General features: G+C 31.8%; 6 protein-coding genes, 1 long non-coding RNA gene and 1 pseudogene across 8 annotated transcripts; 4 read left to right on the forward strand and 4 right to left on the reverse strand.

The window, feature by feature from the left end:
• Positions 1 to 21,019: 21,019 nt before the first annotated feature.
• Positions 21,020 to 25,729, forward strand: LOC107605337 (asparagine synthetase [glutamine-hydrolyzing] 2). The gene is made up of 13 exons (XM_016307226.3): positions 21,020 to 21,230; positions 22,651 to 22,789; positions 22,877 to 22,972; positions 23,061 to 23,202; positions 23,292 to 23,482; positions 23,561 to 23,722; positions 23,808 to 23,888; positions 23,999 to 24,220; positions 24,382 to 24,516; positions 24,604 to 24,684; positions 24,773 to 24,859; positions 24,960 to 25,067; positions 25,229 to 25,729. The coding sequence occupies exons 1-13, from the start codon at positions 21,151 to 21,153 to the stop codon at positions 25,460 to 25,462; spliced, it is 1,758 nt and encodes a 585-aa protein (XP_016162712.1). The 5' UTR covers positions 21,020 to 21,150; the 3' UTR covers positions 25,463 to 25,729.
• A 172-nt stretch (positions 25,730 to 25,901) lies between these two features.
• On the reverse strand, positions 25,902 to 32,320 carry PMR5 (Pmr5/Cas1p GDSL/SGNH-like acyl-esterase family protein (DUF828)). Its single transcript, XM_088500904.1, has 5 exons — positions 31,802 to 32,320; positions 31,144 to 31,321; positions 29,225 to 29,403; positions 28,262 to 28,420; positions 25,902 to 26,638 (listed from the first exon to the last, which is right to left on the reverse strand). The coding sequence occupies exons 1-5, from the start codon at positions 32,131 to 32,133 to the stop codon at positions 26,296 to 26,298; spliced, it is 1,191 nt and encodes a 396-aa protein (XP_088357030.1). The 5' UTR covers positions 32,134 to 32,320; the 3' UTR covers positions 25,902 to 26,295.
• Positions 32,321 to 38,746: 6,426 nt separating this feature from the next.
• On the reverse strand, positions 38,747 to 40,937 carry LOC107644712 (uncharacterized; annotated as a pseudogene).
• Positions 40,938 to 49,480: 8,543 nt separating this feature from the next.
• On the forward strand, positions 49,481 to 65,146 carry LOC110269011 (uncharacterized). Its single transcript, XR_015902189.1, has 8 exons — positions 49,481 to 49,596; positions 51,100 to 51,266; positions 58,453 to 58,549; positions 58,831 to 58,969; positions 59,711 to 59,827; positions 59,931 to 60,026; positions 60,307 to 60,470; positions 64,557 to 65,146. It is a non-coding gene; the product is annotated as an uncharacterized LOC110269011 (long non-coding RNA).
• Positions 63,634 to 72,029, reverse strand: LOC107644722 (uncharacterized). The gene is made up of 11 exons (XM_016348653.3): positions 71,818 to 72,029; positions 68,655 to 71,171; positions 68,393 to 68,507; positions 68,184 to 68,269; positions 67,596 to 67,840; positions 67,349 to 67,435; positions 67,141 to 67,240; positions 64,791 to 64,995; positions 64,584 to 64,713; positions 64,154 to 64,217; positions 63,634 to 64,046 (listed from the first exon to the last, which is right to left on the reverse strand). Exons 1-11 carry the CDS (start codon positions 71,896 to 71,898, stop codon positions 63,915 to 63,917), a joined length of 3,762 nt encoding a protein of 1,253 aa, XP_016204139.2. The 5' UTR covers positions 71,899 to 72,029; the 3' UTR covers positions 63,634 to 63,914.
• Positions 72,030 to 102,052: 30,023 nt separating this feature from the next.
• LOC148575585 (uncharacterized) lies at positions 102,053 to 105,526 on the forward strand. Of its 2 annotated transcripts, none has more exons than XM_088500905.1 (5): positions 102,053 to 102,184; positions 103,070 to 103,138; positions 103,684 to 103,746; positions 103,915 to 103,977; positions 105,180 to 105,526. In XM_088500905.1, the coding sequence occupies exons 1-5, from the start codon at positions 102,106 to 102,108 to the stop codon at positions 105,206 to 105,208; spliced, it is 303 nt and encodes a 100-aa protein (XP_088357031.1). In that variant the 5' UTR covers positions 102,053 to 102,105; the 3' UTR covers positions 105,209 to 105,526. The 2 variants fall into 2 exon arrangements, with proteins under 2 accessions (XP_088357031.1, XP_088357032.1); XM_088500906.1 differs by having other exon boundaries at positions 103,915 to 103,993; positions 105,180 to 105,372.
• Positions 105,527 to 132,267: 26,741 nt separating this feature from the next.
• LOC148575586 (protein FAR1-RELATED SEQUENCE 5-like) lies at positions 132,268 to 134,529 on the reverse strand. The gene has a single exon (XM_088502429.1). The coding sequence runs from the start codon at positions 134,527 to 134,529 to the stop codon at positions 132,268 to 132,270; it is 2,262 nt and encodes a 753-aa protein (XP_088358555.1).
• A 7,217-nt stretch (positions 134,530 to 141,746) lies between these two features.
• On the forward strand, positions 141,747 to 142,438 carry PSY1 (plant peptide containing sulfated tyrosine 1). The gene is made up of 3 exons (XM_016318204.3): positions 141,747 to 141,860; positions 142,008 to 142,067; positions 142,155 to 142,438. Exons 1-3 carry the CDS (start codon positions 141,773 to 141,775, stop codon positions 142,247 to 142,249), a joined length of 243 nt encoding a protein of 80 aa, XP_016173690.1. The 5' UTR covers positions 141,747 to 141,772; the 3' UTR covers positions 142,250 to 142,438.
• The last annotated feature ends 1,741 nt before the right edge of the window (positions 142,439 to 144,179 follow it).

Consider the following 144,179-nt stretch of genomic DNA (forward strand, 5'->3'; position numbering starts at 1 on the left):
AGCGAAAGATTGCTGGATATGGTCAGCCATCCTCTCTAAAATATCAGCTGTGCCATCATTATCACCTAAGCCATATCAAGCATATTTATATGATTTCATTTACATTCAATAATTTCACTTATCAATTTAGTTTCATAATTGTTTTTCTAGACAATATTAGTTAGTGAATCCCTTAAACCTATTATTGTAGTCCAATTTAAATGCAAACTCAATCAGAAAGAAAATTAAAAGAAGAAGAATACGGGTAGAGTTCTTGAATGAGTATAGACTTTATGATTTTGTTGATGTGTTATTCTATGATATTTGAAAATAATCAAAGCATATATATGCAGTTGACAAAAGGGGGAAACTCCCCCAAAATAGTGAACTTTTTCGGTACAAACATATTAGGGAATAGAATTAATTAAGTTCAGTGATCCATCAATCGACGTGGGTGCCATGAAATACTGTTTGGTTAGTTTCTGTATCAAGCATATTTATATGAGAAATTAAAAGGAGACATAACATGAAAAAGCAGGTAAATTGATATAAATCAAGCAACTAAATCTGAACTACATTACAACACCTTTAACATTATAGAAATCAGACATTTTACTATGTTTTTTTTAGCAAATAAACAAAATCTAAACTACATTACAACACTAGACGAAGAATTTCTTCAACTCCAGTGCTACTACTTCACACCATTAACAAAATAATGACAAACCAAGCAAAATAGTAACTTGTTTGGTTTCAAATTTTAATTTTCCCAAATCAAAGTAGCCAAACAAAACAAAAGTTTAAGAGGTTTTGAGTACAAATACACTTTTCAAACACAAACAAATTTGATTTAAGCATTACACAACAGTAATGGTTAAATCCACAGATCAAATTGAATATCAGAAGAAGAGAGAAGTCCTATTTCTAGGTCATGAACAAATCCACAGATTAGGGAACGACTAAAAAATGAAAGAAATCAGTAAATTAAACAACATTTGTATAGAACTAACTTGGGTCAGAGTAGCTAGGACGATGAGTTGGTAGTTGACGTTAACAGTAACCGGGGAGAGGCAGCAGCTTCGTCTTCCATTGTCCTGTGAAGGAGAAAATGAGGAGATGAGAAGATGGGGCTACGAAGATGAACTTGAAAGCGACAAATCACTTACCTAGCGGTGGCTAGGTCAGCGGCGACGAGGTGGCTGTTCTTAAAATGGTGCTTCAGAGGCTGCAGTGATGACCTTGAAGAAGAATGAGAAGATGGAGTCACGAGAGTTAACAAAGAATGCCCTGATTTACATTAGTGTTAATGTTGGAATTATTGAATTAGAATGGGATAATTTAGGTACAAATTATAATTAAAATTTCTGTCCCCGTCTTTAAAATTTTCTGTCTCCAGTGTCTTTATTTTTTGGAAGTACTGAAATACTGAAATTTTGAAGACGGAGACAGAAATTTAAGTACCAGTCTCTAGCTCAACAAACATGATACTGAGTCTCTGTCTCCCAATCTCTACAAATAAACGCTACCTCAGTATCTCTAGAAAGTGGGGACATAGGAGACTAAAATTTTGGAGACAGTGACTGAAACTTTAATAATATTTTTTATCAAAAATATCTTCATTTAACTTTTCAAAGTCCAAATCTATTTCTCAATCTTCATATTTATTTTAAATTAAATATAATATTAAGATATAATTCAGTTCAATATATTTTACACCAAATACAATACAAAGACTTAATTCAATCTTAGTCTCAGTCTTTGTCTCCCAATCTCAATCTTTTAGTTTCAGTCTCTCTTTCGAACGCAGCCTTATAATACAAATTTTTAGTTAATTTTGATAATGAAATAAGATTGAAATTGAATGATGGAATGTATAGAACATTAATAAGAAACAAGTCTTCCGTAAAAAAATGGGGCCAATGACGTGTGTTGTGATCGGTGAGTTATTAGGGAGTTTAATTAAAATAGAATTGATGTGTCTATAACTTGCAAAGTTTGATAAAGTGTGTGTAACATGGTCAGTTGTCATGGCCGAAAATGAACCATGACCGATGCTCAAGGAAACAGTTCCATAGCAAGCCTATCAGACTCAAATATAATTTAAATAAGAAAATTACAAATATTTTAAAATAAATTTACAGTTTCTAAAATGAATAATTACATATTTTTAATAAAAGGTAAAATAAGTAAATATGGATGGATCCTGCCTGTGACATATGGAGCATATGACGTCTAAGAACTCGACAAAAATGAAGTACCAATTGTAGATCATTACTCTTGAATAGAAGGCTCACACATTCAAGTATTTGTTCCTGAAAAATATTTTTAGAAAATGGAATGAGTTTTGCAACTCAATGACTAGACAATACATCTATAATCCACATGAGACCATATAAACATTATCATAAAAATAATTTTAGTTAGAAAATAATAATTTATACGAATATGTGAATCAATAAGGGAGTTCTCATACAGAAATCAAATCAAATAATCCACACTTGGGCGGCTCCACCTCTAAGGGTAGCCATTTCCTCTCGTGTGTCCTAACAGAATAACAGATCTAACGTGTGGCCTACACGTTAGGCTAGCAACACCCCTGCTAGCTGGAGTCTGAGTTAGATGCATCTAAGTTAACGTCATAACCGCCGTTAACTACGGTTTTCTAATACGAGCCTCCCAAACCAATTCAAAACATATAATTTCAAATACAACAAATCTTTGATCTTTCAAATATATAAGGTATCGAATCAAATCAAATCATATTATACTTTCTCATTAGAATCCTTTCCAATCATACTTTTTCAATCAAAACACATTTCAAATATATTTCACAATCTTTAAACTAAGTAAATACCAACAAATACTTTAATGCTTCAAAAACAGATATTTCTTTTTTTTTGGTGACTCTCAAAAATAGATATTCAAGTAAACTCAAACATTTTAGAATAATGTAAAACTTTGTCAAAAATATATATGGTCTCAAAAACAGATATTCAGATAAGATCAAACAATTTAAAATAATGCAAAACTTCATCAAAAATATATATGGTCTCATGTATAGTTCCGAAAGTATAAACTTCAAAAAAATAAATTATTCAATTTTAATAAATCAATTATTCTAATCAATTTAAAACCGTTCTAGACAAATATAGTGAGTATAATTCAAAGATCATAATAGATATATGTCAAAATAATTATAGATGCACAATCAAACAATTATAAATGTAAAGCCTACTCACAACATGGTCCTAAGGGACCGAAGAGGCCGAACTCAGGTGCCAAATTAAAAGGGTACGAAAGAGCGCGGAACTTGAACTGGGACAGTGCAGCAACTTCAATTCTTACGATAGCAACAATGGCCACGACACCAGCCAAAGGCAGTAGATTCAAATTGAATGAAAGACAAATACAAATGTAGTTCTGAAAATCCAAAACAGAATAGAGGCCAAAAATAAATCAGAATAAGAGCAAGACAGAGAAACGAAATGACGGCAGAGATAAGGTGAAATTGGAACAGATCAAGGGAAGAAACTAGACCAGAACAGTGGCAAGACAGTGTTGTCGGCAAGTTTGGAAGTTGTAGCATGTTTTTCGGCAACAGTAAAAGCTACACTGGTGAAGCAAAACAGCAGTGACATTAGATCCTCTCCTCCAGCAGTGGCATCAGTAGCTCCGACGAAAATAGGGAGGCCAGGGGTCAGCCACGGTAGAGCAAGTTAGGGGATGAAGTAGCTCCAAGTGCACCAGCGGTGAGCTCCAGCGACGGCAACAGCAGAAGCCTCCATCGTCACCTCCTCTCACGACTGCCACTTTCCTTCCCTCCATCTTGTACCTTTCTCACCCTCTCTTCGTTCTCTACGCTTTTCGCTGCAACGACAAGGTCTCCCTCCAACGGCGATTTCTTCGGCGGCGACGACGGCAAGGCGGCACGACAGCGAGCTGAATGCGGCTGGGCGAGACGGGTGCGGTGGCGGCGCGACGGCAAGTTGGACTACAGTGAGGCGCGACGCCGGTGCAGTAGCCCTCTCCCTCCTCTTCTTCCTTCTCTCCTTCACTCTCTCGATCTCCATCTTTCTTTTTTTTCCTTTTTTCAGCTCGTGGGTGTGTGCTGTAAGGAAGAGGGTGTGAGGGGAGTGTGTGTGCGGCAGTGAGAGGTGAGTTAGAAGAGGGTTAGGATTTGGTTTGGAAAAAGAAAGGGAATAAGGATATTGTAGGGATTTTACATCAGTGGCTCCAGTGTCCACAATTAAGGGGTGAGCACAGGTCGTGGGTATTTAATTACCCGTTCGAATCCAAATCGAACTAATTAAATTGGTTCTAGAACCAACGGGTAATCAAGTCCAACTCGAACCAAATCAATTATTCTCTCTAGTAATTGGTTTGGGTAACGGTTTTGGGGGTGCAGAACCCAAACCAACCCGTAGATCTGACCATATATTAATTAAATAAAAAATATATAAATTTAAAATATATTTATGCCTTTTAATATATTTAGATTTTAATGTCTTTAGTGTTTAATATGTTTAGTTTTTAATATATTTGGTATTTAAAATATTTGGATTATTTCTATTAATGTTACATATTTATTGTATTTACAGAATTTTTAAAATAAAAATTTTGTTTTTTTTTTATTTTTTTTATGAATTTTTGTTTCATCGGGTACCCAATTACTCGAACCGAACTAATTTTTGGTTTGGTTTGGGTACACACATAAAAAACGTAAATCCGAACTAAATCGAACCAATTACAATTCAATTAGTTCGGTTCTAATTTCACCTTAAACTTGAACCAATCTTACCCAATCTGACCTGTGCTCACTCCTATCCACAATCGATGATTTTGAGAAAAAAAAATTCAATTGTAAGAAAGTGATATGTTTATTCATTGACAAAACATAAATGTGATTACCTCATGAAGACGCTTTCAAGCTATTAGCATGATGAACGTAAGGGGAAAAGAGAGGGAAGGTGAATGTAAAAGAAGTTTGTGATTCTAAAATATGTAAAATGGCAGAGAAACCTTTCAATTACTATTACATAATATATATACAATGTGTCTAACTAAACTAATTATTAAGAGACTAAAAAGCCTAACAAACTATTATTATTAAGTTAATGACTAACTACTATACCACTCATGTGACAATCTAAATCAAAATAATAATTTAAGAAAGCTCAATATAAATAGCATTTTTTATATACTTATATATTCTAATAATGAGACTCTCAAGTATTTTTGAAATTGGATATAGACATTTTAGTCAAATCAACATACATCGTTACATACATCTTATAAAATTTTAACTCTTGACATTATTACATGCTTTATACAATTTTTGGTTAAGAGATTTTCAGCTATACTTGTATCACTATCTAACAATATCTTCATGTTTCTTTTCTAACACTACAACATTTTGGGTCTATGGCCACGATGATAAAACGTGGCCTAAAGTATCAGAATTAAAAAATTAAAACCGTGACTATAGAAATCGTGACCATAGATAAAAAAACCGTGACTATAGATCTATAACCATAAAAGAATAGACTACGATAAAAAACCATAACTATATATCCAAAACCATGACCATAAATATATGGTCACTCTTTTTACTAGTTATAGTCACAGTTTTTTATCATGACTATAGACCTTTTTTTTGTAGTGTAAGTAGATATGAAATCCTCCAAAGATCTCAAAAACCAACTTACAATCCGAAATATCTCGATAGTTCTCTTATAATGCATGCTAACATAATGTTGAAACAACTACTACTGTTTAAATTTTCATATTTGTTCTTTAGTTTTAGAAATTATTTTAAATTAATATGTGAAAAATTTTTTTGAACTTGATATAATACTTTTCCCTTCATGTAAGTCCAAACACTTGATAAACATGCATAGTTTATTTCTTTAGCATGCATAGTTAAGTGCATTATAGATAAGCGACTTTTTATTATTTTTATTCAGAAATAAAATGTATTATTGTTTATATATAAAACATTACATCCGAACTCAAAATGATCCTAAGATTGCTAAATTATGTATATATTCACTCTTTGTTATCTAATATACTTCGTTCCATACGACATATATAGTTGGTTTAATAGTTATTATGCAATAAAATTTATTCTTAAATTTTAAAATATTTCTGTTATCTCATATAAAATTCGAAACACTCAACCATTTTGACTAATCTATTTGAATCTGCTAGTTCATATCATTATGTATTTTCGTATTTTTGTTAAATAATGCAAATAAGATACTCCTCTTGTGAAAGAACAATAGTTGTCATAAATATTATTTACTTAAATGTGAATATACATAAATAAATATTATTGTAAAGAAATATTATTGTAGGGTTAAAAACAATTCAATTATGAAATAATAATCCTTTTAGTTGGAACAACTTGAAGAATGCATGGTGGAATAATATCAAGCCAATATAACTTATTCATTTGATCGCAAAGATAAAATTATCCCAAATTTTTATACTATTAGAAAGATGTACATTAATAAATATATTATATATTTAACATATACAAAACTATAGTTGTAAAAATTAGAAAAATGATATACATAATTTTGCATATACACCAATCTAGGAGGAGGAGTAGGAGATAGGTAATGAATCTATGTAAATGATCTGCTAATTAAGTTATTGTTGGGTGTAAAGTCTAACATCAATTTGAAATGAAATCAAATATCTCTTATAAGATTGTGTATACCTCTTTTTTTTAATGTGTTTTGATGAATGAGTGTGAAAAACTTTGTTTAAGAATAAAACTATGAAGGTTAGTATGTCAAAGCAAATAATATGTCAACAAACAGGAAGATTGAACTATTACAAATGAGAATCAGAGTTAGTGTCTAAAATAATATGTCAACAAAGACATTAGACACCATTAAAAGATGAAATGTAAAATCTCACGTCAGGTAAAAATAATAACAAAACATATTTTATAAGAGTTTAAATACTTCTTCTTATGGGCACTTTTTGATAGGTGAGTGTTTATCGTCGTTGTCATCGAGAACAAAATCGAGAAAGTCTGGATGCCAAAGAAAATATTATCCACAAGTAGGTGGGATAGTTCTGTTATAGAAAAGTGAAGTCTATATCGATTGAAGAAACATAACTTATAAGGAATTAAAGATATGAAGACCTCTTATTTGTAGATGCATTTTGATGGGTGAGTGTGGAGTAGGGATGGCAAACAGGGAAGTCCATCCTGCCCCGCCCGCTTCTGGCGGATTGGCCCACTCTGTCCCTGTCCCGCCTAAGGAGCGGTCCTAAAACTTTCTCCCGCCTTGTCGTTCTTGTCCCGCCAAATTTCTCTTTCTTTTTTTTACCATTAAATGTTAAATAATGTATATAATTTCACAACCATTTCGATAAATTTATGATGAGTTTGGAAAACTCTAAATTAATATTTGTGATGACTAAACATTATTAATATGATTAATTGCAAAAATATTTATTCATATATGTTGATTAAATTAATTTTTGCAATACAGGTTCTGCTTGGGCCGAAATGAAAGAAAATTGACAAGCCCAAATTAGTTACTTGTAGCTCAGCCTTGAAATAAAATGTCCAAATTGATTTGGCTGAAGCAAGTTGTTACCTTGGGCCAAATTGATCCATTATTGCTACAATCCCAAGTTAATCATGTTTTTCTATAAGTGTAACACCTTACCACACAAAGCTTTACGCTTAAGTCGTAAAACAGAGGTGGTGTGGTATTACGACCTCTAAAATAAAATGAGTACGTATAATAGCAGAAGAATTATAATATGCTAGGAGTCTTGAAAAATAGGGGAAATAAAAATCGCGAAATAAAAGCGCAACGCTCAAGGAACGAGTTAACTTGCATGCTAAGAAAAACCATAACTACTAAACATCAGATAACAGAATTAGGAATAGAGTGCCAATGATACAAAATAACAAGCTCCTAACTCAGCCTGCGAAGTCAAGTCTAGTCGGAGAATATTTACACATATATACATACATATCCAAAACCCAAAAGTACATATACACAATCCTATCTCTCCATAAACCTCTAAGAAGATCAAAAGGAATAAGTTATGCGGAGAGAAAGCCAAGTACATATATACATATATATATACATCATAGCATAATAAAGTAACCCAATAACCACTCCGCTTCAAGAGTCCAGACGCCTAACGAGATGCCTCTTGACCTGCATCTGAAAAACAACAACATAGTATGGAATGAGAACCGGAGGTTCTCAGAATGGTAAAGGTGCCACACACATAATATATAAGGTCCTGGGAATGCCAGAGGCAATCCTAGAACACCGACACTCAGATTATAGAGCTTAAAGTATTAAACAGAAGCCATAAGAGGTGGTTTTCTAAGAATATTTAAACCTAACTTAACTTAACCTTAAATCTAAGTCCCATACTGCCATTCCTCCATACCTCCGACTCCATCATGCATTTTCACAGACAAATAGACAAATAGAGGCAAGCACAAGAAGGTTACAAATATTGCAAGTAACAAATACACATTTAACATGGCAAGTACATGTAGGCACACCCAATTAAAGCACAAGCAAGTAATTCAAGTAATATGCATATGATGCATGCCTGTCCTATGGCTGATGAGGCTCATCTGTCGGTTATCCAGCCAACCCGACAAGTCTGAATTGTCCTTAGACTGTCCCCCGACGTGCATCCCCAAGAGTCTATGCATAGCTTTATCTCAAATAATCAATATTACTCAATGGGGGTAACATTCCCGGGAATTTATATAGTGCTCGGTCACACTTACGTCGTAGGGTCAACAGAGTATCGAGTTTTCAACCTGGTACACGTGGTGGCAAGCCACGGCACTTAATCCAGGGAACCTCGTATCTCAGATCATTAAATTGTTCAAGCCATATAAATAATTCAATTATAATTCATCAACATCCACATCATTCTCAATCGCATCTCATTCATCATCATACATCAATCATATTCAATCCTTATCCTTCATTATCACACCTTCCATTTCGTCCATCAGTAGTTCGAATTCAAAACATAATTCATTCTTTTCTAAATGAATCAAACTTAAAACATGCTCATTTTCTTAATAACTCTAAATCAAACCATATAACCTTTGAATCTAAATCTTTTTAAATAATCATATAAACAAAATCCCTAATTTTTATAAAATTTTGGCAGCATCTCCTCTAAAACTCGGACTTTGCCACCCTTTTCGGGTCCAAACCTCCATTCTTTTCAATTCGACATATCCTTCCTCATCATCATAACAGTCACCACAATAAATCTACCCCATATCAATAATTATACTCATACAATATTCAAATCCAACAACCAAAATTCAACTAAAGATCATAGTTCACTAATCCTAGGCTTCTAACACAAAATACCTCAAATCAATAATTCACCAAATCATTAGTTAATCAACAAGCACCAAACCAACCATGTTCATCATCAATAACATTCAACCATGATTCTCTCCAAATTAACATAACAATATTCACCATCCAAAATTAATAACTAATTATCCAATAAACTTCAACCAAATATATTCATCGACAAATTACTAAACATTAAACATACACCTGCATTCCAACCTATCCTATGGTCATCTAGCCTAAGTTTTCACAGAACATTATATATTAAATGCAAGAAACCTAAACCATACCTTAGCCGATTCCCAAGTATTATTCCAAGACAATTCTCCTAAAAGAACACAGCCCTCAAAACCTCAACTAATCTGCTTCCTCCAAGTTCCAGAATTCACAATTTCAAGCTCCAATTATTTATTCACAACCTAATACACATTTATAACACACATATATCCAATTTAATACTCAAAGCTCAAATTTAATGAAATTAAAATAGAATCATTGTATCCTCACCTTACTCAAACTTCACATAAGCAAGAGTGAACATTTTTCTCAAGTTAATTGGATCCTAAAACATCAGAAATCAAAGAAATTCAACTTCCCTTCCTATATTTCAAAAATTGGGGGAAAAGAGTGGCTGAGAACATTTAAGGGCTTACCTATGAAATTGTTCCGGTAGAAATGTAGAGCTCGACGTGATGGACGCGTGGCTGCAAAAGGTGCGGCGATTGGAGCTCGGACGGAGAAGTTACGGGAGTTGGAACTTTGCCGTAAGGGTTTGGCGTTCCTTTCCTCTCCCTGGAGCTCAGCTGCGTCATTGAGGAAATGAAGGAAAGAAGAGCCCGTGGCTCTTTTTAATGGGCTGGTCCGGTTGGACCGACAGCCCAGTTCGGGTCTGGTTCAACCGGTTCGGTCCTTTCGGTCCAATTTTGGACCGTTTTCTTCGAAATTAGTGTCAAAATTCTCGTTTTGATGAGCTCTACCCTAATTTAATATAATATTCGCGTTTTTAATCCTCCTTATTAAAAATTAATTTATTGACTAATTAATCAGGGTTTACAATAAGCCCCAATACATGATCCAAAAATAATTCATCAGGAAAGCAAATGTTGTCATTTGCTGAGGCCTTCAACGGATCTCTTCCTTAAGCATGTAATGGAACTCAAAGTTTTATTGAAGAGAATTAATACATGCATTGGAAACATAAATGAGAGAGAGAGTATGAGTGACATGATTGATTTACTTTGTGCAGCACACCACTCAAGCAAGGGAAGTAAAAGCAACTTTTTCTAAGCAACTTTTTCTACTTAATTTGTTTAACTTCATTTAATTACTTCTCTTTTATTTGTTTCTTTTCTCTCATTCATTCTTTCTCTCTTTTCTTTCGAACAATACCCAGCAAACCATAGAAGCTACATTGAGCTACCGAAAAGAAGGGAAGGCACGTCTAAAGACCATCTCAATGATGGCAAGAAAACATAAAAAACGTAGTGGCTAAGATCTACAACCATGAAAGGAAAGATATGGTGATGAGATCTCAGCCTCTTCATACCAAAAATGGTTGAAGGAGATTCGGCCAGTAAGGAGAAGATCTTGGAGAAGATGGCTTGTCACTACTTTTGGGTTCACTTATCACAGAAGGTAGCTAGGGTGGCTACGTGAGGGAGGAAGCAAAAGTGGAGCAGAAGAAGTCATCATCATCATGAAGCATCAAGGGCCAGAAATCCATCTTGGAGAGCAAGCCAAGGATGGAGCGCTCGAATTGATGAAGAGTGATGACCAAAGAAGGACTAGAGGTAATTGCATGTTGGGTTTTGGATGGGTTATCTCTTCTCTCTCTCTGGCCGAACCGATTTTGTTCTTGGAGAAGAATAAGTTGGCTTGATTTTTTGGCTTCAAAAATGGAAGCTTCCCTCTTCTATAAAAAGAGAGAACAGTCACGGTTTGAAGCAAGGAGAAAGTTTAAGAGTGCAAGGCACAGAGTTCTTAGAGCTACCTGAGCTAACAGATTTCTCTTCTCCTTCAATGTATTCTGTTTTGTAATTTTCTGTTTAATTTTGTCATGTCTTGGGTCTCATGGAAAAAAGCAAACAGTGAGGTTTGTATGAAAAAGCCATAGAGCGGAAAAAGACAGAGGGTGCAAAATTAAAAGAAAAAGCCATAGATGTCCTTAGAGTTCCTTTGTTCATCTATGTTGTGTTTCATGATTCTGTGAGAATTCTCTTGTAAGTTGGGTTAGCACTTTACAGTCTGTAATCAGGAAGATTATAGTGAAATTCCATCATATTTGTGATGGAGACTGGATGTAGACTGCACTGCACTTAGCAGCTGAACCAGGATATATCTGGGTGTAATTTTCTCTCTTCTCTACTCCATTTCTGTTTCTACTACACAGGAGCAAAAACTAAAAATATCTCGTGTCAAGTGACGAGACAAAAAGAAAAGTCTCGTGGCTGGGGACGAGACAAAAGAAAAAGTCTCGTGGCTAGTCACGAGATAAAAAGACAAGAAGTTTCCAAAATTGGTTTCCAAGGTCAGCAAGTATTATCAAGCAAAAAGGGGGCTAAGATTCAACCCCCTCTTCTCTTAGCCACTGATATCCATCAATTTATAATTTCTAAATATATTTAAAAAATTATTATTTCTAAATTCACAAATATTAAAGTCTTTATAATTATAAATAAATATGTAATAAGCATAATCATAAACCACATTTTTTACAAAAATGCCCCTAGTCAAGAAAAGCACTAGGTCCATCGGAAAAACCCGCCCCACTCCACCAAAATTCACGGTTTAAGTAATGCGGGTTAGGCGAACTTTTTAAGCATGGCAGTCTCAAAATTTCAACTCGGTCCACTTTTTTGACAGATTACGTGAATCAGTCTGATGAATTTAGACCTGTTTACCACCCCTAATATGAAAAGCTTTACCATCATTCCTACCATCAAGAACAACCAGAGAGATATAAAGTATTAAAGCGGACAATATCTACAAGCGGATCGGGACTGGATTGTTATAGATAATTATAGTATTAGAGTCAATGCTCAGAACGATATACCAATGAGCCTATTAGACCCATTAAGGGTGAAATGTGAAGTTCCATATCGATTAATAAAGAGAAAAACGAAACATGTTCTATAAGAATGTGAAGACATTTCTTTTGTGAACGCATTTTGATGAGTAGGTGCCGATGTTTTATCATTATCCTTACCATTAAGAATAAAACTATGAGGCCTATAGTATTAAAGCAAACAATATCTACACACGAGTGGGCTAATTGTTACATTAGGAATAGGCATGACTTGAAAAAGAATTTATTAGATTTTATCGAATTTATAACATATAAGTAACAACGCTTACTTTTTAAAATTCACGGTTACCGTATGCATTTAATGGCGAAAGTGTACGCACTTGCGCACTACACCATATCCGGCAAATAGCAGCGGTTATGCACAGGATTAGCAGCGGTTTTGAACCGCTGCCAAACAGATAGCAGCGGTTGATATTCCACTGAAAAATAGCGTGCGGCTAAACCGTTTGCAGCGGTTAATAGCAACCGCTGGAACAACCGCTGCTAAATGATATTTTGCAGCGGTATAATTTTGTAGCGGTTCTTTCCGCTACAAAATCGTAAGAATATGACTGCTTGGAGATGTCAGCGGTTGTTAACCGCTGCAAAATGCTAGCCATTGAATTATTCTGTTAAGATATAGTAACGGATTTAAAACCGCTTCCAAATATAGAGTTACACTTTTTTTTAAAAAAAAAAATCTGAATTTACACTAAAATATGCCAATTCTTTTATTCTTTATACGTTCTTCCACTCAGTTGCTTTAACTTATTAAAATAACTAACAGCCAATCAAACTACAACACACGAAACTTTACAAAAATATATGCAAAAGTGAATCATTATAATAGTTATTTGAATTCAGTGCATCGATGATTGTAAACTACGAATAAAGTCACCAAAATAAAAAACTACAAATAAATATCTCAAAAGTCATTATGACAGTGAAAAATTAAAGAGTATTCAGATTCCAACATTCATAATTCAAATCATTAGCTGCCCGCACATCATCTTGCATGGGATGAGGTTGGTGCACTTCTCAAAGAATCCAAATTTGCAGCTATTTCAGGTGGCAAACTACCTCCTTGTTGCTGGATTATGTATCTTAACAAATTTTTCATAGTCTGCATTTTTGCCTTCTCCTCTGCTGCCTCTGTCTCCATTCTCTGTCTCTTTGCCTTTTCCTCTGCTGCTGCTGCTGCCTTGAGTTCTGCTGACTCCGCCTTAATTAATGAATTATTTTTTATGTAACACAAAAATGAAAATTTATTTAATGCATTAAGTTGCAGTATTTGAAACATGTTTTTTCAGTAAAAAAATAGCGAGGACTAGAATAGTTTTAAGACGGCAATAATGTTTATACAAAAAAAAATTCAAGTTAAAAATAATATTGCAGCGGTTAGAAAAAAATCGCTGCAAAATGAGTATCAATGAATTCAACAACTGTACATTTTGCGGTGGTTACAAAAAAAATCGTTGCAAAATGAGATTATTTGGTAGCGTCCCCTAAAACCAACATAAGAACCGCTGTAAAACGGATACATTTCGCAGCGGTTACCAAAAAACCGCTGCAAAATGAGATCATTTGGTAACGTATCTTAAAACTGCCACAAGAACCGTTGGCAGATTTTATTTAGCAGCAGTTGAAAAAAATCGCTGCTAAATATCCGCCGCTATCTGCCGATTTTCTTGTAATGTTGTATGATCTTTATATAAATTTAATACTTAAAAACACATATTCTATTTTATCTCCTCACGAGATAGTTATGTGATAAATCCATCGACAATCAAAAAAATTAAATGAGAATATAAATTTTTTTCTTATAATGATATTTATAATAACTAGACCTTAATCATCAAAGATCTAAGTCACACACAAATTTTAAAGTGTTATCTTATTTTATTTTATACACTAATTTTTAAATCTCAAAGTTAGTAATATCCAAAATCTAAATTACATCATTGGATGGAGTTGTAAAAACATCATACTTAAACATTTAAAATCATTAATATTGTATAAATATATATATATATATATATATATATATATATATATATATATAATTTAATTAATTTTAATAAATATTTTATATTTTAAATTTATTTTATACTAATAACTCATTTTAATTACTGATTTTAATATATATATTTAGTATGATCGTTTGACGAATACAAAAGCCACCAATTAATTTGCATACAAATCAATAAAGTCCAATGTCCATCACAAAAAATTCTAAAAAAGAATTGGAGGTATATTCTCTGGTTAGTTGGGAATCTTCATCAAGTGCTGGTGCACCTTTAATTTGTGTTATTGACGTGATCAGACATGAGATTAGAGTATTGGTCGTTGAGGCCCCTTCATTATAGGAACCTCAGTATTTATAAAATTATATATATACTTTTATAAAATTGTCTTTACGTTCATTAAGTTTTTACACACTGAAATATTATTTGAATAAATAAATGATACACACATAAACTAATAACAAATTACAAAAAAAAAAAAAATCCAATTTTTCCTTAACCAACAAACTTATTTTATTAGCTAACATGTAGTTTACTTTTTTTTATCATCTTTTTCAATAACTAAATATGAATCATACAACCATATATATAATATAAATACAAGCTTAAACGTTCATATAAGATCCAACAATCGAAAATTATTATTATTATTATTATTATTATTATTATTATTATTATTATTATTATTAATTGAAGCTTCCAATGTTATGAAGATATTAATAACCAACAAGCTAAGTGGTGAGAAATCTTAGGTGTATAGTAGCACTAAGCAACTTGACATTTTCCAATTTGAAAGGGACTTGTTTCGTTTTTAATTTGGCTTCCTTTGTTTACGGTAATGGATTTAAGTTAACTTGTTCCCTATTCCTTTTCCTTTTACTTTTCCTTTTTGTAATCCAGTTGGCTAATGTTCTTATCCACTTCCACGTAAGCAAACGCGGCAAATACACATCGAATGGCCATAAAGTTGAGATTCATTATTGACATCTTCGAATAAGACAACTTAACATACAATTTTATATACCTACATACATATTTCATCTATTTACCTATAAAGTGTACTTTATTCATAATATATTGATATACAGATAATATTAATAAATACAAAAATAATGATGTTGTATCATAAAAAATAATAAAATGTGCTGCACGACGTATCTTGTGATGTTTTCTTATATTTTACCAAACATATATCACGGAGGTAGATGTGGAATAAGTTAATCATCCAATAAGTTTGTGTGTGTGTTAAGTTGGAGAGATAGATATTTTTACTTGAATATAATGTGTCATTATATGATATTTAATATTAACTATCTAAAATATCTATTACAATTAAGTCTCATGGTTTTAGAAGTATTAAGCTACACATGGCAGATTGCAGTGGCGGTTCTCATATCCGCCGCTACAACTTTATTTTATAAAACCAATCATAAAAATAATGTTGGTTATAAATTGCCACAAATTAGTTATCCGTTTAGCAGCGATTACACCAGCAGTTGTTGAAAATAAAATTATTTAACAGCGGTTTAAAATTTCTATAAAAATTTTAAAAACTGTCATTATCCTGTAGTGAATGAAGAACATTTTTCACTTCTTAAATTAATTTATGAAAAAAAAATAAGTCTATAAAATTTTAATATAATATCATAATCTATTTGCTCTAGTGGAGTTGATTTGGCTAACAAATTTGTTCATGTCTAATAAATTCAATAACAACCATATTAAATATATATTAAAATTAATTACTAATAAAATCAGCATTAACATAAAATATATATTGAAATATAAAATATATTAAAAATAAATTAAACAATACCTTTTTTATATACAAATAAATTGGTATTTAATTATGATAACTGATTTTGATGATCAAAAACCAATAGTCATAGTGTATTTATTTTACTTCACAATAAAGATTTTGTTATTGTCTTGATGTTTTGTGAAATTACCTCTCTTTATCAGGAAGTAGAAGTTTTGTAGTACTATGTTAATTTACCCTTTCATGAATGATGTTAACCAAAATAATATATAAAAAAATTATTATACAAATAAAAAAAACAATAAAATATTTATGTGTCCCTCCACATCGAATAATTATGAGTCTCCTTATAAATATGATAAGCCATATATATATATATATATCGTCACGGTTTAGACAGTGAAATCATTTAATTTTCAGTGCTGATGAAAATTTCAACTGAGGGTATGTTTATGTTTGGATATAATAAATAATGTCAGAGAAAATAAAAATTGTATAATAAGAAAAGTATAGTAGCTTTTGCTATTTAAAATTTCAAACATAAATATATCATGCAAAAAAATTTTAAATATAATAAACAGGAAAGTAACTTGGAAACTCAATTTCTATATATCCCTTATATATTTTCTTCTAAAAAATTGTTTATTAAAATTTAAAAAATTTGGTTGAAGTATGTGTAGCTGCAAAAATTATGCCCTCTAGATAAAATAATTGTTCTGGTTTATGTTTTAATAATATTACTTTCAAACAAAATTAGGTTTTATTCAGTTAATTATAAGTAGAAAAAAATCAACTAAATTAACTAACTCTGTATTGTCAATAAATTGAAATAAAATTATAATAAATTTTTCATAAATCTCAATTAGTTAAATATATAGGTCACATATCATGATTACATCAAAGTATCAAGCTGAAATAACATTATTGAAATAAAAAATATTTTTCAAAACCGGGTAATTGATTTTGGTCCTCTGATGTGATGACTACTATTTCCCATCACTTTTATTCTGAAGAACATGTTATCTTTTATAAGATGTTAAACATTTTTTTTTAATTTAAATCAATATAACATCTTAACCTTTTATGTTCTTTAAAAGCTACTCTATACTTGTAAAGAATTAGAATATTTTTTCTTCTTGCAAAAGTGAGAATAAATTTTATCAAAATGAATTTTACGTGTAATTTTATAATATTCATAAGCTTCACATTCACAAATGTTGTTTTTGCCATTTAAATATCTTTTCAGATAATTTAATAAGTTTAATTTTGATGTATCCAATATGCAAAGAATTTTATATAATAATTATTTAATTAAATTTATATATTTAATAATTTTTTAAGTACTGATGAATATAAAAATTAGTTATTTTTGATAATATGATAATACATAATTAGATATTTGTATAAAATAATTTTAGGATGAGCTACCAAAACTGTACTTGTTTTTTTTTTTTTTGGAACACTGACAAAAAAACTCTTACATTTGATAACAACAAAAAAATTTTCTAAATATTATAAAACACGATAAAAATAACTACAAATATTTTTTTTTATAAATAGTAAGCAATTTTTGTATTTGGCAAACTGTTTATGCATTTGATCTAAATTTGTGTATGAATATTTAAATAACTACTTAAAAAATATAAAAAATAGATAAAAAAATAATTTTTAAATTTTTTTATTTTTTAAAAATATTCTTAGTTATTGATAAAAAATTGTAAAAAAATATACTTAACGTAAAATCACCAATTTTTAAGAATAAAATTATCTCATTTTTTTAATCATATATATTTATAAAAAATTTATTAAAATTCAATCGCTAAAATATTTTTTAAAAATATATATTTAATAGTAAATATTTTTATCGCTTTTCAAAATATTTTAAAGACGTCTTTAATATTATCAAGAGTAAGAGTTATCTTTTATTAACGTGTCAAAAAGATCGAGTATAATTTTAATAGTTTATCCACTATTTTATATCCTATCAATATATATAAATTTTTTTATTGAAATTATCTAGTTCACTTAAATATTTTTTATCTTTTATCTCTGTAAATTAAAGAGGATGAGCTAAACAAAATTCCACTCACTTTGTTACATTTTTCATTCCAATAATATAGGCTAGATATATGGCATAGGCACAAAGTTTTGGTTGTGTAGATAGCATCCAGTGAAAGTTTATCCTGTTTAAAATTTCAAATTTGACCAAAACAAGTCACCGATAAGAAATAATTAAAGCCACGTCGATAATGATTAAGGATATATAAGGATGTCAAGCAAATGCCACGTTGGTTTGTTGAGAATATGCTGCGAATAATTTTGACTCTTAATTTTATTTCTCGTAATCAAATTTCAACTTTTATTTTCTTTTTCTGAATATTGCATTTTCTCCTCATTGATAATTGAGGTAATTTCGAAAGTTTTTTTTCCCGTTTTTTATTTTAAAAGTTTCGCTTGAAAAAAGACAACCCTAACAAGACATTATAAATATTTCTTAAATTATTATAATTATTATAGAATGATTTAAAATTTTATTTTTTTTAAATTCATGATAAAATTATAATATAAACAAATAAAATTGAGTGAGTTTCTCTTTTATGACATCAAAAAATTAAATAAAATGTTAAATAATTTTTTTCGATTCAATTTTTAAATTATGGTATAAGTTAGTTTGAGAGAATCTATTTCTTATTACTTTAAAAAATTAAATAAAAAATAGAATAATTTTTTTATATTTAATTTTAACTTATTTTTTATTTCTATTTCAATTTTAATATATATTCTTTATTCAATTTCAATCTTTATTTTTTTTTTCCTTATCATATACTCTGGTTTTGTTTTTAATCCCAAAGTAAAAAAGAATTAAGGATAAACCTCGTTAATTATTACTTTCTATGTATTTGTTTTAATTTCTTAATACTCTCTCATTTTATAATTTAATTTTCGTTTCTAATAAATGAATATTCTTTAAAAAATTACCAAACAAATGCATTGGCTAAAGACAATCACTGGTGGTGAATACAATGTTCTTATAAAAAGTGAATTCGTTTTTATTATTCAATTAATAAAGTACATTTTATGTAAGAAAAATTTAGAGAGACTACATGAGTTTAAACTTGTAAACTTTGAATGGGACAGTTAATTATTAAAATTTAGCTTTCGAAAATATCTCAATGAGCAAAAAATTACTATATCCTAAGAAATTCGTGTCAAACAGAAAGAATGGTGTAATCTTCTTTTTTTTTTTTTTTTTTTTTGCTTTTTAAAAGCATAAGTTGTTAACAACAAGAAAAAATAATAATAGAAAACTAAACAAAACAAACTTCTTGTAAATAATTATTCTAAAGATAATATTAAATTTATTCATAATAACAAATTATTTTTACAATAATTTTTTTTCAAAATAATTAAATAGTTTAACAAGTATTCTTTAATAACAATTAAATTTATATCTTTTAAAACCATAAGTTGTTAACAATAAGAGAACAATAATAATAGAAAATCAAATAATAAAACAAAATTCTTGTAAATAAGTATTCTAAAGGTATTATTAAATTTATTTATAAATAAAAATTTAATTATTTAATAAATATATTTGAAAATAATTAAATATTTTTATGTTAAACATTTTAACGAGTAAATTATAAAAAGAAAAAGAATATCATAGAAAACAACGAACGACGTCACAGCACGTGGCACAGCACAAGAGGAAAAGGCGGTGGTCCCGGTGTCGAGTGTGGAGGGACCATCCGGTTGCCGGTAAAATCCATTGCGAAGAAAGCAACACAAATATTCAACAAGAGAAATAATAATCAAATAATAGCATGACTCGTATTTTAATTTGGAATATACGCTACATCTTATAGTAATGATGTAATGAGCTAATTTTCAAACAAAAAAGAATGATGTAATACCTCAAATCAATAAATTAATAAGTATGAAATGAGTAATTGAATCATAATTTAGTAATTAATTTTATGTGTTTGTAAACGATTTAACTATTAAGTTATTAATTACAAATATAATTATTTAATTATTTAATGTTATTTAATGTTTATAATAATAATTAAAGTAGAATTAATAATATATGTTCAAGCCTTTCAAATTGTGTATATAAAATTAAATATCTTTTGAATCCAATTAATTAATGTCTAAAATTTATCAAAAAACTTATAATAATAAAAAAATACGTGAACATGATGTTTTTTATATAAGAATTTCTTTTAAATTTTTGTAAACTTTTTTTATAGATTTTTTTTATTATTTATTTATTTTTTTTAAGTAAAGAGTTCAACACACAAAGTGGAGCATTAAAACAAATTAGTACAACATGTGAAATCAGGTAACAACACCGGACAACTCAGCAGACATGATAACCCCTAGTCATCTTTGGCACTGTCATCAACAATCAAGGGTTCACTATCATGTCTACTAAGCCATTCATCAGAGAATTCGAAAGACCTATTCAAAAAAAAGTTTGAATTAAAAAAATTATATAAATAATTATATCACCTGTCAACTAGTTGAAAAAAAAGACCTAATAAAAAAAATAATCTTCTATTGTTCTATAATTTTTTAAATTTTAAAATTAAAAATAAAAAAGTTAGTTTATCGTTAACTTATATATCGTAGTTGGTTCTTATACTTTAAAAAAAAAAAGAAGTTCAAAAATAAAAGTAGATAAATCAATGCATGCACGATGCATAAATAAAAATAACAAAAAAGAAAAAAATAAAGAATAGAAGAAAAACGACGCCGTTTGTGCAAACCCTCCCCACGGGGTTGCATTATAAATACGTGGCTGATGATGCGAAATACAATAAACTCAATAAACTGCGTCCAGTGCTATCAGTTGTTGTTCTCCGTTGTTCCCTCTGTTTCTCACTTTCTTTCCTTCAATAATATCTTCCCATTTTCTTCTCTCTCTCTTTCTTTAATTTTCTCAGAATGTGTGGCATCCTTGCTGTTCTTGGTTGCTCCGATGACTCCCAAGCCAAGAGGGTTCGGGTTCTCGAGCTTTCTCGCAGGCATGCCAATAAATCCTTCTTTCTCCATCTTCTCCATGCATATACACTTTATTATATTATACTTTTTTTTAATTATACAAATTTTGATTAAACTGTTTAATATAATATTTATCTAAATCTTAGTTATTTTCATTTTCACGTGAATAAATTCTTTTAAATACGGTCTAAAATGTTTGATGTCCGAACCCTGAAAGAGTTTTCTAATGTTTTTCGGTTTATATATAAGTTCATGGTGATTGAGTGCACTGAATTGTGGTCGCGACTTTGGATAATAAAGTGTTCTAAAGAAAAAGATTATATGAGTTTATGAAGTAAGAAAATATGCGAAGAATTGAAACTGATGGTTTAATTTATTTTCTTGTCATGGTGTGGGGTTTAATAATTTGGTTTAATTAATTTTCTCCTCGTTTTAACTGTCATGGTGGTGTCTTCTTACTCCATGGAATATATTTTAAAAGTAAAAGGCTAAGCATATACGTCAGAATTGAAATTGTAAAATTATTATTATTATTATTGATACTATTCCAATATATATGCTGGGACTCGATTCCCAGCTTTCTGATTTAACTTATTATAAGGCTTTGATAAGATAAGTTGAAAACTATGAAAGAGTACTATTATTATTTTAATTTTATTGCTTACTTACTGTAAGGATATATAGAAACAAGTGGGGGTGTGTGGGTCCAAGTAAAGTAACCATGCAATTATTGGTCAATTTTGGTGGAAAAAGTCAAAATAGAAGAAATTAAACTTGGTTAAAATATTAGGTTAAAATAGAAAATGGATTTCTCCGGGGAAATAAAAACTAATGTTTAATTTTATTTTTTATTATTTTTTTTATTTTGATCGCACTTATAAAATTAAAGGTAAAAGATCACACTTTATTTTTTTAAATGTTAAAAAAACTAAAAATGATCTATTTCCGTTAAAATAGGTCGAAAAAATGGGTGAATTTGAGAATTTGAATCCACCCATATAAAAAAAAATCTGCTAAACCTGTTTTGCTAAATTCGCGAGCTTTGACCAGATTGGATAAGACGGACTGATACGATTTTTTTGGAAAGGATATTTTCGATAACATGAAAACTTAGGTGTAAAAAATTCTTAAATAATTTGATAGGTTTAATTAAATTATCATCTAATAATTTTTAATTATTAATTTTATTTAAAATTAATTGTACCTGAATTTTTATTTTTTAATAATTTAATAAAAATAAAGATGAGGTGTTTAATTATGTATTTGTCCATGAAGCAAGCAAAAAATGAAATTATGTAAAAGTTGCTCAACGAATCACTTATTTTAATACTAATTCAAATACAAGAGAAAAATATTAGTTCTCCGTTTCAAATTTTCTATGATTAGAAATGAAAATTTATTGCATGTTTGATGTTTAAGAGAGTGAAGTTGTTGTTGTAACAGATTGAAGCACCGTGGACCTGATTGGAGTGGGCTCCACCAATATGCTGACAACTATTTGGCTCATCAAAGGTTAGCCATAGTTGATCCTGCTTCTGGTGATCAACCTCTTTACAATGAAGACAAGTCCATTGTTGTCACGGTAATTACTTTTAATTACCCTTTCTAATTCTATCACTAATATGATTCTAACCCCCCTTTTATGATTATATGATCCAATGAAAACCAGGTGAATGGAGAGATTTACAATCATGAAGAGCTTAGAAAACAGCTTCCTAATCACACTTTCAGAACCGAAAGTGACTGTGATGTTATTGCACACCTGGTTAGTCATCTTTATTTATTATTGTTAATTAATCAATGATTAAACTAGACTTTCTTGTTCTTATCGACTTGTTTGTTTTTTTCTCTAGTATGAGGAGCATGGAGAGGGTTTTGTGGACATGCTTGATGGAATATTTTCTTTTGTTCTGTTGGATACTCGTGACAACAGTTTTCTTGTTGCAAGAGATGCCATTGGAGTCACATCCTTGTACATTGGTTGGGGCCTAGATGGTAAAGTTCATGAGATTGCCCTTTTTTGTTCTGAATTGGTTCGAATTGAATTGAATTGTGACGATTTTCATAATATATATATGTTTTAGGCTCTGTTTGGATTGCGTCTGAACTGAAAGGATTGAATGATGATTGCGAACATTTCGAGACTTTTCCGCCGGGTCACTTGTATTCAAGCAAAGATAGAGAATTTAGGAGATGGTACAACCCTCCATGGTTCTCTGAGGCTATTCCATCAGCACCTTATGATCCTCTAGCTTTGAGAAATGCCTTTGAAATGGTACATATCATCCACAAAAAGATTAATCATGTTTTTAATTTTGGTATCGTGTATTGATGAAATGGATTTCGATTTCAGGCTGTCATAAAAAGGTTGATGACTGATGTGCCTTTTGGTGTCCTGCTATCCGGAGGGTTGGACTCTTCCCTAGTCGCCGCCATCACGGCTCGTCACCTAGCCGGCACGAAAGCTGCCAAGCAGTGGGGAGCAAAACTACACTCATTTTGTGTAGGCCTTAAGGTATGTGTGTGCGCGCGCGCACACGTGTGTATCTCTTTAGTACTCCTTTTTTTGATCTTGAATCATCTTATCTTATTTTGAATAGGGAGCACCAGATCTAAGGGCTGCAAAAGAAGTTGCAGATTATCTAGGCACAGTTCATCATGAGTTTCACTTTACTGTCCAGGTATATATATAATCATAATTCATAAATATTTCCATGCTTAAGAATTTTGGGGTGTCTTCAATTTATGCAAAGAATTATAATTTCAATCATAATATGTGGTGTGGATGCAGGATGGCATAGATGCTATTGAAGATGTTATCTATCACATTGAGACTTATGATGTTACCACAATCAGAGCAAGCACTCCCATGTTCCTTATGTCGCGCAAGATCAAATCTCTGGGCGTCAAATGGGTGATCTCTGGAGAAGGATCTGATGAGATCTTTGGAGGGTATCTCTACTTTCACAAGGCACCAAACAAGGAGGAGTTCCACCAAGAAACGTGCCGCAAGGTCATCATAATATAAAAGATATATTTCCCGTGTTTCAAAATATCTGTTGCTTTAGAAATTTGAACAAGTTCATGAGTTATGAATATATCAAGTTTTCAAGAACATGATGTTAAAGGATTAACTAATATATGTTGTTCTTTTACCCTTTTTTGTTAATCCAGATTAAGGCACTTCACAAATATGATTGCTTGAGGGCCAATAAATCAACATATGCTTGGGGTCTAGAAGCCAGAGTACCATTTTTGGACAAGGAGTTTATCAATGTTGCGATGAATATAGATCCTGAGAACAAAATGGTATGCACAACGAGCGCTGCGACTCATGATCACTTAAAAAAGTTTCATAACTTTTTATGAAGTGGATTTTTTGTGTGACCTTTTCAGATAAAACCGGAGGAAGGACGCATCGAAAAATGGGTTCTGAGGAAGGCCTTTGACGACGAAGAACACCCCTATCTGCCAAAGGTAATATCTGCAATCTGATGAAGTTTCCATAGATCTTTGGAAAAGCTTTTCTTTTTTTAAACTAAAATGAAATTTGAATGTCATGCAGCACATTTTATATAGGCAGAAAGAACAATTCAGTGATGGAGTTGGCTATAGTTGGATTGATGGCCTTAAAGCACATGCTGCAAAACATGTAAATATGAATCCAATCTTATACTATATGCATGAAATTCTTAATAAAAAATTCTAGAGCTAAGTCATGTAATTTAATTGTTCTTGATATTGTCTTATAGGTGACTGATAAGATGATGCTCAATGCTGCTAACATCTTCCCCCACAACACACCAAACACCAAAGAAGCATATTACTATAGGATGATCTTTGAGAGGTTCTTCCCTCAGGTAACTGATATATCGAATCTCCTGAACAAATAAGATTCGAGATTTCTTCTTAATTTGGTTCCCCACCAACCCTGATGCTAGGGGACACCATGAAATGTATTGATTTCAACAAGGGCTAATTGAAAATCTATTGTATTGTGTTGTTTGATTCAATTTTGCAGAACTCGGCTAGGCTCACAGTTCCCGGAGGAGCGAGTGTTGCGTGTAGCACAGCCAAAGCAGTAGAGTGGGATGCTGCATGGTCTAACAACCTTGATCCTTCCGGAAGAGCCGCGCTTGGGGTTCACAATTCTGCCTATGAGAATCAAATCAACTCGGCCAAAGCCGCCGTAGGACCAGAGAAGATCATACCTAAGATGGAGATTTCTCCACTTGGAGTTGCCATTCAGAGCTAGTAGGATCCATATGGCAAGAGGATATTTTGTTTCTTAAATAACAGCAAAGATCCTATGTGGTAGTGAACACAAAATGAGAGTTTTGCATTGCCTGCAATGTAATTTGTCCAAGCAATTGCTATATATACTGTGTATAAGGCTTTAGACCAAGATATCCCAAGTGTTGTGCCATCTATATATCTTATCCTTTTTTTTTTATGCTTTTTGAACACTATTATAATGTATACTAAGTATTATTTTGATGAAAAGATTGTGTTTTTCTTATCAGTTAATCTTGAATGCAAGTCCAACTATTTGAGTAACATGGTACATGGATCACCAACAAAACTTAGTTGAAGCATATTATGTTTTTCATCATAATGGTGCAATGGTGCACTTGAATTTCTTTTTTTTTTGTGCTGAAATTTTCTCTTTACACCAACAGAATAGAAATATAGGATAATGAAGAAAAAAGAATTATCTCATTTCACTAGAATATCTGTACAGATTAAACAGTTATCCATCATGCAACCATCCAAATAAATGGCATTTACCTACTAATTTAAAGGTTATAAAAAAGAAAAAAATGAAGCTAAGGAAAATGTATTGTTAATCATTAAGCTTCTAAAACATATATAACTAATTTAGTTAACCACCAGGGTTGATTCAAGTAGTACATGCTCGATTCTCGTCTTAATCGGGGTCTCGGCTCCAAGCTCCGAGTCTTGTGCGCCGGAAAACATTCTCATCCGACGCGCCAACCCCAGAAAGATGCAGATATTCTCAACTCGAACGACATTGCCTCCTGTCAAGGATACCTGTTCTGATTTTTCGTGGTTTCGGCTGAAAAATGTTTAGTAGAACAAAGCAGTGTAGAACAATTCATTCCAAGTATCCGGCAGGCCGGGGAGGCACCAGTGGCTGCAATCTGAGTAAAGAGGATTAGATCGTTGCTGAGGGCTCAAATCGCCGGTGTAGATGGAAGGGTGGCCATCTTTTCGAAATGCGGATAACAATGTTATGTCCAAAAGGGAAGGTGGATTCTTCATGTCTCTTAAGACCATGTCAATAACCTTCATTTGCTCAGGATATTCAGCACCTGGGTATGCAGTGGCTGATGTTCCACTTATTGGTTCTGTTTCGCCATAGCAACTCTTTCTTGTCACTCCTGTTACTCCATTGTTCCATTCATTTGGGCTGCACATTATTAATTAGTTTCTTTAGCACTGGTTATAAAGATAAATAAGAATGCATGTTTTTTTTTAAACAATATTTGAAAAAAAAAAGAAAGTAAGTGGGAGATGAGAATTTTAGGCTAGTAATGTTGTTGCATCATGCATGTCCTATTTTTTGTTTGACAAATAGGTAATCACATTAAAGACATGTTATGACATTCATCCAAAGACTTTTTTTTATTTACAAATATAAATATTAATGAATGGAAGGTGACAAAATAAATGAAACATTAAAGAAATTTATTTTTTTTTATAGTGAATGTTCCTTCGTATGCCTATGAGAGAGCTTAATAGCTTTATAAGTCAAAACCCTCTAATAACAAAAATTGTGCAACATTTTTGAATCAATAAACAAATAATAAAATAAAATAAAAAAAGCTACATCCACATTATGACATTTAAATATGCTTTGTATGAAATGGGGTGGCTCGAGAGAGACAGCCAGTAACAATTATTTTTTAAATTTTAATATGTACTTCTACTATATATAATAATAATAATATGAAAAAAATTCGGTGCATAACTTTCTTTTTCAAAATACTATTTGTCATATGAAATTCATAAAAATTGTTATTTGTAACAAATAAATCCAAAACCTTTTAATTGAAATAAATGTAGTTATCATTTTCACGAACTTCACATTTATCATTATTATATACATTTAATTAATAAAAAATGAATTAATAGGGATAACATATTTATTTAAATGAAACTCAGATCCACAACCTCTCAAGTTGGGAAATACCATAGACAATCAAAATATTTTATATATATATATATAAACGCGGTTTTTGTATTTATAAGTCATATTCATCGGATGATGCAAGTGTTTTGTTTCACCGACAAGATTTTCAATTGAAAAAGAAAATAATTTTTAACTTTTTTGAGGACATTGTATCAAAACAACACGATCCAGCACTTCATGTCACATGAGTGGCCATGAAGGCGACAAAAGGTACCTTCCCATTTTGAAATTCTTTTTATATATATTATATAGTAATTAACTTTGAACAAAATGTATTATTTTCTATTAATATAGACTATTAAACAAGATATCCATATTGGTTAGTTTGGGACAAATGTTGCTAAAAAGTAACATTTTTTGATATAACATTTTCAAATAACGTAATTCCAAGCATTTAATTATTCAACTTGTTCGGAAAATTATTGCTTACCACTATCATATGACTAGTGAGAGTGTGTGAGTGATAAAGATAGATTGGACCAAGCGACAAAAAAACGCCCACGAATTCCTTCAGCTGTAAGTAAAATATCTAGGTATTGAATCAACTTAAGTTAGCCAACTGATCAACTCACTCGTTCACTTAAACAAGTGTCAGGATTTGTATATACAGCAACTCATTCGCCAGCGACAGACTATTAAATGGAGCTCAAATTTGTGACAAATTAATCATTGGCCTGTCGAATTGGAGAATACCATAGACAACCCCAAAAAAAAAATCTAAATATTGAAAATGCCACCCCAAAGACAAGAAAACTCACACACATACAATAATGTAAGAGAGAGAAGTTGAAGTCAATAATAAAGACATAGAAAGAAGTGAGAGAGTAAGAGGGTACTTACTTGGTGTGAGTAGGAGAAATTCCCAAGAAGAATACTTTGGTTCTGGTTCTGTCAATATTAGTGTCCACCCAATTAGCCCATGTTCTTAGTCCTCTTTCCAAAGCTGCCAAACGATCCATGTTTGGATAGTATTTCCCTCCTAGTTCTATGTAATCCCATCTGCACTTAATATTAATAATAAGGGTTTAGATATCCGGGTACAGATTAAGATTACTATTAATAGAAGTTTTTAAATTTTTTATATTAATAAATACATAATAAATATATTAAAATCAATTTTATACTTTTTTATGAGAGTTTTTTTAATTTATAACTTTAATTTGTGTCCTTAAGATACATATTAGTTAAATTCACAATACCAAATTACTCTTAAATTGATATTAAATAGGATTTAGTTAACATGTGTCCTTGGATAGAGACAAATATTAAGATTACTAATTTACTATTGACAATTTTTTTTAAATATTTTACTTTATATTAACCGTTTCCACTAGGGAACCAATTAGAGCCAATTAGTTTTAAAATAGGAGGTTTGTCATAAAAAAAAAAAAAAAAAAAACCCACTACTCCTAATTTTTCGAATTTTAGAACTAAAAATACAAGAAATTAGCTTGAGTTGGCTCATGATGTAGTTGATTCCCTAGATTTTTTCATAACCAATACATTGGAAACTTAACTTTTGTATGGTTTTTAAAAAAAAATTAGTTTGTAATCTTAACATAAAATATCACCAATTTTAACCATTTTATGTTTACTCTCAATTCTGAAATTCAATGCTTTAACCAATTAACCAAATTAAAAAGAAAACATCAATTCTCTTTCAAAAATCACCAATGCAAACTTAAACTACATAAATATTTTAGGTAAAAAGAAATTAGAAAGATAAGCATTGTTTAGATTTTTTGATGAATAATGTCTAATTCTCTAAAAGAAAATAAAAGAGGAAGAGATTGTTTTCCCTACCCTTGAAGAGAGCCTTCATGAGTCCACCAATGTCCGGTGTTAAAAGAAATCACATCGGCATTCCTCCACGGATCGCCATTGCCATCGACCTCCTCAACTCTGAGAATCCTCTTCCCTTGCACCACATCAACCTCAACCAAAAATGGAGATTTATAAAACGAAATGGTTACACCATAGTCCTGCACATACCATATCAAAACTCATTTAGGACCACCCTCTCTTTTTGCAGCTGTAAAATGCAACTTTTAATGCCAAAACAATTCTATAGACGTGCTTTTATGATGCTGACAAAAGTATGAACATGGTAACCCGTCTAAGAGTAAAAACACAATGGAAAATTTTAAGAGTCCGAGTACTAGGGATAATAAACTGATTTTGGAGTTCACCAAGGATCGAACTCTTGACCTTTCAGATCTGTAACTCTAATACCATGTCATGATACCACTGATGGCAAAAGATAACACTAATGGTTATATCTTTAATACTCCTTAATCCCCAATTGTACACATTGTACAAATATTCCATTGGCTCCTCATACTTTCTCAAATTTTAAATAGTAACGGTTTATTATTCTACAAAAAGTCATAATATAATTTAGAATAAACATCCAAATTGGTCCTTAAGGAATTTCAAATCAGATACTTTCGTCCCCAACAAAATTTTTATTCTCTAGAAATCGTCAAAAATTAATTCCATCTAATAGATTGGTAGTTTTGAAGGGGAGTAAGAGTGATATTTTTTTAATTTAATTGTCTTATAATAAAATTTGTTAAGGACGTCCACCACACATATTAAAAATTTGATTGAAAATAAAGAAGGGAACGATTTTTCTTATGAGAGTAATTTTCAAAAACTTCTAGAGAAATAAAAATTTTTTGGAAGCTAAAATGTTCGATATAAAATTTTTTCGGAGACCAATTTAAGTATTTACCCTATAATTTAGCTTAGTGCTAAAACAACATTGAATTAATTTCTTATTCCCAAAAGGCCAAAAGGCATAATGAAGATGAATCAGTTCCAGTTTGCTTCAACTAGCCCAAATTATCATGCTTAACAGTACTTTTTGGGTCCCATTCACACTTTCATTGACAACTTTTCCCAACAGATTCCTTGTCCTATTGAACCCCATCCCCCTCTCAAATCCAATGGAACTTAACAAAGAACATCAACTGTTTCTGCAGCTGGAAAAGAAAATTCAACTTGCTGACTCTCTTTTTCCCTTGTGAACCAAAATTGAAATCTTCTTTTGCCAAAAAGACTAGGAAATATATTTGTTGAACATCCAAACATTGTACTGTGTATCAACACTCATTCCAGCTAAGATTTTGGTGTAGATCCCACTACCATAACCAAACTCTTATTTTTTATTCTTATATTTTGTTTGTTGTCTTCTACACACTGGTCGATTCGAATAACATTACTCAATGAAATACGTAACTAAACATCATCAAAAACAACAAGGGTCTTGCCTTACTAGTGGAATCGGCTACATGGATCAAACGAATAATCCTACAGTTTTATCACAACGAAAACTCCAATATGACAAAATAGTCCCTTACAATTTGAAAATGACAATATCTCAACACACAAGTTAATTCCTCACCATTCCAAATAAAAATGCGGACATAATAGTTTTTGAAAAATGCCTATACACCACTTTTGTGTACAACTCTCTTGTATATCTTCCACTTTTGGTATTAAAAATGACCGATAAGAAGTGAGAAAAGATAAAATATTTGTCTTTTATACCATAAAAAAGTGTATAAAAGACGTGTACAGAAAAAATGATATCATTTTTCATAGTTTTTCAAGAAAGGACTAACATATCACTCTTTTACAAACAGTGGGGACGAATTTGCCATTTTCAAATCTCGAGGGACAACATTGGAAATAATGTTAAGAAGTTTCATGAGACTGACCAAGAATCTGAAGGTTGAGAGAGGCTCTCCCTTAACCATCTGGGTTTGAGACTGAGACTGAGGAACTGCAGTGTATAGCATACAGATCAATGATTCCCACTGGTTATGCCCAAGTGAATCACCCACAAACAACACTGTTTTCCCTCTCATTTGCATCAGAAATTCACCTCCATTGAACCTACCAACAACAACAACATGCTACAAAACCATTCAGAGAGGGATAGCACATTCTTTTCTTAAATACACAAACATGCATTGAGAAAAAAACTGAGAATTCAGAATTAAAAATGGCAACTTTAAGGCACTAGTCTTCTGGTTTTGCAAGAAAAATACACAAAAAAATATTATAAAAATGGTATCTTTCAAACACTAGACTACTGGTTTTGCAGTGAAAAATATACACAAAAATAAAAATAAATAACAAAATGAGTATCTTTAGAATAATAGTCTTCTGGTTTTACAGTGAAAATATATGAAGATATAACATAAAAATAATAACTTTAAAACATTAATTTTATGGTTTTGCAGTGAAAACATAAAAAGATATAACAGAACAAAATGGGCATCTTCAAAACACTAAGCTCCTAGTTTTGCTGTGAAGATATATAAATTAGTAACATAAAAATGGTATCTTTAGAACACTAATATTGTATGTTACCTTGGAAGATCACAATTGAGGGGTCTCCATCTGTATTTGAGGTAATCAGAATCAGGTCTACCATACAATTGGCAGTTGAACTGAGGATCAATCATGGGGCAGCTTGAAGATTGGTAAAGAGGGTATGAGTCATCATGAACCCAGTTTCCAACAAACAATGCACAGTTGCTTTGGTTTGCATGAATCATTGGTCTCTCACTCTTTAAGTGCTGATGGTGATGCCTTAAACTTAGTAGCAAAGCTGAGAAAGATAGATTAGAGTGAAGGGAAAGTGTTGTGATGAAGAGGACAAGGAAATGAAGAAGAAGAGATGCTGGAGATTGAAGTGCCATTTGAGAATCTTAAAAGGAAGAGGGAGATGGAGAGGAAAGAAGGAAGAAAAAGGGTATAGAGAGAGCCAAAAGGTTCAGACAGAGGAAGAGAGAAAGAAAGATAATGGAGGAAGAGGGAAGAAAGATATTTGGAGTGTTTTGAATAATATATATAGTCATACAGCTACACACAAAGGGTTTTGGTCTCTGGATTTTGGAAAAATTGGTGGGGTTATGTGCATGTGAGTATGTGAGTATGTGACTATGTGAGTGGCTGAACTGAATTAGATCTTTAAAAATATGAGGAATGCTAGGGGCAGCAACTTTTGTGATTTGTAGCTATTAATGATGATTTTAATGGTATGAAATTGGTGTAAGATTTTATCTAATGACTCACTTTTCTTTGCTAGTTACATGCTGGCCAGAATTTAACAAAGTTGTTGACTCCCTAGACTTTTTCTAAAAATATTATTTTTACACAATTTTTTAATTTTTATAAGACACACAAATATAAATTATTTTTTATATAAAATATTTATAATAATTTTTTATTTAATAAATAATAATATATATCTAAATTTATTTTAAAAATACATATTAATAATAAGATTTGATATATTAGTACGTGATAATATTTTTGTGTGTTTAAATATATATAATTTTTTCATTTTTATTAAAACACAGTTAAATACGAAAACCAGCATATTGAACGATATCAAATGAGCATCATATTCAAAATGTATTCGACAAGTTGACATATTAAACTCAAAAAAGTAATTTTACATTTTTACCTAATTCACCAACACATAAAGCCTTTCTTTAAGAATGGGGTCCTACTATTTCTAAGTTGTGGGCTTGTGTTGTGTAACTTGTGGTTTTCAAGTGCGAGTGTGGTGAAGATAAAAGGTACCATAATTAAGGGGGAAAAAAAGGTACCATAATGAAGGAACTTCAAGTAGCAAAAGAATTTGGTGTATACAATAAGGTGTTATTAAATATTAATTTTACACAATAATTGAATATAGTAATAACTTATAAGTATTCAGTAATTATTCATCACAGATCAATCATATTTAAGTCTGTTATTCCATATTATTTTATTACTTTAAGAGTTAGTAATAATACATTTTTACTTTTAATATTCTAAGAATTAGTAACCAATTACCAATTTTTTTTGTTAAAAATTATTTGTAAAAAATAAAAATAATTACAAAAAATTGGAGTATTATTCTAAAATATACGAAGGATGAAGTTTATTGTAGATGCTTTCCCTCCATATAAATATTAGATTGGTGTAACTTCTTAGCCTTAGGAATAAGAATCCTCTTAACTTTCTATTTGGTAAAGGAGAGTTGAGCATACTTGCTCTATATGAGAATGAAAGAATATACATATGGCTAGAACTTTGATTTCCCTATTCTATAAAAGAATTGATTGTTCCTGCTACACAATTTTGATATAAGCATATGTTCTTTGCTTTTCCTTCTCTCACATTCATAGAATTATATCAAATTTACCTATGAGATTGAGAATTTAATCAAGGGCATGCCCTAGTTCATAATCATCATCGTCAATTCATTAACATGTTCATATTATTAAAGAAAAGTACATCGTGATGATGAATATTCGATGAAGACTCATATATAAAGATTTATATGTTCTAATATAATATGACACAAGTGATTATTTTTTGGTGCAGCACAAGTGATTATTTAAAATTTATAGTGCTAATTTATTACATAAAATTGTGCAAAAAACATGAATTAAAAATAAAAAATAAACGGTGCCTGATTAATTTAGATATGACTTTTGATATTTTTGGCTGAATTATAATTTTATTTTATAGAGAATTCTAAAAAAAACTAATATTTTCAGTGTAAAAAATAAAAAAATAATTAATATTAATTTAAATATAAGACAAAAATAAAAAATAATCAATTAGATTTTTTTTTATTTTAAACTAATTAAATTATAACTAAAGGTTCTGGTCTAAAAAAGGAGGTTGAATTTATGACTTTTAAAATTATCTCAAACCAAAACAGTTGACTTGGTTTCTGTTTGGTCTATGTAAATGATTATACAAAAGATAATTTCATTTTGTCTCATGAATCGTAGAAAATAGAATTAGAGTAGAGAGGAAGAAGATAACACAGTCATGTATCCTGGTTCAGATGCCTAATGCAATGCAATCTACATCTAATTTCCACTACAACGTTAGTGAAATTTTCACTATCACTCCAAGTATTACATATACCAATTTCCTAGGATTCAACATAATCTTATGTGGACACACAAGTTTCAACATAAACTTGACTTGGCTATATAACTACCTAGACTCAATACACTAAATACTTATCCAACTTAGCAAGGGATACCTCTCAAGTATATGACACAAAACAGAAAATACAACCAAAAAAAATTCGATATCACTCTTGACTTTTCTCTCAAGTGTTTCTCTTTGCCTTTTCACTCAATGACTTTTTCTCGATGCCTCTCTTTCTTGCCTTTTATATCAGAAAGAATACAAAGAAAGATATACATTGAAACAGAAATACAAACAGTAAAACATGAAAGAGATGATGATTCACAGCCTTTACGCTATAAGTTGAACCGGATTCAGTTCTCTTTTATGAAGGTCTCCATCTTGGAGGAATGTTTCTTTGATCTAGAAATACTGTTCAAAACATTGAACTCTCACAGGGAAGCTCTCTATGAAACTCAGATTTTGGTTCTCTCTCCTTATCTTTAAATGAGAATCATTTTTCTTTTTGTATGTTACTTGAGTCACAGCTAGGATTTCTTCAAAGTCAATTTCTTGATCATTGGGCTAACTGAAATTCTCCTTTCTCTTTCTTTTATCAACCCCAAAAATTAAGAATTTGAATCAGGACTTAGAATCGTAACAGACACAGCAGTAGCACCATTCAACTTTTTCAACAAGCTTAGCAAAATTCAAACCATTAGATTTTAGCTTTGGCTCCAATAAATACTTTCAATCATTAATTCACAATAGAGATGTTCAGCCACCACTTTCTTCATTTTTTTCCAAAATGGCGGTGCAGAGAGTCGGAGAAGATGTGAAGTAATTAACTTGCATGCAAATAGAAACAAATTACCTTTAACCTCTGAACTTGCTTAGCATGCTTTTGATTAATTTGATTTGACATTAGCTTCCTTGATCTGCTTTCTCTTTCCTTCTTCTTTGGTGTTTGAACTCGAAAGTGAAGCGCTCTCTCTCTGATGTTTACCCAAAGTGAACACATGCTGGGACTTAGCTTATGGTTCCTTTTCTTTTGCTTGGAAACTAGTGGGATTAGTTAATGAATCATTTTTCATTCAGCTACTTCAATTCATTTGGTTTCTAAGGCTTGTGCTGCAACATAAGCAATTTAGGACTGCACACTTGAATCACATCATCAAAATCCACTTAGGTTATTAACCCAAATCAATCATGTTTGTCATCATCAATATGTTATTTATTTTTCTAACTCAACAATAACCTTTCAAAAAGTAAATTGATAATTTAGGTTTGGTTTAAAAAAGTCTTTACCTTTTAAAATAACTTATGAGTTCTGCTGGGCAGACAACAGAAGGTACGAACAACGTGAATACTGGGCTACACTTCAGGCCCACTAAAACAAAAAAATATAGTATACCCTATTTATCCACCACAACCCTAGCCTCTCATCTTTCGTCTTTCTCTCTTTTTATCGTAGCCGCTTCACTCCCCGTTCCCTGTGGCGCCGTCACCAACACATCTCACTGCCGTTGTCACCGTCTGAAGAAGCAACGTGTCGCACCATCGTTGCACCTTCTTCTCCCATGCATCGCGCCGCCTATGTGCTCCCTGCAACCGACGCCACCACTGCACTTTCTTCTTCCCTGCGTCCCGCCCCCCTACACCTCAGCCCTTGCTTCCACACTGCTGTGTCGTGTTTTTGCCACTTCCATCCATGCCACTTTACTTCGTTAACCCAAATGTTATGACCCAAATAAATATTCACGTCATAGTGAAAAGAACCATCCGCATATATAGTAAAATGAACATCCTACGGAGTATGTGCATGCAAAATCAAGCAAATCAAGTAAAATACCAATGGTATACCCAAATAAATATCCACTTTAGAATTAGAAGAACCATCGGCATACATAGTAAAATAACACATCCAACTTATTTGATAAGAGTCGTGAATGGTGCGCGATTTATAACCCACAAACTAACCGACAAGTGCACCGGATCATACTAAGTAATACTTCAGGTGAGTGAGGGTCGATCCCACAAGGATTGATGGATCAAGCAACAATGGTTAAGTGATTTACTTAGTCAGACAAGAAGAAAATGGTGTTGAGAGTTCAATAGCATTAAACAGTAAATTTAGAGAATTAAAGGCAAACAATAAATTGATGTGAAGAATATGGAAGAAAACAGTTAAGGTTTCAGAGTTATTTATCTTTCGGATTTCTATTTCTTGCCAACTATTTTAATCATGCAAGATTCAATTCATGGCAAACTATATGTGACTAAACCAAAATTCCTTAGTAATTTAGTCTCCTCTAACCTAGTTAACCGCCAATTCCTTGGTCACTTAATGTCAATTAGAGGTTTAAGTCCAATTCTAGTTTATTAGCTACAAAATCCTAATTACCCAAAGCTAAAGGATTATACGTCACGTATCCCAATTAGTTCATGTAATTAGCAATTTAGGAAGAATTTACTTTCAAGCTGTGTTCAGGTGAGAGACCTCTTCCAAGGGTCACAAGAACGTATCTAGAATAAGGGTCATACTTTCATTCTACCCAAATTCATAAAATTAAGTATGAAAGTAATCCTTGAAACTAAATCAATACATTAATTAAAATAGAAAAGCAATAATTTCAATCCATAGAAATAAACAGAGCTCCTAACCTTAACAATGGAGGTTTAATTGCTCATGGAGAAAATAAACCCTAGCAGAGAGAAAGTGCAAAAGTGCAGAAGAGAGAAGTCGGCCCGAAGGACTGAATCTTTTCCCTTTTATATCTAATCCTAATTAATGTAAAATATATTTTATAAGACTAAATAATATCTTTTCTTATTATAAAATAAAATAAAGTTTTAATCAAAAGTGTAAAGTATATTTTTTTGTCCCTAAAGTTTGACAAAAGTTTCAAAAATACCCTTAAGTTTTATTTTGTTTTAATTTTGTCCTAAAAGTTTTCGATTTACATCAAATATGTCTCTGACGGCTAATTTTTCAAAAAATTTAAAACTAATTCAACAACAATTTCATAAGAACAACCCTCAATACAAGTAAATCAAACATAATTTTCAAGCATAATTTTCATGCATTATTTGATGCAAATCGAAAACTTTTGGGACAAAATTGAAACAAAATAAAATTTAGGGATATTTTTAAAACTTTGGCCAAACTTTAGGGACAAAAAGTATACTTTACCCTAATCAAAATTACTAGAAGATCTCATGCTGGCTTGTGCATAGGCGTGGGGACCACCAATTTTGCTGAACCTGGCGCCAAACTTGAGCTAAACCAAGTTTGGTGCCACTCCACCCATGTAATTATTGTGGCTTTCCTTGCTCTTGGCGCCAAACTTGGAGAATCCCAAATTTGGCGCCACCAAGTCAGTGCATTTGGAGAGTTTGCAATAATCATGGCGCCAAACTTGGGAAATCCCAAGTTTGGCGCCACCAAGGCCGTGATTCCAGACAAAGAAGTGTATACTATTATATATCGTTGGAAAGCTCTAAAAGTTAGCTTTCCAATGCCGCTAAAACCGCATCAATTGGATCTCTGTAGTTCAAGTTATTCCCGTTGGAGTATGAGGAAGTCAGGGTTGACAGCATCATCCACTTTCTTCCTTTTATTCTACACGAACTCTGTCAAATCCGTCCGAATGCTACCTGAAATAAACCAAATTGCACACAACTCAAAGTAGCGTTTATAGTATCTCAAAAATACTTAAATCTTGATTAAACTTAACAAATTCGAATGCAAATTCACTAGAAAAAGGTAGGAAAGATGCTCACGCATCATAACACCAAACTTGAATTGTTGCTTGTCCTCAAGCAACCAAAACTAATATCCACTTAAGATGTGAATTTGCATGAGAGTTGAGTACTCAATTAAGCTCCTGTCTGCCTTAAAGTGGGGTTAACAACACTGAAACCTTGAATAGTTTCGACATTTTCACTATCCTTTGAATCTTAGGAATGTTAATGTCATTCAGAATTAGAATTCGAATAATATTATAAATTCTCTAGCCTTTTTACCAAGGTTGCAAGAACCGGATCGGTCATCGAACCAGTCAAGTGACTAGTTCAATGGTTTAATGATTCAACCGGAGTTGAACCGTAATTGAACCGATTTAATTAAATATAAAATAAAATTATAAAAAATTCAATACATAAATTTAAAAGGTTAAATTTAATAATTTTTAAACTAATAAGATTCAAAATTTAACAATTTCACAAAATGAACAATACATAATTTATCATTAAAAGGTCATAAACAACTTCAAATATCAAAGTTTATAACTAAAGAAATCAAAACACACATAAATGACAAACCCAATGTTTTGCAACCAAAAGAAACAATATTCAACAAACAATACTTCAACTAAACAAAGACACTACTCATCAGAAGTCATAATCATCATTAAGTGTTCCGATGTCTCCATCATAAACAGGTAATCCAAAGCCAGTATCTTCAGAAATACCACCAAAAGAAGTATTTGAGGATTCAATTACAACATCAGGCATATCCACTTCAACTTCCATGTCTCCACCATCTAATAAAATAAAAAGAAAACTCAATAAGAAATCAATATTAATGACATGTATCTTTATGGAAGGAAACAAAGTTTGTTATGTCACTCACCATTAGGATACGAAGGCATAGCATTATCAGTGTATATTAAACTTTCAATGCCTTCAACATTTCCATTAGTAAATTCAAGATCATCCTCATCTTCCATTACCCAAAAATCTACTGTGTCAATGCTTTGAATGTCAATTGGATTATAATTCCTCTTCTTTCGATGCAACCTAGATTGAAGGCGTAGGTTATAGGTGACATAAACAATGTCACTTAGCCTTTGATGCTCTAACCGATTCCTCCTCTTTGAATGGATTTGTTCAAAAAGGCTCCAGTTCCTCTCACATCCAGATGAAGAAGAGGTTTGATGAAGAAGACGGACTGCCATTTTTTGCAAATTAGAAGCACTCCCACCGTGTAGCATCCACCATTCACCTACGTAGATATAAAAATCAAATACTTTTTAATGTTTATCACCCAACATATTAAACTTTGAAACTAAACTGAACTTGGATATGAAATAAGTCAAATAACTTACCAGGTTCGAGTCTTGATGCCGCTCTCTTAGCACTTTCCCTCCCAAAACTTTCTTTACAATCTCGATACAGCTGTATCTTTTGCATTGCAGCAACTGAGTCATCATAAAGTGTTTCAACATCAAGCAAATCAAGTAAAGATCTCAAAACATTTGCCTTCTCAACAAAACCCTCACTATAGAAAATGCCTGGATTTAAATAGTATGCTGCTGCATGGAGATCATGCTTCAAATGCTTATCCCACCTCATTTTCAAGATACTCGTGTATGGCGTATAAGCAGCTTTTTGATTTCTAAACATTGTCTTGATAGCATTTTTTGCTCTTTTCATGCCTTCATACACAATTCCCAAAGAGGGTTTTTCATCAGCATCAACAAGCCTCAACAGCTTAATCAGAGGACCAACAATTTTCACAGTGGTAATATAGTCTTGCCAAAACTTACTATCCAAGACAATTGAACTAACAATCTTTCCATTAGCACTTTTGGCTAACTTATGAGAAGTGAAATATTTGTCCACCATCAATGACTGTAAATCTTCCTTGTGATCATATATACTTTTCAAAGTAATGAAAACAGTGGCAAAACGTGTGACTTCTGGTCGAACAATTTATGTTCAACCTTTTCTTTTTCTAAGCCAAGACAATAAGATCATATGATTGTAAACAAACACAGTCACTTTTGAAGCACGGGAAGCAAGGTCAGTTATGTGAGGAATACTTGCAATATCTTTCAAAATAAGATTGATACAATGGGCAGCACAAGGAGACCAAATTATATTCGGGTATTTTTCATGAATAAGTTTTCCAGCAGATACATAATTAGCAGCATTATCAGTGACCACATGCACAATGTTACTAGGCCCAACCCACTCAAACATCAGCAAACAAATTAAATAATGCATTGGCAGTTTTTATCACATCAGAAGCATCAACAGTCTTAACAAATGACATACCAGCAGGACAATAAACTAGAAAATTAATTAAAGTGCGTTGCCTTTGATCAGTCTACCCATCTGCCATCAGCGTACAACTGATTCTTTTCCATGAGCTCCTATACTTTTCAACCAGCAACTGACACCCTCTCTTAAGATCAGCCAGCAAATAAACTCTCATTTTGTCATATGACGGTCCCTTGAAACCAGGTCCAATTGCAGCAACACCATCTAATGCAGGTTGAAAGTAAGGTGATTGAATTGCATTGAAAGGAATACGTGCATCAACAATCCATTTGGCAAGTCCCAACTTAGCCTTGTGCATAATTTTTTTACTAGCCAAAACACTTTTCAAAGTCGGTTGAGATCCTGGAGTAGTCCTTTCTTTAAAGTAACTTCTAATTTGTGTAGCTACTACAGCTCTTCTCTTTCCTTTGTCTCCTGTTGTTGTAGGAACAGCAGATTGTACAGGGTTAGGCGATTCAGCCTCTTGTGCAGGTGCTTTCCCACCATAAGAATCCTCCTCAAAATTTCTTTTTTCCATCTTATTTTTTTTTTGTTTTCCATCAGAATCCTTTTGAATTGAAGTTCAACTTCTTCGGTGACTTTGTTACATACTTTAATTTGTCCAGAAATTTTCGCAAGATGATATTTCATCCTATATATCTCCCCTCCATTATAAGTATTCAAACAAAAGATACATGTATATTGTGCCTTATGATTTTTATTATATTTCACAGTGAAATATTCCGAAGCCGGGTCAGATTTTCCTCGAGAGGAACCTGTCTGAGATTCTTGTACAGTATTATGTTGTTGTTGCTCATCATTTTATGATTGTTCCATCTAAATTCAGAATGCCAGCAATCCAGAATTCAGACCAATATATCAATTCATAGTTCATACTTCATACAATTTATATGGCATTCAACATAGCAGAATTGAAAAAATAAAAAAATTGAACATAGTAGAATTGAAAAGATAAAAAAATTGAAGAACGGAGTAGAGCAGAATTCTCAAATTCAACATACATCAAATTTATTCTCAAATTCAACATAAATCAAATTTATTCAATATTTGATTAATTATATAATAAAAAAATTAAAAAAATTAAAAAAAGAAGAACAGAAGAGAAGAAGCCCAGAACAAAAAATGAAAATAGAAAGAACAGCAGAAGAGCCAGAAGCCCAGAACGAACTGCAAGAGAAGTAGAGAACAGAGGGCCAGAAGCTCGAGCCTTGAAGTAGGGAACAGAATGACCCACGACGCTGAGGTGACGACCCGCGATGTTGAGGCGACAACCCGCGACAGTGGCACCTGCTCCGGGGTCTGTTTCGATTCACGGCGGCGGTTGTCCTTCGTAGGCAGAAGCTCGAGCCTCGAAGAGCTTAAGGTTGGGAGTGGAGGTGTTCTTCGAAGAGATTAGCTGATTAGGGATTTAGGGTAAAGTGGCTGCAATACGCGTTCTTCAGCCTTCGTTTTCTTTTTTTTTTTAAAGCCAAACGACGCTGTTTTGTTACCTGGGGGAGAATCGGTACCTGCTGAAACCGGGCCTGTTCATTCGGTTTGCCAGTTAACCACCGGTTCAGCCAGTTTTTTCGCCGATTTTTTGCAGAGCGATTTTGTAGGTGGACCAGACCGGCTAGGTAACCGGTTTTCAATTAACCCGGTTGAACCGGCCAGTATGGTCCGGTTTTTAGAACATTGCTTTTTACCTTGGATTAATCCTTGAACACAACAATTTCTTTTTATTTTCTTTTCTTTGGTGTTTTGCACCTTGAGCCTTTTCGTGACTTTAAATGCTTTGTCTCAAGTTTTACTTGACACAAAAACACCACAAGTACTTAACAATAGAACTCTCTTTAAGTTCTGATTTTTCTTTTAATTACTCCCAGACAGTGGTGCTCAAAGTCTTTGGCATACTCTGTTAGTTGCACGTGATCTCGACTCTTAGTGCTCTGTCTCAAGGGTTACTTGACACATTTACACCACAAGTATATGGCCAGGAAAACAACTCTTTGAGCTTTTAATCATACTTGACCTTCCTAGTCATTGATGCTCAGAGCCTTGTACTGTGCTTTTCTTTATTTTCTTTTTGCTGTTTCTTTTGCTTCAAGGATTAAAATTTTGTTTAATTCAGAGAATCATAATAGTTCTCTAAATTTCTATTCCTCATGCACCAACATCCTTTGATTCAAATTCAAATATGCACTGTTCATATCATGCATTCAGAATCACAGGTAATACCATCACATTTAAGTAAATAAGACTACTCTTAAATATAACTCAATTTTTCATGCAATACATCACTTTTTTTTCTTTTTCTTTTGATTTTTCAAACTCAGTGAGCGGTACATGAGACACAACTTTTTCTTTTAATTTTAAAACAAACAACAGAATTAAACTAAACCTAGGAATTGAAAATGCTAAAAATCATGCAAGCACTCAAAGCAAAAGAAAATAGGAGATAACAAAATAAGAGCGGAAGGGGAAATAGAATGAAAGGAACTCAACCACCTCGATTATCCTGGTGGCCATCTCTCTCTTCATCATCTTTTAGGCTATGTAGAGCATAGCCTCCAACACCAAACTTAAAGTGGTTGCTTGTTCTCAAGCAACAAAGAAAAATAGTGGTGATGAAATTATGAATAATCACGATTAGTTGGAGAAAGCCATTAAGTGAGGCAAGAGCTTATTCAATTAGAATAAACAGAATGAAAACAAAATGAAATTAAGGACAGAATAAAAGGTTACCAATGGTTGGGTTGCCTCCCAACAAGTGCTTCTTTAATGTCACTGGCTTGACGGTTGATTGTTGCTAAGGTGGAGGTTGACCATAGTGCTTCAACTCCTCCCCTCTTACTGTGTATCTTCTCCCTGTATCCCTATGAAGTAGCTCAATATGCTCAAGAGAGAGGATTGTGTTTACTGTATAAGTCAACATTGGATTACTAGTCAACACCACCTTCATTCCTGGGAAAAAAAATCTTCAGTGGAGATCTTTTTGTTTCTCCATCCTCTGGGTACTCTCTTCTTGGAAATCTCCTCCTTGTTGGATGATGCATTTCCAACACCAAACTTAGGTTTGATGTCAGGAGGAATTCTGTTGATTATCACCAAAGGAGGTTTCGGCTGTAGATCCTGTTGTGCATCATCAGAGAGTTTTTGAAGGTTTGGATCAATAAGCTCAGTCTGCATGCACCCCTCCTCTTCACCTAATGAATGCATATTTTTGAAGACATAAAAGACCAATTGCTCATTATGCACTCTAAGAACTAATTCACATTCTTTCACATCATTTAGAGCTCTCCCAGTGGCTAGAAATGATCTTCCTAGGATTATAGAGGTATTTTCATCCTCCCCCATATCAAGAATCACAAAATCTGCTGGGAGGAAGAACTTACCCACCTTGACCAAGATATTCTCCACTATTCTATGTGCATGCTTCAAAGATTTATCTGTCATTTGTAATGCTCTCCTTGTTGGTTGTTCCTCTTTGATTTGTAGCTTCTTCATCACAGACAAGAGCATTAAATTTATGCTTGCACCCAGATCACATAGAGCTTTCTCAAAGGTAGTGCTCCCAATGGTACATGAAATTTGAAAGCTCCCTGGATCTGGCATCTTCCTTGGCAGGTCATTCTAAATTATGGCACTACATTCCTTAGTCAGGACAACTGTCTCATCTTCCTTTAAAGGCTTATTTTTTGACAACAACTCCTTCATGAATTTAACATAGAGAGGCATGTGCTCCAAAACTTCAGCAAAAGGAATATTAATTTGTAACTTTCTGAAAACTTTCAAGAACTTTGAAAACTACTTGTCCTTGGTCTCCTTTTGAAGTCTCTAAGGATATAGCATGTTAGGCTTGTACTCAAGAGCCTTAGGTAATGTCGGATGTGTGTCAAGAGTGACTGAAAAAGGATTGTCTGCATGCCTAGGTGGGGCATGTTCAACATCCTCCTTTTTCTCCTCTAGAGCTTCTTTTTCAACCGGCTCCTCACTAATCTTTGCTTCTGAACCTGCCACTGGTCCACTTACCAAGTGAATAGCCTTGCATTCTTCTCTTGGATTCACCACTGTATCACTAGGAAGGATATTAGGAGGTCTCTCGGGTATTTGCTTGCTCAACTGGCCTACTCGCATCTCCAAGTTTCTGAGTAAAGCTCTGGTTTCCTGCATAAAACTTGCAAATAGCAATTCCAAGTCAGTGGTCTTTTGAGGCTGAGAAGTTGCTTGTTGAAGCTGAGCGGGTTGGAACTGGTGGCTATTGAAGTTGTTCTGATTAAAACCGCCCTGAGAATTATTGAAATTCTTCTATTTCTGAGGTTGATCTCTCCACCCAAAGTTTGGGTGATTTCTCCACCCCTGATTAAAGGTCTTGGCATATGGATTATTGTTGGGATTTCTAGGAATATTCCTCATAAAGTTGACCTGTTCAGGAGAAAATTGAGCATATTCATAATTCTCACCTTGAGTAAAGCCACCATTCATGTCATATGGAGCCTCTTGAGAGGTATTCTGAGCACTAACAGTTGAAACTTGCATCCCACTCAAATGCTGAGTAATCATACTAATTTGTTGAGAGATGACTTTGTTATGAGCAAGAATAGCATTCAAGGTATCCATCTCCATGACTCTTTTTTTCACATGATTCCTTCCAGAAATGTCCAGGTATTGGTTGTTAGTAACCATCTCAATCAGATCATTGGCCCCTTTAGGAGTCTTCTTCATATGTAGAGAGCCACCTGCAGAATTATCCATAGATATTTTGGCCATATCAAAAAGTTCATCATAGAAAATGTCTACCTTGATCCACTCAAAACATGTCAGGAGGACATCTTTTGAGCATCAGCTTGTACCTCTCCCAAGCATCATAGAGGGACTCATTTTCTTCCCGCCTAAAAGTCTGAACAACTATCCTCAGCTTAGTCAGTCTCTGAGGGGGGAAGAACTTGTTCAAGAACTTGTTGACTACTTTATCCTAGGTATTCAAGCTTTCCTTGGGTTGAATATCAAGCCACTCATTTGCTCTATCCCTCACAGCAAATGGGAAGAGCATTAACTTATAAATCTCGGGGTTCACTCTATTTGTCTTCACAGTGTCACATATTTGTAAGAAGTTGGATATGAATAAATTAGAATCTTTCTGCGGAAGTCCATGAAATTGGCAAGTTTATTGCACTAGAATGATCAATTGTGGGTTGAGCTCAAAATTGTTTACTCCAATGGGAGGCACACTAATACTCTTTTCATAGAAATCAGGAGTAGGTGTAGTATAAGAGCCCAAGGTCCTTCTAGGTTATATATTCCCATTCGGATCCATAGTGAATTTTCCCTGTTCCTACACACACAAATAGAAAACAAGAGAAAAGTGAGAATCTCTACATCAGAGTGCAAAAAATTCTCAGTGAGGTAACTTGTGTAAAATAAATAAAATAAAATAGCTAAATAAATTAAACAGAAAATTCAGACAACTAATAAGCAAAATAGAACACAAAAGTTCAAAAATAAATAAATACAAAATATATAACTAGGAAAAAATAACTAAGGGGATACCAAACTTAAATTCAGAAATTACGAGAAAAATTTTAAATAAAATAACACTAAATTTTTGAAAAAAATTAGAGAACAAGAACAAATAAAAACTAAAATTAAGAACGCCTAAATTAAGGGAAACTTTTTTTTAGCAAATTTTCAAAAAAAAAACAAGAAATAAAATTAAACCAAATTAAAGCAAAAACGTCTAATCTAAGAAATCAAATAACTGGAAATTGTCAATCACAGTCGATTCCCGACAACGGCGCCAAAAACTTGGTGCCCGATTTATAACCCACAAACTAACCGGCAAGTGCACCAGGTCGTACCAAGTAATACCTCAAGTGAGTGAGGGTCAATCCCACGAGGATTGATGGATCAAGCAACAATGGTTAAGTGATTTACTTAGTTAGACAAGTAGAAAATGGTGTTGAGAGTTCAATAGCATTAAACAGTAAATTTAGAGAATTAAAGGCAAACAATAAATTGATGTGAAGAATATGGGAGAAAACATTTAAGATTTCAGAGTCTTTTATCTTCCGAATTTCTATTTCTTACCAACTATATTAATCATGCAAGATTCAATTCATGGCAAACTATATGTGACTAAACCATAATTCCTTAGTAATTTAGTCTCCTCTAACCTAGTTAACCGCCAATTCCTTGGTCACTTAATGTCAATCAAAGGTTTAAGTCCAATTCTAGTTTATTAGCCACAAAAAGCCTAATAACCCAAAGTTAACAGGATTATATGTCACGTATCCCAATTAGTTCATGTAATTACCAATTTAGGAGGAATTTACTTTCAAGCTGTGTTCAGGTGAGAGACCTCTTCCAAGGGTCACAAGAACGTATTTAGAATAAAGGTCATACTTCCGTTCCACCCAAATTCATAAAATTAAGTATGAAAGTAATCCTTGAAACTAAATCAATACATTAATTAAAATAGAAAAGCAATAATTTCAATCCATAGAAATAAACAGAGCTCCTAACCTTAACAATGGAGGTTTAGTTGCTCATGGAGAAAATAAACCCTAGCAGAGAGAAAGTGCAAAAGTGCGGAAGAGAGAAGTCGGCCTGAAGGATTGAATCTTTTCCCTTTTATATCTAATTCTAATTAATGTAAAATATATTTTCTTATTATAAAATAAAACAAAGTTTTAATCAAAATTATTAAAAGATCTCGTGCTGGCTTGTGTATAGGCGTGGGGACCACTAACTTTGCTGAACCTGGCGCCAAATTTGGGCTCGGCAAAGTTTGGAGCCACTCCAACCGTGTGATTATTGTGGCTTTCCTTGCTCTTGGCGCCAAACTTGGGATGTCAGTGCGTTTGGAGAGTTTGCAATGATCATGACGCCAAACTTAGAAAATTCCAAGCTTGGTGCCACCAAGACCGTAATTCCAGACGAAGAAGTGTATACTATTATATATCGTTGGAAAGTTTTGGAAGTTAGCTTTCCAATGTCGCTAAAACTGTGTCAATTGGCCCTTTGTAGTTCAAGTTATGCCCATTGGAGTGTGAGGAGGTCAAGGTTGACAGCATCATCCGCTTTCTTCCTTTTCTTCTAGACGAACTCTGTCAAATCTGCCCGAATGCTACCTGAAATAAACTGAATTGCACACAACTCAAAGTAGCGTTCATAGTGGCTCAAAAATACTTAAATTTTGATTAAACTTAACAAATTCGAATACAAATTCACTAGGAAAAGATAGGAAAGATGCTCACGTATCAGTGAACAACAGCAACGACTAGAGCACAGGACCGCGAAACAACAGTGGTTGCGGCTGCACAGGTATCACGGGACGGCGGCACTCTTGGACAGACAAGCACCTCACGTCAAAACTCTCAACAGTGGCGACGGCAAACTGTGGATGCAGACTGACGGGGCACTGTGGTGGCAACAACCTCCCTGGAGTCAGGATCACAGATCGTGAAACAGCAATAGCTGCGGCTGCACGGATATCGCAGGATAGCAGCGCTCTCGGACGAGGCTGCGTATTGGAAGTTGAAAATACTGTTACAGTGAAATAGTAAGAACCATAGTTACAAGAACCTGATCAGACTGGCCGATTCAACAAAAAAAAAAAGACAAACCAAACCATAAATCGATCTGGTTTAATATTCTGACTGTTTAAAGATAAAAACGGGTCAAAATTCGATCAACGGCAAAATTTGCAAAATCTACTGAGTTGGGATCTGAACCCACGCTCAAATGTAATTTTGCATCCCTATAACCACTGGGCTACAATGTGTTTCACTATGCTATGTGTGTTGCTTTATATATATGACATGCCAACCAATTATAATCAAATTGGGCCCTTTTTTTTTGTCAGAGTTTGGCAACGGATATTTCTTTTTTTTTTTCCCACTAGATATTGTTGGACTTGTTTAAGTGTTCCATGATTTTCATCTTTTAGAAAAACTAAAATTAAAAAAAAATAAACCTTTATTTTTTAGAGATCATGACAATAATTTTTATTTATCAATTTCAATTGGACTAACAAATTTAAATAAATAAATTACATGGTTATTTAATACACATGAATAATACAATATAATAGGTATAAATTAATTAATAAATTTTTAAAATAAAAAATAATAAGCAATTTAATATAAAAATAGAAATAAAATAAAAATTACTTGTGACAAAAAAATTATATACAATTTAATATAATTTATGGATTGTTATTTTTATTGTGTCAAATTAAAATATTATTGTAGTAGTACTAACTAATTTTATGTTTATCTTTGTACTAGTTATTTTAGAATTTAAGACTTGACTATTCTTAAAATATTAGTGAATATATGTATTTTAAATTTTAATTTTAAATTTTTTACTATTTTATATTTTTAATTTATATAGGGCCGGTTCTATCGGTTTAATAATAATCTACCGATTCAATCAGTAATCTAGTAAACCAATAATCTAAGCAGTTCGATCACTAATTCGATTCTAACAACTATAGTAAAAACCGTATGTAATATGAATATGTTTAAGGATACTAATCCTAAATTTTTAAATATGACCATATTTAATTAATTAAAAATCTAAAATTTAAAATTAATTTCACATTTATTTTTTAATCCGTTATTCACATTATTTAGTATATATGTTATTTTTTTATATTTTTTCATAACTTATTAATGATAATTTTTAAAGAATTATAATATCTATATTTAATAAATTAAATTAAAAATAATTTTTAATAAATATAAATATAAAAATTAAATTAAAAAATTATTAATATATAAAAATATATTAAATTATTTTTATTTTAATAAACACAAATTAACTTTAAAAAATTGATTGCCTTAAGGTGAAAATTCAGGTACAGTCAACTTCACGTGAAGTTGATACTTAAGAGCTGTTAGATAATTTAATTAATTTGACTAAACTTTTATCAAATAACTCTCAAATATCAACTTTACATAAAGTCGACTTCACTTGCATTAATATCGTAAAACAGTAAAATCATTCCTGTTCAATTAAAAACTACGTGTCAAACAACTGTTAAAAAATTATACAAAACCAGGCCTCCGTGCCACTCACACGTCACACCCATTATAAAACACCTCTCTTCTTCAATTTATATAGTCCAACCCCAAAAATCTCCTTAGCAAAATACAAATCCCTTGGGAGTTTAGGATGATTTGCAACGTCTGAAGGTAATTTCTGTGCATAAAAACATTCATTTATTTCTTGTTGTTGCTTAAATACGAGATTTGTTGAGTGGGTAGCAAAATGGATGTTGAAACCAAGGATTTAAGTTAAGGAGTTAAAAAGTTCAAATTTTGTGAAAAATGAACCGAGTGTTGAAATTTCATAGTTTTAGTTTGGATCAAGATGTATAGTTTGAGGTTGGATCTTTATATAACTGCAAAAAGAATTTGAAAGTAGAGTTCAAACAGATGTATGTTAGACTTGTCTCCATGGAAGCAAATGTGTTGCAGATGAGGTGTTTGAGAAAATGTGTGAAAAATTGAGTTAAATGAAAATAGTTGTTTATCCAATAACTTGGTGTTCGATAGTTACCAAGTAAAAATATTATTTGGTAGTGTTGCATTTTTTCATGATTTTGGACTAAATCCCCATTTTAGTCTTTGAGATAATTACTCATTTTGGTCTTTGAAATTTAAAATTATCTATACTGGTCTTCCAGATTCAAATCTGGGCACCAATGTGGTCCCTGGACTCTTTCCGGCGATGACTAAACAAACGATGAGATGACACCTTCCCTATACTGGATGATGAGTAAACGACGTCGTTTACCCTTGGCATCCAAACAAGTCAGAAATGTCATCGCTTTGTAAATGAAGCAAGAAGCAACGATAGAGACCCAAAATAAAATATTTTTCTTCTTCTTTACCTCCGCTGTTCTTCATTTCTGACTTGTTTGGGCGTCAAAGATAAACGATGTCGTTTACTCATCATCAAGCGTGGCAGAGAGGATGCCATCTCAGCATTTTGTTTGCCTAGTCATCGTCGGAAAGAGTCGAGTGACTATATTGGTATCCGGACTTAAATCTGGAGGACTAATATAGATAATTTTAAATTTTAATTTTGGGGATCAAATTGAGTAATTGCGTGAATCTCAACGACCAAAATGGATATTTAGTCTATTGATTGCCACCAATTTTGAATCTACTTATATTTCGTAACGACACTTTATTATACTTTTATGGAACAAAAATATTGAATGTTTATCGCATATTTGTATATAAATATATGTATAATACTAAAATATATAAAAAAATTATAATGTTGATAAATCTAACCATAAAAAAAATTAAAACTAACTTATAATCTTTTCATAAAAGATGGGTAATATGGACTCCCTGACATTGTAATTCCAAATCTTCAAGATGATGAAATGGGTGTTAGCTTCTTGAGGAAGTTTGCTATTTAGTGTTGTTTGTTTTTGGGCCTTGGGTGCTGTTTCTAATAAAAAAAAAGATGGGCTTTCATAAATAAAATTATCTAAACCCTACAAATTTATTATAAATTTTGAATCTACTCTTTTAAACTAACCTAATTATTCTCAATTCCTTTTCCAAATCCTCTCTTCTCTCATCACTCCACTTCTTCTACTTTTACATTGTTTTTCTTTTCACTTTTACTCTTTGGTTTTCTATGGTATCTTTCCGTTCACAAAGACTAATTCGCCGCAGTACTGAACTCCATTTAAGGATTTGTCGTTGATCAATGAGTTACTGCATGCACAAAGCGGGATACCAGCAATGCCTCTTTCAACCCTTGAATTCCCCAAAATTCAACTCAAAATTCTGCAATGAACAACACCACCACCAATGACAACAATGACCACAACTCCTTCATGGTACAAGTTAATTTTAATTTATTTAGAAATTTGTTAGCGTCGTAATCTTGTATGATCAGTTTTGATACTTTAGTTTATATATAATTTAATTTATTTTTATTGTATATTTTATTTTTTAATATATACCTCACATAGTTATTTTATGTTATTTACGGGAAGAATAGCCAAAATAAACACACTTAGCTAGCAAACTATTAATAAAAAATTAAAAAAATCCAAAAGTACATTGTGGTAGGTGCTTTCATGACGTGATTGAGTGATTTATTTTGAATTTTGGATATCTAGTGTACATGATGAGATAAGATAATAGTGTAAGATCTTTGTGATTCAAGTCTTTGATGATTAATTCTTGATCACTGCATATACATATTATAAGAGAAAGATCCACACTTTTGTCTAATTCTCTTGATAGCTAAAGGATTCATCATGTGCCACCTTTGAGGAGATTAGATAGGATGTATGTTTTCAAGTACCAAAGCCTCACACAAATATTATCCTTCAACCACATCCATTGTCCCCACTTCAATTTATTACTTTTCTTTTAACATTGGTGCAATAACTACTAATATTTTCAACAATATCCATTGTCCCCACTTCAATTTATTACTTTTCTTTTAACATTGGTGCAATAACTACTAATATTTTCAACAATTCAAAACAGCATGTTGGTGAGAGTGGAGGAGAACATGGGGAAGAAGGAGGGTAGATTTGGAGAATTCACAAAATATTAATGGTAAAAATGAATAAAAAATTTGTGTCCAACATAAAAAAATCCATGTCTCAACTTCCTGAAGAGACATCTAGGCTGCTGCGTTTGTTTTGTCTATCCTTTAATAAATAGACATAGAGACATATTTAATAAATAGACATAGAGACATAGACACCGAAGACACAAACACAGATTTTTTAAACTTTAGTATACCAATACAAATCACAATCTTATTATAATCTTGTTACGTTACCAACAACATGCCAACTCTTTATAACTGTATTTAATGGAAGTGTCTTTGAGGATGTGTCTAGTAAAAATATATTTTTTATGACTGTGTCTAATAGAAGTGTTTTTATAGATGTATTTTTTGGATGTGTCTCTTTCTACATATGTTTAAAATATAATAATTAATTATTGTTGGCAATAAGATGGTAAATAATCTATTGGTACCTATACTTTTCCTTTACCCTTATTGCAAACTGTTATCAATACCACCACTACACAACAACGGTCTCAACCAAACTACCACCATTAACAATCAATCATCATCTCAACAAAAAATAACTACCAATAACAATCTAAAATTAAATAACAAATTTAATCCAATAAATATCAACAAAAAATTAAATCTAACAAAATTAATACAAAATTATTTTAAATTTAACAAAAATTCAAACAAATAAAAAATTAAATTATACAAAAACAAAAAAATAGTGCCAGAAGGGAGAACAGATCTGGAACGTAATGTGGTAACAGAGTACGAATCTAGAAACACAGTATGCGGAAAAACGGTGATAGACGAGATCGTCTACATGGAGTGAAACAGAGGCAACAACTACAACAAGTGACAGCAGCGAACTGGCGAAGAGACAACCGTGAAGACAAAAAAAAGTGAGGGAGGAGAAAAGAGAGGACGGGATGGGGTGGTAGCGGTGGTTTGGGTGGAAGAAAGGGAGGAGAGGCGGTGATCTGGGTGGAAGAAAGGCCGTGGAAGGAAAGGAGGAAGAGAGGCGGCAACAAACTGGTGGTACGACGGGAGGAGAGGCGGTGGTGGTTGGAGTGACAAGAAGAGAAGATGAGAGGTTAAACTCTCTTTATTTTGGAAGTGGAAGGGAAAATGGATGAAAGGAGACCCAAAAAGGAGAAGAATTTTAAGAGTAATTATGAAAAGGAAAAGTATAAGGAACCAAAAGCTTATCAGCCAAAAACTAAACAAAACTACATTAATTTATATTAATAATTAATTAATTTTAAATTTTTTAAATTGATTAAGTAAACCTAATTAAAATCTATAAAAATATTTCTCTTCTCTCTCACATTAACCTACTCACCTCTAACAATCACACACACACAGATCCATTTCTCTCACCGTCAGGCCCTCTCTGCCTCCCCACTGCGATCCACTCCTCTTCTATCACCGACATCTGACTCGTCGGATTCGCCACCGTAAGGAGATGTTGTGGAACGTAAGGAACGGATAATCATGGTAGAAGAGTCTGATTTTCAGATATATCATAGGACGTGGCATGGATACTATTGATGGTTATTGCTGAAGGGAGGCTGTGGCGTTCAAGATTTTATGTGAAGCATTACATATTTGGTAATAAGTAGAATGCAATGCGACTTCAAGTGAGAAGGGGCTGGAATTCGTGTGTACTGGGTTTCATTTTTATTAGGGTCTAGGGATAGTTATTATATTAGTAGTTAAAGGGTATAGATGTTGACAGTGATGTGGGAGGTTGTATTCATATTTTTTTTTTGTTCTTTATGTTCTTCTAGGAGTTTTTTTACTGTTATGATCTAGTTCTCTTCTATTGAATGCGTTCTTTTGTGTTTGGACACACTCTTTTCTGGGATTTCATCACATTGTATGAAGAGATTCTACCTTGTACGCAATTGTTTTGGGATATTAGATGCCGTTTTGATAAACTACATGATCTTAGCTAAAAGAAGTCCTTGAACAATTATAGAAATATAAAAAAAATATTTATTTAATATGAAAAAAAACATCCTAATACTTAACAAAAGAAACATCTAATTATATTTTAACAAAAATAATTAAATATCTATAAAATTTAAAAAAAAATATATATAAAATTCTTAAAGAAATAGAGACATTCACATTTGCAATACAAAAAAATTCGAAAAATATATAAAAGAACATCCATTTAATATGAAAAAGAAACATTCTGATACTTAATAAAAGAAACATCCATATATATTAACTCGTAGAGATTTTGAATTCATCCAAAGGTATTTGGCTGGATTTTGGCTGATATGCTTTTGGCTCCCTAGCTTTACTCTTATGAAAATTAATTGTTAAAAATATTGTCTCTATGTCTCAAGTTTAGTGTTCCACCCCTCCTTGCTATACATAAATTGTGTGTCTTTGTCTGCCTTTGTGTCTTCCTGTATCTATCAGAATTTTGTGTCTTACTAACCAAACGAAGAACGTGCGTTTGGTTAGTGGGTGTGTCTACCCAAGACATAGACATGGAAGTACACGTTCTTCTCTTTGGTTAGTAAGAGACAAAATTCTGATAGACACGGGAAGACACAGACACAAAATTTGTGTATAGCAAGGAGGGGTGAAACACTAAACTTGAGACATAGACACAATATTTTTAATATTTAATTTTCAAAATTACCCTTCAAATTCTTTTCCTTTCTCATACTCCTTTCATCCATTTTCCCTTCCACTTCCAAAATACAGAAGAGTTTAACTTTTCATCTTCTCTTCTTGCCACTTCGACCACTACCGCCTCTCCTATCGTACCACCAGTCACTGCCTCTCTTCCTCCTTTCCTTCCACCCAGACCACCGCCTCTCCCCCTTTCTTCCACCTAGACCATCATCACACCGTTCTCTCGTCTGTCATCATATTTTCTGATCCGTTCTCTGTTTTCCCATGCATTGTATTTCCAGATCTGTACTCTGTTATCATGTTCTAGATCCGTTCTCCCTCCTGGCACTTTTTTTGTATAGTTTAATTTTTTATTTGTTTGAATTTTTGTTAAATTTTGTTTAAATAATTTTGTTGGATTGAATTTCTTGTTGATATTTGTTGGATTAAATTTATTATTTAGTTTTAGATTATTATTGGAAGTTATTTTTTGTTGAGATGGTGGCTGATTGTTAATAGTGGTAGTTTGGTTAAGATGGTAGTTGTGTAGTGGTGGTACTGGTAATAGTTTACAATAAGGGTAATATTGAAATTTAACAAGATTGTGATTTGTGTCTTCTGTTTTGTACTTGTATGCCAAACAAGTTTAAAAAATTTGTGTCTCTTATTGTGTCTATGTCTTTAGTGTCTATATATTTAGATACACAAAGCAAACGCAGGCTTAAAAAATTGTCTCTCCAACCAAACGGTAGATGTGTGCCACCATGGGTGTTTATGAATCAGATCCATTCTGCATATCCGCGTGTTTATCTAAATCCAATCCGAAAATTGCAGATATGGATCCGATCCGCAAGGCTATCGAATCGGATCTGATCCGCACACTAACAGGATCGGATTGCGGATTTTGTGTAGGTATCCGCATATCCGATCTGCATATCCGCGTATCCGCAAAAATAAAGAAATAAATATTCTTTTTATATTTTATTTCAATTAATAATTATCATATATGTTGTATTATTTTAATTTATTATTTAAGAAAAGTATGTTTAATATTATTTTAAGAGTAAACATATTTAAAATAATAGAAAAAATGAAGACCGACAGAACACGGAAAGTGGATGAGATGGAAGATGGATAAAGGGTGAAAGGCAGAGGAAGACTTAAGAAGACTATCATGAAGTGGTCAAACGAGATTTACATGTAAATGGTCTCTCTATAGACATGATACATGATAAAGCTCTGACATCGTTTGATTCATGTAGCCGACCCCATCTAGTGAGACAAGGTTTAGTAGTTGTTGTCGTAGAAAAAATAAATTTTATTGATATTTTTTTAATAAAAATAAACTTTTAAAAATATTTTTATGTTTGACGGATATATCCGATATCCGATCCGCAAATGTGCGGATCGGATCAAAATTTTGGCCATATCTTATTCGATCCGCGTTCACCCATATCTATGTATTAGATGGACACACCTACTAACCAAACATTGTCTAAAGTCTCACACAAATATTATTCTTCAATCACTTGGCTTCATGTATTATAGATGTACATATATAGTTATCTTCTATTTGGTATTCTAACTCTTGGTATAAATTCAACAAGTTCTAATTCTTATGTTTTCTCTCTCGTTGGCACTGAACATTAAGTGATGTAGTAATTGAAATATATATTTTGTATTTGGTGTTTCTTTAGATAGCAAGCTATGATTTGCTTAACTTTCTTTTGGTATGTTTAAATTTTTAGGATAGCAAGTTTTTACTTACTTAACTATAGCATGCTTGACTTGATTTTGGTATGCTTAACTTAGATGACTATGTTCCATTTAAGTTTAATGGCAATTACTAGTTTGATTATATCTGGTATGTTTAAAGTGGACGATTGAATATGTTCTATATGATGATTTTACTAAACTTTGAGAAGGGGGTTGAATTAAAATGGTTTTAAACTTGTAACTTTTTTTTTTATCAGAAATATAGAAATGTATTTATGTAGAAGACTTTTTGTGTGTTGTCTCTAATATCAGTAAAGAATAGAGAAAGGAAAGAGAGAATTACATATGTATCTTGAATTCTTGATTTAGTTTTCATGTCCAATGAAATCTACAACCAATCTCTACAATCATGGTAGAATTTCAACTATAATTAAATTGATTACCTGCTTCAATACTAATGAATACAATACTATGTTTTTTTTTTCTCTATTTAGGTTTTAGATGATTTTTTTAATAGTTTTAAATGTTTATTTTCTTAGTTTTCGGATGTTCTTTGAATGCTTGTTTTCCTTTTGTTCTAGATTTTTTTATTTTTATTTTTTATGTTTCTTTTCATTTGGTTTTGAATGTTTCTCTTGATAATTTAAATTCACGTTTGCTTCAAAGAGAAAATTCAACAAAAAAGGACTCGACGGACAATGGTGGGCGACGCAGATGGTTTTGAGCAAAAGATGGTGGTGGGCGGCGTGGACGACTTCTGAGCGAGGGAAAGTTGTGGGCGGCGCGGCGCAGCAGCATGATTTTGGACTGTGGTGTGTGGATTTAGGTTTTTTTCCCCTCCATGTTGAACTTCTTTTGCAATCCATATACTAGTTGGCTAGTATCCTAATCAGTTTCCTTGCAAAGTTGTGATTTATATTATTTCCAAAAGGTTAAGTTCTAACTTCTAAGAGAGTAGATATAGGTTTTGTTTGTGACAAAGGAGAAGAGAACTTGTGCTAGTTTGGTGGAGGACTGCCTCCACCATTAGCCTTGTAAGTCAGCAGTGATCCTCCCTCTCTCTCTCTTTCCTCCCATCCTTTCTTCGTTCCCTCACTTCTTCCTCGATCCTTTCTTCTTCTTCCACCCTATTTCTTCTTTTCCTTCTCCTTTCTCTCCTCTCCGGACCCCCTATTTCTCTCTTTGCTTCGCTACTTTTTGGCTTTGTTTTCTTTGTGGTTGTTACTCTTCAATAACCTCGATGTTGTGACCCCTGCCCCCCTTTTTTTGGTGTCTGGCTTTATCCTTTATGGATGTTTCTCTTCTTTTGTGATGACTTGATTTTTTCTTGATGCATAATTTGTATATGGTGGTAAAGATATGTGAAAGAATACATGGAGAGTTGTTTTTCGATTATGGAAATATTTTCGGACATAGGAGAGAAAATATCTCACAATGTTGCAATATTTTTTTATGTAGATCTAAAAACTAAAAAACTCAAATTTGTCTATTCAAAATTCTTTGTAGTCTGAATATTGACCCGACGTTTAGGTTTTAATTCAACATAAAGAAAATTTGTTTGTCTTTTTTGAAGTGAGTTATAATTTTTTGTAGGGTAAAATATATTTTTTAAGTTTGAAATTTGTCAAAATTTATAAAAATACTCCTAAATTTTATTTTGTTTCAATTTTGTCTCTAAATTTTCGATTTGCATCAAATATATCTCTGACAGTTAAATTTTTGTAAAGTTTAGGACCAATCTAATAATAATGCATGACAATTATGTCTAATTTACTTGTGTTAAAAGTTGTTATTATGAAATTGTTCCTGAATTAGTCCTAAATATTTTGAAAAATTAGTCGTCAAGAATATATTTAATGCAAATTGAAAATTTTTGAGACAAAATTAAAACAAAGTAAAATTTGGGAATATTTTTAAAACTTTTAACAAACTCCTAGAACAAAAAGTATATTTTATTCTAATTTTTTTATATATATGTAGTATTATATGAGTTTTCCTCAAATGAAATATTATCTTCTGTAAAATAAGAAAAAGAAAAAAAAATGATCCTTAGTGATTATAGCCACTATAACCCTATTCCATTATTCAACAATTAATTTTTGGTATAACAACTAACTTCCGTTTGCCATTTGTAGGTACTTGGAATGATGTGCTCCATCTTACCTAGAAAGCTCGACTCAACAGAAAAGAACAGAAATTTTCTTAGATACCAACTCAAGAAGTACATAAGATGTAGGATGATTTCTTAGAACATTTCACTTCCATCGATAAATTTCTTATAGAGATCTAATTTATTTCGACTATGTTACGTGTATATTAAAATTAGTCACCAAAATTAGTCAATGGTATAAAATACATGTTGGAATACATGTTGGAATATAAATACACATTGAAAATAAATTAAACCACACATGTATTTATACACAAATATATTAGTAGTTGATTTTAGTGACTAATTTTAGTGTACTATTCTTGTCCAAAGATTTAACTTTTTATTCTTTCGTTGCTCATAGGTTTTACTCCTAGTGGTCACATCCTCTTCGAGTACCATGTGGATCTTAAACATGGACGATTCTCATAGCCAAGATTGGAATTTTGGTTCCCCTTGTTGCGGTGGACTAGACACTTTACTACAAGAATAAACCTCAATTGGTAATTAACCAATCTTTTATTATGATTGAAAAAGCAATTTCATCATTTAGGTTGTTTGGAACACCATGGAATTAGAATTGTTTTTATTTCAAAATCAAATTCTTTGTTTGGAATTAATGAGAAAAATATTGAATTGATTTGTGAATTCTATAGATTTACATTATAATTAGATTTGTCCAATGCAGCCCACTGCATTTATTGGTAGTGATGAAAAATTGTGTGGTAAGTAGATGATAAAAATGTAAAATTAAATTATTTAAAAATGTTATATGCATACAAAAAATTAGTAATGAAATATAAGCTAGTATATATTTGTGTATAAATATACATGTTTAACTCATTTTCAATGTTTAATACGTATTCAATACGCATTTAGTGACTGATTTTTGGCATACATATAACTAGTTGCAAATCATTATATCAATTTATGAATTAAATTAACAAAAATGTTATTTTCATACTGAAAAATCAGCCACCATATACACAAATACATGTGTATTTTTTTTTTACAAAGGTAAATGTCATTTTATTATTAAAAAAATAAAGGTATTTTCATAAGAAAGTACAAAAGAAATTGGGTTTCCCAAATCATCACCAAAAGTGATTAGAAATAGCTTAAGAAAGAGTAAAGTAAGAATAAAGGGAAATAGCATCATCCATTAGGTATGGCTATGAAGTTCACACAGTAAATTGCTGGCTTCTTGCACTATCTTTGGCGCTGGGCTTATTAACTTCTCAAAGACACCGATTGTTTGCCTTCCAAGCGCTCCAAAACAGCGCCGCAATGAAGAGGATCTTTTGTCTTCATCGATTTGAGCCGCTGCCTAAGATAAGGCTCGTTGCTACCAATTGGAAAAGGTATAGGTCAGGGGTTATTAAGTTTAGTATCCATATTATTGAAGACAGAGGGCATTGGAACAAGGCATGAGAAATTGATTCATCTTTTAGCATGCATCTTTAGCAAGTGGCAGGGGTGGATGCAAACCGACCATGGATTTGTCGCAACACCGAAAGCTTTGCATGAAGACTTCCACAAAAAAAATCTTAATTTTATGAGGTAATTTCAATTCTCAAATGCTATTCGATACTCTGTTATTTTGTATATTCTGAGGCCTAAGTGAAGTAGGAGAATGAAAGAACTCATAAGCAATCTTCTATCCTGATCCAACTTCATATATACCGGATTTTGTCTAGCACCAATTAACTTCATCCTCCTCCTTTGATGGTTTGATTGAAAAAATTTTATTGCATATATCAATTGAAAAAATTGACTGAATCAGGTTTTTGTTCTAGTTTCTATCAGGATTTAGTAGCATACTAACATAATACACTTGTAGATTCGGTTGGATTGGGATTGCAGCTTGAGGGACATTAAAGAGAAATGGTGGTGGGAGCTAGGGATCTTGGAAGATGCGGACATTAGCATCAGAACCTATTTTTCATAACAAGCCTTTCTCAATCACCTTGGGCCTTTCAAGAACAGGTCTCCAGCCCCACGATGGTATGCTACCTATCTCTGCTTGTAAGAAATCTCTATATTTGAAATATTTAGCTTTGAGCATTTGTGAAAGTGTAGGTAGATTACTTGCCCAATAAAGCCAAATTTTGCGCCCTTAGGTCTTTGATCCCCAGTCCTCCGTCATTCTTTAGTCTCGTCATTGTGCCCCATTTAGCCCATACCATTCTTTGCTTTGTCTTTTTGACCCATCAAAATTGCGAGAGCATGCTATGAATCTCAGTCAACAGCGTGTCCGGGAGCTTGAAACAAGAGAGTGTATAAATAGGAATCGCTTTCGCTACCGCTCTCAATAGCGTGTGTCTGCCACCTGAGGTCAATAAACTTTTTTTCCAATCCAGAATCTTCTTCTGAACTTTATCCTTGATAGCTCCGAAAGTTGTTTTCTTTGATTTTTGAACTATGGAGGCAGCTCCAAATATTTGTCTTGGAATCCGATATGTTCAATATTTAGTGTCTGTACAATAGCTAGTCTTGTGTCCCAAAGTGTGTTGTGACTGAAAAAAATGGCCGACTTATTCAAGTTGACTTTTTGTCCACTGAAACCCTCATAGATCTCCAACAATTCCAAAATGCTTTGGCTTGTATTAGGTGAACCCTTGCAAAAAAAGATTGAATCATTAGCAAACAAAAGGTGATTAATTGTTTTGCATCTTCGATTTACTTGAACCCCTTGAATTAATTTGTTTTGCTCTGCCTTGTGTAACAAGAAGGATTTCACAAAAAAGAAAGAGATAGGGGGTCACCTTGTCGGATGCCCCTATTTGGCCTAAAAAAGTCGAAAAAAGTCAAAAGGTTGACCTTCCACAATAAGAGAGTAAGAAACAGTTGTTACCAATTCCTTAGTCCAGTTAATCCATTTAGCATCAAAGCCCAGCTTATTCATGATATACCATAAGAAATGCCATTCTACCCTATCATAAGTTTTGCTCATATCTAATTTAATAGTCATCTCATGATCTGCCCAACTTCTCATATTTTTCAAATAGTGCATACATTCGTGGGTAATTAGGATATTATCTGAAATGAGTCTATCCTTAAGAGAAGCACTATGATTTGGGATTATGATTTTATTCATAATATCTTGTAATCGGTGAACCATAACTTTAGAAATAATCTTATACATAACTGATCGGTCTTACCTGAGTCTTGTCATTGGCATCTGGCACCTTTGGAATCAAATAAATTTGAGTATGGTTGAAACTTTTTAGAATTCTGCCACTGTGAAAGAAACTTTACATTGTCTTAAAAGCATCAGCTCCAACTATATCCCAAAAAAAGTGGAAAAACTTAGCCGTAAACCCATCATCACTAGGAGAACTTTGAGCATGAACACTAAGCGTAGCTCGTTTGAACTCCTCCATAGTTACCGGCTTTTGGAGCCTACGGTTCATGGAAACTATAACCTTAGGCTCCAAATCCTCTAAATATGGATTCGAATCGGCCGAACAAGAAGTAAAAATATCGTAAAAGTAGTATTCAGCTACCTTTGCAATATCCTCCGATTTCGATGTAATCTCATTGTCCTTCCCAACTAATCTCCAAATTCTGTTCCTTCGCACCCTTGATTGAAATTTCTGGTGAAAGAATTTAGTGTTCTGATCTTTTTTTAGCCATTTGAATTTAGATATTTTCTCGCCAATAGCTCTCTTCTTTCATATATGTCAGCTCCAGCTTCTCCTCCAATCTGGTAATCTCCTCTCCCCCATTGATTCCAGTCACTCGCTCTCCATGTCTACATTCTTTCAACTTTTGGGCTAAGGAGAACATAGCCAAGCCTACTATTTCCATTTGCCACACTCCACCGACAATTCTCTTGACATCCTCTTCTCCACACCAACGTTCCTGGTATTTAAAACGCCTTTTATTATACTAGGATTGAGGTTCAGTTTCCATTAAGATAGGAGCATGATCCGAACCTGATTCTGTGAGCCTGTGCACCACTACATTCAGAAACTTCAGCTTCCATCCCATCCCAATTAAATAGCGGTCAGGCCTCTTCTTCACCAACTCCTCTCCTTGTCTTCGATTTGTCCACCTGAAAGGCTGCCCCACCATTCCAATATCCACAAATTCGTCGTTGTCAATAAAATTAATGAATGTCGAAATGGTGGTTGCTGATTTTTTGCCTCCACCCTCCTTTTCCGCTTGGCTTGTTGTACCACTTTTCCTTCCGGTTGTTGACTCATTGTTGTAAGCTCGTCAAACGGTAAGGATTGAATTTATTCCGAACAACTCAAATGGACACCAATGAACCCCCATACCTCATTGCTTTTGGACCTCTTAACTTCGGCTGCCACAGAATTCTTCACTGTTTATAATTTGAACATTGATGTTGTCCTTCCAAGCTAGCACAAGTCCTCTTGTCACTCTGACGGGTTAACAATACGCTAGTTTTCGTAGCCGCATACCCGAAGTTTTGCTTCCACCTGTCGAGATTTGTTCTTTGTTTCACTTATGAGCACAATCTTGGAGGAGTGGGATTTACATATTTCTTTTAGGGAGTGAATTGTCAGGGTCTTTCCAAACAAACAATTCCAAACTATGGAATTGATCATCTCCAGTTTTTTTAACACTTGACAAGATACAGTGTGATTTCTCACATTTGATTCTATAAGTGGAACCAGAAATAAATAAGAGAGAGAGAGTAATAAATGGTTAGATTAAGCACTGGAGTTTTTTGTTTACTGGAGAGGATCCACTCCCCCAAACTATAGTTCTCATGGCACCTTGGATGCCATTTGTAAGTTGACACCCTTCACCCTCTGTTCAACTGCATTTTCATCCTCTGGAGCTTTGGAAACCTTAATAGGCAGTTATTAGAAACCTTATCAGAGCACTATGTTGAAGACGGTCTCTCCTATTAGTATATTCATTCATAAATACATGTATTATTTAATATATTTTTAATATGTATTTTATAATACTAAAAGCTGATTTTGCTTGTTTATTTTTTTTTTTTTTGGTGACTTTGTTTATTTTAATATACACCTAATATTACCAAAATAAAAACTGTCAAAACATAAAAAAAACCCTTAATTTCAGATTATCTAAAACCCAACAAAATTAACCCACTGGATGACATTTTAAACTAAAGAAATCTCCAAGATCGTCTCTAACAAAAATTATTCAACTTTTTTGAAATTAAGTAATAATAACTCTTATTGAACATTTGAGTGTGTAATAAACAAAGCATTGATTACAAGACTCTCCTATTCATCTTTACATTCTTTACTCCCAATAATTATATTCATCCTTAGAGAGAAACATGGTCAAACTTTCACATTTCCAGATCCAATCAAAAGTGGCATTTTTTTGCACCTATGAGGCTCATGTTTATCCATGCAAGGAATGCACATAGTTACCTAAATTTACACTTTTGTACCCCTAACTTTGAAACGAAAATACTCCCAACCACCTCGTTAAATTCTAAAACTTTGTGTATTTCCTTCTTTTGTAGTAGCACTTATATGGTGAGCCATTATTACTGTCAGCTTGTGTTACAATAGAGCTCTGTGGATCATTCTGCCACTGTTGATCCTCAGGACTTGGTTTATTCACCTAAGAGTCCAAATAAAATTCAGTGTTAACACTAAAACAAGATAACAAGATGGAAACAAAATGTGAATGAATCACTTATACAATTAAGAAGACAAAGATGAAAGTACCGGTGTGACTTGCTCAATGTCAATGGCACCATTACTGCAATGATCATTGCTTCCAGCACAATTACTGGAAAAATACAACATTCATTTAGATACAATATTATCATCATTTCTCAAAATAGAACAGCATATTTTAATATACTATACTTATTGGCAAGAATTGTAATAATGAATATTAACATATATCAAATCCACAAGACCCCATCAAAATTTAAGCTTAGTGAGGAACTTCAATTGAATGAATGCAACTAAGTTTCCAAATTTCCAATAATATAGAGGGTATAGTGTTATGCCAAATGCAACTTCTGAAGTGAAAATTGTGTATCTTTTCTTTGATCTTCTTCCTACTTGTTCTCCAGAGAGTATTTGATGGATCTAATGCCATTATAATCTCATTTCATGTTAGGAATTAATAAACAGAGATGATACATACTTGTGGATTTGTGAATTCTCTCTCTCTCCTTTGTCAGTTTCTTCTGCTTGGTGTAATACTTCAGATATCAGATCGGCGTCAAAATTTAACTTGTTTCCAGGCAAAACATGCTGTGTCCTTTGTTGGGACTCTGCAATATGAAACGTTAAAGATGTAATCACTGGCACATACATTGCTATATAACAAGACACTTGGAAAGTTACAAACCTATTAACAAAACCGGTTCTGAAGATGGAATCTTCAGCAGCTTCTGGCACATGATGGTACCCTGAAAATCTAAAAAAGTATTGTCCAAGAATTGCGACCTCTCGAACTCTGTCATCTTTACAAAGCCAAAAGAACCAGTCCATGTGTCTACAACACTAGGAACAGCAGGCAAAACGAGCCGCTCCACTCCCAACTGCATGAGCCTCTAATAAAAGAAAATTCAAGTTAGAAAGAAGGATTCAATGGAACTTCAAATGAAGTGTAAACTATTACAAACAATAGATATGAAAAGATTTTTTTTTTGTTATTACGACAATACATGATTAAATATCTATGTAAAATAACTCGGCTCTTTTTTGCACTATTGTCCTCTCCAGAATCATTTTATGAAATTTAATAACAAATGTAGAGATAAAGACTTAGAAAATTCAATACCCAAAAAAAAGAGAGAAAATTTGTGTCTTTTCTTTGTCTTAGGTTTAGACAGATCTAGAAAATACACTGTCCTTTATATCAATCTCAATATCCAAACACACTCTAGTTTCTCTGTGTTTCTATATTTTTCTTCCCTAAACCAATTGCAACCATATAGATCTAACTCAGTGCCAAAGCATTCTTGTATGGCCTCAATTCAGGTATGCCAATCTTGTATAGGCCCATATCATGTTTTCACAATTCTTGGTCTACTTTTTAATTCAATTATCCCGAGCCCAATTTTATTATCCAAAAATCTAATAATGAAGCATGATTATTCTTAACTAATGGGTTATCAATTCACAGTTTACTTTAGGTGTAAACTACAAATATTGTTTTCAAGTTTATTTATTTGTTAATTATCGTAATATTCTTTCCTATTTTCTAAAGAAATGCTGTTTTGACTCATTGGTGAAGTTGGCCAAATCATAACTCTGCCGGAAAATCTTGTCATTTTTTACTATTTTGTAGCAACAGAAAGCTAAGGGAATAAGAGAGAAAGACAGAATAATTTTATCACTGCAAGTATATAGGATCGAATATCGGATATTGGTATATCATTTTCAGATCCAATCCTATGGATGAGACAAAATTATATATATATTAATATATTTGTTAAGTAGTCTTATTTCTTTTCCCTTTTTTATATTGGTTATCTTATCTCTACTATTTAAGAAAATAATTTTTGAATACTGTTTTTGAAGTAAAACATATCCAAAAGGGAAAAAAATTCATGAAAAAATTAAAAAACATTTTTTTTTATTTTGAAAAGCCTCGTATCTGCATATCCAATCTGATCCGGTTCGAAAATTGTCAGACCATATATCAGATGTAGAAGTAAAAAACATGTATATTTGATCCGATCTAATATGATTTTTAGAGCAAATCAATCGAAAGTTGAATAATTGAAGGAGGTGCAAAATGTTGGGAACTTATTAGAAAGTTAGTGGATGATTAGTGGCTATGGAAGATTACGAAAGACGATGGCGAGCAAGCTTATGGTTTAGGGTTTATACCATAGTGAACTGGCCAAGTCTCTAAGGTGGTTTGATACTAAGCATTTGAATTTTGGAATTATTTCAACAGTTGAATGCATGCAATTTGGTTTATCCATCTTCTCCGTGCACTAAAGCAATCCAAGGGGTGGTTCAACTTCGACTGGCCACAGTTCACTCCAATTTTGACCACAGTTGTCCAAGTTAATAACATTTCTGGTCCAACTAAAGAACCAAACTGATGACCTCATAACCATAAGAAAATCTGTACCCCCATCCAACAGAGTTGCTGAGTTAACTTTTTAGCCTCACTGTCTCTAGTTTCTAAGTTGCCTTGTGCCAATAGTATTTTATGGAGTTGATGTTAATTTGTGTAGAGAGATCAATTTTGATGAGCTTAAAGATTGATATACTTTAACTAAAGGTGTTATAAAGAAAAAGAAAACGAATATAGAAATATGATCATATCTTTCATGAGTCATTATTCTCTCTTTTCTGTTTCCTTTTTACTTAAAACCCACAATCTTAGAAGTGCCAGTGTGAAATTGTTTGTTTGGATCTGTATCACAGACCCAAATTATAACTAATGATTTACATGGTATTCAAAGTAAAATCTTCAATGTTTTTAAACAAATTCATCAGGATAGTTTATAAACCAGAAAGCTAAATGGATAAAAATGAGCATGGTATATCATGAGGAGTAATATTTAAGAAGTTATTCAAGTCTTGAGCAGTTATTTCCAATTTAAATGACACAATCAATCATAGGACAATATATTGTACAGTGTTTTCTAACAAACAATAAAGGCTTTGCAATGAATGGAGGAGAGGAGAAAAGGGGGGGGGGGTGGTAAGGGAAATGTAGGTGCCTTGTGGCTTACCTTTTCAAGCTCATTCATCAAAATGCGGCACATTCCATGTCGCCGATACTGTAATCTGGTACCAATAAGAGGCAATTCTGCTACCTTCTTTCCATAAACCCTAAAAGAATTAAATAACAAACCAGATGATCAAAACATGAGACAGGATAGGTACTTGTAGTTCAAGATTTCAAATAGCATAGTTGCGCAATACAGATCCCATACTCACCTAAGAGTTGCTGCACTTATCAGTTCTTCATTTCTCTCCAGAAGTACGGTATAGAAACCATGGAAATTCAATCGATTAAGTGTTGACCTATAAAGTGTACATGTTTACATATCAGGTATTGGCACAGAACTATAAAAATGTAGCACAATTCAGTGGCAGATATCTAGTAATCAACAAAATAAATATTATTCAAGTGAATGATACAAAAACGAACACAGGCATAAACTGAAGGATAAGAATAACTAACCATTGACTGAATAAAACATCTTCCGTGAGATCTCTGGTAGACGAAGGTTCCTTTAGGGGCTCAAAACATTCATGCATCACTGAGAGTGCAACATTGAGTTTGCTGTAACTTTCTGGCAATAAGTAACCTTGAGTAGTACACGGATCACTACTCTCGGAGTTTATATATTTCACCAACGTCCAAGTTAGATTGTTAATGCCCACTGAAACTGGCTCTCCTAGTAGCTTATGGAGACCAAAATATATCTACAAAAAGTAGAGACAAGTATGTAAGCATTTGATCATACATCTGAAATGCTTCTCTGGCACCATAACATTTGACACCACCAAAGTAAGCATCATTAACTTGCTACTAGTAAATGATCATCATGCAGGCGTTATGAGCAATGAAGCAAATAAGTTTACCTAGATAAAGAAGTATTAACCATAAAATCTAACATAGAAGTTAGAGAAGTTTACTAGAATAATTTACGCAGCATATCGATGACAAAATGCAATTTTTGTTTGAATAGAAAGAAGTAAAACAATGCTTCCAGTTAACATAATAGCATAGCATTAAAAAATAAACAAATGACCTTAATTAGTATACCTTTTCACAGTCCTTCCCACAGAACCAGTTTTTACTATATCTTCTCGAGTTAGTTGCATATTTACTTCTGAGGCACTCAAAGTGATCTGCATAAGGTTGCCATTGTTGATAACAAAGCATTGCATCATTCATTTGCATAAGAAGGAAATATCAATGCATGACTATATGGGCAAAAATGGAAATTTAAGTAAACATAAATATTGGCTTACATTTATGTTCACACTGAATGCAAACAAGGAAATCTTCCTCCTTTTCTTTTATGTTACGTTTGTCACAAATTGCACATCGACATGATGGGCAAAACCAGTCACCATCAGGAATGTTCTGTACAGGAAAAAAAAATGAAGGCAGCATGAGGAAACAATTCAGTTCCAACAGCAATTGTTGAATGAAAGTGGTGAATTGAATTAAGATATCAATAACAAGATGCAACCAAATATGATGAGATTGAGGAAGAATATTATTAGTTACCTTCAGACCTAGACATTTCCCATGAAATGAAGATGGACATTGATCGCATAAAATTAGATTCCCACCATAGTGGCAAACAGAACAAATATTGTCATTCTCGCCTTTACGAAAATATTTTGGTGGTTCTGCCATAGCTTCCCTTGTCATATGATCTTCCACTGTTTTTATCAGGCAATCTAACAGTGATCTACCATCTTCTAAAATAATACTTGCAGCCGGTCTGCGTGTACTACAGCCACTAGCATGACTTTCAAAGCCAGCAAGACTATATACTTTCAAACAACAATTACACTTGATTCCATCACTGGTTATTCTCCCTTCAGCTAAACAGAGCCTGCCTTTTGGCTTGTAAGAAACCTTAGACCTTGGCAACAGAATGTTGTTGTCTATCAACCAAGAGAGTACATTCTGAGGTTTCTGGTGTGACAAAGAAGGGGTAGACACCTTTTGCACCCTTTTATTTGATCGCAGCACGCGTCGAGGTAATCCATTTCTTTGGGGCTTAGATAAGCTGGGCTTTGTATTGTTCAAGAGTTTCCGCTTCCGACTATGGTTTGATCCACTTGAAGTTATGACTTCTGTGGGAGGTACCATGCCTTCCTCTCGAAGCCATTGGGACGCTTTCTGCAATAAATTTGCACTCCAAACCTGGTCAACATTATCCTGTCCATTCAAAGGTTGCATTCCGAGGTCGGTCCATTTAGAAACATTTTGTTTAATACAATAATGGCAAGCTGCATGGAGTGTTGGGAGACTTCTTCCCTTGTCTGGAGGGATATACACAAACCCTTGTCTTTTATTTCTTGGGTTTGCATAGTGATAGCTCCATCCTTCAGCCAATAGATGCCTCTTTGCTTTGGACCTACCCACTTTCATGTCAGGCCCTCGCATTGCAGATCTATTGAAGAGATATTCTAAAACAGCTTGAGGACAAAACTCAGGTTCATCTGCAACTTCATCCACAGGAGACGACACAACTGGTGGCAAAATATTTAGATCATGGCTCTTTTCTGATTGATCAATAAGAATAGGTGCAAGATGATTGTCATCTGTAAGTTGCATCGCACTCTGATCATTTCGATCCTGACTCTTTTCTGATTCATCAATAAGAATAGGTTCAAGATGATTGTCAGCTGTAAGTTGCATCATACTCTGATCATTTTGGGACGGCAAAGGGTTCATGTCCGAGTTCTGTGCCACATACTTACAAACTTGACTGAGAGAGTAGTAAACACCCTGTTTATCAGGCGACCTATATCGGTACCTATAGCAAGTGTCGCTTGCTTTACGCTTTGTCCACTCAATTTCCCATCCAAGATACGCAAGTTGTTTTCGTGCTTTTTCAGGGCAAGCTCTTTTACCTGCCTGTGCATATTCTTCAATAGAATCAGGACATAACTCAACGTCAGACAATCTGAGAGGTTCCCAATGTTGAGTTGAGCTGCGAAGCTTTCTATGTTTTCTTCCATTAACTATTACTTCAGTAGCACCAACGCAGGATATTTCTTTGTGAAACTGAGTTGAGACCTCTTCAACAGGAGTAACGGGTTCTTTCTGCACTGAAACTTCTTTCTGATGGACAGTTTTGACCCCTTGATCCTGAATGGTAGGCCACTTTTGCACAGCGTTCAACAAATTCGATGACTCACCTTCTTCCATAGGGAGTTCAGCAATCCCATCATCAGAACCAAATGCATTATCAGAGGTACCATCACAATGAGCAGCTGTGATACAAATGCTACTCGACTGGCCAGCAGAGTTCGCAACATCCAAAGAGTTGGCCATATCAACTTCCTGATTGAAGTCAACATTAGCCGTAGATTCAACCGACTCCATCTCCAGTGTTTCTCTCAATAAACTCCTTGGAAGATCTAAGGAGGAGCAAACTTCTCCTAGTGTAAGCCTTAAGTAATCATCAACTACCTCCATTACCATTTTTTTCCATAACTCTTTCTCATTAAAAGTCCATTCGCCAATCTTGGCGAAGTCCTTTTTGGTCCTTACATCATACCAAACTTGCTTCACTGAAACTGAAATAAACATCTTCCTCTCATACTCCTCAAGAACTTCAAGAAAAACCCAGTTCCCTCTCGACTGCCACTCCCCAGTAACCTCATTCCAATCATAAGTTATCCGCATTTGATGAACTCCAATCTTCATCTCATCACCCAAATCCGGAAAATATACACTCCTCTCTGGCTTTTCATCACAGTGATCAAATATAACCCCATCCCACCAAGCTTCTTCATGGTACACATCAACACACAGACCAAATTTAAGTTCCCTACTTTCAAATTCCCTCTTAGGAGGCACCGGCCTAATCCAACCACGAATGTTGCAATTTGAAGAGTCGCTATCGCCATCCAATACCTTCGGAACAGTCACCTTATCCACAAGGTAATTCACCTCATCATCAAGTAATACGTTATCATATTTGACATGGCGCTGCAGTTTCCCAGAATGGACAACTTTCCCCGGGTGCCATGATCCCTGAAAGCCTTCCTCCATGCTCCTGACCTGGAAAGAATTTAGAATTTTTTCAATCTCTATTAAATGGAAAATTTTCAAACAAGGACAGAATCATAATCATGTTTCACCAACAAGTAACTAAAAAGGAAAAATAGGTAAGTGATCATGATGAGAATTACTTTGCATGGAACAGCAAAATAAGAACAATGCACAGCATCAAACCTTCAATGGGAATATAATCATGAAAGCAACAAAATATGATAAATGTAGCTGAAAACATTCAAACCAATTGTAGAAACGTCATCACAAACAAAAGATTAAGTACATTCTATAACAAATACAATTGTAAAGAATCAATAAGGGCAAGGACACGAGGGGGAAAAAGATAAATTCTTTTTACCAAAAATAGAAAAAAAATAAAGAATTCTTATATTTTAAAGGCTCTTGAAAAAAATTGACTTTTCAGTTTTCACAGCCGCCACTCTTTTCAGGTACACTCATGCGCTTTCTACACCAAGAATCCTCCACCGTGAAGAGAGGTTACGAGAATCACAGTGGTTTTAATTCATACATTAACAGTTAACACATGCACAACACCAAAATTCGAAAAAACCAATAAAAATAGAAACTTTAAAAAAGATCACGTTCTTAATCAAAACAAAAAAAAGAGAAAGAATTAGGAAACCGAGTTCACCTCGACGCTTTCATTTACGCCAAGCTTTCGTTTGGAAGAAATGTTAAGCTTTATGATCAAAGGAAGATTCTCCAATGCCATTGAAAGAGAACGAGAGAGAGAATGATCACACACTGGCTGTTCAGTTTCAATGGTTTAGCTGTTATCACCGCAAAGGGGGCTTTTGTAGAAAGAGAAATTCAATCAAAAAAAGCTACTAGACTACTAGTAATGTTAAGAGTTCAAACGAAAGAGTAAAAAACCCAATTTTCCAATCTATCTTTTTTCGCGGTTTCTATCTCTCTCTCTCTATCAATATATGCTTTGTGCCCAAGACAAGGGATAGGATTCTGTAGGTCAATTTAAAATTGAATAGTGTCATTTATCTTTTCTTTTTACTGTCATTAATTTATTAGGGGAAAAAATTTAAAAATTAAAAAATAACTAGATTTAAGATTTGTTTAGGTGAGTTTCTAAAAAAATATTTTTTTTTTAAAAGATCTTAAGAAAAAATAAAAGTAACTTTATGTTTAGATAGTTTATATAAAAAAAATTTTTTATTTATTAATTATATTTGGATATAACAATATAAAAATATTTTTTGTTTATTTATTATATGAAAAATATCTTTTTAAAAAAAAATCTTTTAAAAAAATATAAATTACAACTTCTCAAAAAAGATATTTTTTATTTTTCTAATACTTTTACTTTTATTATTAAAAATTTGTTAGAGATACTAAAAAATAAAAAATTATATCTTTTTTTATCGAAAAAATATCTTTTTTTATTAAAATAATAAGACCCAAACAAGCACTTCACACATTCCTCTGTATCCATTTTGAAAAAAAAAATTTAGAAGTCACATGCCAAAAATACCTGTTACGAGTCAATGTGGACTATGGCATATCCCAGCTGATCATGAGTTTCACAACAAACTCAGAATCGAAGATTTTCGGTTTTTTGTTTGAGGGGAGGAATGGGATGGCTGTTAGGGTACTCCCTTAATGTTTAATGTTTGGAGTTTTAAAACTCCATTAGATATAAATTTTAAAAAAAATGAAAATAAAAATTTATTTTGATTCTTTTTATTTATTTAAAATAATTTAATTGTCTTATATACCGTCGTCTCTTGTTTTTCTCTCTAACTCCGTCAGCCACTCACTGTACATCACCCTGATCGCTCCTCAATATTTTCTCTGTCGTTGCCGCCGCGTCCAACCACGTCAGGGTCAGTCTGTTTGCCTTTGATCCTTCAAAACAAAAGAATTTTTAGGCGTTGCGGACGGAGATCCAGCGCCATTGGGGGATCAACAGGAATCACAGAGGAGAAGCAGCAGCGTAGCGAATCAAAACATGAATCCAGCACAGAGGAAAGACTACGCGTGACCAAGGAGGATCGGAGATGACTGCGGAACCAAAGTGCTGAGGAGCAAACCGCGGCGGAGCTTTTTCCGGCGCTCTTGCTTCAAAAGTGATGGAGATGGTATTAGGCTTTGGATCGGGTGGGTTTTCGGGTTTGTTTGTAGTGGGTTGGGTGATTCCCCTTGACTAAAAAAAGGAAAAGTTTAACATTTTAGTTTTTATTAAATAACATTAATCTTAAAAAATGATTTTGATTTTTTTAAATTGAACCTTAAACATGATTTTTTAATTTTTTTAATATTAAATTCAAATTTTTAAATTTAGATATATTTAAACAACATTATTATTAAATAGATATTTTTGTTTTTTATTTAAACTTTAAATATATATTTGAAAATTTTAAACTAAATCTTCAAAAGAATAATTTTATCTTTTTTCAAATTTAAATATGAATTCTTTTATTTTTTTAATTTTTGTTTCTATTATAATTTTGTAATGAGCCAATAGCAATTCAAAAATAAAATAAGTATAAAATAGGCTGAAATGAAAACAAAAAAACAATGTTAGTGCAAACAAAATTTAAATTGAAAAAACATAACTTATTTCTAACTTTTTAAGGAGAGTTTTAATACTCCAAAAGTCATAGGAAGCAATTGCATCGGTCCCCGAGGAATGGTGTTGAATGGAAATGTTAAGTGGAAAGACGGAAAGATAGTAGAATAAAAATTTATATACACATATTTTTATATAAAATTAATAATTAAAAATTATTAATAATAATTTAGATAAATATATTAAATTATTTAATCATTTTAAATTAATAATTTTTTATAAAGATAATTGTATATGAATTTTAATTTCAAAACAATTATAGGCGATATTTTGCTTATAGTACAATCAAATCCTGAAAAGTGAGTTAAGTAGTGTCTTTGTAACAAGATAATGTACTTTTCCCATTTTAGGTAAAGAATAAAGGCTTTCTAAAAAAGGAATGAAAGGACGAGCAAGGTGGAGTTGCCTAATAGGGTTGTATAGTTAGTTACAGTTATTAGGGATATTTTTTGATAGTGTCATGAAAAGTGGCTCATATCATATCACATATATTCTGTAGTTAAGACACCAATTTTTTATAGAGACATTAGTATATACGGCTGCATTTGTTTATAAATATAGAATATTTAAATAGAGATAAAAAAATATAAAATTATATTTAATAAATAAAATATTGATAGAAATATTATATTTAGAAATACTAATAAAAGGTATAATTTATTTTTTATTTTTTTTATTTTTATTAATTTTTTATAATTATATTTTTTATTTTTATATTTTTTTCAAAATTTTTAAATAAAAAACTGAGAATAAATTAGACTTTTACAATTTATTTTAGTTTATCACCAAATAAAATATAAAAATACTAATTTTTGTGTTTCTGTCTTTTATGTTTTGTTCTCAATATCTTATCTTATCTTGTTCTCAAAATCAAACGCAGCCAAAGTGTACACTAAATATATATTAAGTGTTTGGGTAAAGTATATTTTTTTATTCTTGAAGTTTGTTAAAAATTTAAAAAATATCTCTAAATTTTATTTTATTTTAATTTTGTCCAAGAAGTTATCAAATTGCATCAAATATACTCATAACGGCTAATTTTTCAAAAAATGTAAGAACGATTCAATAACAATTTTACAAGAATCTTTAACATAGGCAAACCAGACATAGTATGCATTATTACTGGATTAGTCCTAAACTTTATGAAAATTTAGCTGGTAAGAGTATAATTGATATAAATAAAAAATTTTAGGGAGAAAATTGAAATAAAATAAAATTTAGGAATATTTTTAAAATTTTTTATAAACTTCAAGGACGAAAAATATACTTTACCTTAAGTATTTTGTACAAAACATTAAAACAGAAAAATTAAATATGAGATACATATCATTTATTACATTTTGAGTTAAGTACTATTTAGATCTTTAAATTTTTTGGTAAAAATTAAAATTGTCTTTCAAATTAAAATTAATTTTAAAATAATCTTTTGTTAAGGGTAAATAACCATTTGCAAACCAAATTTATGTGTACCCCTAAAGTAAATAAAAAAGGCTATGTGCATGTCTCAATTTACATATCTATGTAAATCAAATTCAATGAATTCGAATTATAGACTTAGGTAGTAAATCGAATCTATAAGATTTGAATTGGTTTATTTTTGTGTTCATAGGTAAATCGAATTAATTCAATTCGACTGCCCAATAATAGTAAATCGAATCAAATAGTAACGATTTAACCCCCTTAGTAAATCGAATTCATTGAGTTCGATTTATAGCTGGTAATGGCTAATGGTAAATCAACTCCATTAGTTTCGATTTAGTATGAATTGTACTATGTATATAAATCTAAAGGAATTAATTCGATTTAGTATATGCGTAACGTATATAAATAGAAGCTGAACGTAAAATTTTCACCATAGTGAGATTCACAATGGCTAGTGATGAGAGTTTTTTAGTTCTTCTGCACTATAGAGGGTTAATCAAGAAGAAAACGCGATCATGAATTAAATTTACTGATAAAGACCCACTGAGTGTTTTCCTCACACCTTCGACAAGTTTCACTGAGTTTCAGAATACTATACTCCAGAGACTAGGGCTGCATGGCGTGAAACGGGTGGAGAAGTTATTCTATAGAATTTCGATTTCCGTGTTGCACGATGATGTGAAGTACAATTCATTCGTCAAGATTTGCAAGTTCTATTCCATTGTCGTCGGCAGTTTCCTGAAGTGAGGACCCCAAAGCTGCTGGCGAAGCTTGTGGATATGGTATATAGTTCTGGATGTTCGAATCGGAATCCTCAATCTTCAGAACATGCAGCCTACTTTAATTCTATGCCTATTGGTGCCTCATCATCTGTGCTGGTGATTGTTCCTAAGGCAGTTTTATTTGCATCCCCGTCCTTTGCAGCTAATCTGAACCGTAGCGGTAACGTAGGAGTTGGTGAGACTGGACCCTTGGGGGAGGTTGCGATTGCAACGCTGGTACTCCTATTATGGTCCGAATCTTTAGAGAGGGTGGAGTATCAGATGGGGTTGAGGATGCACTGCTTGATGATAATGATTATGTGGAGCCCGCCACGATAGCTGATGATACTGACGATGACATACCACGGACTACTCCACTTGTGGGTGGCGGAGCCTCTAGTTCAGAAACTCATCAGTACCCCCTGCACTTCTCGACTTTGGACTTGGATGTCATGGCACAACAAGGGGATCTGAAAGTACCTGTTAGTTTCGGGGCCAGAGATACACATAATACAAGAGTTGTATCTGAATTTCAAGTTGGTCAGCAGTTTCAGAATAAAGAGGATGTCATGTTAACGTGAAGACTTATAGCATTCGCTGTCGGGTCGAGTACAAGGTGTTAGAATATGATCATCGCAAGTACTATGGCAAGTGCAAGGAGTTTGGCAACGGGTGCACATGACTCATTCGGGTTAGCCTCCGCTAGCGCAGAGTTATTTGGGAGGTAAAACGGTACAATGGTCCTCACACTTGCCTAGCCACATCGATATCTAGTGATTATCATGTCATATCGACCTTCATACTGCTGATGATTAGAGCTGATGCTGCCGTCACGATCAAGGTACTGCAGAATGCCACTGAGTCACACTTTAGTTTAGACCGACTTACAGGAGGATTTGGATGGCTAAATAGAAGGCTGTGGCGCAGATTTATGGAGATTGGGAAGAGGCATACAATGACTTGCCACGATGGGTATTGGATGTACAGATCACGATGCCAGATAGTGTCGCGGTGTTGAGGACGAGTCCTGTGCGGGTTGGTGGGCAAGTGGATGCCTTTTCAGCTTATTTCCATTGGCTTTTCTTGACATTTCCACCGAGTATCGAGGCCTTCCGTCATTACAAGCTGTTGGTCAGTGTCGGCGGGACCCACCTATATAGCAAATACAGTGGTACACTACTTGTTGCGATTGCTCAGGACGACAACTCCAACATCATTCCTATTGCATTTGTACTTGTAGAGGGTGAGAATATTAATGTTGAGTCGTGGTCATTCTTTTTATCTCACTTTTAACAGCATGTGATGTCTCAATTGAGTATTCTAGTCATAGTAGATAAGCACAATGGGATAAAGGCTACTTTGGAAGTTCCTGATGGTGGCTAGCTTCCGCCTAATGCATACCGGGTCTTTTATATCCGTCACATGGGGGCGAATTTCACCCTGACTTTTAAGGGCAAGGATGCACAGAGGTTATTAGTAAATGCTGTTTATGCCAATACTGATGTCAACTTTGACTACTGGTTTGACATCCTCCGATCCGAAAATCCTATAATGTGTGACTAGGCTAATCGGATTGACTATACACATTAGACTCAACATTGGGATGAAGGTCGGAGATTCGGACATATGACTACAAATATCTCTGAGTGTGTGAACTCGATATTAAAGGGTTTGAGTCTCTTGAACGCTTCATTTTTATGTTTGGCAATTTTTTTATCCGCTTGAACACAAAAGTGATTTCGCCTCTGAATGCACGAAAAATTGTAGTCCATGGCGGCTAGTTATTTCTTTTCTACCAACCCTACCCTTCATTTTTTTTTTATAAAAAAGATATAAGTAACCATCTACTTTCATAATAGTTCTTTGTGATTCTTCGTTTCAAATTTTTTTCATCAAGATTTTTCAAAATTTTTATTTTGTTTTTATCACTTTTAGTACTCTTTTTTATATTTTTATTTTTATATTTTTATTGTATTTTTTTATTTATATAATAAATATTTTTTATATTATTTTTTTAGTGGTCTGACATTATGTTTTTAGAATTCATATTATTTTCTTGTTCATATGATATATGTTGTTGGTTTTATAAAATTTTTATTGTTTCTTATTTGTATGAGGTTTTTTCTATTTTTGCCGTACTCTATTTTTGTTTTGTATGAAATTTTTTTTATTTTTATTCGACTTTGTAAAATTTGTAATTGTAATTATTATATACTATGTTTATTATTAAATTTTTGTATAATATGAATTATGATCCTATCAAAAAGGATAAAATAAATAAAAAATTAATTATAAGTAATAATAGAGGATAAAGAAAGAGTAAAGTATCGTTTATAAACATTGATAGTAGGATAATATTGAATCACTTTTATAAACGTTAAGGATACAAATAAGACGATTTAAACGTTAGAGACACAAATAGAACTTATCCCAAACATTTAGGACAAAAACAATATTTTACTCTTTCTTTAAAATGGAAGTCTTATTTTTTTTTAGAAAAATTGTATCCAAACACCATAAAATTTTATACAAATATTTTTCATGAAAATTTTTTTCCCTCTATGCTCCACATGAACAATTTTTTTTATTGAGCCCCACATGCAAACGTGAAGATGTTTATATATTAATTATAAATATTGAAGGGTTAGAATATTTTGAACAGGGACCCAACATGCTTCTCGTCCTGGTCCTGCTCGTCCTTCAGCCTATCGTCTTCCTCCTGAAGTAGGTCATCTTTCTATTATTATTATTATTATTATTATTATTATTATTATTATTATAACTTCGAAGGATTTTAACCTATATGAATGTTTAATTTTAAGTAAAAAAAAAAAGAATTTACATTTAGATGTTATCAACTACGAGGTTGGTTATTTGAGCTATTCCTTTTTAACTACCTGAAACATATCATATAGCAAGGGTATACATGAGGTTTGGTTCGAAAATTTGATCTGGATTTAAGTATTTTGGGAACTAATAATTTGATGTGATTTCACTAGATTTAAGGTCGAATAAGGATCCAAAAATAGATTTGGTTATTATTTAGGGTCGGATTCGGGTCAATTGAATCCAGCTTCATCTATTATGTGTGCATTTTAAGGAGACTAAAAAAAGTATATATATTTTAAATTAATTTTAATATTATGTTATATTAATTATAAATTTATCGATTTGTTTTTAATCACACTTGTTGAATTAGAAAATAGATTAAAAAAGCATGAAATTAGAATTTATGGACAAATTCAAATTCAAATATAGATATTAACTTCTCGATAATAAATATATTTTTTCTTTTTTATAAATAAGTGCATAATAATTTTTTGCCATAAAATTTATCAACATTCGCACTTCACCGATTTAGACATGATTTTAGTGTGATTTAAAAATAGTAAAATTTTACCAAATTTAGAATCAGATCTAGATCTAGGCGAACTCGACTTCACCCTACTCATATACATCCCTATCATATACTTGGTAAGATCTCATCAACAATTGCAACTCTTGTTTCATAAATAAAAAGTTAAAATTTAAAACATTATTTCTTATTAGAATCACACAAGTTTTTAGAGTATGACTTATCTTTTCCCTCTACTTTTCATTCTTTAAAGTTAACTTTTACGACTAAATAAATAAGGGGGAAAATTGGTGTAATACTCTTAAAAAAATTCAACAGCTTATCAATACGTTTTAGTTATTCAGTAACAATCAAAATTTTTAATTAAATATCTAAATCAATGGTCACTTTTAAATATTTGCAAAATTAAAAGTATTAAAGTTGCAAAAGTAAAAAATATTTTACAAAATTGCTTTTAATTAAATTTTTCACTCATTCTCACTTTTCCATATTTTACTAACACCACTTGATTATAAATTAGTAAAAAATTAGTCAACATATTTAACGGTAGATATCATGGTTGTAATCTAAATAAAATAGTAGTATTTGTTAGAGTTTATTTAGGTGAACTTTTAAAAAAATATATACTTTTTTAAGTTATCTTTTTTCAAAAGATCTTATAAAAAAGTAAGAGTAATTTTATATTTGGATAACTCATATAAAAAGATCTTTTTATTTATCAATTATATTTGAGTATAACCATATAAAATTACTTTTTTGTTTATTTATTACGTGAAAAATATTTTTCTAAGATAAAGATCTTTTAAAAAAAGATATAAATTGTAATTTCTCAAAAAATATTTTTTTAGTACTTTTATTTTTATTGCTAGAAATTTACCAAACACGCTAAAAAATAAAAAAGATCTTTTTTATTGAAAAAATATCCTTTTAAATCAACTTAATAGCACCTAAATAATTATTTAATATCTTAATTAATTGGAATTTGCTATCCATCTGTCTCAAAAATGAAAATAACAAAAAAAAAATTGTAGTCTTATTATTTCAATTCTCAATTATGTGAATTATATTTTAAGTAGAAAAAAGAGTTTGACAATATTGTCAGTATTTACTATTTAGCAGTGGTTTGGGCCTAACCGCTGCAAAAATGAAGGTTTATGCGGCGAGTATCTATATGCAGCCAAATTACTATATATGCTATAAAACCTTAATTAACTTTTCTTTTTCTGTTTTGAAAATAAAGAATTATTATTTTCTTAATAGAAGTGCAGAATTTTTGAACATATAATTATTTGTGCCTTTATTTTTTCTTATTTAAATTTATACAACAAAATAAGGAAAGGTGGTTTAATTTTTTATTAGTACCCTTACAAAATTGAACCACGTATGAATACTTTTTATTTGATTTTATGGTATATAATTATTTATCATCGTCCCTTTTTAATTTTGTATTTTTATTTACTGCAGAAAAGGTGCAAACATGATATGGTGCAAACCTCGGACTGAGAATTGACGAAATTAGTATGGTTTCCAGAGAGAATAAAACTGATTATGTCAAATTGTCAATAGCAGTAGTTTAGTGGTGAATGAATTATAAAATAAACTTGTACGGGGTATATATTGGATTAAAACCTCAATACTAATTACATACAAGTAAAAAGATTATATTGCATAGAAAAATATTTCTATGTATATGTTAATTTTATCTTAATATAATACACCTTATTTATTTTACTTTAATATTTTTGTTGAAGTATTTTGCTTTAATTTTAATAGCAGAAATGTTCGGAGGCAAGCTATTTTTGCTAACGTTTGACCAACAATATATTTTTATATGATGGCAATTATATGTTCATCAAGGTTTTGCATACCGAAATATATGGGTAATGCACGCATGCATAAATAAAAATTTACATCTTCTAAAATAATGAAATTAATAAAGTAATAAAGTAAGACGTTAATTTTATCGTATGTAAGTCTCACTATATTAATTAAGAGTAATTAAATCTTTACTTATTAATTATAAGAGGTAGGACTGCACATGGATTAGATCAAATATGAGTAATATTTCGATCCAATCCACATTAAGATCATCGGATCAGATCTAATATCCGCATTTCTTAACGTAGGATTCGATCCAATTCGCAAATTTACGGATCGGATCGGGTATCAGATATCCGGCTAAAAATAAGAAATCTAATAATTAAAAAATTGAAAAATTCTCTTAAAAAAACAAAATCATAATATAAACAACTAGCACAAAAGATTGAAGAATTGAAAATTTCATGGCAAATAGTATTACCAAATTCAACATAACAACAGTACTATAGAACCAAAATTTTCTTATGATAGTCACTATAAGAAAAATGTTGAATACCGTCGAATTTAGCATTGGAGGTTAGCGGTGGTTTAGCAGCGGCAGTACCGGCGTCAGATTTTGTAATAAATTTGTCGGATAAAAAACTTACGGTCGGACACAAAACCCTATCCCCCTCATTTCAAATTACACACACACACACACTCTCTCTCTCTCTCCCCTCACCGTCTCCTTTCTCACTCTCTCTCTAACCCTCTCGTCTCTCACACACTCTCATCGTCCCCGACAGCCCCCTCTCGTCGTCTTCATTCACAGTCGTTGTTGGCTTTCCACCGTAGTTTGTGTGTCGCAGCTCTCCTTGGTCTTCTCGTTGCCGACTCAGTCAAGAAAAAACAGAAGCAACCAGCAATTGCCACCCCTAGTTCGGACCTCATCGTCTTCTTGCTTTGTCGCCTGCTTTGCGCCGGTTTCATCGCCGAGCCACTGTGGGTGAGTTCCTGGTTGCATTCCCCTATTTTTTCGTTGCAGGTCACACTGCACACTTCACAAATTCTTGCATTCTTTTTAACTAATTAATTAATTTGTTATTTTGCTATAAATCATCATTGAAATTTAATCAATTTTTTGATTGATTTAATAGTACAATTGAAGGGTTGATACTATAATTTTAACTAAATTTTTTAGGTTTATGTCTTAAGAATAAAGAGTTCCTGTTTAGAGAATCTTAACCTGTAATTGTAATGATGAAGTTGATTTAGGTGTGGTTGTGCTGAATTTTAGCCTGTTAATTTTTTTTAGTTATATATTGGGTTATAATTTGATAAATTAAGTAACTGATTAACGATATTGATTATGAATCTATTTAGTTATTATTGTTGTTGATTATAACTTGTTATTTAGTACATCTAAATTTAATAGCGGACAGAATTCAATTTAAAATAAAAAAAATGAGCTAGAGTCCAAACTTAAAGGAAATAGAAGCAGAATCAAGAACCCAAAGCTTAATGGAAATAGAAGCAGAGACACAACACAAAAGTAGAAGCCAGAAGAAGCAGATGTAGAAGTAGACACGAGAAGAAGAAGTGGAAGCCAGAAGTTGAAGCCCAAAGTAGAATGACAACTTCGAACCTCGAGGACACTGGAACAACGTCTATGAGGAGAGTGGTGAGGAAGAGAGCGGCGAGGAACAACGGCAAAAAGGCAAGCGGCAAGGAGAGGACTGAGAGGCGCAGAAGATTGGGGAAGAGGAATAGATGGACTGAGGAAAAGAGGACTAGGCAGTCTGGCAGCGTAGAAGAGGAGTGAGCAGGTGAGGCGAGGGCCTTTGCTATGACGGTGAGGTTGGATAATAAGATAGAAGAGCCCGTGAAGAGAGGAGAGCCTAGAGGGAGCGAGTGAGGTGAGTTGGGGGGAGGGGGTTAGCGCAGCCAATAGGAAGGGAATGGGATTAGGGTTTTATATGAATGAGTTTTAAATATATATTCTTATTTATTTATAATTTTTAATTTAATTTTGAATTTGCGGATCGGATCTACGGATACAGATATAAAATCTGTGATCCGATCATGATCCTGCAGATTAGATAATATTCACAATTTGTGGATCTAATACGGATAAATACTGCAAATCTGCAGATATTATCTTATTCATGTTCACCCATAATAAGAGGTAATACTCAGTGATCTTTGAAATTCACAATATTCATTAAAATAATTCTTGACTTTTGAAAATGACCAAATTGATCCTTGAATTTACAAATTTTGATCTTTGTTCGTCTCTAATTTAACTACAATTAACATAGTGCTGACATGGAGCGTTACAGTACTAGTGTGGTATTTTCAACATAGATAAGACTTTAGTATAATTAAATAGGTATTAGATTGATTAATTAGAATCATTTTAGTCTCTACACTAATATAAAATTATTTAACTGAAATGCATCCAATTAACTGATTTAAGATACCTATTTGATATTGTAGCAACACTTTGATTCATCCTAGGTGAGGAGTAGATGATGTACAAATACAATGCTTGGTAGGTAAGAGTCACTAAGATCCTCTAGGAGATAATTGCAAATATCCACAACAAGGATGCTCTGGCAGACTTGATCCCGGATTATATCCTCGCATAGCTCAAGCAATACTGGGACATATAGGATTATTAGGCAACTCAGGCTAGGGGATCGACCAGCAATCGAGCATCTAGCACCAGGGGATTTATGCACATAAGGGGATCTACCACCTACCTGGCGACGATGAAGAAGATGGTTCATATAAACTAATTGTGTTACTCATTCGTTTGCTTTATTTTTTGTAAATATGATATATAATGACTTCAAGTTGTTCTAAAATATATTAACAAGAGAGTGAGTCAGGTTGTGCACACACTTGGAGCAAGATATTCAAAAAGACGCTCACAAGGAAGGATGAACGCTCACAGTGGGTCGACAAGCGCTCTTAAGGGGCTGTTGTGAGTTTCTTAAACCCTAACAATTATTCAAAATTATGGTTTATATTTAAATAATGCTAAACCTTCTCTAATATGAAATCAACGCCTATTCTAGGATACCATGGCAAAGGCTAAGGAAGAGCATGTGGCACAAATCGATCAGGGGCCAGAGCCCCCACCAGTTGACGAGGATGCCTTGTGGACGGAGCATGCGGAAGAGGGTATACCGTGTAAAATATGTCTCTACCACCACAATTCTGTGTTTCTCTGGTGCCTGGTCCATTGCCAATGGACCTGTGGACGACAGGGAGCAGTGGTTACCTGCTCAATAGGGAGTTGGCACAGGACTTGGAGCGAGAACTACAACAGCACAAGACGAGATACGCAGAGTTGGATGTACACTACCAACAGGAGCGCACTACAAGAAAAATCACTTTTAGCGGCCATTTATTTTGTTTTTAGTGGCAATTATAACATTTGTCGATAAAGACTTTTTTTAATGGCTGCAAAAAGTATATAGTTTTTAGCGGCCATTTTCTTGGTAATTTATATGGCCATCAAAAGTAATTCTAAAATTGCAATGTTATTCACTTTTACCAGCCATTACTATTGCCGCTAAACTCTTAAGACTTTTTTAGTTATATTATACTCATTTTCTTAGAAGTAACGAACTATTTTTTTTTTTAGAATCTCAATTATTTTTGCCAATAATCATTATTGTTATGCATAATATAAATATACTTAAATTAATTACTACAAAATGAGATATTTCATTGAACTCAAAATATTGATACACAAATTTCTCTTGAAAAGTAATAAATCATGTTACAAATCTAAACAACAAAAAATGCTACAAGCCTATAACTATGTTACATCAATGTAGCAATACAAGTGTTAGCAATGAACTAAAGTTGCACCTTTAAAAGTAGCCTAGCTTTCATTTTTTGCAATTGATCTAAGAATTTAAAAATAAATGAAGAAGAAAAAATCATGAATCATGAATATACTAAAGAATCCAAAACTATAAACCCTTGGCTACTTTTCAAGGAATTGATAGTTTGGCAATGTTTTTCGCCTTGACACTAATGACACAATTCTCCTAGCTTTGAAGTTGGTCTTTGCTCTTTTTTGAAAAATTCGAAACCTATAGCCACGAAGGTCCCTTAATCTTTCTTTTAACCAGAAAAAGCTCTAGAGCACTGCACATAAAGATAGATCCTACCAAACAAACCAAAATTCCATATGAAGAAACTTTGTTAGGTGTATCTAACAGGTTTGAATGGTAAGTAATAATGAAATAAAATTATTTGTTTTAAAGTTTAGAAATGATTTGAAAACCTGCTTGTCGATAAACCTTGGAACAGTTTTATCCAAACCAAATGATTGTCATATGAATTTTCATTTATTTTTTCACAGAATTCAACCAAGCCTATGCAAATATACTTTTATTCACAATAATAAATAACAAATGATATATATAGGTCACAGATTTATGATGTTACAAGTGGTGGAACCAAGGCTACATATTACTAATTTGGTGTGAGAATCTAGCAAGTACCTATAAAACCAAGCCAAGAGATATGTCTTCAGAATATATGCAAACAAATGGAAACTGAGGGACTTACCACACTGTCACCAACCTTGAACCACTTATTTTGACTATTCTTCACATAGCTCACAGTGACCAGAAAAGGCAGCATTCATGATATCCAAGTGAACAACTACACCATACAGTCTATATATAGGTGATTTATCACTAGTCCCACTCATGAAAGGAGCCAAGTCAAGAGTTTTAGGGAACTAGATAGGCTTGTTAAGCTTTCCAAACTTTTCTGACTGCAAGACAAATGTAACAAATTTAATGTACTGTGTCCATATAGACAACACAAATAAAGGTAATAACATATTATACTTTGAATTTAAGACATAAAGTACTTGATTTTCATTATGTATGGATCATTCAAAGAATTTCCCAACAATTTCCATTAGCATGATTTAAGTCCATGATATATTTATGGAAAGAAATTGAAAGGTATAAGATAATTTTGCATAATTGTGAAAGAAAATATTTATTTTCAATTCAACAAGTGTATCCTAAATTGAAAATATAGACTTACTGTAAATTTGTTAGCATTAAAGTATCATTAGTGGAAGAAAGATGAAGAGAAATGTATAAGTTAATTCTATAGAGAAGAAAACAAAGGCAGCATTGAAAACAGTCTTAACTAGAGGTCTACCTTACTAAACACAACAAATAATAGTTTTTCACTTAAAAATTATGTCATTCCAACTTCCATGTCTATATAGTAAAGGGTAGGAAAGCAACAACTTCTAACCTTGACCTCAAATTTCTTGGTGGTCTTGATTATGAACCTGCCATCTTGAGTGAGGTAAAACAAGCTTCCACTTTTTCCAGGAGAAAACTCCTCACAACATGCAAGAGAAAAAGAGTGAAGTAGTAATTTCTTGGCCTTCACCAATCCAAGAAGTGATTTATGCACCCCAAAAATGTACCATGTTAGCATAATGATCGGTATGGCATTCTCGTATACAAATTGTTGTGTCAGTGTTGCTAGAATAAAGTTTGTAAGCAGAGTGGAGGTGCAAAAATTGTTTATTTACTTAACTACTGATACTACCATGAAAGGAATCAAAAATTGTATAAAAGTTAGCAATAAATTATGGTTTTACAAAGTTATAAGTATAACTAGCATTAAACATGTGTACATATATGGCTATGGATCATTGTGAGCTCATAGCATAAATAAGAGAAATTAAAGTTGGTCAAGTTATATTATAGTGTATAAAATGCAAAATCTATATGGTCCCAATTTTCAAAGGACATTGACCAGAAAAAATGGACAAATCACTGTATATATTTCAAGGAGTTATCATCTTTTACGAGGGTTAACGTTACCTTGTCAGTCATGTTCTATATAGAGAAAAATTTGCTAAAGAAAGTAATTAACACTACCAGATTAACCATAGAATTTCAATTTCTCCATCGGTCAAGGAAATAAAATCAACCTTGTTCACACTTCATACTAATTAGAAGTAGGTGCTTCATTCTACAAGACAGAAAAACAGAACATCAAAGATACAAGCACAAAGCTTTTTGCCACTAAATGCAAGCACACACTTTAAATAGAAGCCATTATGATTAAAGTAATTTAGAACAATCATGTATCAGGTTCCAATGATATGAGGTTTTAGTGATGAACCTTTACTATTTGACTTGCAATTGGTCAAATAAAGTGTCAAAGTCACCTAATATGAGATTAAAAAAAATGACATCAAGAAAGGTTATTATCAAGAAGTGCAGAGTAACAATAAAAACAAACAAGGTATCAAAGTAGAATATAGGAAATAAAAGATTATAAACAACAAAATTTGCCTCCTGCTTGGAGAGAACGACATCTATGGAATCAATTGGGTATTAAATACAGAATTCAAGTGGAAGAGACAATATCCACTAACAAACCCTAATTCATAGATGGCCGTCAGTTTCAATAAAGGAATAATTAATAGAAATATTCTGGTAATGCCAGTTAGAACTCAGGAACTGCATTAGGTTTAGCAGTTAGGAAACCAAACCAATGAGCATGATTTCAATATGCAATTGGCAAATGGAATGAAACACTAACAAAGCAACAATGCTAAATCAGAAATGTTGAATCATGAAACCAAGCTAGGGTTTAACAAAAAGAAGCAACAAAAAATCTAAAATGGCAAAGAACTACATTGGGAGAAAAAATATGAACCTGTGATAGTGCCGTGGACAATAGTACCGTTCTCAACAAAATCCAACAATATTTACTCTATTTCCATTAAAGTTCATTGCATACAGTTGCATATAGGAAAACTTGTATGTGAAATTAAATTTGAAACAAATGGTAAACTCTGCACTTTTTATGGTGAAATTAGTCTTGTTAGTATCAAATTCTTAAAGAGAAACAAAGAAAAAACTTATAGAAACATTCTTTCCATTCCCCAACACTATAGTACTTTTGCACTCCCTATCAATGCCACTAGCTGCAACTGTTACAATCCACAGCGTAGTATTCGACAATGTACAAATTACAAATAAAATACAGTTAATTACAATTACAAATAAAAAGAAAAAATGCTGAGAGAAAACTAGCGATTGTTACCTACTTCAAATGGCGGCCATGGAGAGCAAGCTGAGCAACGAGCAACAAGTTTGGCCACCAGAGAGAAATAGCGGAGCAGCAACAACCGTTGGCGACGGCGACAACAACAACAAAATCCTGTTGAATTTTAGAATTAGTAAAAATATAAAATGAAAAACAAAAAATAAAAAAAAATTAAAGGGAGAAGATCTATCGGTGGCAACGATCTCGTTTGCAAAGGAGATGTGCTAACAGAAGATGCGCTTTCTCTCGATCTCAGAGATTTGGACGTTGCTACCAGATCTAGAGATGCTTTGGTGGAGGAGGTGCCTTTGCTCGATAACAAAAAAGGAGATGAATTGCGGCGGTGATGGCGGTAGCAACGGCTACGACTATGGCGAGCTTAGGGTTTCAGCGGTGAGACCATTCTTCACCTTTAACATAAGCTAGGTCTTCTCTTCTGAATCAAAACTAGGTAAACACTAATTTTTGAACTTGCAGTTATAAAATTAGAAAAAAATTAAGCTAAGTCTTCTAAAAATATTATTGTAATGAGAATAATACTGGCCATAATTGTATGATCACTAAAAATTTTTACTAAAAAGGATTTTTTTTTGTATTTATTAGTGACAATAATAACAATTGTCATTATAACACATAGTAACAATGGCAAATATATAATTGCCACAAAAACATAACTTAAATTAAGAAATCAGTGGCCATTATGTTATTGCCACTAAAAGTTTGTCGCTAAAACATATTTTTCTGATAGTGGCGGAGTAGAAGGAGTAGAGCATGCTCATTAGAGATTTGAGGGAGGGATTACGATCAACACACAGCTCTCCAATCTCCACCAGCGAAAGAGCATCGTTTTCGACATGTACTCCTGCATAGCTCATAGCAGTGAGCCCTTGTGCCTTATCCGTCCACCTCCACTTCGTCGTTCACATTCGTGGCCGCTGACATTGCCACTACCACCACCATAGTAGTAAGATGATGGATCACGGTGATGATGATGTTTCATCTCGGAAAAATACATGTAGTATACTTTATTTTTTATTGTATTTTTAGTTTTCATAAATTTTTGTACAATATGTGCAATGGGCTGTTTATTTGGCCCAATATGTATTAATAATATAAATTAACCATCATTATCCCTAATTTCTAGTTGTCTATTCAGTTTTGTGATATCTACCCCCCAATTTACCCTAAATTCAATTTTTTTTTCACATTAACCCTTCATCACCCACCATTACCCTACCCTCCCAAAAAACCCCATTGTTTGTTCTGCAGAAAAACCCTCCTTTCTTCGCCGCCCCGCTGTGTGCGTAGCAACCTGCATCCCACCGCTCTATTTCTGCGCGACGTGTAGCCTCCGTTCCTGCCGACCGAAACTGTTGCGCTCCGCCTCCTTGTGCCAATGCCCTCGCTGGAAGAACCTCTGTCACTCCTCACGTAGCCGAACATCCGTGACCTGCAACTGTCAGCGTCACCGACGTGAGTTACAGCCCCAAACCCTTCGCGCTCGCATCATCCCAATGCCAGCCTGCTGCCTGGGTCTTGTTTCCTGTGCCATCTAGTTTAAGCGGTGACCATTAGAAGGGTCACGGTCTCAGATTTGTTACGGCCACCTAATCCAGAGCGTCTTCAAACATCTGCGGTTAGTAGGTTATATTCTGGTTTAATTGATTACTGTTTATGTTGCTTCTTGTTATGGATTCATTTTTTTTGCTGAGATGATTGAATGTTCATGAATAAAACCTCAATAGTTGCAATTTCAGTCTGTGTTTGAACATGTAGAATAATATGTTGGTTTAGATGGTTGCAATTGATTTAAGGTTGGCGTGGGAAGAGTCGCAAAAGGATGGTAATCTGGTGTAAATAGCGTAATATTTTTCCCTCGCAGTGTGGACCTTTGCATGCAATGTGACGTAAACAATTGTAGCATCGCCTTTATTTGAATCTATTTATTGGATGATTACTTTAGCAGGGTATCGGATAGTTGGTTTCCATGGTTGAGCTTTCGTTTGTTTACTTTTTTTTTTTTTTGCTTTAGGACGCATTTCCCTTAATTTTTTTTATCCTATTGAGCAATTAAGTGCAGCATCTAAGTCCTTTTAATGATTCCATGAGGTACGGTAAATGGGTTTATGCTCATCAAGTTGCACCACGCATTGCATTAGTCAGTGAAATATAACCAAATTTTTTTTATCCCTTGATCATAATTCAGTGTAACATTGTTGCTGTTGATGTTTGATGGGTCCCCCTTTTGTTTTTTTTTTTGTTAGCAATTTAGTATATGATGCTCAAAGCGGGTTTTGATTTCTGGGATAATTTCTTGTTTAATTGATTCATGTTTCTGTTGCTTCTTGTTATGGATTCAGTTTGTTTTTATGAGATGATTGTATGTTCATGGCAAAAACCTCAATAGTCACAACTTCAGTGTGTTTGAACATGTAGAATAATATGTTGGTTTAGATGGTTGCAATTGATTTAAGGTTAGCGTGGGTAGAGTTACAAAAGTTTCGTAATCAGGGTTAAATAGCATAATATTTTTCCCTCGCGGTGTGGACCTTTGCATTCAATGTGACTTAAACAAGCGGAGCATGGCCTTTATTTGACACTATTTATTAGATGGTTACTTTAGCAACGTATCGGATGGTTGGTTCCATGGTTGAGCATTGCCATTTATTTAGTTTGAAGAAGTTAAAGTTAGATGTTTACTTTCACATATACGAATTACTTTAATTCTATTATGAACATATCACATAAATAGCATGACCTTTATTTGACACTATTTATTAGATGGTCGCTGCTGAACATCCCACCGCCGCGCCGCCGCGTGACCTAGAATCTGCATCAGCGCCGATCAGAATTGCAGCCCCTAGCCTCCTTCGCGCGCGTCTTCCCTCGCTGGCAGCAACTGCTTCGTACCGTCGCTACTGAACATCCAACCGCTGCATCGCCGCGTGACCTGGAGCCTCCACCAGCGCCGACCCAAACTGCAACGCCCAACCTCCTTCCCGCGTGTCGTCCCTGGCTAATAGTAGCTACTTTGCTCGGCCCCAGGTTAGGTGGTGACTACGGGTTTAGTTGATAATTAGATGTTTATTCAATGAATTTTAGTTCCAATTTTCTCAAGAGGTAATCTAAGTTTGGATAGCAAAGGTTCGAGCTTTTGCATTTCAGTTATTTGAGTAAACTGAAGCCATCTTGTTCTACTGTCTTAGTTAATGTTGTTCATTTCTTTTTTCCCCTTCTAGATTCTACATTCATGAGCTTGGTCTTATAGGTTCATCCTCACCATGTTGTTATGTAGTGGTAATCAATTATAGTGTTAAATTGAGCTTATTTTGTTTTCAGTTGAGGGGTGAAGAGAAAGATATTCATTTATTTAGCTTATTACTTGTCTGAATAATACCTAGAGTTTTAACTGGAAACTAAATCATTTCTTAATTATGATAATGTGTACTGACTGTGGATATTAGTCTAAACAGAGTTTAGAGTTCTAGCTAGAAATCAATCATTGCTCTACCTTATTCTTAATTTCATACCTTGTTTTCATTTTGTCGTATATAGCATGCAATTTAATCTGTTTAATGTTTATGTATTTCTCATGCAATGAGTTTTAGTTGAATTTATTTTAGCATGAAAAAGTATTGGGGCCTTGTATGGTTTACAAACTTTTATGGTTGGCTTGCAGTACAAACTTCCATATTGTAAGATAGACGGTAAAGATAGGATTTATTTGTGCTGTCAAATTACCCTCCTTTTGTGGTTTATGATTTTGTTGAGTCTTCACTATGAGTAGTGTACCTAAGAAACCTCATGATGAGACTGTATACTATGAAAGGGAGAAGAATGTTTGGCCAGCAATTGCAGAAGAAAAGGTAAAGCCTGTCGTGTACAAATACTTCCCTCTCTTTGAGGCAGCGGGGCACACTGCATCATAGAAAGCAACCAACATTTTGAGAAGATATTGCTTGCTCCATTAATTTCTTTGTTCTGTAATACTGAACAATGTAAATGACGACATACTATAGATCTTTTAACTTTGTTAATCTTTATGCTATATATATGAACTCAAGAACCTATAAAGCTGTGATTTACAATAAGAAAAAATGTGTTTTTATTTGTGTGCAAGGGGTTGGCAAAAAGCACAAAGAACTGAATGTTTGAAAAGCATTAAAAAAGAAGACAAGAAAAAGAGCATTAGATTGGACTATGTCTATTGTGGCCAAAAAGTTGAAATAAAACAGCACTAAACTACTAGTCATAGTGAGACTGAAGCCAATATCCAACTTAGTTTTGCCATTAATTAATATACGTCAAACTGGTTAGAGACACGGAGCTACACTTTCTAATGTAATGTGGTTGCATGCACAAGGATACTGCTATTTTCTTGAATGTGTGGATAGGTGGCTATGGACCGAAAATAAAAATGTTAGAGAAATTAGAGAGCAGAGTCAATTTCCCTATAGGATCTCAAATAGGAAGTTACCGGCTATGTTCAGTGACCACTAATCCTAATTTGCCTTTAATCACGCGTTTATGAATATAGTTACAACTTCTTTATTAATTTATTTTTTCCTCTGAAAGAACCATAATAATAAATAGAACATTCAAAATACAATAAAAATAATCATCGGCCTACCTAGTGAAATGAACATCTGGCCTATTTTAGTTTCTCTTTTAATTTTTTGTTTACATCAACACAATAGGGTCATAAATTATACTACAAATGGTATACTCAAAGTAATCATCCACTTTAGAATGAAAAGAACCATCCGCAATCATATTAAAATGAACATCCCCTTAGTTTAAATGGCTTAAAGTATAGTACGTGATTTATCTCAATCATTGATGCGAAAAATAAAATTCAATGAATAAGAGCAATATAAACAGCAAGAATTCTTATTGTATTAATCAATATAAATAGCAGTGAATAAAAGCAATATAAACAGCAAGTATAGTACCGATTAATTTTTTCATTTATTGGACACTTAATCTAATAGTGACATTTTTTTTATAATTTATTAGCTTAAATTTTAAGAAAATGACTAACTTAAATAGAATTAAGCGTGTTAGTAAATTTTCAAATTATAACAGACTCCATGCTCATAATAATTTTAACAAAGCCTTTTAATCAGGCAAAATTATGTTAAATTCAATCCAAATCAATTAAACATCCAAATTAGAATGAAAATAACCATCAGCCTACCTAGTAAAATGAACATCCAGCCTATTTCAAATTTTCTTTTAATTTTTTTGTTTACATTAACACAACAGGGTAATAAATTGTACTACAAATAGTATACCCAAAATAACCATCCACTTTAGAATGGATAGAGCCATCCGTAATTATAGTAAAATAAACATTCGTCTTAGTTTAAATGGCTTAAAGTATAGTACATGATGTATCTCAATCCCTCTGCAACTTATTATTGAGCTCTCAATCCGTCTTAGTAAAATGAACATCCGGACTATTTTACTGATTGGACTATGTCTATTGTGGCTAAAAGATGGCTGTGGCTTTTACTGATCTTCCAATAACAGAATTCAAAGTAAACAGCACCCTAATTCTCAAAACTCTTGGACTTGAAGAAGAACCGGTAGCATTTCGACTGGTAGCTCCTATATTTGAAACATTAAGTGACCTCAATGAAGTCATCCCTGTATTTAGACGAAAATATACCAAATGTGACAACAAAATAAATTGAAAGGTATTAAATCCTAAAATTATGCAGAAAATACCAAATAGTAATTCCAAAGTTTTATCCAAGTTGCAATTCTGGGACAGTTTTGCCCAACTTCTTCCATATTGATCTATAAGACCATCGTTTCATCCAAAAAGTCGAAAATAATCACCTAGTTTATTCTTCTGACGATTTTTTTTCGTAATTGAGTAATCATTTTATACAAATTCGTTGCTTCAATCTGTATTTAAGGGAAAACTCATATAATGAGCTACATAATTACTGCAAATAAAATAAGTACAACAGATCAAAGTCAACAACATTGCCTCCATCTTTTAATACAATGACAAATAACAGGTTTACCATCAAAGATGCTAAAATCACTAAAGTTAATAGAATAACAATATATTATTACTCGAAGATTTTGCCATTTTGGTCACTAAAATTGTCTCAGAGAGTTTCCTTTTTGGAACAATAATAATCACCTGGGATATCTCATTAATGTTTTAGACCATCTGCAACATGAATCTCAATTGTTGGAATATGGAGCTTAAACATTATTAAGTGATTGAAAAATGGAGAAAATAAGAAGAAATAGTAAACAAAGGTGATTATCCAAGAGTAGAAAATCAAGAGGAACAACACTATCACCATGCTGTCATGCCTTGTAAACAAGTGCACCTCCATTTTTAAGAGAACCTATTATCAAACCAACATCAAAACAAAGCATATGTCATGTGCCAACCAGTTTCTCGAGCAGTACAAAGAGGAACATCAACACATAACAAGAATCATCATAACCAAAATAAGGCAAAAACAAGGATATATTTGCAATACAACTTCAATAAGAAACTTTTTTGAGAGGCATAAGCTTCTTCACAATATGTAAATTCTGCATATTATGATATTAAGACCCATCAAATCAAGAGATGTAACAAAAGGCAGCTATACTGGATAATACTACATATTAACACAACATGCATGGTTTTGCAAAATGCCTAATTGTACTTGAAAAAATTACATTGCCAAACTATATTTTTCGGTTGACCATAATCAGTGATCTAACATTCTGCAAGAATTAATCAAGAAGCAAATTAAAGAAATGAGTCCTATTAAGGAAATCTCTCAAATATTCCTAAATGAGTATACATTCACATAGACAAGAAGGGTCTAAATAGAAAAACTTTGTTGCAATTCAACACCAAAATCAAATATCAAGTAAGCAGTCTATCTATGAAAATAAAAATCATGTATAACCAATATACATGTGTATATGCAAATCAAAATCAACCACTTCATAGTTCACATATCATTGATTAACTTTATAGAAATATCAGAATATATCTAATAAACTAAACAAAGCAAAGGCATGAATCAGCAATAGAAGAAAAACCAGAATAAGCTTGAGCCTTGATTGATCTAGGCTTAGCAGAAGAGCCAAAAATTCCTGTTGCAAAACCCCTTTTTGCAGTGCTGAGCTCAATTTCCATGGTGCTCGGTTTCTAAAATCAAAGAACATCTGAACCCTAGGTGTCAGACAAACATAATCTATAGAGTAGAACAATAGCCTTATACTAACCTTTTGTAGTCCAAGAGGGGAACGAAGAAGACGTCGGAGGGTAAAACGTCGCTGGCTGGTGGGAGGGGCTTTTCCGACTGGCAGGTTTAGGGCTGCGCGAACGACGCAACCTGCGCGACGGTGATGCTCGGGTGTTCGCGGTGTGCACGGCAATGTCTCACGAAGCTATGGGAGACGGGGGCTGCTGTGGGTGGCGGCACAGCACGGTGAGAGAGGATGAGACTTGGGGAGAAGCAATTCCGTTCACTCGAAGGAGAGGAAGGCAGTTATGCTGCACAACGGTGTTGCTCGGTCCTTCGCGATGCTCATGGTGGCGTCTTCCGAGGCTATGCGCGATGGCGGCTGTTGCGGGTTGCGAGGTGGCACCGTTGAGAGATGAGAATGTCTGAGAAGCAAATCCGTGCAAATAGGGGAGAGGGTTGGCAGTTTTTAGTTTTGCATTGTGAAATCCTTATTTGGGTTGAATTTGAAATTTGAAATAAATAATAATAATTACATTAATTATCATTTGATTTTAATTACAAAAATATCCCCATTGTACATATTGTATGTATAGCAACTACATTGGCTCCCCATACTTTTTCTTATTTTAATTCTTTGTATTTGACTCTGGAATAAGTTTATAGATTTATTATTTATTTAATTTTGAATAATTAAAATTTGATATTATTATTTGGTTTAAAATTTTATTTAAATAATTCATTGATATAATATGTATTTGAATATATATATACATATATATAAAATTAACATCTAGAAAAAAGCAAAAAATAAATAAATAATCTTAGGCTGTCGATAAATATTAATTTCATAATAAATAAATAGAATATTTATCGACAACTTTTTTAATATATTCTTAACTACAACACCCTAATTTACTCAAGGCTATTAAATTACTTGTTTTTCACCACATTTTTATTTACCCACAGTTTTCTCATTGTTATTATTATGTTATGAGTAGAAAACTACAACACCCTAATTTACTCAAGGCTATTAAATTACTTATTTTCACCACATTTTTATTTACCGACAGTTTTGTCATCGTTATTATTATGTTATGAGTAGAAAATTACCAATGTTCCATGTCTATGCATTTTTACCAACGATTAATTAACTGTCGGTAAATTTAATTAGCGATGGCTTGACCGTCGATACAAATAATCTCTCTTACCGTGATTATAATCCAATACTTGTTGGAAGTTGTGGAAAAAATGGGTTTTGAAATTAAAATTTAATATGTAAATATTACCCATTCACCCAAAAAAACACCAAGATAAAGGAAAAGACAACAAATAAATGTTATAGAATGTGAAACCAAATCTATAACTTTACCATGCAGAAAATGGTTAAAATTTACATATTAATTCTTATCATGAATCTCACAATAGAAGGCAATGCAAGTTCAGGACTTAGCGTTTTAGCTTTTGGTCCATTGTGGTGGGATATGGAGAGTGAAGAGTGAAGGGTGTGAATGGTTGCTATCTAGAAGTGACTTCTCTCTGTGTGTGTTGCAGTGGAGTTATCCGCCATAAACATGCATGCTTGCATATATAATTATAAGCTATAAATGATCCTATCTTCTAGGTACTGTTTTGATTACCATGCACATTCAAGCTATTGGCCACGTCCCATTGTACATTGCATGCATTCTTGTTTTTTAGGTATCATCATCTATCGAGAAAAATTACACCAATGATTCTGCATGCATGGAGAGAGAAAATTACCTGAATGATTCTGCATGAAAACTTTGGAACTATCTGTTATTTATATCGTTTTTTAATAACAATAAACATAGATTTAATTATAACTAGTTAGTCAATTTAATATATGCCAATTAAAATAGAAATTAGTTTAGCGTGTTAGTTATTTAATATATTGTTATAATTAATTATAGTAAGAGTACATAAAAAATACATAAAGAGTACATAAAAAATATATTAAATATAATTAATTATAATTATTTAAATATCTTATTATTGTAAAGCGGAGATTCACATAAATTTTTTATTTAAAATTAATAGTTAAATATTATTAAATAATAATTTAGTCAAATATATTAAATTATTTAATAATTTTCAACTCCTAAATATGCCTTAATATTTAATTGTAATTGCATGAAAGTTTGGGAACTTTTGGTCTGTATTTTTATTTAATAATTTAAATTAAAATAATTTCTTATATAATATTAAAATTTTTATTCTCAAAAAATTTAAAATATTATTTTGATTGTTTTTATTCTTTTAAATAAAGATAAAATTTTAATTTTTATGTTGTATCAAAACTCTGAACCATAAGAAAAACTTACACAAATTGCTATGGTAAGAAAGCATGGACATTACGATATAAACATTACACACAAAACTCTTGAAAGCGATCATTCATAATAAACATATTGCAAAGACATTTTATAAAGAAAATAACAGCGTGGCCGGACCGCATGACAAACTTTGGTTGTGACATGCCTCCAACACTCTGAGACAATCATAAATAACTGACTCATTTTGTTGTTGTCTTTGGGATCAATTTTAGATTTTTCTGATCATGTGATGATAATGAGAAACAGCAAACAGCGTCTGTTTCAATGTTAGAAGATCTATTTTCTTTCTTTCTTTTTATTAGTCAAAGATTTGATACTCAAGACTTTTACTTTTATTTACTATGAAAAAATAATAATCTGCATGCTTTTCTTTGTTTTTTTTGTCTCGCATGTTTTTCTTTGTTTGATTTTACGGTCCTTACCAAATGGGCCGAAGTGTTGTTAGCCCACACCATTTTGCTTACAGTCCATTTAAAATTTAAATGTCTAGAATTATAATTTATAGGATAAAATATTATTTTAGTTTTTAATATTTAAAATAAATTTTAATTTGATTTTTAATATTTTAAACATTTTATTTTAGTCTAAAAATATTTTAAATAGATTTAATATTATTCCATTATTAAATTTGACATGAAAATATATTAAAGATATAATATCGTTCGATTTAAGTAAGTAAAATCGACCCTTTATCGATCAACAATATAAATGGTTTTTTTTTTATATTTTGGAGCGGTGATGATTGATTACTAATGTTTGAGGTTTTATATGAAAAAAATGAAAGAAAGGAAGTGTTACAAAAAAGTTTTGGTTATTTTTTTTTAACACTCAAAAATAAAAGATTTGACTTAATTAAAAATATTAACGTTTACAATACTCCTATTAATTATTCCTATCAGATTTAAAAGTGAGACAATATTAAATTCATTTAAAATTTTTGAAATTAAAAAAATATTTAAAATATTAAAGACCAAATTAAAATTTAGTCCCAACATAAAAGATCAAAATAATACTTTATCGAATTTGATTTGTATCGATTATAATACCAATGAAAATATGACAACTATTTGCTGTATATAGTATGTAATGCAATGTTTTTGGGTAAATTGACATACGTAGCAGGGATCTATTGATTTAGGAGAACACTTAAATAAATATGCTTATTTTACTTTTTGATAAAGATGTTGTGTTGTATTTTAATTAATTTTTGTATAATTTATTCGGTATTTTTTGTCACAGACTATTAAATTTTTTAAAAGATTTTTTTTTCAAAAATAATAAAAAACTAAAAAAATAACAGATTAACTATTAATTTTTTTTAAAATTGTTTATATAAAAAAATATGTCACACTCATCAATACACATATATATATATATATAAAGTAAAATTTATTATATGATTTATATCGATAACAAGCTCAAACTTCTTAAAATTTTTACAAATAAAAAAATAACAAATTTATATTCGTACGATATATAAAACAATTACTATATTATTATTATATTATAGATTAAAATTTACTAATTTAAATTTATTTTTATTTTTAGTATAAGCATTAAAAATAAATAAAATTTTTATAATTAGATATAGTGTAACAAAATATATATAATCTTAATTAATTTTTAAAAAATTCTAGAAAAATAATTTCTTTTTAATAAAGTGTTATTAGAAAATTAACATTATAAACACTAATTTCAATCAATACCATATAATAGGTTATTAAATATATTTAATACAAAACACATTAAATATAAATTTTTGTTGAGTTTAAATTTTAAATAATTTTTAATTGAATTTCAATATTCTTACTTTAAAGAGTTAGAATATTTTAACATCATCTTTTTCGTATTTTTTTAATTAAGTCTTTGATTTTTTAAATTATAAATCTTATTTATAATTAAGAGTAATGTTTTAACATTATCAATTAACCACATATACAAAAATATCAGAATAATTCTATAGTTATAATTATAATTTAACTGATAAAGCCTAGAGTTGGGAAGAGGTTGCATGAGTGGATGAAGGTGTGAGAGAAGAGTGACAGAGAGAAGGTATGAAAGTGAATGAAGATTAGTTGCTGAAGAATGATAGAAAGTTACACTTATAAGAGTATTATAATGAGCATTTATACATGAGACTAACAATACTTAATTAACTATGGTTAATTCTAACTCAAACTAATGGACATCTAACTGCAGTAAATTAGTAACTTTCTAATTAATTATTCACTAACTTACTTCTATAAATATTTAGGTTGAAGTGGCACCTATATCAATTAATATTTAATATTAACTTTATAAGCAATATAATAAAATTATATATATGTAATATAACTAAATTTTATCTATATTTATAGTCATATTTCATAAATAATATAATCAATGTTTATAATTAAAATATGAATAAAAATACAAAAAATTATCATGATGATTAATTTTTTTGTTCATAATTTTTTTTATTATTTTTGTTGTGAAAAGTTTAATTATTTTAATAGTTAATTATTTTCTAAAAAAGATAATTGAATAACACATAAAAAAAATTTTAAGAATAATTTATTTAGATGTGATTAAAAAATAATTGAATAATTATATATGATAAAAAATTAATATTATTAAAAAATAAAATTAAAAATCATCCCTTTTTTCTTTTTTCTAAAATTTATCCACGAATAATTCTATAAATATTTTATGATGAATAAATATATTAAACTCGTACTAAAATTTATTTTTATTCTGTAAAATGTTAAATAAACTATTAAAAGTTTATTCCCTCCATTAGAGGAAAATGATAAACTTTCATACTTCCATTTTGTTATGGCAATAATTTTGGCCTGTTATTTTTAAAGTCATGATTGCACTTCATGGTTTTTTCACTTTATCTATGAATTTTTGAATGTGCATAATAATAATAATAATAATAATAATAATAATAATAATAATAATAATAATAATAATAATAAAGAAGTATGTCACAGTAAAAAAAAATATATCATCAAATAATTTATCATCCAAATTATATATGAATCAAATTGATAAAAAAAGAGGGCTAATACCAAAAAAATCGATAACAGGACTAGAGACTTACAAAACCTTTCTTAAGTTCACAGAAAAAACATTTATATTTGTGTGACATATAAAATGATTACTATATTATTATTATTACATTATATATATATATATATATATATATATGGGTAAAAAAAGTCCAACTGATTTAAAGTATATTTTTTTTAATATTTGATTAAATTGTTCTTGTATTTAGTACATTTTTTGGGACTTCTTCTTAGTTAAAATTATAATCATTATAATTTTTTTAATTATTATTGTTTAGGGTGTTCGCAAATCAGATATGGCTAAAATTTCGATACAATTCGTACTAAACTTATCAAATCGAATTCGATAACTTTTTATGTTTAGATCGGATATCAAATATATTTGTAAAATAAAAAATATTTAAAAAAATTATTTTTAAACATATTTACTTCTATGAACACTTTTTATGTTTACTTTTTTCAGAATCTTTTAGAATTTTTTTAGAAATTTTTCATAATTTTTTAAAATTAATTAATATTATTTATATTTTGTTACACTACATCTAGTTATAAAAATTTTATTTATTTCTAATACTTACATTAAAGATAACAACAAATTTAAATTAGTGAATTTTAATCTATAATGTAATAATAATATAGTATTATTTTATATATCGCACGAATATAAATTAATTATTTTTTTATTTGTAAAAAATTTAAGAGACTTGAGCTTGTTATATATATATAACAATTTTTATATAAACAATTTTTTTTATGAGTGTGACATATTTTTTTATATAATCTATTTCAGGAAAAAATTTAATAATTAATTTATTATCTTTTTGCATTAATTCAATTTAAATGTTTTTTATTATTTTTGGAAAGAAAATCTTTTAAAGAATTTAATAATATGTGATGAAGAATACCAAATAAATTATATAGAAACCAATTAAAATGCAACACAAAAATATCTTTAATAAAAGATGAAATAAGTATCTTTATTTGAGTGATCCCCATTAATTTATTATGTCTATTATCTCTATATATATTTATATTTATATAGAAAATTAGAGTCACATTTTTTTGGTTATTTGGTGAGTATAGTAGAACAATATTGAGTGTTATCTTATTTAATTTAATTAAGAGAAATTATTAATTTTTTTAAAAAGAAATTGAAGTAAATACAATTACTCATTTATAAGTTTATTATAAATAGATGATAGGACAGTTGTGTATTTATCTATAGACATCAAAGCTTAGTCAGGAAACTGAGGAAGATTGATGGCTTCCACTTCCTTCTTTTTTGTCTCCGTTTTGCTTATCTCTGCGTTCATGTGTTCTGCAAGAACCATACCAGAAGGTAATCTAAGCTTTCTTTCTTTCCTTAAATTAAACCAAAGATAAAGACACCATCATCTTCCATGTATATATATAATTGATTTAATTTTCCGGTTAAATCAATTATATAGCTTCCAGTGAAATTTAAAATTAAATAGTTTAATTATTTTATTAGTTTTTATAGTTTTATCAAATTTTTAATTAATTTTTTATATTTTTTAATTGAATTTATATACTGTTTTTAATTTTATAATTAGATTATTTTTATATAAAAAACGTTAAAATTAACAGAATATTTCTCTCAAAATACATGTGTTAAAAAATCTAGTTAGATTTTTAATTATGAATATCTTCAATTTGCGAAAAAATATTCAATTAACTCGAATATTTTTTACCTTTAAAAGGTCTAATTATAAAATTAAAAGTAATGTAGGGACCTAATTAAAAGAAAAAAATATAAAAATCTAATTATTAAAAATTTAATAAAACTATAAGAACTAACAGAATAATTAAACGAAAAAAAAAAAAAGCATTTGAGTATGTTTTATTACATGCACACTAATTGCAGACAATAATGCTAAGTCCTATTTTACGAGAAAATCTTGCGTGCCAACATTACAATCAATCTTTAATATAAGAAAAAAAATTTAAAACTCTTAAAAATAAGAAAATGATAAGAATATCTGAAATGAAAAAATATCGGTAATTCCAGTTCAATAATTAACTACTCATTTTTAGTAAATTTTATAATAGATTTATTTAATAATATATTATAGTATTAGGTGAAATTAACTGATATAGGATTTGTTCACTAGTATTACTCCTATTTTATTCGTTCACTGATGTTTGGCTCATTAATTTGAACAAATAATATTGAGAGCTGGAAATTTGAAACGATTTTTAACAGGAAAACAAAATAGCCTATACAACACACCTCATGAGGGACCAAGGACTCGTGCTTTTCCTCCTCCACTAGGTGGGTCTTTTTTTTTTTTTTAAACAATTTATATTTTTCGGAAATTAAAAGAGAAATTTTATCGTTTAGTATGTATTATCACATGATAAGTTTAATTACAGACTTTTTTAAATCTTTAATTTTGATGCATCTAATGTTAAATAGGAACTCTAGCTTTTAGGATTTTGATAATTAATGTCCTAAGTGCCCTGATTAAAATAAAATAACTATATTAGATATATAGTAAAATTAATCACCAAAATCAGTTATCAATATAAAATATACATTAAAATACAAAAGATATATATAAAAGATGAGTTGAATTATATGTATATAAATACATGGTGACTAATTTTAGTATATATCTAGCGTTTTTTATAAACAAACTATAATTAAAATTTCTTTTGTTTGAAAAAGGAAAAAAACTTTAAACTACCAATTAAAGCGTTAAACATATAAAGGAGAAACAAAATATTTTTTCTTCTATCTATCTATTCAATAGCTAAATTTTAGATTTTTATATATATATTACTACTACTACTAAGGTTTGGAATAATTTTTAACAGGAAAAGCAAATAGCAAGATCAACTCGTCAGATTCTGATGGTCCATTTTCTCCTCGACATGATGGTCAATGTTATATAGTTTTATACAGTTATTTAATTAAATTTATGTGTTTAAATATTTTTTAAATAATAGATTCAAAATATAGTTACTTTTTTAAATTTGCTGATGATACTTGGTTAACTGTTATTTAAACCAACTATTGCTAATAAGAATTGTGATATGTGTAAATAGGACTCCAAAACACCGGATATGATATAGATTATGAAGGTCCAAGGACTCATCCAGTTCCTCCTGGTGAGTGTTTATTATTGTAAGCTTTCTAAAACTAATTAAATCTTTAATGTTGATAACTTTAAACCTAAGCTCTAAACTCTAAAGGAAAAAAAAATAAACATGGAATTTATTACTATGTAAAATGTTTGATGTTTTATTTTATTCTCAAAATTTTAAAATGTATAATAATCAAACTCTGTAAAGTTATTAAATATATTGCAAAAATTAGTTCTGCTAATTATTTTTTATATTGTTTTTAAGTGTATAATTATGACTAAACTTTTAAAGTAGCCCCTCAGATTCACCATTTTTATTATTTTAGTCATTTAAATTTAAAATTATCTATATTGGTCCTCAAGATTCAGTTTTGGGCACCATATTGGTCCTGGACCTTTTTTAGTATTAAATCAACGAATTAAGTGCTGAATTAACTCTGACTTGTCACACTGAACACATGTCTAAACACAATAAATAACGTTGTTTCGTTTTAACACTTAAACAAGGCAAAAACAAAAAAAAGAAAAAAAAATTTATATGATATGCAAATTATCATATCTCCCTTCATTCTTCAAAATAACCTCTTTTTGCTTTATTTAAGAGCTAAAACGAAAAGATACTATTTTTCTGTGTCTAGCATAGCAAAAGTCAAAGTTAGCCCAACATTTCACTCGTTGATTTAACGTTAAAAAGCGTCTAGAAACTAATATAGTACCTCGAATTGAATTTTGGGGATTAGTATAGTAAATTTTGAATATGAAAGACTAATAATAAAATGGTAAAAATCATAAATCTCAAGAACCACAATGAGAATTTAATCGTATAATTATATTTTATAAAATTAATTGAAAGAAAAAATTAATTCTCTATTCTTATCGGTATATAATAAGAACCACAATGAGAATTTAATCGTATAATTATATTTTATAAAATTAATTGAAAAAAAAATTAATTCTCTATTCTTATCGGTATATAATAAGAATAAGTAGTATTTTTTTTTTGTGCCTATAAGAATAAGTAGTATAGAAACTTGAACGCACTTATCACCATTATTGTGTTAGAAAAAATTAATTGCTACTATATTCTACAATTTAAAACAAGAATAATTTAGTACGTATTCATGAAGTAATTTTTGTTTTGAAAAATATATATGGCTTGATAAATTTGCTTGTGATGCTCTAGTTAAAATAATAAAAATGATAGTAAACTGAGGGTGCCTTTTGCAGATCCCCCAATGAGGCAAATGCATCCATGATGAATGAAGATCATGTGGTCGATCAATGGTCCAAATAAAGTTTATAATTTTGCAAAAGTTGTTGCGGTTAAAAAATAATGTTTATATCGTTACTTTAAGTTTGTATCATCCAAAGAGTTCTTAAGATGAGAAAATAAAGAATAAAGTGTTGTGATAAGAATAAATATGTGGATGTTCATTTATGACTTGGGCAGTTAATTGAAAGAATCATCTTTTTAAAGATGAATTCATATTAATCGAGAGTTGAAAATGAAGTCCCTTTGTGTGTATAAATAGGAGGTTAAGTCTCCGTGAATAATATTTATTATTAATAACAATAATCTCTTCTCTCTCTATATATTGTTTATATACAAAACTTTTCTCCTCTCTTTTCAAACGTTGTTAATATATAATAGTAATAAATATATAAGTTACTTCTATTATTATAATGAGATAATTATATTAGTGAATATTAAAATTAGAGTCTTCTATTTACATTTTATTTTATATTATTCTTTTTTATTTATTTATTCTACAACACGTTATCAGCACGAGACTCTGATCAAATTTTTAGGAAGATTCAGGTAACAAATTTTCATTATGTCGAAGCTCTCTCATCTTGAATTCAATGCCCTTGATATATCTGGAAACAATTATTTATCATGGATATTAGATGCTGAAATCCATCTTGATTCAATGGATCTTAGAGATACCATTAAGGCTAAAAATAATGCATCCCAGAAGGATAAAGCCAAAGCCATAATTTTTTTTTTTGTCGTCATCTTGAGGAAGGATTGAAAAATGAATATCTCACATTAAAAGATCCTGCAAATCTTTGGAAAGACCTTGAAGAAAGGTACAATAATAAAAAACGGTGATACTTCCTCAAGCCCAATATGAATGGACGCACTTGCGTCTACAGGATTTCAAATCCATAAATGAATATAACTCGGCAATGTTTAGAATCACCTCACGAATGAAATTATGTGGGAAAAAGATATCTAATAATGATATGTTAGAGAAAACTTTCTCGACCTTCCATGCCTCGAATGTGCTTCTGCAGCAGCAGTATCGAGAAAAATAAAGGATTTAAAAAATATTCTAAGTTAATTTCTTGCCTTCTTGTTGCTGAACGCAACAATGAATTACTTTTAAAGAATCATGAAGCACGCCCAGCTGGCGCCGCCCCATTTCATGAAGTAAATGCGGCAAATCATTACCCCAAAAGAGGTAAATGGCAAGGTTTTAATAACAAGAAAAATTATGGAAGGAAAAGGAATTATGTTCAAAAGAGATGATCTCACCAGAAGTGGGATAAAGAAAGAAATATTGGGAAAAATAAATCAACAGAGGATAAGTGTTTTCGTTGTGGTGGAAAGGGCCATTGGTCGCGTACCTGTCGTACACCAAGGCACCTAGTTGATCTTTATCAAGCATCTTTGAAAAAAGACAGCAAAGGAAAGGAGACGAATTTCGTTTCAAATGATGTTGCTGAAAATTCCACCACTCATTATGATGTATCTGATTTCTTTGAGGACCCTAAAGGAAATATTGGTCATTTAATTAATGATGGAATAATTTAATATGTGAGATTGTTAAGCATCTATGTTAATAAATAATGTAAGAAACTTATTGTAAAGTTTTATTTCCTATGTATTTAAAGTTTCAAATGTGATGTATATAAATAATGAAATATTAATATTTATGCTTTGAAATCATTAAATGTGTCAAGTTTTAAAATAAAATTTTAGTATATGACATTATGTACAGTATTTCTTAGAAAAATAATTCCGATTAAGTATTCAATTTAACTATGCATACTACTCATTTTATTATTATTATTTGTCTTTGAAGAAAATGGCAAGGATATATAATGAAGATGTATGTCTTGCGGATAGTGCAAGTTCGCACACCATTTTCAAAAGTGATATATATTTTACCCATCTTGTGCCAAAAGAAGAATATGTTAATACTATTATTGGCTCAGGCAATGTGATTGAAGGCTCCAGAAGAGCTATAATTTTGTTTTTCGGAGGAACAAAATTCATAATAAATAACGCATTATTATCTACCAAGTCTCTAAGAAACTTGTTGAGCTTTAAAGATATTCGCCGAAATGGATATCATATTGAGACTATGAATGAGGAAAATCATGAGTACTTATGTATCACAACACATGATTCAAATAAGAAAGTTATATTAGAAAAATTACCCTCACTTTCATCTGGGTTATATTATACTAAGATTAGTGCAATTGAATCACATACCATTGTAAACCAGAAGTTTACTAGCCCAAATGAATTCATAACTTGGCACGACCGATTGGTTCATCCGGGAACAACCATGATGCGAAGAATTATTGAAAACTCCCATGGACATTCACTAAAGAACCAGAAGATTCTTAAATCTAGTGAATTTTGTTGTGCTGCATGTTCTCAAGGGAAGTTAATTTTAAGGTCATCACCAGCAAAGATTAGATTTGAGTCCCCTGAATTCCTAGAAAAGATTCAAGGTGATATATGTGGACCTATTCATCTATTATGTGGATCTTTTAGATATTTTATGGTCCTAATAGACGTATCTTCGAGATGGTCACATGTGTGCTTATTGTCTTCTCGCAACCTAGCGTTTGCGAGATTACTGGCTCAAATTATTCGATTAAAAGCACAATTTCCAAAAAATCCAATCAAAGCAATTCATCTTGATAATATTGGTGAATTTACTTCCCAAGCTTTTGATGCTGTATGGCTAATGGAATAAGTGTTGAACATCCAATAGCTCATGTTCACACACAAAATGGGTTAGCAGAATCACTTATTAAACGCCTCCAATTAATTGCTAGACCCTTACTTATGAGAACAAATCTCCCAACCTCGGTTTGAGGGCATGCTATTTTACATGCCACAATACTTATTCGTTTGAGGCCAACGAGTTACCATCAATTCTCTCCTATGCAATTAGCTTTTGGCCAGCAGACAAATATTTCCCAATTAAGAATATTCGGGTGTGCGATATATGTTTCCATTGCACCACCTAATCGCACCAAAATGGGACCCCAAAAAAAATTGGGGATATATGTTGGATATGATTCTCTCTCTATAGTGAGGTATCTTGAGATATAAACTGGAGATGTATTTAAAGCCCGGTTTGCAGATTGTCATTTTTTTGAATCAAAATTTCCAACATAGGGGGGAGAGAATAAGCTTCCTGAAAAGGAACTTAATTGTAATGCATTATCGTTGATGCATTTAGATCCTCGATCAGGGCAATGTGAACTAGAAGTTCAAAAGATTATACATTTGCAAAGAATAGCAAATGAATTGCTTGATGCATTTTTCGATACAAAGAGGATAACCAAATCTTATATACTAGCGGAAAATGCCCCAATTCGAATTGATGTCCCAGTTGGACAAATTGTCACTGAAGCAAATACACGCCAGAAACGTGGCAAGCCTGTCGGTTCTAAAGACAAAAATCCTCGAAAGCGAAAAGAGGTAAATACTATTCCTGTTGAAAAAGACATAGTAAAGACACCTGCAGTTGTCCAAAATTCTGATATAGTTTTAACGCCAGAAGATGTTCAGGTACCTAAAAATTGTGAAAATGATGAGATCTCGATAAATTATGTCTTTACAGGAGAGAAATGAGTCCGAAATAAGACAATTGTCAATGAAATATTTGCATATTATGTGGCATTAAATATCATGCATGAAAGTAAGGATCTTGAGCCAAGATCAGTCGAAGAATGTCGATAAAGGAATGATTGGCCAAAATGGGAAGAAGCCATGAAGGATGAATTAGACTCACTTGCAAAACGTGAAGTCTTTGGACCTGTAGTCCGTACACCAGAAGATGTAAAACCTGTTGGATACCGATGGGTATTTGTGAGAAAATGAAATGAGAAAAATGAAGTTATGCGCTACAAAGCCTGAGTTGTGGCACAAGGTTTTTCACAAAGGCCCGGTATAGATTATGAAGAAACGTATTCCCCTGTAGTGGATGCAATAACATTGCGTTATTTGGTCAGTTTATCTGCATATCATAAACTGCATATGCATTTAATGGATGTGGTAACTATAACGCCCCGATTACCCTAAGCCTTACCTCTAGCCATAAAGCAAAGGTTAATCAGAGGTTACGACAGTCCTAAGGCTTATATATATATATATAGAAGAAAATAATATAATCTAGAAGAAAATAATATAATCTAGAAGCCTGATGAAGGGATAAGCTCAAAAATTGAATTACAAAAGTGTGAAATGTTCACACAAAGCTAACGCACAAGATACAAGGTATAGGTATAAGAGAATAATACATATACAAATATAAGAATACAATAATCATAGAGAACTAGCCGCAGCTTGCGGAGTTTAAGCCGACTAGTTACAAATAGACAGATATAGGGTTTTAGAATTAAAACAGCTTATACAACCTATCTCTCAAATAAGCCTCTAAGGCCATAAAGATAAATACACAAAAGGTGAGAGAATACTATGACGAAAGTAAAACAGAAACAAACAAGGAACGAACCATACTCCGCTTTGTCACCATATCTGCAATCTCACCGAAGTAGATTACGACCTGCATTTGAAAAACAACAACAAAGTATGGAATGAGAACCGGAGGTTCTCAGTATGGTAACAGTGCCCAATAATGTAAGATGTAAGGCCTCGGGACGCCGAAGGCAATCCTAGAACTTCACATCACATACGGATATTCAAGCTTAGGACAATTATAAATAAATATATACAGAACTTAAACCATAAACCATAGGCAGGGTTATCTAACTTAGGGAATTTCTAACTAATACTATTCACACCGCTGTATCCCATAGCCCTCACCAACTAACCTCCGTACGATCCCATCGCCACCGCCTACCTAACCTCCTCAGCACCAGACAATCATAATTAATACAAACAAGTAAGACATAAATAATATTCATATACAACAAGTAGTTCAAGAAGCAGATAGGCATGTTATGCAATTAGGCAAACTCAAGTAAACAAAGAAAGCAAGAATATAGAAGATGCACATGATGAATGTCTGCCTTATTGGCTGTGATATCACATTGTCGGTTCAACTGCCAACCCGACACATCTCCATGGAGACGTCGCCCTTTGGATTTTCTCATATGGGAATCCCCGAGATATAGTGCTCGGATCACTGTCCAGGTACCGGCGCCTGCACGCTCTATAGATCCAAAGGGATGCGAGCGGGATCTATTGCCACTGACCTCACATCTAATCGCAAGCGGGACGAACCACCGCCCTTACGCTGCCACCGCTACCTCAAACAGGCGGGATCCAACCTCAGCCCCTGCCCAGGCGCATAGCGTCTCTTAGTTTCAATAAAAAGTGGTACAGTGGTTTTCAAAACATTTTTAGCACAAGATGGATCCATTACTTCATTCAGAGTCCTCGACTCCTTTCACCCACTGTTCATGCACATTTGAGTTCCTTGGTTTCGCATCTCATCCATCAACCATTCATCACACATCATCAAACCTTCCCCAGTACAACAAAATCCTAGTTCTCCGTTTGCTAACTTTTTCCAAATAAACATCAACTAAAATCCCTAGCTTATCTCCCATATTCCCATACTCAAAATTAAGTTCAAAAGCCTTAAAATGGTGTTATAGAAGCTTACAACCTTGTTGGGAAGGTGAAATAGTTGAAAACAAAGTTTAAATTATGAAACAGGGCGTGTGCGTCCGCACAGGGGTGTGCGTGCGCACGCCCAGGAAGATTTTGAAAGTGTGCGTACGCACAGGTACTAAAATATACAAGCCTGTTCACTCGCACAAGCTGTGCAAGCGCCCCCAACAGACGACCCTTCCTGACTTGTGCGTGCGCACAGGTCGTAATCCTTCATTGATGTGCGCGCGCACAACCTATGCTAGCACTGCCACCAGCGTCCTTTCCCCTGCCTGTGCATACGCACAGGTCCGTGCGTCCGCACAGAATAGAATTTTCACAGGATTGTGCGTGCGCACAAGGCTGTGCGTCCGCACATATCAGAAAACTCAGAATTCTGTGACTTTGCAAAATTTCCAGTTTTCAACACCAATTTTTGAATGATCATAACTTCTTCTACAAAACTCCAAATTTTACAAACTTTATACCAATTTAAAGAGTCTTCAAAGATCTTTAATTCTAAACAAACCTCAACAAATTTTGAAAACTGAGGCAAGAGTTATGATCAAATAAAGTTCACCAAAATCCATTTTTACCCAAAAACCACATAACCTCAAATTTTAACCAAACTTCAATCCAATACCAATCAATCACATATCAACCATACCAAAACAACCCAGAATTCATACAAACACTACTTCAACCATTTTCTCACTCACACAACCTTCTAAACCATTCCACAACTCAAAAATCCAACTTAATATCACATCTCATTCCCTTAATACCACCATTCAAATTCGCACATTAATCAAGGCTACAAGTGCTAATTCCTTTATTCCATTATCATCATCTAATCTATTCAAGTCATCAAACTGCCTCACTCACTTAATTTCAACATGAACCACAATAACCAATAATAAAAAATAATCATCAACGTCCATAACCATCATAAACACTCATAATCATCATCAACCATCAACAACATCAACACTCACTACAAACCCTTATAAAACTCCCATCCTTCGACAATAATCATTAAATAACGTCAATATTAGCATTCATTACCAACATACACTCTCATCAACATCAACTCACATCATAATATTTCATTAACACCAATAATTCTCAACAATCATCATTAACCACAATAATCAATATCAATCATCAATTAACATCAATCTCACTTCAACATATATAATTTCTTCAATCCCCATCAACATGCATACACCACAATATTAATTCAAACAACCATACATCCAATTCAGTCCTATCCTATGGGCCACTAGCCTAAGTGTCCATGAACATTATATATTACATAAAGAAAATCGAAATCATACCTTGGTCGATTTCCAAACGCACCAAACACCAAAACGAAGCCACCAAACTTGATCCAAAGCCTCAACCAACACCAACAAACACCAAGGCTCACACTAACAACACATATATCACCAAAATCAAAACTTAAGATACATAAAACAACTAAACACAAGGGTTTAGAGAAGTCTTACCTTACCCAACACGATTAACGGTAAAATTCAACATTTACCCGCTACTAGAGATCACCTAAATAAGCAAAACCACAAAATCTACTCAAAAACCAAACATAAAAATGAAGAACTGCTAGGGCACGAAACTGGAGAGTGAACAGCGATCTCGTACCAGAAAAACTTAGATAGAAAGGAAGAGCTTCGTGTGGCCACAAACGGCTCGTCAATCGAAGCTCCGGATCAAAAGTTATGGCTCTCGGAAGGTGGAGGTGAAAAGAGCACTCTCTCTTCTTCCTCTCTTCACTCTAACCAAACTCTCTCTCTCTCTCTCTCTCTCTCTCTCTCTCTCTCTCTTTGTGCTGAAATGAGCTTCCTTGGCTCATTTACTCACTTATATATGTTGGACCTTGGGCCCGGTCCAACCCGTTAGCATTTTTGGTCCGTTTGTCCCACTTTGGGGCAAAACCTTTAAGATTAGTGTCCAGTTTTCTATTCTAAATTATTTTTCTCCTTTCAAAACAATAAATCACTTTCCAAATATTATTTTCCAAAATACACAGTGCTGGACAGACCAGAGCCGGTACTGCCGGCTTAATCGCCAGTATGCATTTTTACAAAAACTGTTCGAAAGAAATACATTTTCCAACTCAGAAAAATTCACTGAAACCAAATTTCTCATTTATATTTTTAAATTAAAACTTCTAAATTTTGAATCTATTCCGGGCACTAAAATTATTTTATTAAAACGGTTTTACGTGAAAACGCGGGTTCTTACAGTAACAGCCTATTTATACAGCTCATTAGATCGGGATATCTATATGAAAGTCTCTGAAGGACTAAAGATATCTAAACCATCCAATGAATATTCGCAAGGGTTATGCTCAGTCAAACTGCAAAGATCTTTATATGGTCTGAAGCAATCTGGACGAATGTGGTATAATCGTCTTACTGAATATCTGGCCAAAAATGGATTCAAGAATGATGATATTTGTCCATATATTTTCATAAAGAAATCTGCATCTGGATTCATTATAATTGCTGTGTACATTGATGATTTAAATATCATTGGAACTCCTGAAGAGATTCTAACAATTATAAAAACTCTAAAAGAAGAGTTTGAGATGAAAGATCTTAGAAGGACTAAATTTTATCTCGGCCTGCAGATCGAGCATGTAAAAAATGGGATATTTATTCATCAAACAACATACACAAAGAAGATCTTGAAGAGATTTTATATGGATAAGTCACATCCCTTGAGTACCCCAATGATCGTAAGATCTTTGGATGTGGAAAAGGATCAATACCGTCCTAAAGAAGAGAATGAAGATATCCTTGGTCCTGAAGTACCATACCTTAGTGCTATTGGAGCGCTAATGTATCTTGCTAATAATACACGACCTGATATATCATTTGCTGTGAATTTACTAGCAAGATATAGTTCCTTTCAAACCAGAAGACATTGGAGTGAAATCAAACAAATCTTTCGATATCTTCATGGAACGGTTGATATGGGATTATTTTATCCCTATGGATCCAAGTCACAACTAGTTGGCTATGCAGATGCTGGCTACTTGTCTAATCCATATAAAGAGAGATCTCAAACAGGATACCTGTTCACATATGGTGGTACAGCTATATCATGGAGGTCCACAAAACAGACGATAGCAGCAACCTCTTTTAATCATGCTGGAATACTAGCGATACATGAAGCAAGTTATGAGTGTTTTTGTCTCAGGAGTTTGATCCAATATATCCTGTCATCATGTGGATTGATTGATCATAAGATAGCTCCAACTGTCCTGTTTGAAGATAATACAGCATGCATTGCTCAAATTAAAGGAGGATACATCAAAGGTGATAGAACAAAGCATATTTCTCCCAAATTCTTCTTCACTCATGATCTTCAAAATCAGGGGACAATTAATGTCCAACATATCTGCTCAAGTAATAATCTGGCAGATTTATTCACAAAGTCACTCCCAAAATTCTCCTTTGAAAGATTGGTACATGAGATTGGGATGCGCCGATTTTGAGACATTAAATGATGTCGATAAGAGGGAGAGACTGTACTCTTTTTTCCTTGGTCAAGTTTTTTTCCATTGGGTTTTTCTTGACAAGGTTTTTAATGAGGCAGTCCCCATCACAAAGGATATTGTACTCTTTTTCCTTCACTAAAATTTTTCCACTGAGTTTTTCTTTAGTAAGGTTTTAACGAGGCATAATCCTAAATGGTCATCCAAGGGAGAGTGTTGTGGTAAGAACAAATGTGTGGATGCCTATTTATGACTTGGGCAGTTAATTGAAGGAATCATCTTTCCAAAGATGAATTCATATTAATCGAGAGTTGAAAATGAAGTTCCCTTGTGTGTATAAATAGGAGGTTAAGCCTCCGTGAATAATACATCAATAACAATAATCTCTTCTCTCTCTCTCTCTATATATATTGTCTATATACAAAACTTTTCTCCTCTCTTTTCACACGTTGCTAATATATAATAGTAATAAATATATAAGTTACTTCTATTATTATAATGAGATAATTATATTAGTGAATATTAAAATTAGAGTCTTCTATTTATATTTTATTTTATATTATATCTTTCTTATTTATTTATTCTACAACATAAAGCAACTTTTGGTCAATTTGGAGATAAACTTTATTAGTTTACATGACTTTTCATTGACCGTTATTAAATAGAATAAATAATTATTTTGACACTAAAAAATTTAAATTTTGATAAATGGATCCCAAAAAAATAATAACGACAAAATAATCTAAATATTAGTCAATGATTAATTTATTCTATCAACTATTAACTTTTTTATGAAATTTTTAGTCTACCTTCATCTTTTTCTCTCACAATTATGATCAAACATCATTTTTATCTTATTTCTATTTTGTTCCACTACTATATTTTATTATTTTCATTACCTTTCATCTCATCACTTTCTATCCCATCCAATCTCACTACTACTATCTCAACAGTTACCTCTCACCTATTGTTAGAATTATCATCATTATCATTACTGCCAATACTATCACTCCCATTCTATTGCCACCACTGTCCTCGTCACTACAACCCGCATTCATTGGAAACATCATTGTCCTCGTCACACCTCACCCTTTGCTCCCTGTCACCCACCATCATACATCACCCTAATCTCTACTGTCAAATACTCAACCTACCTCTTTTATCACTGTCATACATCTAAAATCATTATCATTATCAACAATGTTAAATCAAAAAACACAAATTGAGAAGAAAAAACAAATTGAAAATTGAGAGAAAAAGAAAAAAAGACAAAAGAGATAGAGATATAGATCAATAGAACGTTCAAGAGAAGGAGCCATAAACAAAAGGAGAGAGCGTCCAAAGAAGATGACACCGAAATAGTAGCAAATGAGGTTATGGTGGTGGTAGATTTGTGGGTTATTATTGTTGTTGGTAAATATGGGATTAGGGTTTGGAAGTCACAGTAAGGTGGGGGTAGTATTTAGCGAAGCGGACGACATGGTTAAGGAAGTGTGGCGACAATATGGTGTAGGATAGTGGTAATGGGTGCAGAACGGTGACTGTGAGGTGGTGGTAGAGTAAGATGGGATGGGTTAGGAGTGGAGGGATTGGTGGTGAGTGATGGTGATAAAAATGGAGAGAGAGAGAGAGAGAGAGAGAGAGAGAGAGAGAGAGAGAGAGAGATTCACAAAAAAATTAACAATTAACTAAGTAAAACAATGACTAACTGAATGTTTAGGTCATTTTATTCTTTTCGTTTTTCTAGGGATCATTTTATAGAAATCTAAATCTTTTCGATATCAAAATGACTATTTATTCTTACAAAATATTATTGCTAGCTCTCTTAATGTTTAAGAGAGCTAAATAATTAATGTTTAAGCATTTCTTCTCCCATACCTTTTTGAGGAGTGAAGATACTGTCTTAAAATTGTCCAAAGTTGATGATTGAGTTGACTAATTTTTCATTCTGCTTTCTGAAATTCACACGATTAGTCATTTTGGTTCTCAAAATTTAAAATTACCTATAGTGGTGCTCCAGATACAGCTCTGGGCATCATTTTAGTCCCTAACTTCTTTCCGGTGCTAAGTCAGTGAACAAAATGCTTAGATGGCACCCTCCTTATCATGCTAGACGTAGCAACGGCTAACTGATGTAACAAGATTTCTATTTGTACTCAATGTGGTCTTGAAACCCTAATTTATTCCTATTATTGTTTTGAGTTCCATTCTTTTTTATCATCCTTCCTCCTTTTTCTTGTGTTCTTCTTCTTCAATTTCCTCTTCTTTTCTTTATTCTTCTTTGTCGTTCATCGCTATTAGTAGAAAAACCATGATTCGAGGTGGGAGCACTGCAGCTGGAAGCTCGATTCGCTCTCCATTGAGTAGTAACTGGGCTAGATTGCAATACCTGATCGCTCCCCCCGCACGCCACTGGCCATCTCTCTCAACCTCTTGACCTCGGCTGTAACACCCTACCACACAGAATCTTATACTTAAGTCATAAGACAGAGGTGGTGAGGTATTACAACCTCTAAAAATAAAATTATATACATATTATAGTTGAAATATATATATATATATATCTAGAAGCCTCTGAAGGAAGTTAAAACAAAAGCGTTAAACAGAAAAGCGCAACACTCACGACAACAACAGCGGTAAACGAAACAAGATAAGAGTAAGCTAACATGGTTACCTACTAAAGAGTTCCAAGATACAAATAACAAGGCTCAAGACTCGGCTCGCAAAGGTAAACCGGATAGAGCACATAAGTATATTTACATGTATATAAAAGAACCCAAAAGACGCCAAAATACAAAGTTTACAGAACCTGTTTCTCCAAAATAACCTCTAAGAGGAAGTTAATTCATCATATACATAAATAGTGGAGATACTGAGTATCTACATATATACATATATCCAAAATAAATCCCTAAAAGACAAGGATATTCGCTATTAGAAGCTTCGAGCATGCCTCAGCGAGGTGCCTCACGTCCTGCATCTAAAAACCACAAAATATGTATGGGGTAAGAACCAGAGGTTTTCAGCATGGTAATAGTGCCCACATATCTAACATATAATGTCCTGGAAAAGTAGAAGGCAATCCTAGAACTCCGACATACGATTTAATATTATAAAAACATAACTAAACCAAAAGTAAATAAGGCAACTAACTAAGGATCTCCATTCTATACTAATATTCCCTTTTCGCAACTCCTCGAAACCTCCCAATCGCCACCGGAATCAATTATTACACACACAATTACTACACGCAAGGAAATCACAGGTAGAAAGCATATACAGCAGATAAGCAGGTAGCAAGTAATTTATAAAATCAAATAGGCATTCCAAACAAAGCACACCAAACAAACATATAGATGCATATGATGTATGCTTGTCCTATGGCTGATGAGTCTCATCTGTCAGTTATCAAGCCAACTCGACGTGTCCAATAGCTAACCCGGGCACAGTCTCTCTGTTGCCTTAATATCATTAGAGGGAATCCGTGCCCTGTCACCATTAGAGGGTATCTGTGCCCTGTCCCCATTAGAGGGCATCTGTGCCCTGTCACCATTAGAGGATATCTGTGCCCTGTCACCATTAGATGGTATCTGTGTCCTGTCACCATTAGAGGATATCTATGCCATGTCACCCTTACAACCAGAAAGATAAAATTACAAGTATACTCGTATTCAACATTTTTCATCATGGTTTATTTACCACATTCATTCATTAATCACATATGCATCTCCGGCATACTCGCAAAATTTTCAAGCTTCCTCAATTAATCAATCATAGCCACAGTCACTGTTTACAGGGATATAGTGCCCAACACACTCTTGGGATATAGTGCCTGTCACACTCTCCAATCACACACACTATTTATCATTACCACCCTTATACCCTCTCTCGTCACTCACATTTCCTCAATTCATATCTTAATTCAATATCAAGTTCATCATTTATCATCATCATCATTCACTTCTCATTCAATATTGTCAACACCTCATTGCTTAATTACTCGCTTTATCCACACTTTTCAATTCAAATTCCCCACTTCAGAACCTCTCTTCACCTCTATGTCACTATCACTTCCTAGTTCAACTCACTTCATTACCATTACAACTCAATTATAGGGTCTTAAAGAGTAAAAATGGAGGTTTAGATGTTCAAAATTATATTTTAAAACACAAAACTCACTTTGCTTATTTCAGGGGTCACGCGTACGCGTGGGCCACGCGTACGCTTGGGTGGATTTTTCCCTGCTCGCGTACGTAAGCACCTTGCTCGCATACGCGAGATTCCCAAATCGGAAAGGTTGGTTGCGTCGTGTGTAGTGTCACGTACGCAAGTTCTGTAGAATGGCAAAAATGCTGAATATTGTAGAATTTTCAGTTTTGCACTCCAAACTTCCGACGCCCATAACTTTTTTATTTTAAAACATTTTTCATTCATTTTTCAAATGGCGTAAACTTCACGGACCCAATTTTCATATGAAATAAGTTTGAAAGAATTTGGGAATCTGGAAGCCAAGTTATGCCTCACCGAAGTTTGGCCAAAAATCAAGTTTACACAAAAATTCTCAAACCTCTATTTCAAAACCTACAAATTCCCAACCTTTTAAAACCAAGCAAAACCTCACCAATTCAGCATCAATCACATTCCAACTTCCTCATATAATCCACAACTTATCAATTCTCTATTTTTATCAATCTCAAATTCAATACTCCAAGTTCAACAACATACAAGACACATCATCAATTTCTTATGACAATTTCAATATCAACTTTAACAAAATCTCAGCTTTATCAACAATTATGCATACCAATCCATATCACCTACAATTTATATGCTTTATCAATAATTAGCATCAATCACAAGTTCACAACCATTCAAAGCCATTAACCACATAATCAACACTATCCATATCATCCAATCAACTACATCAACGATTAGAATTCTATCGTAGGGTCACTAGCCTAAGTTTTCACAATACATTATATTTTAGATACGAGAAACCGAATCCATACCTTGGCCAATTCTCCGATAAACCAGGAACACCTCAAGTGTTCCTGCACCACAAGCTTATCAACACAACCCCTTACCAACGAACCTAGCTTCCAAAATCGATCTCAAGCTTCCAAATCCCCAAATTAATTCCACTTTTCAATCAATTTCCAATCTAACAACATAACTACCACTATAATTAACATAGAATTCACTTACTCAACATTACACCCAGATATTGAAGAAGCTTACCTTACTCACATACCAAGGGAGCTAAACCCGACAAAACTCACAAGATAATTTGAACCTAAACACCGAAATCATGCAAAATTTAACATGCATTCACATTGAGTTTTGAAAATTGGGAGGAGAAAAATGAAAATGAGAAGTGAGTTTCATACCTAATCAAGAATTGAGCTTTGTAGAGCTCGACGCTGCGGTTGCATAACCGCAAACGGTGCGACGATCGGAGCTCCGGATCAAAAGTTATTGAGAAATGAAATTTTATTGAGGATTTTAGGTTTTCTCCTTGTTCTTCCCCCTTCCCCAGCGTGATTTCTTGTGTTTGGGAAGCAAATGAACTGAAGCTAGCTCATGAGTATTAATGAAATGAGTTAGACCTTGGGCCTGTGTTTGGGCTCGGTTTGTCCGATTTGGTCCGTTCTGCCTAATCTCGGGCCAAATTTTTTAAAATTAGTGTCAAAATTCTTATTTTAATTAGTTCTATCTCACTAAACCACCAAATTCTATTTTCTAATTTATTTGATTAATAATTAATTTATTAACTAATTATTCACTAATTTCGCAGGTTTTACATCGACGGCTACTCTCTTTGCCACCGCCGACTCTTCCTCCTTTCTTCCTCTCTTCTCTTCTCTTCTCTTTTCTTCTTTTCCTTCTGTTTTATTTTTTTCTTATTCAAATCTCCATCTTTATAAGAGCCGAGGTTATTGAAGTTCTCTTCATTAAAAAATTTTATCTTTCCAAAAAAAAACCTTTTTCTATTGTTGAATCTGATTTTAAAATAGGTGTATGAGTAATTGTTGGTATTCTTAGTATTATTCGCATGTGAGAAGGGGCTGGCTATGTATGTGATGGTGACAAGGGTGGATGGTTCAAATGAGGTCGAGTGGACCTAAGAAGTGTCCTGGCAATGGATGATGCTGTGAAGTATAAGGGATAGTGTGGGAGTGATGATGATGATGATGATGATGATAATGATGATGATAATAATGATAGGTAATGATGGTGGTGAATGGGATGAAGGGGTGGTAGCAGTAATGGATGGTGGTGATGGTAGTAATGGAAAGAAAAAAGTAAAGAAGAAGAAGCAACAACAGAAAAAGAAGAAGAAGAAGAGAACAACATCAATAATATGCATAAATTAAAGTTTCACAGACCAAACTGAGTCCTAAATAAAATCTTACCACATCACTTAATTATTGCAGCATTCAGTGTGTTAACATTTTGCCATCTAAGCATTCTATTCGCTGATTCAGTGACAAAAAGAGATTAGGGACTAAAATGGTACTCAAAGCTGTATCTAAAGCACCATTATAAATAATTTTAAATTTTGAAAATTAAAATAAGTAATCACGTAAATCTCAGAGCCTAAAATAAAATTTAGTCAATTGAGCTAATCACATTCAAGGTATTTGTTTTTAAAGAAAGTAATTTTAAAATTTTATATAGTTAAGAAAAGTTGAAAATAAATTCAGTTTTAAACTATTATATTTTTCTTTTTGGAAACAAATTTTAAAATCAATTTTAAAATTCTAATTACTTTTATAAAATATAATTTATACAATTGTATGACAAGTGATTTCGTTTCAATAAAATAACTTGATTTTTATATTAAAAATATAACTGAAACAAGTACATTCGTAAATTTTGAATGTGTGGATGAATTAATTAGTTGAATAGTTTAAACTTTTATATATAATTTGAAGTAACATTTTTCAAACTTATTTTTTTCCAACCATTTTCTAAGTTATCGTGTCTCCTTTAATTTGTTCTTTTTTTTCACCTTTGATTCGAGGGAAGTAGAAAGGAAAGTGGGGAGGGGGAGGAATTGGAAAAGGAACGAAGCAATAAGATTTGTTTGGGAGAGAAAAGTAATTTATGTTGTTTTTAACAAAGAAGTTTAAATTTTTATCTGTAATGTCCCAAAAAAATTATATATGATCAGCGATTTTTTTTCATCCCAAACCACAAATTTTTTAATCGTTTTCTCACTTATTAATTCATCTTTCTTTCGTTCTTTCTTTCGTTCTTTCTTTTCTCTTAACCAAAAGTTTCACACAACACAATTTGATCAATAATTCTCACAAAAACATTTTTTCTGTGTTAAAATGTCTAAATTCATTGAAACCTTCTTGTAATAATTCGCAAATACCAAAATATACGTGAAAAAAAATGACAAAAGCAATTAAAAAAAATAGAAGTCACTTTTACCACAGAAAAAAGTGCTTTTTTCTATTATGTATTATTACGAGTGTATCACTGTATATCTTACTTTATTTTGTGCCGTTCAAAATCAAACATATAACATATATGCAACAGAGTAAAATTATATGAAAATCGTTTTTGAAATTTAAATTGTACCAGAAATATCTCTAAAATTAATAAAGGTATATTTCGTTAGTTTCTAATCCATTTTGTATCAACAGTATATTAACGTAATTCGATGATATAGACTATTAATGACACATGTCATATCACAGTTTTGCCACATATTCTTATTTATTGTTGTGGATCACTATATCTTACTTTATTTAGTGGCTTCAAAACCAAACATAGACATATATATATGCCAATGTATCACGAATTCACGATGACTCAAAATTTGATAAAACTTAAAAGACGTACCCACTAAACAAACATTGCATTAATGCGGTATGCACCGTACCGAGCGACCACACCGATTGCCTCATCAATACAAAGCTTGTCAAATGCAATAAATCTTAGATAAAAATTCGTACTTAGTTGTATATGAAGCCCGCCACTTCTTATGAAATGACCATATTGACCACCGCTTCATTTATTTTCATAGCTTTATTGCGTACATGCTTCCATCACTTGTCACTCAATGCTCTCATGTGTATGTGTTTTCTTCAAATCAATGTATATGAAGATTGAAGACTATTCCTTGACAACAAGCTAACGCTTGTGTCAAATTTAAACAAGTTCAAGCAATATTCCAAGGATGCATGCTATGCATTGTAACCCAAGGAAAATAATATACTTGACACGTTAATAATCATTTAAAAAATATTCATGTCTGTCAAATTAATTTAATTGTATTGATATGTAATTAATATGACCTAAAGTCACACGCCAGAGTATATATATATATATATATATATATATATATATATATATATAAAACAGTAGTTCTATATAGGGATAAGTACTTTTTTCGTCCCCAAGGTTTGGGGTCAAAATCAATTTCGTCTTTGATCTTTTTTTGTTATTAAAATCATCCTCAATCTTTATAAACACATTAAAATCGTCCTTGCCCCCAATTACGAAAATTTCTGGACGCATTTACCCCTGAGGTTCCTAACACTTGGTTTCTCATTCCCGCGAAAGGCATTCAGTATATCATTTCTCATTTACACACTTCAAAGTTGATGTTTCATGTTCCATGATGCCCTAGCTGTGGTGTGTCGTCACCGGAGCAGTATCGAAACTGCATTTTGGAGGTCGATAGCAACGATGAGGAAGGAGGTTGGTCTGGCATTGTCATCTTTCATTCAGGTACGTATGAACGGTTTTGTTTGGACTGTTTGAACAGATTCTCTTAGCATGTTAGTATTGCTCCGTTTGATTTGGTTTTTTTTTTTGTGTCTTCAAGAAATGGTAAACTTTACTCTGACTGTCTACCATGGGGTAGATTTGGTTATGAAGGTGGGACGTTGCAGTATTTAGGGGGACAGAAGACAGTCATTGAAGAAATTGATAGTGATTGCTGGTCTATTTTTGAGGCATATGCAGAGTTAAGGCAGTTCGGATACACCAGAGAGAACATTTCAGCTCTATGGTATAAGGATCCAGCGAGTCTATGGTTAGAAAAGGGCCTGAAATTATTTGCTACGGATAGAGATGCGTTAAAGATGTGCCAAATAGCGAGCTTGAGGGGTCATGTTGAGGTGTTTGTGGTGCATGTGGTTGAGAATGCAGAAGAGTTTCCTGAATGTGGTTTTATTGACGTTGGAGGCTAAACAGAGCAGAATCCCGGTAATGAGTTGGTGGTTTATGAGGGTGAAAAAGGTCAAGAGATTGAAAATGATGATGTGCAACAAGGCAATGAAGGAGATGAAGGGGCTGAGACAAATAGCGATGATGACAGTGATGATGAGGAGTTTATTCCGTCTGATCCTGAGGGTGATAGTGCAGACGACATTCATTTTACAGATAGTGACGAGGAATATGATGATGAGAGTGGGTTTGAGGAAGATACTAGTGCCAAGAATGGTAACAGGGTTGATAAAGGCAAGGGGGTTATGAATGGCGATTTTAGTGATGAGGAAGGCTTCAACAGTGATGAGGAAGGCTTCAACAGCGATGAGGTGGACTTGGAGTATGAGGTTGGTGTTGGTTCAGAAAATGAGGGAGGAGAAGGGGAACAGAACAATGAGACAAGGAGTTATCCAATTCATAAGGATTGTAAAGACATGAGTAGCTACAAGTGGGAGGTGGGAACAGTTTTTGCTTCAAGAGAGGAATTTAAGGACGCTGTGACGTCGTATGTAGTACAAACGAGAAGGAGACTCAGGTATGCGAAGCTTGATTTGGTTAGGGTGAGGGTTGTTTGTCAGCCTGGTTGTCCTTTTTGGTTATATGCTGGTAAGATGAAAGAGGAAGGAACTTGGCAGCTTCGGTCCATTAACCTTAAGCATACTTGTGGCCAATCTCATAGGGTTGGGATAATGCATACTTCGTGGCTGAGTAGGGCTTTTAAGAAGAAGGTGGAACATAATCCGAATGTGAAGATCAAGGAATTAGTGAACAAGGCACAAAGGAAGTGGAATCTGACAGTTACAACCTCAATGGCAGCTAGGTCAAGGCAAGCGGCATTGGATGACATACAAGGAGAGTATAGGAAGCAGTACAAGAGGATTGGTGATTACTGCTATGAGTTGCTCCGTTCTAATCCAGGATCCTCAGTGACGCTGAAGGTACAGAGGTCCCCTGACTTTGAGATCGAGCAGCAACACTCATCTTTGAATAACTATTGCATATTTCAAAGACTTTATGTATGCCTAGACGCCTGCAAAAAAAGCTTCAGGCATTGTAGGAAGTTCATTGGGTTAGACGGCTGCCTTTTGAAAACACCTCAAGGGGGTCAGCTGTTGACTGCTATAGGTTGGGACCCGAATGATCAGATGCTCCCTATCGCCTATGCCGTTGTGGAGTCAGAGACGAAAGATACCTGGACTTGGTTTCTGAAGCTGCTAATTGATGATTTCGGGTCTGAGACAATTGGCAGGGCAACCTTCATGTCTGATCAGCAGAAGGTAAATACTTAATGTGTCATATTGAATTAGCTTCCTCATTTAACATACTAATACATAGACAATTTTACCTCCTTTTGCTAAGGTTTACTGCCAGCTTTTGATGAGGTGATCCCAGGTGTAGATCACAGGTTTTGCGTGCGGCATCTCTACAGTAATTTCAGAAAGAAGTTTCCCGGGCTGCAGTTGAAGCAATTGATGTGGAGATGTGCAAAGGCTACACACTGGAAGGACTGGGAGAGAGAAATGGCAGTTGTCCGAGGTTTGAATGTGGAGGCTCATAGGCATCTCAACTCTATTCCTCCTAGATTCTGGAGCAGGTCCAGGTTTAACTTCTATTCCAAATGTGATACTATTGTAAACAACATTGCACTGCATGTTTCTCCAAGGAAGTTGAGGCTGATGGCAAAACTGCCTCCAAGGGAATGGGGAAAACTGTAACAATGTTTAGAGACTATTTAAGTTGTTAGCTAGTTAATGTTGATCTATTTTGTTCAAAGTGTATGGTTGTTAGATTTCATTTTTCTTGGAACTTATTACATACTCCTTATGCCTAATGTTGTGTAACAGTGAACAGAAGTACTGTTGTTTTGATATAAGTCCAACTGTCATCTGGTTTAATAAATGGTTTAAGACTATGGTTTGTTAATGAATGAAGTCACTTGGTTGTGTTTTGGTTTATCTGATTCTGCTTTCATTCTAATGTTGTGCAATTTTTCTTTACATGTTATGCATTAATAAAACAGACACAATTCTGAAGTCAGTTTTCATCTCAAACATTTCCACTTTCATTGCCAAGTTTTGGTGAAATTACAGACACACACCATCACTTACATACACATATACTGACCTATAACAACCACTTTCAATACCAAAATTCCTATCCAGCCACAGTTGCATTACCAAATTACATAAAGTATACTTCAATGTCTAAGTACAAACTAACTAAAATTGTCCTATTTTCTACCAAACTTTCATCAATCCAGTTTCAGAGGCACCAAACATGGTAAACCCTGGTTGTGATTCAACAAAACCTGCAACCAGCAACATAAACAACCAACCCAGCCAGCCATGCCAACCACCGCAGCAACCTTCAACTTCCACTCAGATGCCTTCACCTCTGCCTTCAGGGCTGCAACTTTCCACTTCAACCTTGCAACATGCGTATCTTCGCTTCCACCTTCCGGGTCTGCCCAACGGAAAAATTGGCACTCATCATTAACCTACATCAGCCCACCATACTCAGTTCTCAGAAACAAAACGATGAGGTCAGCTGAGAACAACAAAACATGAACTCACCTCGTAGTAGATGCAGCCCCAGAAACGGCGACCTGGGTTTTCTTTGGTATCCGAAACCCGCAACACTGGCCTCTCTCCATGCCCACAAAGAAACCCCCTCTTCTGCGCAGACGCCCTGCTCCGAGAGGACCTTGAGCTCTCCGACGCTTTCTGCTTCTGGTTTGGGGGTAACGCTTTTATTCAACAATAAAACTTAATTATCTTTACCATTATTGCTTCAACTAACGGTAACAACCTCAGGGGTAAATGTGTCCAGAAATTTTCGTAATTGGGGGCAAGGACGATTTTAATAACAAAAAAAGATCAGGGACGAAAAAAGTACTTATCCCTTCTATATATGAAGCACGGATATTTTGTCGAGTTGTCGTGTCTGCATGTCGGATATATTTTAGATACGACACTCATTGACACTCGTCCGATACGCGTGGCTGCTGTGTCCAATCGTATCTTAATAAAAAAAAAAAATTTCTGAACACATTTGAATACACCTAAATACCATTACGTATCAGCATGTCCAGTCTTATTCTTAACATATATTTTTGAAATAAATTTATATATAATATATATTATTATTTATTAAAATAAAAAATATTTTAAATACTTGATTTAATTAAAATAAGGCATTAAAAATAATTAAAAAATTAATTTATATTTTAATATCAATAAATATCAAAATATCATTACAAGTTATCTAAAAAATATTTTATATTTTATATATATGTATGTCTCCGTGTCTTATAAAATTTTAAAATTCACATGTCAGCATGTTTCGTGTCGTATCGTATTCCGTATCCGTATTCGTGTCTGTGCATCATAAGAACTTTCAATTATTTATTGAAAGAACCAAATATTATTAGATAAAATTTAACATCATAATCATATTCTTCGAATCAATTATTTTTGTTAACATACATTTAACATGTTTATAAAAAGTGTAATAGTAGTCGAACCATCAATGTTATAAGGCATGTGCCATTCGTTTCCCTCTCTAACTAGAAATAGTAATAGAGATGCATAAGCATGAGTATCTATAGAGATATCAGAAAATGAGAATGGGAATGGAAATGAGTGCAAAAATTATCCCATGAAATGAGAATGAGGATAAAAATCTTCCTGCAGAGAATTTAAGTTGGGATTTTATCCCCCACACTAAGGGGACCCCGTACCAAAATATATATATATATAAAGAAAGTATAGGTAAATAATGAAAATACTAAATAATGTGAATAATTGATATATTAGATGTTTATTTTATTAAGTGTGTAAATGATTATTTTAATATTAAGATTTAGATGAATAATTTAAAAATGTAGTGTATTTTAATTTTATTAGTGGTTGTTTATATTGTTCAAAAAAATTATTAATTACCTAGTATAACTCAAAATTAAATAATATCAACAATTTTTTATAATAAAAATACTAATATTGAAAGACAGTAAAGCATTTTAAATAAGAATTCTTTAGCATTTACAATGATTTTTTGTTTTAAAATCATATGTATATTTGATAAGGAAAAAGGTTTCACTTATTAGACCTTCAAAAAATATATCATTGATAATTTAGATTAAATGAACGAAATTGAAAAAATTAACACTAATACAAATTATCTTAGTTTGAATTCTTTACGACAAATAAATTAAAGTAAATCACTCACTTCATTTGAATATGCATAAAAAAAATATTTGAAAGTACTCATAAAATTTATTCAAAAAAATTGTATAAAATATTTTATAAATTTACTTAAATTAACTTCTAAATGATTAGTTTAAAAATTGGTTAAATTTTTTTAGAATAAAATTATAAATTTTAAAATTAAATAAAAAATATGACTCTAAAATTAACATAACTAATTTAAATTAAATTAAATTTTTTTAGATTAGATTATATTTTATTTAAATTTAAACTCTTAAAAATATAATGATCAATTTAAATTATATCTGATGTTATTAAATTAGATTAAATTTGATTTAAATTTTAAATACCTAAAAATACTACGAAACAAATAAAATTACTCGTGTAAAAAAAGTTAGACTATGATTCGGATACCATGTATATCCTATACGATTATTATGAGGTGACTATATATGATGATCGACTAAATGGAACACTTTAATTTTGTCATAAATACATGATTGACCAAATAAAATATTATTTTAGATTGATAATATATATATCAAACGAAAATATTTAAGCCGCCCACCAAAACTGAAAACTTTTTATTTTTTACTTTATTTATATGTATGAGTTCAGTTGACTAATATTGTAATATTTCATGTGCTCTTCTTGTTGAATGGAAATAATATCATATAATTAATGCCATTTATATTAGTTTATTCTTTTTAATGTATATATGTTAATTTCTTTTATACTCATTTATGATATTTAATTTGCATTATAATAATAAAAGCACATTCATTTGCATTATAATAATTAAAACACATTCCTTTTTATTATGTAATCACTTGTATATGTACTCTGTTTATCTGTTCATGCTATCTCCATAACCATTTTTAAAACTAAAACTCTAAAAGAATACAAGATTTTTTTGTCCGAAAGAACGATTCTCATACATCTCACTCTTCGTATTATATTTTTTTTAGATAAATGTTACTTTTCCTTATCAGTAAGTTTATATTTTTTAATTTTTATTCCTTGTAATTCAACTCTTGTCAAATATTAATTAGTTTAATATTTTTTGTTGTGACATTTGAATTTAACTTTAACATGGAGTCTATTTTTGAAAAAGTTGAATATTTTGAACATTTATTGAACTCACTTGACGACCAAGATATTCCCAGTCACCAATTAACCAATTTGGGTTGGTCGAGTAGTCAGTTTACTCGTCCGCTTAAGTAAGTGTTGGGAGTTCGAATCCCGCCTTGTGCATGCAGCAACCCATTGGCCAGCAACAGACCTTTAAAAGGAGCTCAAATCCACGATGGATTAGTCCTTGACCTGTCAGGTGGCTCAGGATTCGGTGGTCCAGGAACCTTTGGACCACTTAGTGGTCCAAGTAAAAAAACATGTTTTTTAAGATTTTTTAACAACTGTTACATAGTCCTTTAACTAATTTTAATTATAAATTGACCCTATATATTTTATATAATTATAAAAACGATTTTTTATTTTATAAATAATTAATTTATCATAAATTTATCATGTTCATTAACAATCAAATACAAAAACAACAACAATTAGATCATCCATGGATCCCAATTTTCTTAAAATATTACATTCGATCCGAGACGTTCTTGAGGAGTCATGAAATCGTGTTTCGCTGAAATCCAATCGATTGGACTATCAAACCAATCGATTGAAATTTAACCCAATCGATTGGATTTCAGTTTATCACTAAACAATCGATTGTATATTGCTGGTAAGCATGGTTTTGCATAAATCAATCGATTGGTGAAAGTAACCAATCGATTGAACAATGAATTAAATGTGAAATTTATGTAATTCAATCGATTGGTCACGGCTAAACAATCGATTGGTCTCAATATTCAATCGATTGGTTACGGCTAAAAATCGATTGAACTTTGCACGTAACTTCTAATTCAATCGATTGGTTTGAAACTTCAATCGATTGGAAAGTGTCCTAAATGTGTTTTTTTCAGCTTTCAATCGATTGGTATTGTAATCCAATCGATTGAAATTTCAAAATCGCTATATACTAAACCCAAACCATGCGTATTGAATTAGAAGTTACGTTTATTATTATTATTATTATTATTATGATTTTGAATTTCATTTGAGTATTTTTCTAATTAAAGATAATTATAGATAAGATATAATTAGATAAATTGATCAAATTTAATTTCTTAAATTGAAAATATGTTCTTAAGTTGAAATTGAAAAGTATTTGTTTTTAATTAAAAGATAAGATATCTTAAACAGTTTTAAGATTATTCGGCTGTTTCGCAAATTTTTTAAAAGATAGAATTCAAATTTTGTTATCTTTTTTGAGTATATATATGTGTTCAATCCGACTAATTTTGTATATGTTGACAAATTATTTTAACTATTTGCCTTTCAACCAAGTCTACTCCTAATATATTCTTCCGTTGATAATAATCATGGATATTCCTTCTAACGAAGATATAGTGGGGGTCTCAAATGATGCTACCAACACACAGAATAAGTCACTGGACTGTGATTTTATCAAAGTTGATTTTGGTGATCAACTTGAAACTACAATTCCTAGTGCAAAGGTAATCCTTAATGGTTATTTAATATCTAGTATAACGTATTACGAGTAATTTAAAATTTAATTTTTTCTTGTTTTCTACGGGATGACCAAGTTATTAATGACGATGTTATTCAAAGCGAGGATCTAAATAAAGTTCAAGAATTGTCTAGTAGAGTGGATAAGGTCCTCTCTAACATGGAGGTAATTTGATGTGACAAACAGTAACTAATATGGAGGTCCTATTTTTTGGTACTAATTCATAATGTATAATTTGTAGCTTGATGATCACGATATTCGCATGATAACCGCGGTGCATATACTCCGGAGTCGGATCAACCATAAGAAGCCACAGATTATAGCATCGGTCGAGGAGTTTTGGAATATGCACAGTTCTTATAATTAATCTAGATAGACTATAATACTTTGGTTAGTGCGTATTTATTTGTTAGAGTTAGTGGATGTACTTCCTGCGAATTTCTTTAAATGACTTCTTAAATAGAAATGTATTGCTTTGTTACTTTTCGCAATTTTACTCTATTTCTATGCACCGTATGGAGTTTTAGTTTAATTTATTTTAAAAACACATATTTTTATCATGAAGTAATGTCATTTCCATTGATTATTTCAACAACCAGCTCATACAAACCTTATTTCAACCACCAGCTCATACAAACATTAGATCAACCACCATCCCATACAAATATTATTTCAAACTATAAGTGATAAATCTGTAAATAAATAAAGCAAAATACAACCATGACGATTTTCTCTTACTTATTAATAAAATAATATTATTTTGTTACTTCTTGTTTCTAAAATTACGAAAAGAAATTAAAGTAAAAAAAATGAAAACACATTTTTTTCTACTCAAACGTTAAATTTATCCATCTTAATCGTGTTTATGAAAATAAATTCTTGTAATCGTTATTTATATTTGTAACTGCTTAGTTTTAAAACCCAAATCTTAGTTCGTTACAACCGAATTATTATCCGAATTATTTTCATACTTAGCTACTTCAATTTAATTAACATTAGTGGATTACAATTGAAATGGAAAAACTAAAGAAGCTAGCTACATACTAACAGCTAGGAGTCTAGGATTATTACCTAGCTAGATTGTCATTAATTGTAAGCAACCAATTGCTAATCCCACCAAGAAAGCAAATTCATCTTGTCATATAAGTAGAATGATTAATTCAAGTATATTATTATTGTGAAATATTGTGGAATATGTATGTACAGTATTAAAAATATATCATCAGCCGTTTTTCTACCCTTCCTATTATTCATCCAAGATCAACTTACACATAGTATTATTTATTCGATGGAATTAATGATATAGTATTCTAAAATAATTATTTCTACACATGGCAGTGAAAAAATAATCATTAGTTCCAGATATATAAAAAAGACAAAGAAATAAACATATTATAATAAATTAATAAGTATATGAATGTATTACGAGCAAGGTTCAGAGAATCGAACCGGTCATCGAACCGACAGAATCACTGGTTCACTGGTTGAACCGGTCCAACCGTGGTCTAACCAAAAAAACCATTTTAGAATAAAATAATATATAAATTTTAAATATATATCCTAAAATATAATTATAGCTTTTGATAAAGATCTTCCTACCAATCCAGTTCCTTTTGGTATAGCTTTGTGGGATAATTATAACTTTGTGGTATAATTATACCAATTCAAAATTAGACTGCATATACTACATTAAAGGAGAAATCTTATGCGTGTACAACAAATGATATATAATTACGATAATTCTTTGCAGTGAAATCATATTAGTAAAATCTCATTACACATAGAAAGCATAAGCACGACTATTGGAAGAATGTATAAAATCTCATTAATATAGTGAAAAAGAAAAAATACAAATACGGAACTGATTTTCTGCCCAAAAACATTAAAGATTATGGAGGTTGCTAACTATCACTATCTAACTCAGCCGTTGCTTCGGTACACATGTCGCCATCGTCCGAACCGATTGCTTCATTTTCTAAAACGTTGTTGTCAATGTCCTTTTGCCAAGGACATGTTGTCTTCTTATGTCCTTCCATTTGACAAACACTACAACGTTGCCGCTTCTTCCTCTTAGATGGCTGTCCTGAGCCTCCAGTGGTTGGATGCACATACGGATTGATACTTCTAGCAACACCTGAGTGAGGTTGATTATCTCCTTCGTCTGCAGCCTTGTATAATGAGTACAATCCCATAATTAAATCACGTGTCTCTTCATATCTCTCTGGTACTTTAGCAGCAACAGCAGCCAGTTGTTTAGAAAATTCCACCAAAGCACTTTGACGACTAATAACAACAGCATCCCTGGTGAACCCACTTGGATCATTGAGTGCTGATTTAACCTTTTTTGTCCATCTATCCAATACCAATGACTGGGGAATCTCACGGATGTCTCTGTCAACCAGAACTTTCACAATATGTTCGCAGGGAATACCAAATGACTCCATTCGTAAACAGGTACACATGAAGATCATTTCTTCTTGACGAAAATCAACGGTCCACGTAAAATCGGGCCTCCCATGCTTACACACAATGTATTTTATGCAATCATCGTTATTATCTATGTTCAAAACCCGCATTGATCCAGCTCTGGAGAGAAATGGCCGAAAGAAAAGAAATATCTCATGAGTGTATAACTCAGCAGCATATCTCTCTAGCAGCTCTATACAAGTTTGCATGACGGGCACCCCACGTGTAGATTCATAATCAGCACTAAATTCGTTAAAGCGCATGTGTGCTACACACCTTTGAAAATGCTCTACAAAACTTGTCAAATCATACCGCGACCCCACATACCTTCCCACAACTGAGTGTAAACCTTCACATCTTGATGTAGTTCTAAAGCCAGCAAAGAATTTTCCTCTTAGATATGCAGTAGCCCACATATGCTTCTCTTCGTACATGTTGATCACCCACGGCTTATCCTCAATTCCAAATTCTTCAATAAGCTGAACCCACTTACGCTTAAACACGGGAATCTCGTAGTCTCCTGTCATGATTTTTCTAAATTTAGATGTAAACGATGGATTTCCAACATTGCTAGTTGCATTTCGAATAAGGTGCCAAGCGCATAATCTATGTCTGACTTCGGGAAATACATCTCTCACTGCATTCCTAATCGCCATGGCCCCATCAGTTATGATTGAGGTCGGGGTCTTGCCCCTCATTGCAAACATGAGCTGACGCAGGAGCCAAACATATGTATCAGTAGTTTCGTCTGCGATTAACGCAGCAGCAAAAACAGTTGTTTGGTTGTGGTGGTTAACCCCGCTGAATATTACTAACGGACAACTATACTTGTTCTTCTTGTACGTAGCATCAAAAGCAATAACATCCCCGAAGAGTCGGTAGTCTAGTTGGCTAATCCCATCAGACCAGAACAAATTACGTAACAGACCTCTTGAATCGTGACATGCCTTGAAATATAATTGTGGATCCTTCAACCGCATATCCTCCAACTTCTTCAACACTCGTGTTGCATCACCAGGAATTTGACGCCTCTCCCGAGCAATCTTATTGTACATATCTCGGGGACCATAGCCAACAAATTCGTATCCGCCTGCTTGGCTAGCTAGAAGACTAAATATCTGTGAGGTGCTGATCCCTGACTTTAGCATGTTCATCATTTGCATAATATCTGCCTCTGACATTTTTCTGTGGGCAGGCAACATAGCACTGAATTGTGTATCCAATAGATCATGGTTGTGTTCGTCAGAGAAATAAAAGATATGCCACCTTCCACTTTCTGGTACAAATTTAACATCCATTCGGGCTTCACATCCAGTTCTTGTTTCCAACCTAGGCTCCTTCTTCCTTTTTTCCATCGTGTAATATTTCTCCATCCTGAATCCTTGCCTGTGGCATACAAACAGTTGTCTGTAAATATCGCCACTACTATTCTTGAAGGTCTTGCTCTTCCTTGCACTAAAGCCCTTCGACTTTGAGTACTTCATATAAAAATCAAATGCAAGCTGCAAAGTAGAAAAGTGGTATTTGCCAATTTTCTCCGCAAAATTCTCACTAAATTTCACAGATGTAATGTCTTGCACGGAGTCAACCGCATAAGCGGCTTCAACGATATAATCTGACGTATCAGATTCAGAAAAAAACGCTCCCTCGGTTATGATATCTCTGAAATCTTGTTCGAATTCATTCTGTTCATCCATCATATCTTGGTCAGTTACTAGCTCTTCTTGTTGGTTAAAGTCATCGTCCTCCTGGTATTGCTCATTCATCTCAGTGTCCGTAAATATACCTGACATCTTAAAATGTCCAATGAAAAAAAAAAATTCAATACACTCCATCTTATAACATTATATACAATAGATAGATTCGTATATTGCTAGCAGGGACGGATCCAGAGATTTTAATATTGAGGTGCCAATTTTTATATAATTTTTTTTAACCTATAAAAATAATAAACATATAGTTATTGGAGTTAGTTTTTTAATAGATTTATTAAGATACATATAATTATAACTTTTTCCAACAAATTTATTTTTAATATGATAATTACATAAATAAAATATAACTTTAACAATTGTAGATTACAAATTTATAAAATACCATATAATTTATAACGGGATTTGTTAAAAATGATCACATACCTTATTAACTAAAATTCATTCTTTCAAAAGTTTTAAAAAAAATTGAAAATAAATTATAAATTATTAATTAATTGAAAGACACGGTACCATTGTAGAATACAATATATAAGATATCTTTATAAAATTTTCTTTTACCAATGTGAATTTAGAAGAAGAATTAATATTTTTTACAAGAAAATAATATCTACAATACATAATGTGATTACCAAAACATAACTACTTAAGTTATTATTAATATAAAAAATATGAATGTTAAATATATTAATATAAAAAAACAAATGATTTTAAAAAAATAAATATAGAAATTATTATATAAAAACTAATTTGAAAGGTACAAAGACTTGAGGGTATGATATTAAATTAGTTAGGTAAAGATATTAGTGAATTAACAATTAAGACATAAATCTATTACATAGTGAAAAATAATACATATAAAACTATTAAATTACCTAATATTTGTTTTTATTTTTTAAACACAAATTTTATATATAAGTATAATTTCTTAAAATTTTGGGGGGTTCAGGCCACTACTCGCCCCCTCTAGGTCCGTCCTGATTGCTAGCCAATTAGTAATAAAAAATAATAACATCTATTTACTTTTTAGTAATTCTCAATGTCTTGTCAGTTAATAAAAGATAAAAAAATATTTTTTCATTACACAATCAATTTTACGAATAAAGTATCGAAACGAATAATAGGAAAATTAGATATTCTATCCACTTACCTCGATTTTGTAATCAAAACGATGGATTGTTTTCTGAACACTACAATGAAAAAAATTGATTGGATCTTTGCTGATTGGTGCAACGGTGATTGATTGGTGCAACGGTGATTGTCGATTAACGATGAACAAAAGGTGGATATTAAATAGACGGATAAAAAATAAAAAAAAATTGGATATTTAGTAGATGGATGGATGTTCGAAAGAAAGACAATGAGATTTTTTATAAAGAGAGTGATACACGATTTTAATGGTGGAATTGAATAATTGGTGATGGATTATTCACCAATTTATAATGTTAATATTAAGGAAAAGATAAGATTAGAGTATCTAAATCAAAATAAAACTTTACAAAAGCAAGATAGAATTTTAATAATAAGATAGATGAATAAAAAGATAATTATCATTAATTAGCTAAATACTCAAATGAAATTCAAAATAATAATAATAATAATAATAATAATAATAATAATAATAATAATAATAATAATAATAATAATAATAGTAGCAGGAAAAAACAAATTAACAAAAGTTCAAAAATTTGGCAACTAATAGTAATAATAATCTTAGACGGATCATATTTAAAGAAGAAGTTTTAAAATTGGTAGATAGATTAAACGAAATCAAGCCCCCACCAATCGATTGAAGTATACTTAAACACAATATTCCAATCGATTGTTTTGTTATTTTAATCGATTGGAGTACATATAATTACAGTATCAATCGATTGGTTTTATATGCAATCGATTGAAATTGAAATTGATGATAATTCAATCGATTTTTAGCCGTAACCAATCGATTGAATATTGAGACCAATCGATTGTTTAGCCGTGACCAATCGATTGAATTACATAAATTTCACATTTAATTCATTGTTCAATCGATTGGTTACTTTCACCAATCGATTGATTTATGCAAAACCATGCTTACCAGCAATATACAATCGATTGTTTAGTGATAAACTGAAATCCAATCGATTGGGTTAAATTTCAATCGATTGGTTTGATAGTCCAATCGATTGGATTTCAGCGAAACACGATTTCATGACTCCTCAAGAACGTCTCGGATCGAATGTAATATTTTAAGAAAATTGGGATCCATGGATGATCTAATTGTTGTTGTTTTTGTATTTGATTGTTAATGAACATGATAAATTTATGATAAATTAATTATTTATAAAATAAAAAATCGTTTTTATAATTATATAAAATATATAGGGTCAATTTATAATTAAAATTAGTTAAAGGACTATGTAACAGTTGTTAAAAAATCTTAAAAAACATGTTTTTTTACTTGGACCACTAAATGGTCCAAAGGTTCCTGGACCACCGAATCCTGTGCCCTGTCAGGTTGGGAGATATTGTGAACAACCAAAAAAAATTTAACTTTCTTTTTCTAATTGGTTGTTTGCGTTATTTACTATATGCGTTTGTTTACCTATATTTTTTTTAATTATATTTATGTGTGTTTATTTATAAATAAATTTAATATTTAGTTATATATAAAATATATTATTTTCAAATTTTACCAAAATTATATTTGAACAAAGAATGTGAAATATTTAAATTAATTTATTCAATCGACAATTTTACTCATAATATTCATAAATTCATATGCATAACATCCATAGTTAGATATACATAATATTTATAATTTTATACTCATGACATCTATAACTTTATGGTAAATTTTACTCTACCTTTCCTATAATAATATGTAAATTATCTTCTATAACATGTCACTCTTTAATTGGTTGTTATGTTAACTATGATTAAACTATTTTATAATTAAATTATTTTTTAAAATAGATAATTGTATAATTTATTAAAATATTAAAAACTGAATTTGCTTCTTCCCCAAATCATGTTTTCAGAGAATGAATCCTAATTCTCGGTAATAACTTACAGCATGTTGCTTCTCCTCTGTTTCGACCTCCAAAATATCGCCGCTGTCGTCACAAGCAACTCCGCCGTCCTCAGCTATCCTTTTCTCTCACTCTATCTCTGTTTCTACCTTCCCTCAAAATTCTCTTACATTTGTTTTTGGTGCAGAATTATTCTAGCCATAGTTGCATAACACTATTTGTGCTCCTATCATAATAGGAGTTGTGTAATTTCTACTAAAAAAAATTAGCTTAGTCTTGTCAATCCGGCACAACAATTTTTTATGGTTAATTTAGACATTTGTTGATTATACTATCTTTGCATATTTTTCTTAGTTTAAGAGAGTATTCAATTTCTGATATTTTCAGCTCCCATTAAGAGTTTGGATTTTACCTTTGTCAAGACTTAAAATTTAATTTATGGATAGCTAGAGAGATAATTTAGACAAGAAAGGAGTGCAGATTTTGAAGTTGAAAGTAAATGAGATGAATGTGAATGAACAAGTATTTATAAAAATTATATAATCACCCATTTTGAAATATATTTAATTATAAAATGATCCTATTTTAATTAAGATGTTAATTTTTATTGGGTTAAATTAACTCAAACTAAAACTAAACATCCAATTAAAATAAGCCATGTCATAGAGGATAATTTACATATTATTTTAGAGGAGGTTGGATAGAACTCATCTAATTTTATACGTATAATGTTCATAACTAATAAATTTTTATAATTAATATTATTAAATTTTAAACTATATATTTTATTGTATATTTTAAATTATGTCATATGTGTATCAATAATTCATAATTTTAATTATTTTAATATTTTTTATTTGATATTTATATGTATATTTATTTATTAATTTTAATATAATAAATTAATAATTACTTTTAAAATTTTATTTTCTTAATTTTTGTTTTAGAATAAGCTAATATGTAAAAATATGAATTGTATAATAGAAATTATTAAAATTTTTTAATTTAACATTTATAATTTATACAGATATAACTTTTAAATACATAATATATATAATCTATAAATTGGTGTTGATTTATGAGAGAGATTAGAGAGAGAGAAAGAGAGCGAGAGAGAGAGAGATTGATCTACTTTAAATTAAGAATAAAAATATTTAAATAATATTAAATTAATTTGACTATCTATTTTAACAAATCATTCTAATTATATGAGATTGATTTATAAAATTAAAAAAACTATTATAATTTTTTAATTAATAATATTTTTATTTATGTATATGTATATATTAATTGTTTAATTAATAATTTCTATATTATTAGAATATCTTATTTTATTTAAATAATTTTAAATATTTTTTATTATGTATATGTATATATTAATTGTACATAAATATATTTAAGTTACGTACATTAATTTTTTAATTATGATTATTTTCTTATATATATATATATATATATATATATATATATATATATATTCATTCGGCGTTTTTTATTTTTTATTATTAATATTATTATACATGTAATTTTTATAAATTATGGTAATCTTTATTAATTACGGTAATCTTTATAAATCGCATTAGACAATTAAATTTTAATTATATATAGTCATCAATTTGATATATAATAATGCTAAATTAATCATACTGGAGTACTGGATAAAATAAATTTTAATTAATATTAAATTAATTTAATATATATTAATTATAGTCATTAATGATAGTTATTAACTTAGTTTTTTTATACTCATAATTATTTTTTTATATATTTAAATATATATTATTCGACAACTAAATTTTAACCCAATAATTCAATTTATTAACGTTAGTAAAATTTTAACTCAACTAAATATATCGGGACAACTAAAATTTTTACCTTTGTAGTTGATGATAAATTTTTACCCAACTATTAACTAATTTATACGTTAATAAATTTTTTTGTACAACTAATAGTAATATACATGATTTAGTTTTTGTTTGAATAATAATCTAAAAATATTATTTATTATTAAAATATTTTTTAACTTAATTATTTTATTTTTTTTAGTTATACTGGAAGACAATAAAAATAACACTAAATTTAAAAACTGAAAAAAAAAGAAACTTCATATTAAAACAAATTTAAAAATAATATAACTAAAAATATTTATTATAATATATAAATTGAGGTAATAATTTAAATTTTTTTAAAATTAATCTAATTAAACGCTAATATTAGAACTCAATTATTTAAATAATATTTAAAATATTCTAGATCTTAGACACATATAAATTATAGTCATTCTCGTAACAACAATTAACTAAAATAATATCAACAGTTTGAAAATTTATCAGAATCCCTGTAAATTCAGACTATACTCTTGTTATAGGTTTCATCATCCGCTATTCATGTACTACGATAAGGTATAAAATAGCCACAAAAGAGAAACTAAATTGAGTTTTATTTCCATCAATAGCATTATATTGATGCACGAAAAGACTTGTATAATTTTAGAAAAAAAAATTCAATGTTACAAAATTATTTTTTATTATGAAAAGTTTAAAAGTAAAAAATTTAAATACATTACTAATATTTGAAATTGTATCTCCAAGTACATTACAATTATTTAAAAACTAAACCTAAATTGAGAAAACTCAATTTCATTATATGCTTCAGTTTAAATATTTTTTAGTAGACATAGAAAGCATAAAAATAATGTTAAAAGCCGTTGTTCAATAAGAAATTGATATCCTAAAAAAACTAACTTTACTCACTTTCTATTAAGTTTGTCATAATGTATGAGTAGATCCAACAGTTCTTCATTAAAATAGAATTTATTATCCCTTCGTTAAACTCTTAGATTCATGTAATTAGAACCCGAATCAATCAATACAACTCAAGGCGGTATTTGATAGATGTGTATGCATGGTAAATGATTGTGGTCAAGAATAATCGCACTGTAACATTAAACCAAAAGAATAAGTTTGAGTAAGAATAATCATCAAATTATCAAAAGAACAATAGAATGATAACCAAAAAAATATATAAAAAACTATAACTTGTATCTTAAAAGGATCAACTTCCATGGAAAACGAAAATTACATTATTATTCTATGAAGTAGTTAAGAATGAATAACAAATTAAAAAATTAAACAAAATATTTTGACTCTTAAATCTAGACTAAAAAATTTATATATATTTTTTAGTAGTACGAAATTAATTATTGATATCAACATCAATTTGATACTAATATGATACACACATGTATAATAGAGAATATTAACAAAGCTATTAATATTAATGTCATATTTATGGCTAATTATGTTTAATTAAAAATTATACTATAATAATTAAAAGTATTAATGATTGGTAATTAGTCTAATTATGTATTAAATATTGAGTTTTATATAATTATAAAGAATATAATTTTTTAAAATAAATTGAGAAGAGAGAGGTATGCATAATTGTATACTGATATCATATTAGAATGCGCTACGTCAGTATTTTTGACGTTAGAATGCTACACGTAGTAAAATAATATAATAACAATGATTTAGATTTTTTATTTGAAAAAAAAAATTGTAGAATTGTGAATGTAATAATAAAGGAGAGTGTTTTGGAATTTGATTTTCATTAAATTTTATATTGACTTTTAATATAATTAAATAAAAAATTATAAAAAATTAATTGTGTCAATTAAATTAATTAAAAAAGTGATTCACATACACTCTTTTATAAATAAAAGTATTATTAACTTTTTTGAATAAAAATTTGAATCAACTATGTGTCTATGTGTGTCAAATAATTAAAGAATAATAAATAATTGTTAATATATAATTCACTAATTAATAATAAAATTTTAAATAAAGTTTAGATCTAGAATGATAGATTAATTACGAACCTATCATGTTAAAAAATATTGTGAGAACAAAAAAAAAATCTTATATTAATATAAAATTTGAAGGACCATGTATTAATGCAAGATTGATTTATGATTTAAATATATTATTTTAAGATCAACGATGACAACTCAATCATTAACTTAATTTTTTCCAAATAATTAAGCGAGCGAAAAAATCCTAACAATGAAAAAAAATAAATAAATACATAATTACCTTTAATTTTATTTTTTTATATTACGTAATAATAACTTTTTTATCATCTTATAAATAGATGCTGGAAGCCTCTTTAAGTTATCATACTCATCATCTACAATTATACTGTATCATCAAGAAAGAATGGCTTCTATGGTTCGGCTGTGTTTTTTGGTTGCCCTTTTGCTTATTACCTCTGAGCTCATGTGTTTTGCCAGGACCACACCACAAGGTACGCACCACTGCTTCTCTTTTCTCTTCTTAAATTATGATTTTTATTTATAACTTAAAATTTTTATTTCAAGGAGCCCTAGATAGAGGAGAATAGTCTCTTAACCTTTCAATTATGTATGTAAATTGTTGGAATGAATTTAAACAGGAAAAGAGTATGAAGATCAAGACCCAGATAGAAATGATTCCCTCCCTCTGGCACTAGCAGGTAAATAATAACAATAAATAAATAAATAAGAGGTTCAAATTTAATGTTTTGAAAAAAATGTCATTAATTTGAATGGTTGTTTTGCAGAAGATCCGGAGAAAACACAAGTAATAAGTGAGGATGACTATGGAGATCCAGGGGCCAATCCTAAACATACTCCGCCACCCCCACCGCCGCTTTGAGTTATAGTTTTAGATATTACCCGGAAGGCTATAAGCCTAATCTGCATAGGGAACAAAACTTAAATAATATACAAGGAATAAAACGTTATTTCTATGTTATTAATTTTGTTTTTATTAGGAAAATAATATTTTCTACCTTTAATATTTGAGATTGATTTTGGTTTTATCCTAAGTTTTATTTTCTATGGAGTTTATTTGTGTGGTTTTTGGATGTTACAATTTTATTTTTTAGTTAATGAATTATCATTTTTATTTACGAATATTTAAAGATAAAAATTTATATGCAATTGTTTTCATATGAAATTGATAGTTAAAATTATTAAATAATTTGATAAATTTGACTAAATTATAATCTAATGACTATTAACTATCAATTTTATATGAATATAACTGCATATAAATTTTTATTATATTTAAATATTAAAAAATTTATTCGTAGAAATACAAACATATTTTTGTACTCATGAAAAATAGATTTTTTTTTTTTTGAATAATTAAAATTAAGCTCTTAAGATATATTATCGCGTAGTTTGGTAAAGTTTTTTAAAGAGATGTTTGTATTTTTTAAAAATTCAAGCTCTTTATTTTATGTTTGGTAAATCAGAAAGATCATGTATTTGTATTTGCAGTTTTTAAAAAATCAGAATACTTTTAAAAACATTTAAGATAGAGTTTTTTAAAGTTAGCTTTTACTTTTTAAAATTTAAAAGTCTAATATAATTTCATATATTCACTAATTTTTAAATTTAATACTTGTATTTATGTCTATTATAATATTTTTAAATTTTAAAAACATTTTACCAAATGTAATTGTTATTGCTTGTATTTATTAAAAATTATTTTTAATTTAATTTACCAAATATAATAACTTTTAAAAAGTCATATTTTAAAAATTAGCATTTATAAATACGGTTAGGAATAATAATTATCTGTAGTGTAGTTTGGTTAGGAGTGAATTGTCTGCTATTCATTTATAGAAAAATCTTGAAAATACGGTTTAACATTCAGAGCTTTTGGAGTTTTTATTATAACGATAATTTATATTTAATTTAAAACTAATATATAAATACTAAAAATCAGGTAACACATTTATATATAAATATATTTATAATTTAATTTAGTATTTTAAAATATATTTTATACAAATTATTAATTTGATAATTAATTTTTTATACACATGTAATATAATTGTATTTTTTTTTAAATTACACTAGAAAATACATTTAATTTTTTAAAAATTTATTTTTAATTCATAATAACTTTCAAACATATATTTGAAATTTTTTACTGTAACACTTTACCACACAGAACTTTACGCTTAAGCTGTAAAATAGAGGTGGTGTGGTATTACGGCCTCTAAAATAAAATATATACATATAGTAGTAGAAAGAATATAATAACTAGGAGCCTTGAAAAATAGGTGAAACAAAATTCGCAAAATAAAAAATGCAACGTTCAGGAAATGAGATTACTTGCGTGCTAAGAAACCTAAAGATCATAGGTATAAATAAACAAAAAGAGAGAATAGAGAGTCAAGGATACAGAATAACTAGCTCCTAACTCAGCCTGCGAAGCCAAGGTTGGCCGGAGAATATTTACAGCATACATATATACATATCCCGAGATATCCAAAATACAGAGATAAAACCCTAGCTCTCCTTAAGCCTCCAAGAGGAACAAAATCAACAAGTTATGCGGAGAGAAAGCTAAGTACATATATACACAACTATACAGCAACAGAAACCCAGAAACCACTCCGCTTCAGAAGTCCAGACGTCTAGCGAGCCTCTCGACCTGCATCTGAAAAACAAAAATACAGTATGGGGTGAGAACCGGAGGTTCTCAGCATGGTAAAGGTGCCACACATGTAAGATATAAGGTCCTGGGATTGCCATAGGCAATCCTAGAACGCCGACACTCAGATTGAAAA

This window comes from Arachis ipaensis, chromosome B1, assembly GCF_059453495.1.
Source record: "Arachis ipaensis isolate K30076 ecotype BB chromosome B1, ASM5945349v1, whole genome shotgun sequence".
Lineage (NCBI taxonomy): Eukaryota > Viridiplantae > Streptophyta > Magnoliopsida > Fabales > Fabaceae > Arachis > Arachis ipaensis.

Excerpts from the sequence above, each read along its gene's own strand:
- LOC107605337 (XM_016307226.3), top strand. The coding sequence starts at position 21,151 with ATGTGTGGCATCCTTGCTGTTCTTGGTTGCTCCGATGACTCCCAAGCC. Across the intron at positions 22,790-22,876 it reads ACAAGTCCATTGTTGTCACG|GTGAATGGAGAGATTTACAA; the intron begins GTAATTACTTTT and ends AATGAAAACCAG. Across the intron at positions 23,483-23,560 it reads TGAGAAATGCCTTTGAAATG|GCTGTCATAAAAAGGTTGAT; the intron begins GTACATATCATC and ends TTTCGATTTCAG.
- PMR5 (XM_088500904.1), bottom strand. The coding sequence starts at position 32,133 with ATGGCACTTCAATCTCCAGCATCTCTTCTTCTTCATTTCCTTGTCCTC. Across the intron at positions 31,322-31,801 it reads CTCAATTGTGATCTTCCAAG|GTTCAATGGAGGTGAATTTC; the intron begins GTAACATACAAT and ends TGTTGTTGGTAG. Across the intron at positions 29,404-31,143 it reads TCTCAACCTTCAGATTCTTG|GACTATGGTGTAACCATTTC; the intron begins GTCAGTCTCATG and ends TGGTATGTGCAG.
- LOC107644722 (XM_016348653.3), bottom strand. The coding sequence starts at position 71,898 with ATGGCATTGGAGAATCTTCCTTTGATCATAAAGCTTAACATTTCTTCC. Across the intron at positions 67,841-68,183 it reads GTGGGAAGGACTGTGAAAAG|ATATATTTTGGTCTCCATAA; the intron begins GTATACTAATTA and ends TACTTTTTGTAG. Across the intron at positions 64,047-64,153 it reads ACATTGAGCAAGTCACACCG|GTGAATAAACCAAGTCCTGA; the intron begins GTACTTTCATCT and ends TTGGACTCTTAG.
- LOC148575585 (XM_088500906.1), top strand. The coding sequence starts at position 102,106 with ATGGCTTCCACTTCCTTCTTTTTTGTCTCCGTTTTGCTTATCTCTGCG. Across the intron at positions 102,185-103,069 it reads TGCAAGAACCATACCAGAAG|GAAAACAAAATAGCCTATAC; the intron begins GTAATCTAAGCT and ends GATTTTTAACAG. Across the intron at positions 103,747-103,914 it reads ATTTTCTCCTCGACATGATG|GACTCCAAAACACCGGATAT; the intron begins GTCAATGTTATA and ends ATGTGTAAATAG.
- LOC148575586 (XM_088502429.1), bottom strand. The coding sequence starts at position 134,529 with ATGGATGAACAGAATGAATTCGAACAAGATTTCAGAGATATCATAACC.
- PSY1 (XM_016318204.3), top strand. The coding sequence starts at position 141,773 with ATGGCTTCTATGGTTCGGCTGTGTTTTTTGGTTGCCCTTTTGCTTATT. Across the intron at positions 141,861-142,007 it reads TGCCAGGACCACACCACAAG|GAAAAGAGTATGAAGATCAA; the intron begins GTACGCACCACT and ends GAATTTAAACAG. Across the intron at positions 142,068-142,154 it reads CCTCCCTCTGGCACTAGCAG|AAGATCCGGAGAAAACACAA; the intron begins GTAAATAATAAC and ends GTTGTTTTGCAG.